The sequence below is a fragment of the Scleropages formosus genome, chromosome 7 (genome assembly GCF_900964775.1).
Source record: "Scleropages formosus chromosome 7, fSclFor1.1, whole genome shotgun sequence".
Taxonomy (NCBI): domain Eukaryota; kingdom Metazoa; phylum Chordata; class Actinopteri; order Osteoglossiformes; family Osteoglossidae; genus Scleropages; species Scleropages formosus.
This window is the reverse complement of record NC_041812.1, coordinates 31379537-31521037: the sequence shown is the minus strand read 5'-3', so window position 1 is coordinate 31521037 and position 141501 is coordinate 31379537. Positions and strand designations below refer to the sequence as shown.

Below are 141501 nucleotides of genomic sequence, written 5' to 3'. Positions count from 1 at the left end.
TCTCCCTCTCTTCTTGCAAGCAGACGGGAGTTTACATGGAGGGAGAGTTCTCAGTAATAACTGGGCCTGGCTTCTTATCCCTGGACTTTGTCCTCCTTTTACGTTCAGTAGGCTCAGGTACGGTGCTGGGTGTTCCCTGAGTCTTTGTCTGCCGTCTCCACTTCCGTGTAAGGGCACAGGTGCAGTGTGTTCACACACCGAGCTGGCAGCTCATGTGACTTTTTCTCGGTCGGGACCTTGTGTCACCGTCCTCCTATCCCCGATAGGAGATCCGGTGGTGAGCGCAAGTCGGAACCTCCCCTTCATGCTGTACTTAGAGCTGGACTCTTTCTTTAGGCACGGTGATGTTCTCATCACAGTATAGTGTGACCATGAGCTGCAGCACATTTTGATTTATCCATCCTCACATATCTTCTCCAAACGATGGGCTCGTGTCTAGATGTGCAGCATTTCTTCAGACTTGCTGAAAGGTTTGACGGTTTTTGCGCAATAAAACAAGCGACCAGTTTAGTGAATGGATGTTTCATGTCTGTTGTGCTGCAGTTCCCCGTGGAAGTCGGTAACTTGTTCGGTGTCCAGCGTAGCTGTCCGCATTCCTCCAGTTTGCCTCGGAGACTGGATGACCCGTCTTCGGATGATGCGCGGAGCTGATCGGCAGCTCCCGCAATGTTTCTTGAGACTTTTAGAGTTAGAACTGGCCTTCACTCGGTGCTCGTGATGAAGCCTGTTGCTGGGTCAACATGGTTTGAAGCAGCTGCCCGTGGAGGCGTGGAAATTTTTATCTTTCAGTTCCTTTCATTAATGTGCTAATAAAGTGAATGCTACATTTCAACTTTTTTTTTTTTTCCTTCCTTCTGAGTTATGTTTTTCCAGTTTATATCCACACTGTTTCAAAAGTGTTTTACTAATATTTCTTTTTCATTTCACCAAGAAACAACGGTGGCGCAGGATTAATGCAGCACCTGATGTTTTTCTCAGATTAATATGCTCATTGATGATTTGACCTGTGCAAAGCTTCTCTGCAGTGTTACAGATGTTTTAATTTGCAAATAAAAGCATTTGTGGAAGCGTGTCAGGCATAGTAATGATGCCGTCAGAAGTTGGATGGATGGATGGATGGATGTGTGTTTACTCGTGGTTCAACACATTTGTAAACTATGGAAATTTACTCTCGCTGAATGTGTGAATAATGGTGCTTGTTGACCTTGAAATAAACATGTTTGACTGCCCACAAGTTTTCATTGTCATTAATCACTCTGGGTATTTTACTTTTTTGGTTATTAAGTTTTGTCTATAAAACTGAATATTTTTAGTGTTACTTTAGGTGTGCAAATGAGCAAAATTTAGTTTTTGGTTTTTATTGGTACAGACAGTCCCTGGATTACAAATGAGTTCCATTCCTGAGTCTGTCTTTTAACTTGAATTTGTATGTAAGTCAGAACAGTTAGGTATAGTGGTATCTGATGTCAGTTAATCAAATGTTTGTCTTGGTGTATTGTGTACCTTTCTATGCATTAAAAAAAAAAAAAAAAATTAAACATTCTAGATACACTAAAACATCTTTGTGAGGGTATGGATGGCAGATGGAGGCAGAAGTGGAGAACAGGCCTGGTAGGACCAAAAATACTTCATCTTCTTTGCTTAAAGATGACATTCACTAATAACAAAATGCTTTAACCCAAGCCAATTACAAAAATAAACTCTGGAAAAATTAAACAATGATTTACAAAAGACAGTGTTGCACGTGAGCCATGGGGCTTAAACCCCTGCACCAACAGCAAAACACAGCTCTATTCCTTTTTGTTTTCTCTTTCTTTCTCAAGTAGAGGCCTAATACAGCATCTTATAGCTGTAACCCCATCCCTCTGGCTCCAACATAACGCTCTCGCCAAAACTAAATCCGAAAGACATCTTTCTCACACACACACACACACAGTATGAAACTGCTTGTCCAAAGTGGGGTCATGGCGATCCGGAGCCTAACCTGGCAACACAGGGCGCAAGGCTGGAGGGGGAGGGGACACACCCAGGACGGGATGCCGCTCCACCACAAGGCACCCCCAGCAGGACTTGAACCCCCAACCCACCACAGAGCAAACCTGCTGTGCTCCAAAATACATGCTCACCAAAATAACACCCAACAAAATAAATATAAGACATGAAACATACAAAATATTGTTTTGTTTGTTATCAATATCCTTATTTTACAATGTACAAAAACATTCACCGTGTTACACAGTAAAACACCCTTGTCGAGTTGGTTGTGCCCAAGACCTCCCACATAGAAATACACCCAGTGGTTCACTCCTCCGGGTTTCGCAATACAAGCTAATCAGCAAAATGGAAATGTTAAGTTACTGAATGGTCAATAAACAGATTACAGAAATGTTTTTTGAAAACTGCAATAAATATGATTACTTCCAAAAGTCAGTTACATGTGTTTGTGAGACTTCTTTGATAAAACAAACAGATGTTAGTAGTTAATGACAGAACATGGATACCGGTAGGCCTTTCCCGGAACCCAACCTGGTTCGAACAGAAAATGTTATTTAGTGAAATAATGTGAAATGCATTTAAACAGGCTCAGCAGCAAGAAGACTCACAATTTTATCGATGGTATTTTTGCCAACATCTTGTTGAACCTTTGCTGCCAGCACATCCATCACAGCTCAGAATGTGACAATCTTTGACATAATAGTACAGTACTAATAGTAATACAATGTAATGATGTAATGATAATGTTACTACAGTATTCATAATAGAGAGACAGTGTGTGTAGATAGTGGTGGCGCAGTGGGTTGGACCACAGTCCTGCTCTTGGGTGGGTCTGGGGTTCGAGTCCCACTTGGGGTGCCTTGCGATGGACTGGCGTCCTGGCCTGGGTGTGTCCCCTCCCCTTACGCCCTGTGTTGCTGGGTTAGGCTCTGGCTCCCTGCAACCCCATATGGGACAAGTGGTTCTGAAAATGTGGGTGTGTAGATACAAAAGAAGAAACTTTAATGTTCATTTTTCCAATGTTTGTTGGCATTTCACCTTTTTCCGATCGCTTTATTATTTCCACTTTGGTTTCACTTGTGATCATTTTCGTGTGTGTTACTGCATTTGGCTAGAATTTTTTTTTGTATATTAAAGCCAAATACAGTAACACACGAGACACTGTTAAGAGGAACGTGGTCTGTGTCATACTGAGCGGGCAGGAGACTGAGGTAGGTGTGTGGACCCAATCATGGGATCTTTATTGTCGGTACACAAGCGAGCAGGTGAGATTCGTGGTCAGGGGCAGGCGCGGGTTGGTCGATGCACAAACGTAGGTCTTTGGGCAAATCCGGAGTCGTGGTCGAGGAAGTGATGCAAGTGTTGGGAGCTGTGGACGTCAGGAGTGGGGACGAGGGATTTAGGAGAACGAGGGACTTGGAAGGACGGGTAGGTTGCCGTGGGTTCACTTAAGAGCGCTGGAGAGCCGGGCTTCTAAAATGTGATTCCGCAACCGGGGCATGCAGGTGTGGCTTCTATATACCCCACTGCTCTGATTTCAGGCAGGTGTAGACATTCTCTAGCGAGGTTGTGGGCGTGACAGTCCGACTGAAAGGAAGGAAGTCTTTGTCCTACCTTGGGCTTACGCGCCCCGTCCACAAGCCAACGAACCGCTGTAGACGCGCAATTTTTTGATGCGAGTCACAAAGTAGCACCCATCTGTTATTACAAACCATTGCATGTAACTCGAGTTTTTAATATAGTAGGCTTTACAGGGGGCTGTTCGTAAGTACAGGTGGTCCGTAAGTTGGACGTTCATAACCCTGGGACTGCCTGTACTCGTAAATGATATTATTTATAAACTATATGTCTATAAAAGATTATCATCAAAAGGGGACAGCTGCTAGTGAAGTGGTTAGAGCTGCTGGCTGTGGAGCCAAATGTTGCAGATTCAAATCACAGCTGTGATAGTCTCAAGGAAGGTACTTATCCTGGTTTTGCTCCAGTAAAAATTACCCAGCTGTATAAATGGGTAAATAATTGTAAGTCGCTTTGGAGAAAAGCATCAAAAAAATATATTCACCTTTCATTTCTTTGCTGAGTGTTATGACATGTATTCACTAGGCAGTTTGGAAGCTCGAAGAAACTCGCAAAGCCTAAGAAGTTAAATGTTTCGAGAAACCCTTTCCCTTCGCTGTGAGTAATGAAATGCCAGGACACCTCTGGCTCCATAAAGACCTGTAACCTGTTCACAAATTGACAATCAGGGTCATATATAAAACGGTAATATGGTGCTATGTGATTAATTATGGGGGTGCAGTGGCGCAGTGGGTTAGACCACGGTCCTGCTCTCCAGTGGGTCTGGGGTTCGAGTCCCGCTTGGGGTGACTTGCGACGGACTGGCGTCCTGTCCTGGGTGTGTCCCCTCCCCCTCCGGCCTTACGCCCTGTGTTACCGGGTAGGCTCTGGTTCCCCGTGACCCCGTATGGGACAAGTGGTTCTGAAACTATGTGTGATTAACTACAGGTGGTCCCTGATTTACAATGGTTCAACTAATGATTCTTTCAACTTTATGATGGTGAGCTGGCAGTAGACATTCAATAAAAATTGTACTTCAAATTTTGATTTCTTCCCAGGCAAGCGATATGCGGTGCGATACTCTCTTGCAATGCTGGGCAGCGGCAGCGATCCGCATCTCCCGGTCTGTCACGCAGAGGTCTGTTTTAGGTGTATCAAATGCATTTTGGACTTACGATATTTTCAACTTATGTTGGCTTTTGCAGAAGGTAACCCCATCGTAAATCGGAGACCACCTGTATAGGCAGGGAGCAGGAGTTGATCAGTGGACATTGAGAGGCCATACTAAAGGGTTTGCCTTCAGGGTCATTTGGCCCAAGCCTCACCTGAGGGGGACTTCACTTCAGCCAATGGTGCCTAAATAAACCTAAATAAAATGACACTGTCATGCATTCTACAAATAAAAAAAAACACAGGACATTCTTTACATTGAAACAATTTTTAACCCTCTGTCCAGGAAATGAGAATTTTTTTCACAATGTGAAATTCCCCATCTGAGTTCTAGGAGGGCTCGGATGTTAATCATTCATGAATTTTTCACCTAAAGGGTCACACCCAAGGGAATAAACTAGTGACATTGACCGGTTTTGTGTTCCACTTGCTGCTCTCGGTTAAATTTGCTCAGATAAAGGGTTTGGGCGCCACAGCAGCAATCTCAGAGGAGTGTAACGTGGAGATAAAAGCCAAGTGTGTGTTTGGCTTCCTGTATGTGGTCAGGCCAATGAAGCTTAATCATATGATACACACACGCACACACACCATGCAGTGAGAGCAGGTATGAACTTTGACCTCACTGCTACACGCATAAATAGACATTTTAAAAGATCTTGCAGCAGAAATGACAGTCATGCTGTCATCATAAATCCACATTTACATAATACAGACATCACAATTAAGGTCTAACCATTTCTATGCCTTTATATTTAAATTTTACTTCTTTTACATTTTAAATTTTATTTATTTAGCAGATGCTTTTCTCCAAAGTGACTTCCCATGAAGTCTATGTAGTGTTACCAGCCCACACACCTTATTCACCGCAGTGACTTACACTGCTAGATACACTACTTAATGGGTCACTCATCTATACATCGGTGAAACACACTCTCTCTGTGTCACTCACACACGAATTACAATACTACAAATGATATTATATTTAATTTCTAATATTGTAATTCTGAGCTGCTGATGGACACCTCAGAGTGCAAACGGATGCAACTTTATTTGTTATCATAAATTATTACGCAACACATAACATGTCTCTGGAATTTTTTTCCTCCTGCCGTTTTGATCCCTCCTACTGCAGTTTTAAGCATCGGTGATTGAAAAGCTGAAATACACATTGTACTCAAGTCATCAACAGGGGTAAAGCAACATCTGTGTGGAAAGGGGTGACGTCAGATTGTTTTTGGCTCATTAGACAGCGCACTGGTCAAACATAAGGCTGCTTTTACCCCGTTGGAGCCCCTAGGATCACATGTCACTGACTATCTAATTCACTGGAGATGGTAATTGGTTTTTAGCTGTTATCAAGTTTTTCCCAGGAACCATTTGCTTGTTTAAATGTATACACTGCTGCACTTTCACATTTGCGATTTTCTTCTGTTATTTTTCAAGCTGGTTTCTGCATCTCAGCTATCTCCATATAAATAAGAGCTCCAATGAAACCATTTTATTAAAGTCAATATTATCCTCTAACGACAATCTGCATCCAGTTAAGTGACTATATAGGGAATTGTTGCGCTCTTCATAAATCTTTCAACGTTTATGCCAGCCGGATAAATTGCATTTAAACTCTGAGAACACATTTCTGATTTGCTTAAAATAGCTCTAAAATGTCTTTATACTTTTTCCAACTTTAACTGAACATAGTGAAAAGTGGTTAGGGTTAATGTCATTTTCTTGGACAGAATGACAGTGTTATTTCAGTGCTGAATGCTCTGAAAATGTTTTGCAGTATCTCATATCTTGGAATGCCTTATCGGTGTAATCGGCCTCGGAATCATAACTGCATCGAGGTGTGTTGAAAAAGACCGGACATGTACAGAACTGTCGCTGAAGACTAGAAGATTCTGCTATGTAAAATTAACCATATTCACCATAGTTCAGTATTGTCCAGGACTACCTGACCGAGAACGACACAACTCTGTCAGAGTTCAATTAACAGAGTGGAGCTGCCAGAGACAATACAGCGCTGCTGCAAAGTACATGAAGCCCTTGTGTCCCTTAGTTTTAACACAAAATGGTTATTTAACCATTTTTACTCGGACACAACAGGTGTGTAATGACCAATTCCAGATGTTGCTTTAGAGGAAATCATGTCTGTAGTAGAAACAGGTAAGCCGTGCAGGTGCAAAAATAAGTATTGGTTAAACTAAGCAGGTAATAGAATCAGGAATATAAATATAATCATGTATTTGTTTTATAAGTTTAAGATTTAGCATTTAGATTTTATATGTTTAATATTTTACACAAGAATAATGATCGTCCCTATAGAGTTCACATACTTTTAAGCAGCACTGTATAAACCCCCAGTGTTCATTCTACTTTGTTGGTTTTACTGTATGCTGGGAGATCACTTACCAGAAATAAAAGAAAATTAAACACAGTCTACTGTTGACGATAAATGCTTTCATTAAAGTTACTTTTTGTTGCTTAGCAAAGTTTTGCACTTTGCCCCTTACAACAGAGACATGCAGACACCCCTCGACTTATGCAAACAGACCATTCATGAACCCCTTACGTAAGTCAACAGTTACGTATGTCGGATTCCCCCTCTTCTCCCACCGTTCAACATAATAACATCAATAATTAACATCAATAATTTTTCCATCTTGGTTATCGACTCTTGACGTTTCTTCGTTATTATTGTTGTTTTCACACTAGCTGTTCCTTTCGCATGCTCCTTTATACGTTCGGCATCCTTCACCATCGAATTCACAGTCGATACGGCTAAACTTCGTTCTTGTACTGTAGACGATAATCTTTGTCCACCTTCTTACGTCCTTATTATTTTCATCATCATCTCCAAATCGATTGCTGTACACTTGCGAGACGGTTCTCGTTTTTCTTCAAGTGCACGTTTACCACCAGGCATTGTGAATAATGATCAAAAATACAGGAAAAAAGCACTACACTAACAACAGGAGATGAGTTCACAACTCAAAGCACGTGGGAACTGGGAAGATGCAGCTTCCTGCCTTGTCTGGCTACGCCGACTTGCACTTAACGTATTTCAGATGTTTTGCGTAAAATGAAAGTGCTACCCGTACATAATGTGTATGCTGGGAATTTTTTTTACGGAAACCCAGATTTACATAAATCAAATTTACCTAGAAAGAGGGATGTCTGTATAAAGAGAAAAAATAAATAACAATAAATAACATAAATAAAATGCCTGAGGGCCTTCCTTTCAGGTGTCACAGTTTTTGGATATAAAAGTGCACATTATGAGTTCCTGTCAAACACAAGGAACCAAGACTGGCGAGTTGTGGACCCAATTGCAGGTTGGTCTTTATTCTCACGACTCAGGTTCAAGGGACAAGGCAAGATCAGGGTCAGGAACAAGAGTGGGTCTTTCCAGGGGCGAACATGACAAGGCAGGTAATCCAAACTCAGAGGTCAAAAGGAACACGCAATGGTCAAAACCAGGACCAGGACCTGTAGAACAGGCAAGGCACCAATACTAAAACCACAAGACCACTAGGGCGATTTCAAGAATCTGGCCGCGGAGCCTCTTTTATCCCTGGTCTTCTTGATTGGATGCAGGTGTTGCCACTTTGCTCGTTCCCGGGGGCGTGACAGTTCCCCCTCCATTAAAGATGTAATTAAAATACATAAAGTGAAATTATGGAAGCACCACCATGGAGGGCAAGCAGACAGGCCGCCTGCAAGTTCAGAAACAGAACCCATATGTTCGCAAAGTAATAATAAAGAGTAATTCAATTCCATCCCAGAACAGTATGAGGAGTACCTTATTGCTTAGGCCTGTTGTCATGCTGATTTATCCAGAAATGCCACAGAAACACTGGCTCTGCAGGAAATTTGGAAAAGCTTGGAAGAAACAGCAGCGTGAGCACTTGAGCGAGAAGGACAAACCAAACCCCGGAGAAGATGTAACCGTTTAGCTAAGAATTTAACCCCTGGCCCTGTGTAGTTGTTTCAAACTGACATCCTAATGAGCTGTGCATGAATGAACCTAGAAATATTCCATGAAATGCTTTTTTCCTCTGGTTTCCTCTCTGTGTGATGAACGTGGGCATGTGTGGCTACCCTGTGATGGACTGGCGTACCGTCAAGGGTCTTCCCCCCACCCTTGCACCTAGTGATTCCAGGATAGGCTTCAGACCACTGCGCTCCTGACCGGGATGAACGGTTGACAAAACCAGAGAGAGTGAGTGATATTTTTTCCTCTATTCCCAATATTCATCTTTTTGACCTTACAAAATTAGACCCAATCATACAGTTAGGTATTTTTCTACAGCAGTTTCGAATATTCACCGTACTATGGCAGGAGCACAGAATGGGGCCAGAACCTGCAACCTTGCAGTCCCGGCTCTCAGTTGCTAAACTAGCTGCTGTCCCATAATGCAGCTGCAGAACTTATGCACGAAAAGATTAACGGAATGCATGGGTTTCTCAGAACAAGGATTTATTTATTTATTCATTTACATTTTTTCCCGCACCAATGTGTTCACCGACTCAATGAACTGCTTCAACTGTGCAGAACAGTTGCCATCATAACTCGAGACCCACTGCTCCCAGGATGCTCTTTAGGACGAGTTTGCAAACAATTCCACCCCATCCCAGAAAGCTCACATGGCGGAAGAGCACGTGCTCAGACCCCACCAGCGCAGCAGAAGCATTTCCGCACACTGAGAGTTTGAGAGCCCAGTCTGTGCAGAAGTGATTCCGTTAGACTAATGGGGGTGTGCAGCAGAACAGGGATGTGGGGTCCCAGAAAACTCAGGGAAAGGGTTCATGGGGAGGGAGGGAGGGAGGGAGGGAGGAAGGCTCATTTGGTCATATTCTTCACCATCTGGAGCTCCTCCACCGGCTTCCAATGCTGGTTAACAGTAAGAAGCTGTGCAGCAGGACAGAAAAAAATTAAAAATTTGTTGTACTTCCTGGAATGTTCCATTCGAAGGCTTTTAACGTTCAGCGAGAAGCAGAATAATCTGATTATGGCCGACATCCTGCCCTTTGAGTCTGAGCGAGAGAGAAAGATTCTCGCTTTGTACAGTTTGGCTCCAGCACGTGCTTGTCCATCTTACCAGCTTGACCCAAAACGGAACATCAGTACTGCTCCGGAACAACAGCGCTAAAGACACACTTCAGCGTTTGAAAGGAAATTATTGCAAAAAAAATACCTTCTGGGGCTTTGATGGATCCAGGTTCTCCCAGGGCTCCGGGTTTGTGGTCTTGTTCAGGCTACAGGGACAGAGAATATTCTTTCATATCCAACGTAGGAGAGATGAGCGTCTTTATCTAATTACACTGGATCATGTAAACCCTCCGTCTCCTTCCTCCTGACAGAAACTGATAAGCTAATGAATATTGGATGGAAAAAAGTCTCCACTGCTAAACTATGTAAACACACCATCATCAGAAGAGCTGCACGAAAGCACCATTTCAGACTCCAGAGGTTCTGCACCATGTATTCTAGAGCCAGATGAAAAAGTACAGTAATGGCAAGGAAAACTGTATGTCGCTTTGGAGAAAAGCATCTGATAAATGAATAAGTGTAAATGTAAATGAAAAACAGATAATAAAAACATAAGGGGGGAGGGGTCATGGTAATGCTTACATCACATCGGGTTTCGTCAGCAAGAAATAAATGGAGGCAGAGACAGCTCCAGCGGCCGCGATGCCCACAAACCCTATCAGAGGGATGAGCTGGGACACAAGGGGTTAATATGATTAATAGCTCACACTGAAAGGGAAATAGCAAAAATATTTACAGTACATTAACATGATGTAAAGAGGCCTTTCGAAGACCCCATCCCAGACAGACAGTTCTGATACTCACTTCTTTCTTCTTTCTCAGCAACTGAAAAAAGCCGCTCATTTTTCTTCTAAATCTGAAAAAAAAATGCCATGAAATAAATCCCACTTTCTCTTAAAAAACATATGTACACAGCAGCCTAATATACATTCACATTTTTTTTTATTTAGCTGATGCTTTTCTCCAAAGCAACTTACAATGTTAAGGTTACAATTATTACAGTTACAAGATTATAATTACTTACCCTTTTATACAGCTGGATAATTTTACTGAAGAAATTTAGGGTGGTGATATTCAAACCTACAACCTTTGGGTCCAAAGGCTATAACTATAACCGCTACACTACTAGCTGTCCCAAGAGGAACCTGAAACAATATGAAATGATAATCTGATAATATAGACCAACATGTATGTAATATCACACATATATATTTAAAAACTGATACCTGAAGAGCTCACACTTTCCTAGGAATAATGACAACTCCACTCTGATTTCACATTTATGTCATGGAGTTTTGAGTGGACTGTCTGATATTCTGACATCTCCAAGTATTGTAGTGTAAATAAAATAATACCACTATAATGATCAGCAATCTGCGGAAACTGGAAAGCACAAAGCCCAACTGACTGTATTACACAAAGTTCTTTAGCGCTTTGTAAAATATGATCAAATGTTGCAACTGGAATATTAATATTAAATATCTTTTATGTTGCACACACTGAGATTACAAGACATATTCGGCCAAAAGATTACGACTTTCAGGAGTGGGTTAGTAAATTCTGTGCTGCTCTTTTCCTCCTTACCTTGGATGGAAGCTGAAATGGTTCTGAAGGTCCTCCGGTCTACTCTTCCTCCCCGTTCGATGTATCATAAGCAGGGGGGGAGGAGCACGATGTCCTGGGCACGTGGACAAGCTTCCGATCATGTGTCACACCCACTTCACCACACAAAGAAGTCAACAGCAGTAGCACTCCGCTTTCAAGACTGCGAGAAACGCCCCCTTGTGTGCGTGTTTATAACTGATGGATTTGGGGGGGGGGGGTTACACTCTGGACTGGACTTCAGTCCATCACAGGGTAGCCATACACCCAATCACAAACCCCGAGCAATTTAACATCGTCACTTCACCAGAACCGCATGTCTTTGGACTGTGGGAGGAAACCGGAGCACCTTAGGGAAACTCACACAGATGTGGCGAGAACATGCAAAGTCCGCACACTCTGACCTAGATTCGAACCTTTGCAGGAACACACACACACACACACACACACACACACACACACACACACACACACACACACACACACACACACACACACACACACACACACACACACACACACACATTTTCAGAACCGCTTGTCCCTTACGGGGTCACGGGGAACCGGAGCCTACCCGGCAACACAGGGCGTAAGGCCGGAGGGGGAAGGGGACACACCCAGGACGGGACGCCAGTCCACCGCAAGGCACCCCAAGCGGGACTCGAACCCCAGACCCACCGGAGAGCAGGACTGCGGTCCAACCCGCTGCGCCACCGCACCCCCACTCTTTGCAGGAACACACGGCCATATTATTATTATTATTATTATTATTAGCGTAACCTCTTTGTCCACTACCTGTTTACTCTACTCTAGGTGTATATCATTGTACATAGTTACAAGACTGGAGGAGGTGACATAAATGCAGCATAACTGTTTGCTGGTGTCTATTGTTCCCTGTCTGTAAAATATAACAATTAAGATGCCCACGGTTACCGTTATAATTCGATAGAATAAAGCTGCGCCGACCCCCCCCCAGTACATTGTGTGAAAGTGTCCGCATTCATAACTTCTACTATTTTGATCGGATCGCAATAGGGAAATAAATGAAGGAACACACATATATTGCTAAAATTCGACTTGGTGAGTCATTAACAATGGACCAAAAAAGTTGCCAGCATTAGGAATATATTAGAAACACATGCTCAGAGTAGTCAACATTGATTAAATACACACACTGTCCGAACCACTTGTCCACCTTTCACGGGGAGCCGGAGCCTAACCCAGGAACACACGGCATAAGGCCAGAGGGGGAGGGGACACACCCAGGACAGGACACCAGTCCATCGCAAGGTACCCCAAGCAGGACTTGAACCCCAAGCCCACTGGAGAGCAGAACCCGGTCCAACCCATGCGCTGCCGCGCCCCCATATTGATTAAATATCCAAGTTAAAATTAGTATAACTGTATCATAGGTGAGCACTACTCTGACTGCAGGATGCAGGTGGAGGGAAACGGGCAGTTGAACAATATTCAATAAGCTGAGCTCCAAAAACATAAATACATCCTTCTGTTAACTGCCCTTGCTGACCGTCACAAGTGATGGGTATGTTAAGGTTCATTAATTACATTTATTAATTTAGCTGCTGCTTTTCTCCAAGGCAATTCAGGTGCTTCACAATTATTTACTCATTTACACAGCAGGGTAATTTGTAGTGAAGTAATTGGGGGTAAGTACTTTGCAGCTGGAGGTGTGGCTCAAACCTACAACCTGTGGGTGTAAGAGCAGCAGCGCCACCCAGTACGCTACCAGCTGGCCTGTTAACTAATGAATCAAGTAGGGCCAATTAAATCCCGCTTATGGATTTTCAAAGACAAGCTTTTCAGTTTTATATTTTTTCCAGAAGACTGCAATTTTGTTCACTTTGCCTTCTAAAAACCCCCTTTCTAGCGAACGTGTCCTGCGCTTAGCGGCTGGACCGACAGGCGTCAGTACAACTGCGCGCAGTTCCTGCCAGAATGCAGCCGATAGTTAGACGGTCGCTAAGAAACGGCGTCTTGTTATTATGGAGACCCAAGTCCGACGATAAAGCAGAGAGCGCAGCAAAACATGAGGAGCTTCACCCGTTCCACATCAATTAATGTGCACATGTGACTGAACAGCAGTTTGTGGACATATTTTACCTTCAGTAATTTTAAGATGCAGTTTGACAAAATATTGGGGGGTGCGGTGGTGCAGCGGGCTTGGCTGGGTCCTGCTCTCAGGGAAGTCTGGGGTTCAAGTTCCACTTGGGGGTGCCTTGTGATGGACTGGCGTCCTGTCCTGGGTGCGTCCCCTCCCCCTCCAGCCCCACGCTCTGTGTTGCTGGGTTAGGCTCCGGCTCACCGCAACCCCACTCGGGACAAGCAGCCTCACCCTGTGTGCATGTGTGTGAGCTTGATAAAATTTGTAGTGAGTAATTTTTTTAAATTTAATGCAGCACTCCATAGTAATGTTTACAGAATCTAACCCGCGAATGTATCGAGGGATGTCTGTTCCATCCCGTTGTCACCAACCGCTTCTCCCACCAAACTTTCATTGACCGCGACTAAGCGATGACTGGAGAGATGAACGGACTTCCAGGTATAAAGTAACGTGTTACTGATCAACAGAAAGCGATCATTTGTCATACTGCACAGAGAACCGGTCAACACCGCGCTGGAAGGTATTAAAACAGTGTTCAGCAATCCGTAGCAGTGTGACAGCCGGCCTGTAGGCGGCGTAGTGGTTAAGGGTCAAGGTTGTTGGTTCCAGTTCATTCTTCTCCACTGCTATAGTTATAATACCCTTGAAAAATGCAATTACCTTGAATTACCCCAGGGTAAATACCCTGCTGTATTAATCAGTAAACAATCACAAGTTGCTGTGAATAAAGGCATCAGCTGAATTAGAGACTCATGATATGACTGCATAACACATACGCTGTATAAAAGTTGCGCTTAATCTGAGGCCATGAATTATTTTCATGCCAAAGTGAGCTGCTAGCCAACTCCTCCATGGTTCTCTCTCCCAAACTGAAAGATTAGCTGTTTATTGAATTTTTCAGATTGGCCTCTCCTAAATTTATGTGAATTACCTTTTCAATATTCATTTAGCAGATGCTTTTCTCCAAAGCAAAGTGTAAGTCAGAATAAAAGTGCATTTTATAACAGGAGCTGAAAGGCCACCAGCGCTGCGGTGGAATCCACAGGAGTCAGCTAACAGAGAGGAGCTGGTGCTACTCTTCACAGTAAAGGTGACTTGACTGCCGGCATCGGTGGGTGCGCTGGTTGAATCCCATCTCATTTTTCAGTACAGGGGGCTGCACAGTGGCACAGCGCTCCTGTCTTATACCACCACCGCCTGGGTGGTGCGAGAGGATGTGGGTACAATTCCCGCTCCGTCTGTGTGGAGTTTCCATGTTCTCCTGTGTCTATGTGAGTTTACTCTGGGTGCTCTGGTTTCCTCCCACAGTCCAAAGACATACAGTTCAGGTTCACCCGTAGTGTGTGAGTGACAGAGAGAGTGTGTTCCTCTGATGTATGGATGAGTGACCCAGTGTAAGTAGTGTATCTAGCAGTGTAAGTCACCTTGGTGACTAAGGTGTGTGGGCTGATAACACTATACATAGTATTCATTGTAATTCGCTTTGGAGAAAAGCATCTGCTAAATGAACTAACGTAAACTTACTTGAACTGTTCCAGTAAAAATTACTCAGCTGTATTAAAAGGGAAATATTGTCAGCTTAAATAGCACTGTAAGGTGGTAGTTGGGACAGCTAGTAGCATTATGCTCAGAGCTTCTGACCCAAAGGCTGCAGGTTCAAATCTCACCTCTGAGCAAGGTACTCACCCTGTATTGTTCCAGTAACATTACCCAGCTGTATCATTAGGTGAGTAACTGTAAGTAGACTATTGTTGCTTTGGAGAAAAGTATCAGGTAAACAAATGTAGTGCAGTTGAGGGGAGGCTGCTTTTTACAGTTTCATTACAAGGTGAGGTGACTCTCACAACGAATTCAATAAAGAAATAAGATTTGGGGGAAAATAACTGCACATCCTGTCTTTTTAAGCACCTCTACTTAGTGGACTCTACTTAAGTTGGTTTTGTGTGAACTGATTCAGTCACCACTGACCAGTAGACACTTCTAACTTATCCCAGTAACCTGCTTCAGTTTTCCAAAAACATACAGTACAGACAAACATTAAGCGGCTGGCCAGCTGCCACTGTTCAAAGAATTCCCTCGGATCACGACGCCCCCTAGTGACAGAGGTAATAGTGTATTATTATTATTATTATTATTATTGAAAATGTGTGTGTGTGTGTATTATTATTATTATTATTATTGTTGTTGTTGTTATTGTTGTTGAGGATGATGAGCCAGAAAACGACGAGCCGGTGTATGTATCACCGTGTCTATTAACTTATTATTATTATTATTATTATTATTGTGTTGCTGTTATGTATCTGCCAACCAACCAACGTCTACAACCGCTTGTCCTGCCAATTTCTATTATTATTATTGTTGTTGTTGTTGTTGTTGATGATGATGATGATGAGTCAGAAAACGACGAGCCGGTGTGTGTATCACCGTGTCTATTATTATTATTATTATTATTATTATTATTATTATTATAGTGTTGCTATAATTATGTATCTGCCAACCAACCAACGTCTACAACCGCTTGTCCTGCCAATTCTTCTTCTTCTTCTTATTATTATTATTATTATTATTATTATTATTATTATTGTGTTGCTATAATTATGTATCTGCCAACCAACCAACGTCTACAACCGCTGTCCTGCCAATTCTTCTTCTTCTTCTTCTTATTATTATTATTATTATTATTATTATAATAGTTGATAGATTTGTACAAGGCGCCCTTTCAATAATTCGTCCATTCATTAGAACAGGGTATTGAATTGATTCCTACTGTATCCATCAGGGTGAGTCTCTTGTAACGCACATTCCTGTTTTTTGTACGCGCGCTCTTCGCTGCGTGAGCGAAGTGTCCCGGCGGTGGGTGCGCGCTCTCCTGCGCGAGGATGCTCAGGATCCCGCGCTTTCATTGCGACGCCGTGTTCGGACGGAGGGGAGGGACGGCGCGCGGACGGCGCGAGCGCGGGGGTCTCTCTCTGCTTCGTCCGCCTCCTCCGGCGACTGCGGTCTTCGTGCTGTACTTAAAATCACAGTTCCTTCGTGAAGGCGTCGTGCTGTTGGTAAGTGAAAGATTTTTCTGACATTTTTGATTTTTGTTTTTTATTTCAATGGATAAACCTGTGATGTACAGCCGTGTGCGCGAGGTGAGGAGCGCGCCGCCTCAGAGCGGGCTTTGCGTTCATCGCCGTCATTTCTCCGCATGTCGGTGGTCGTCACAGACTCAGAGCAGCCTGGACTCACTGCCTTCTTTATCACACACACACACACACACACACACCGGCTCATTGTTTTCCGGTTGCTCGTTCTTCAGCTTCGTTCGTCGCGTACATCTTCACACGCATACTTTGAAAAAATGAGAGTAATAAGATCCGCTCCTCATAAGCAATTCGCTGTTACTCCTCTCTGTGTGTCTCAGTATAACGGCTCTGCACACACAGCCTGAGACCAGATCATCTGGAAGATGCTGTAAATTCATCATGTTCTTTGGAATCGGGTTGCTATGAAATAACCGGGCTGTTTCCCATATGTATTGAGGCATAGTAAACATAGTAAACAAGGCTATGATGTAGCCTGCTCCTTTTCATTTGTCCTCTAAAGTTCTGAGTCCTTTTTTTTTTGACTGAGAATGGATCATTTATTTCTCTCTTTCAGATGTGTTGCGACATGGATTCATTGAGGACCCCTAAGGTGTTTTAACTCACCGAACAAGATGCATCCTCACCCTCTTTCCCCCTTGGCTGTGTGGGCAGATGAGATCCTTCGATAAAATACCTTTCCAGGAGTTGAGTCACTGAGGTAAGCGGAGTTACGCTGAACAAAGTCATGCTTACTAGATGTAAAGTCCGTGGAGTCTGGAACTGCTCCAGATTCCTTTCCGCCCTGGCTTCGCGTAGATGCCTTAACTCTACAGGACTGAGTCGTGTAACACATGTTTCTGTGATAATAGGAACTGGCCATTTTGCAAAGACCAGCAATCGTTCTCCCAGAAACTGGCCAGGAAACTGTGGTACTGGCAGACGTGCATTGTTTAGTTTACGAATGCCCTGATTGCAATGTTTTCTGCAACTCTGTGCTGTTCAGCCTTTCACTGTTGGAAAAGGAAAAATACAACTTTGAGCAGGCAGGCAGTACATTTTTTCTGGAGCTGTTTACCGCTTTCTGACTTGAGTGAGCCAGGCAGAATTCCCTGGTGGAGGAAACGTGCCCCCAGGTCCTCAGGGGTTAATTAGGGAGGTCTAGGTTGCCATGCTTTTGTTTATCCTGATGCGTGGGCGTAGTTTGCATATCAAAAATGGCATGGACCCATATTAGAAACAACTTGTGTGTTCTGTAAAAGATGGAGTGAAATGCTATGTCTGAGTCATATGAATGGTCCTTCACTTTCCTTCTTCGTCAGTTGTCTCACAACTTTCAGGGGTCTTTTGGGTTATTATCTTGCCAAAGAATGAAGGACTGTCTATTTAGCCATAATCCTGATGGAATGGTATGGCTCTGAAGTATGCTCTGATAGCCGATAGCCATGCTAGTTGAGTTTGTCATGGGCTTGTTAAAAATGACCAACTCGGTGACCAGCAAAGCACCCCAGACCATGACACTGCTGCCTCCATGCTGGACAGCTGGAAACCCACAGGCACAACTCATGCGCTTTCCCTCTCAGTGTTTTACCAATACTCTTGTGTTTCGGCCCAGATATGTAATATTTTGACTCATCGGTGTACAAGAACAACTGAACAAACAAGAACAAATTCTGGCCTAGGGAAGTCTGCTTTCATGCAGGTCTATTCAGACTATTGACTGATACTGCACACTTTTATAAAAGTGAGGAATATCCCAGCATGCAATAATCAATGAACCAAATGCTTTATGAGGTGTTGAAATATTTATTTTCTTAAACCTTTGGGTATTTTCATTTTTAAATTATTTCTCTAGGATCACATAAGCATCCTGAGTAGTCAAACTAAAAATTTCTTTGTTGCTGTAAGTACAGTCCAGATGGTCTTGATAAGTAAATAAGAAATGTGTTCTCGGAATGCCTCCATTGTGCTGTTTAACTGGTGCAGACAAAACAAGCAAAACCATCCCAGATGTGTTGTTTCTTTATGTATTTTTTCATTATTGTAGGTGTTGTATTTTGTTTTGTTTCAGCAGGCCTGTCCCTGGACACGCTAGAAGTCCCCCAGTGCTATGACTTTTGGTATAAGGGACAGTGATACTGGTGAGTGGTCTTACTGGTGCAGTTTTACTGACCTGTTTTTTTACATTTATTTATTTAGCAGATGCTTTTCTCCAAAGCGACTTCCGTTGAACTCTATGTAGTGTTATCAGCCCACACACCTTATTCACCAAGGTGACTTACACTGCTAGATACACTACTTACAATGGGTCACTCATCCATTCATCAGTGAAACACACTCTTTCTGTCACTCACACACTACGGGTGAACCGGAACAGCATGTCTTTGGACTGTGGGAGGAAACCAGAGCACCTGGAGGAAACCCATGCTGACATGAGGAGGGCATACAAACTTCACACAGACTGAGCAGGGATTGAACCCACATCCTCTCACACCACCAGGTGCTGTGAGTCTCCCTGTGCCACTGTGCTGCACATCTCTTCCTTTTATACAGAGGAGGTGATTGGGGACCCTGCACAGCCAGGGCTGCAGGGTTTGCAGGTTTTTTGTTGTGTCCTAGAGCTGACTTCATTAAAATTTGGAGAGAAAAAAAACATCAGATCTGTTATTTTTCCTTTCAAGTGACGTCTTAATCAGGTCTGGATCAACATGAAAACCAGCAGACTCCTGCGCCCTTGACTCTGTTTTGAAACCTCTGCTGTTCCTTTGCATAAAAAACAGGCAATTTATAATTGTTCTTTTTGTTAATGATCAGATGAGGCTTTTGTCTGTCCATCAATTCAGATATGGGAACAACATGGCAATGGTCTCTTTTAGTTCTACATCTACATTCACATGATCAATCAAAAGCTGGCATTTTTTGAACAATATGAATCATTGACAGGCCACAGCAACCTCAGATGCAGACCGTTATTGTAATGTCATTCTCTTGTGTCAAAATTTCACAGTGGCTTCCCAAGAGCAGCAATCTAAGGAAGTCTTGTTGCTTAGAAACCTGCATGCAATTGCTGTTCTCCAGAATGGGGCCTTGTTCTTACTGCTTTTCACCCTGCTCTCAAAAATAGACACTTAAAAGACCGGCGCTATCGCATATATCAAGCGTAAACGGAAAGGAGAATTTGAGCACCTTGTTTTACTGAATGAATGGCTTGCCTTCCACCGTGCAGGGTGCTGCCGTGCTGAGATAAAGGGGAGGGCTGACTGGCTGTCAGTTTCATTAGGCTTGTGTGTCTGCGTCTGTGCTTAGATGTTTCTGTGATGCAGAGTTTACTGTGTGCATGTGTTCCCTTTACACGCACAGACAGATTTTAAAGAGCAGGCTGGTGTGTCTACATATTTGTGTTATACGAGTGCGGGCCATAATAAGTGTTCTGATTGACAGTATGCATAGTTTAGGTGTTAGAGACGTCAGACTCTGTTGATGTATGTGCCAAGTCAGTGTGAACCTGTTTCCCTATGTGTGCTCATGTGTGGGTGTGTGTGTGTTTTTCACCATCTACCAACGAATGACACTTTTGTAGCTTTTCATACTATGGCGTGCTCTTCTCCATTTATTCATGCTTCAGCTACAAAGTGTCCCTATCTCTCGCCTTCCTCCCCCTGTGGAGAAGCACAAAGGCCTGGCACCAGCAGACCCGACTTCCCCCGTGTGTTACTGTGTTCGCTGGTGCAGCTCCGTGTGGAGGCGTCATATCAACCAGCAACTATCGACCAGGACTGGCTTGTCCTCCTTGCTTCTTGCAGCTGAGGTGTTTGAAAGTACCTTTGTTATCCATCCCTCTGAATGTGGCGCAGATTGGAAACAGGATCGGTGCATGGAAAGATTATGGGGTTGCTAATGTTAAAAAAAAACAAAAAATGTTCCAAGGCCATTTCTCTTTGGCTTTCAGTGTTAATTGGGTACATGGTATCATCTAGAGGGGGTGCGGTGGTGCAGTGGGTTGGACCACGGTCCTGCTTTCCGGTGGGTCTGGGGTTCGAGTCCCGCTTGGGGTGCCTTGCGACGGACTGGCGTCCCGTCCTGGGTGTGTCCCCTCCCCCTCCGGCCTTACACCCTGTGTTACCGGGTAGGCTCCGGTTCCCCGCGACCCCGTATGGGACAAGCGGTTCTGAAAATGTGTGTGTGTGTGTGTGTGTGTATCATCTAGCATCAACATTTTCAGTAGTAAACACTATACAAGCATTTGTGTATGAAAAGACTGAGATGAGCTAATTTACATGTACAGTATTCAGATAATTCTGTGCAGCACATAGTGTTACCTGATCATAATTGTATAGTGTATTACAAACTAGACGTGGGTTTCTTTCTGAACTGCTTTTGCTGTCTCCTGCTGTTGCCTAGGATACCGTCTATAAGTAAAGTACTAATAACTGATATTTTGCATATACTGTATATTGAAGTCATGAAAACACCAAAGCAAAATTATTTGGATCTCTGAGTTGCGGAGGAAGCAAATCCAAAGAAAACCTTCAGTTTCCCTTCTGACCGCTGCAGGGCTCAGATTAGTGTGTCATTCCACTTTATCTGTAGTTTATTCCATTCCTTCCAGGATCCTGCATCGCATGCGAAAGCGACGGTAGACAGGACCACGCAGTGGTTACCGGATCCACTCTTATCTCCCCAGACGTGCTGTCTGTTGAGTGCGTCTGCTTAAAATATCCAGCAAAATGTGCCTGTCATTGTTGTTTGTTTGATGAATAGGAACTATGTTAGATATCCACTGTTTGTTTATTTCTAATTATGTTTTTAATCATCTTGAAATTTGAACTGAAGGCCTGCCCTTGTTTTGCCTGTGGGATTCATACATTCCATGTTTATCACATTTTTAAATTCTATGCAGTAGATAAGCTTGTTTCCTACTGTCTCTATCTGTCTGTCTCTATCTAGGCAGTAAGCAGCATAATGGCTTATGTTGTGAAAGTGTAAATGTTACCAGTTGTTTGCAAGTTCCAGCCCCAGAAAGAGATTCTCTTGTAGGCCCTTTGGAAGAAGACTAAGTGATCTTATCACATCTTGTATCAGCAAATGTCAGATTAATGATGTAGTTGCCCAAATGGAGAGTTTTCCTCATGGGCACTTGCAGAATAAGAATGCTCTGCTGGAGTTTATTATTTTATGGTTTTTTTTGCATTCTGCATGATTTAATCAAAAATGTCTTACATAACATGCAACTTTACATGTTTAATGCAGTATCATTTTTTGTTACACTGCTCAGATGGGTTGTCCTTGTAAGAGCACCACAGCAAGTCCACATCTGGAACTGGTGCTACTGGAGGTGATCCATGCACCACAATGCCTATGTCAATTTAGTGTAATTTTAGTGTTTGGGTAGGAGCACACAGCTGTCTCATTGCTCATCAAGCCAGTGCAGATCTGACCAAGGCAGTGCTCCAGCTCTGACAGAGGAGCACAGAAGGCAAATGATTTTCTTCAACAGCCGAAGTGAAGACATCGGGGCGGTACTGGTGGTTCTTCAGTGCTCATGATGGAAATTTCCTCATTCCCAGCTTTCCCTCTATCCATGTGGTCAGCGGTGCTGGTTGACAGATGAGCAGGACCACTGGGGGCTGATGGAAGAGAGACAGACACCAGGAGGCAGACGACTTTGATTTGAACAACAGACGGATTGGCAGCAGTCATTTCAAAAGCTAGCAGTCTGGTGGCTGTGATTCAGAGTGTTAATCATTTTCAGTCATAGATAGAAAATTAAACGCCAACAGCAAGCAAACTGCAACAACTTGAGGCTTGAGGCTGAGATTCTGGCACGCAGTGAAGAAATGGTGCTAAAGTCCTGATCCATGAGCAAAGAAAGCCACAGCTGTTCTATTATTCTAGTTAAAATGTTTGAGAAAAATTGATCAGTATCGGTTGACGTGGATGAGGCTGGTAATGGGTCTTCTTGGAAGCAGGCTTCGAATTTGTCAGGCTTAAAGGATCTCGGTGTCGATCTTAAATGTTTCAGCTCAGCTTATCCTCTTAGGGTCACTGAGGACCTGTAGAGAGGTAAGGCTGGTCACATGCCATCTCCACATAGCAGTTTTTAGTGTCTGCGTGTGTGTTTGCACATTTCTGTGTGTATGTATGGTATGTGTGAGGATGCACGCACATATTGTTGTCTGTGTGTGTGAGACAGAGATGGGAAAGGCTCTTATTCAAGTTGCTGCCATGCCTGGTGCACTGACCACTTATAACTCACCTCCTTCAGGGTGCCTGTGCCAGTGGCAGGGATGGCCGAGAAGTGGCTGTGGAGGCTGCTGCCATGGAGAGGGGGTTGGATCCCTCGCAGGAAAGATGCAGGGCATGGTAAGACTGGCGGAGTGAGTCAGGGATGCAGTGTTTGTGTGGGTTGAGGGGTTAGGTGTGGGATTTTCTTTGTGTGTTGATATTTTGAAGGGATGTATAGAGGAAGCTGGGATTTGGGGCAAGTGTATATGTGTATCTGTGCGGTTAGCATGTCCAGTGCTAAGTTTGGAGGCTGGTGAATTAGTGCTGTAGTGTTAGTTGTCAAGGATGGAACGATGGAATCCAGTAGAGTGTTGGCTGCTGTCTTTCAAAATGCTAATCCTCTGTTGTGCGTGTGTCTGCGTCTGTTTATGTGTGTTTGTGTGTGTGATGGATGCGATTATATGAATAAGCGAGTTATCGTTCTGCGTAAAGGTTTGCTTTGCGCCCAGGTTATTAAGAACGGAACTGAGTGTGTGCGACACCCTACATGTGGACGTCAGCAGCTCCACAGCTTTTCAGAGCCCTAGTTCACTGTCCACAGTGCCTGGCTTCTTACCAGAGTCTCCAGGAAACTTCCCAGATGACTCAAAGTCAGCGGTCGCCAGCCTCCTCATTACAGCAGTGCTGCAGCATATCTGATATGATGGGGGGCTTTTATGGGAAATTCTGGGGGAGATTCCCTCAGTATCTGCACATTGCTCCAACTCAGTGTAGGAGGTGCCTCTCTTCCACCTGCTGATGTGTCTCAGCTGTATATAGTGACTTGTGTACCATCTCTTTGTCTTCCAGAGGAGGAACGCCATGTGAAAGCAAACAACCGTGAATACAATGACAGGTTTCTGTACGCGGTGAGTCCCCCTAAGTGCGTCTCCGTCTATCCAGCTGTCCACCTATTCATCTATCCACCTATCTGTCTCTCAGTTTCTCCATCCATTCATCTCCAGGGCTCATGCAGATGAAAATAGCTCCTGGTCTTGATGGCTTTGATGAATGACCTCTCTCCTTTAAGAGTATTCATTACTGCCAAAATACTGTCTCGAGGAGAGCTGTGGACAGTTTATTTCCACCTGGACTCATACATCATTTCAATGCCTGTCTGAGAGACGGTCATGCATTGCATGTTATATAAGTCTTTATAGAAATAGTTTGCTGCTTTAAACACTGTGTACAAAGCTATTCTGGATTTTCAGTGGTGTTTCTATGGTAATATAATTGCATCACTGCTGCACGGGTACCTGAAAGGCCCGTGCAGCTGATTGGATTGCTGTGAAAGTGCTTGTGTCCAAGTTTTGAAATACAGTGGCAATCAAAACAGTGTTGATTTAGGAAATTAAAATTAGACAGTTATTTTTTCTCTTTTGAAGTCCCAGGAGAGCCCATTTATCAGATTCGTAGGTGGGCAATTAGGATGAGATTCTCATTTGATTGTGAGCCGTTAGTTCAATGCCAGCTCATGAAAACTGAGCAAACAGACATCATTAAGTCTAATATGGTTGCAGAGATTTTAGGTTTCGCATAAAGTTTATGAAGGTTCACTTTGCCTTTGACTCAATAATGAGCCACGTGACCTACTGCTGCTGGCTTTAGTCCTACTGTGATCCATTGCAAAAATGCTGTTTGAAATCGTCAGGAATGCTGTAACTGCTTCATCCTGGTGTCAGGTTAGCCAAGGAGGACCCGGAACACCATTTTCAAAGTTTAATTTGTTCCCCAATACAGTTTGTTTCATAGAAGACCTATAATGCTTGCAGTGCCAGATTATCCATTAGGGCAACACACACTGGGCCAAAACTCTACAAAATTTCCCTGCAAAGGGAGAAAATCAAGGAAAAAGGATTTTAAAAAAAGACCGGGAGGCTGAAATGTAAGACAATTGACACTTCAAAATTACTCTCAGAAGATAATTGCAGAATTTCGAGGCATCTCCAAAGAAAGTTTCATTCATCAGCTTCTCCATCAGTCATCTGGTTTAGCATTAGAATAGTTTAAAGTGCATCATGACAATCAATGCTGTTCAGTTGGCGCTTACCCTTTTTTTGCACATTTTCTTTACAAACACCAAAATCTCACCTTTTAGTATAGAAACTCCAGCCCTGCTTCTTATTAACAGAAGATTGTATTTACCTGCAGTTCCACTTGTATCATGATAGTTCCTTATTGTTTTGCTTGTTTCAGGACAATCACATCAAAACCTCAAAGTACAACATCTTCACCTTCCTGCCCATTAACCTCTTTGAACAGTTCCAGCGGGTGGCCAATGCTTACTTCTTATTTCTGCTCATTTTGCAGGTGAGTCACTTTGACATGTTCTCGAACATCTCCTTGCTTTTTCTGGTTGTCTGATTGCTGCAGTGTGGCAGTTAGCCATGGTCTCTCTGGGAGTCCTGAAATTACTGCTGGGATTCAAGTGTTTTCAGGTTGTCAATAAACATATCTGCAAAAAACCTTGGTAACTACCTTTGATTCAAACACAGTGGCTGTATCACCAGAATTTTTTTTCTTCCGAGGGCTGTATTTGTCCTAGTAGATGCCTATGAAGATTGTAGAGGCAGGTGGACAGCTGGAACTTCCTGGGGGTATCTGTCTCAGACCTGTTGTCAGTCTAATCGTAGGTATCTTATCCTGCTTGTGTGGACAGCTCATCCCTCAGGTGTCGTCTCTCTCCTGGTTCACTACCATTGTGCCTCTGGCCCTTGTGCTGACCATCACGGCTGTGAAGGATGCTACTGATGACTACGTGAGTATAGCAAAAGCACTGGGTTTAGGGCCCAAAGTGGCATTGGTCTTGCCTGTCACTTGGCTTTATTGTCAGATAAAATTTCTTGGTTGCTCATAGACAAAAACCATTATCTGTCCTGCAGATGTTTCACAGTTTTACTCCCGTAATTGCTAAATGTGCTTCCAGGTACTGTGGTACTGTGCATCCAGGTATGGTTTTGTTAGGCCTGAGCAAGTTTAGTTCTAACAAAGATGAGCATTTACTAGAAAACTGAGAAAGAATTGTACAGTCCCTGAATAATGGAAATGGGGGTTGAATGTAACCGATGCTGTATTTTGTCAAGCTTTAATTTAATAAAGAATCATTTTTAATTTTGAAATGTTTTCAGTTTCTAATTTCTTTGACTTGGGGTTTGCAGTTCCGCCATAAAAGCGACCAGCAGGTCAACTCCCGCCAGTCTCAGGTGCTCCTCAGCGGCAGGTATGCACGTGGTGATGCACCTACATTTACGTTTACATTTATTCATTTAGCAGACGCTTTTCTCTAAGCGACGCACATCTCATAGAAAATACAACGTGTACATTACATTTGCAGAAAGAGACACTTAGATGCAGATGCATTATTCTTAAGTACAGTTAGTTTGTTACTTTCCACCATATGGAGCAATGTTCATCACATGAGTAGCTGCGTGAAAGTTTATCCATTATTCAACAGATATGATCTCTGAAGTTCTAGAGTATAAACATTTACACATTAAATAAACTTAAGAGATCATAGGAGAAATGAGTCCAGAAGACGTGAGTTTTAAGACCCTTCTGAAATGTAGAGAGATTCAGCAGTTCTGAGGGAGAGGAGGAGGTCGTTCCATGACATCGGAGCCAGAACCGAAAACCTTTGTGATTTTGCTTTTGGACCTTTTGGGTGTGGGACCACCAAGCCGGTAGAGGTGGAGGAGCATAGCGATTGGGTTTGGGTGTAGTAGATGATCACGTCATGTAGATATCTGGAAGCAGTTCCATTTATGCTTTTGTATGCCGTGATCAGAGTATTGAATTTGATCCACACAGATATAGGAAGCTGTAAGAACCCAATGCACCTCCCTGCATGTGCTCACCCTCCAGGACAAAAACTTCCTGTACCTTTAAAGTAAAAATTGTAAAATTGTCATCATGAGAGGGAACAGCAGACATACAAAGTTCGCCAAAGTAATGTATTTTGAAAGAATGATGTAGACCACTTTGCAACTTTTATCGGCAAATGTACTGGAAATGGGTCTGTCCTTTGATCTAAGGCACATACTGTCTCCGTATCTTCAGAGGCTTTCACAAGATGTGCTTTCTTGAGGAGAGATGCTGAATGTGGAGTTGTGCTCTTGTGGGTGGAATGGATGTTGAAAGGCCGTCTAAAAAGTAGGCGTTGCATGTTTTGGTCACTGCTGCTGACGTGGTCACACTCCATCTCAGGCTCCAGAGCGAGCAGTGGATGAACGTTCGCGTGGGAGACATCATCAAGCTGGAGAACAATCAGTTTGTTGCGGTGAGTAATAGTGGATGTTGCACATTCAGTCATGGAGGGACATGCTGCCTGTTTAATAGCTTAGAAAATATTTGTACACAAAGCGGCCTAGGTTGTTTACTGTTCTTTACATTTTATTGATTTAGAGCAAGGTTTCCATGGAAACTCGGGCTTCCTTTCTAATATCTCATTGCCCTCTGAGGGTGCTTGCCAGAGGACATGGAGGGGGTTCAGATAATCAGTCACTGTGAATGCTTCTGGTCGCAGGGAATCATAGCAGTTCTGGTGTTCGGTCTTCCACAGGCTGACCTTCTGCTGCTTTCCAGCAGCGAGCCTTACGGACTGAGCTACGTGGAGACGGCAGAACTTGATGGGTATGAAAACTGATAGGGAGGAGGAACCAAAGTGCTGACTTTCATTGAACTTTTTTGTAAAAAAAAAACTGCCATCACAGTAATACGGTGTAGACCTACTGAATTCTTTCATGACATAAAGACAGAAAGCCAGAAAACATTAAGGCTCTTTATTTTTGATGTTTGGCAGCAGTAAATGTGTTGGAATAAAGTACAGTATGAACATCAGTCAAAAAGAAGCTTTTTCTTACTTCTCAGTATTTATTGTCATTTCACTGCTAGACCTTTGGACTGGAGGATTAATAACTACCTTGATAAAAAGTGTTGATGTTCTCTGTATAACTGATTTCTAAGGATCTGATCTAATCTTGAATCTGATTCTTGCATTCGGACTTTTCTGGAAAGGGAAACCAACCTGAAGGTTCGCCAGGCTTTAACTGTGACATCGGAGCTGGGAGCCGACATTCACAAGTTGGCTGAGTTTGACGGTAGATCGTTTTATCAATCTGCAAGGAATTTCGGTTCAGGAATTTCTTTCTTAACGCTTCTTCGCTATTCATTAATGTGCCTCCATCACTGGGAAGGCCTGACTGTGACCACTGTCTAAGTCTTTGTTTCCGCCCATTCACAGGTGAGGTGGTCTGTGAGCCGCCCAACAACAAACTGGACCGTTTCACTGGCACTCTGCTGTGGAAGGATGGCAAGTTCCCTCTGGACAATGGAAAACTGCTGCTGAGAGGCTGCGTGCTGCGCAACACAGAGTGGTGCTTTGGCATGGTCATCTTCGCAGGTTAGTGGTCTCCTCAGTGTGGTGGGACAAGAGTTCCGATTGCTCATCACTGACTCGACTGTTCCCTCCACTCTTTTTTTTTCTGGAGGTGCTGTGTCAATGCAAACATACAGGTTTCATTCATTGGCACTGTCCTTTTATCATCACTCAGCTGGAAAGCCCTTGGGAATCCAGAACATCACTTACAAATGCAGCGTCAGATCTCTATGTCACTTTGCTATATATCGTTCAGCTGAACGTCTTAAGCAAATGAGATTTAAGGATGTTGCAAAGTTCTCAGAATATTTAAGTTATGTTGGTTGTTCATCTTCACTCGACTCTCATAAAGAAGCTGTTCCAGTGTTTCCCGTACTGCACTGTTTTTCTGGTCACTACCAGGTCTTGAGACAAAGCTAATGCAGAACTGTGGGAGAACAACATTCAAAAGAACAAGCATCGACAGGCTGATGAACACCTTGGTCCTCTGGGTGAGTTGGCTTGGTTGTTGTCCTGCTCCTGTTCTCACAATAAGGCGGATGAAGAAAAGCAGCATCATCAAAAAGTAAGATGCTTACAGTGCTGTAGGTCATAAGGATTTTATTACAGATGACTTTTTTATTTTCTATTGAAATTTTTGATATTGAAATGGAATTCCTAAATACATTAGTAAATGCAGTAAGGCAATATAAAACCGCCTGAAAGTCTGCTTTGTCTGGACAAGTGATTAGTGATGTTTCAGAGACAAAAGCTAAAGCATTTTTCTCAATTTTGCGCTCAGATCTTTGGCTTCCTGATGTGCATGGGCATTATTCTGGCGATCGGCAACTCCGTCTGGGAAAAAAGCGTGGGTGGAAACTTTCGGAAACTATACCTGCCGTGGGATGAGGTTCTGAGTGACGCCTTCTTCTCTGGATTCCTGACCTTCTGGTCATACATAATTATCCTCAACACGGTCGTCCCCATCTCACTTTATGTCAGGTAAAAAGGGCTCTGGGAAAACACGGTCTGTGACATGACACACTGAACTATCCTGAAATGCAGTTCACATCTCCCCCCTTCTTCTGATGTTGTGCCCTACGTTCCCGTAGCTCCCTGTTCTGTTTTCCAGTGTCATGTTGTATCACGCTGTGTTCGGCTGTGTTGTGTTCTTTCCCATGATGTCCTGTTACCCTATGGCGCCCTCATGCTCCTTTTCTTGATGCTGGGTTGGCAGCGTGGAAGTGATCCGGTTGGGCCACAGCTACTTCATCAACTGGGACCGGAGGATGTACCAAGCTCAGAGAGACACGCCAGCAGAGGCCCGCACCACCACGCTTAATGAAGAGCTGGGCCAGGTGGAGTACATCTTCTCCGACAAGACCGGCACCCTCACACAGAACATCATGGTCTTCAGCAAGTGCTCCATCAATGGAAAGATCTACGGTATGAGGCAGTGGCAGCAGACTCGACAGCTGCTGAACAGCAAAGGAACATTAAAGCATGCATACCCTCTCCAGTGGCCAGTTCTCGGGGAAACAATGTTATTGCACGCTGCAGCAAGCTGTGGATTTTCACTAATTAGGGTTCTATCTCTTCTGTTCCTTAAGGTGAGGTTTATGATGAGTTTGGCCATAAACTGGAAATCACTGAGGTAGGAGTTGGGTTTTAAGGGTGCATGCAGAATTACAGCTGATGTCATGCGGTTGTTACTGTTTCCCTCCCAACACCACACTCATTAATACTGCTGGATATTTAGTAGGTTTTTTTGGGTTAAGCATCTTTCAGAGAATGTTCTCCTGCAGCTTAGTCTTTGGAGCACAGCTGATAACCTGTTTTTCTAGGTCTAGTTCCTTTGCCACTGCTCAGCGCTGCTGTGTTTTGGTGTCTTGCGCCAAAGGCATGTTCCCCTGAAATTCATTATTAATTAATCTGGCAGTTTAAGTTTACAAGAGGAATATGTGGGAGTGATTTTAAGAGGAAGAAATGTGGGCTTTCCGGAGAAGCAGTTCATTTTTTTTGTGAGTTATATGCTGTTCATTTCCATTCCCATGATTTTAAAGATAAATTATATAGCTTTTATCAGTATGGGCAAAGTTATACCAGGTGACTGAGTTACACCGGTTGTGAAATCCAGAGATTCTGCAGACGCACCCAGAAGACTAATACCTAAGGTTCCAACTCTGATTCTGAAACATTTCAGTAGGCTTTTTTAGTTTTTCCAATCGTTTTGTCAAGTGGGACTTGCAGTTTTCCCATTTACATGTCACAATGTGTACTAAAACTCCTTCTTGGGGGTACAGTTGCAGTAACTTATGATCAGAAGTCCATTTCCTGAACCACTGTGCTACCTGCTGCTGAGGATATTTTATGTGTTTGTGTGTCTGGGCTGTAGAAAACCCCATGTGTGGATTTCTCATTCAACCCACTGAGAGACAGAAGGTTCCGTTTCCATGACCACAGTCTGTTGGAGGCCATGAAGCTGGACGAGACGGCGGTACGGGAGTTCTTTCGGCTGCTGGCGCTCTGCCACACTGTCATGCCTGAGGAGAAGATGGAAGGTGAGAGAGAGCGGGCCGCACCACTCAGCCCATGTCCACACCACAGGGGTCATGGTAGCCAGAAAGAACATGAAGCACCAAGCGCAGAGATTTTAAAAAAGCCAGAGTCCTCCAGGTGCCAGTAAATGTGTGTCTCTCTGTCCTGCATACCTGTGACCGTGGTGTTTGAATGTCAAAGCTGGGATGCGATTTCATCCTGTCAAGGACACAGTCTGGCTCTTAACATGATTTACTTTGTCGCAATGCAGAGTTGAACTTCAGTCAGAACTTCCCACTCATTCATTCACGAGCAAAATCAGCCAGAATGGAGAGGCTGTCAAGCAGTTATCGTCCTTCAGCCTCTTGCATTTCTCACCCTGTCAGGTGGTCGGAAGGATATAAATAAATAAAGTCTGTATCACAGCTATGTTGGCAGTGGTCTTATGTATGTTTTTTTCTGTTGAACAAGTTGGCTGTGATTATAGTGAGCAACGTGATGTCAGGAATCAGAGTGTATTTCACTCCAGCTTGACCCCCGTGTGGTCCTGTCACCCCAGGGGAGCTTGTGTACCAAGCGCAGTCCCCGGATGAGGGAGCACTGGTGACAGCTGCGCGGAACTTCGGCTTTGTGTTCCGAGCCCGAACCCCAGAGACCATCACGGTGTATGAGCTGGGAAAGGCTGTCACCTACCAGCTCCTCGCCATCTTGGACTTCAATAATGTGCGCAAGAGAATGAGCGTCATCGGTCAGTTGGATCGCTCTGCTTTCTGTACACGAACATGGAAATGAAACACCTTGCATTGAGAGAGAGTCTCCTTGTCAAACAGCTTTAGGATTTTAATCCACATTTTCTTGGGTTGGGTTTAAACACAATGTCCAGTTTCACTTCTAGACACACTTTTGCTTGCAGTGTGATATTCTGTATTGGTGAATGATGAAAGACTTTCATGCCTTTATCTTACGAGTGATGGAAATAACAGAATCCTGAATTTTGTGGTGACAAATGCCAGGGTGTCTGGTGTATTGTGGATTTCCATATGAAGCTACTCTTTGATATTTTAAAAGACAGTTTAAATTAATTCAGTTTCATCCAGGTTACTAAAATGGCAGGTTCGCCGTCATTACAGTTACATTTACGTTTATTCATTGAGCAGATGCTTTTCTTCAAAGTGATGTACATCTCGCAGAAAAATACAGAGTGCATTACATCAACAGGAAGAGGCTTGGATGCAGACGCATGATTCTCACATACAGTTAGTTTGTTACTTTCCACCATATGAACCAAACCAATGTACCAAGGAAAAAGAACAGTATTTAGCTCCCCATATGGCTCGGACAGTAAGCAGTTCAAGTCTTCTTCAGTCTTTCTGTGGTTTAGACCAGAGATTCAGCCTAGGGCTGCAAAGGTTGCAGGTTCAAATCCCATGTCTGGCTGTAGTTTCCTAGGGACTTACCCTAAATTGCTCAAGTAAAAAAAATTACCGTGCCGCATAAATGAGTAAATAATTGTAGGCAGATTAACACTGTAAGTCACTTTGGAAAAAAGCATCAGTTAAATGAATAAATGTAAATGTAGAATCAGACAGATCACCTGCTCAATGTAAGAAGCTCTATACCTGTGGAAGAGTACTGGCATCATTCCCTGTTGAGGAGTTTTGTTCATTTGTGCCAGAGCCCCTTGGCAGGGAAATGCAGTGATGTTTCCCACAGATTGCCAGCTGCCCACACCCTTGTCCTGTGCCATGTGACTTGTAGGGTATATGGAAGGCTGCTGACTTGGCAGAAACTGTAGCAGGGGAGTGTACACCCTGCTTTGTCGGGTTCGTATGGCTATGACCAGGTCTGCAGCCTCCTCAGGGTGAAATGCAACTGTAGACCAATTTGCTGAAAACAAGAAAAAAGGCAAAGTCATGCAAAATGCTTATGATAAAATTTGCTGAAGAAAGAAGTGATGCAGTATAAATAAATGATGACTGCACCTTTATGTGTTTATGGGTTTATGAGTGCACATGGATGTCCAAGGGCTCTGGGAATATTAGACAAACAACACTGAAAAATGTTCTGTCTCCTCTGTGAATCAGTGAGAAACCCTCAGGGCCGGGCCAGACTCTACTGCAAGGGTGCGGACACCATCCTCTTTGACAGACTGGAGCCTGCCAGCGAGGAACTGCTCTGCACCACCTCAGAACACCTCAACGTACGTGCCCTTTGCACCTTGCCGTTCTCTGCTATCTGCTGCGGATATGAGAGCCCAAGCACCAGTGACAGTCACCCAAAAGCCATGGTTAAAGGTGACAGTCATGCAAGAGAAAGGAAATTATTATAAATGCTTGTTACCTCATATTTAAAAAAATATAAATACTTAAAAAAAACACGATATACATTATTTTATACGTCTAAACATTGAATGCGTTGATTTCTGAAAAAGTGCACGTGCAAGGAGTGCAAGTCCTTAAAATGACGCACTCTTGTTTCTGTCCTTCATGCATCACCGCTGACAATGCCAGACTGTCCAGGTTCTTGACCCTCAGAGCGCATGCAAGTGTATGAAGGGTTCGAAAACTGTTAGCACTCGTAAATCCCAATTGGAATACACTGTGGCCCCTGATGTGTGCATTTATGTATAAGTGGGTAATCCATCATGTCTTTCACAAGTCAGAGTTTAATAACACTGCAAATGATGCTTTCAGTGCTGTCTAGGGAACTTTTGGGTGTTTTACACAAATCACACCCTACTTATTAAAGAAGTGGGTATATCACGTAATGTCTGGTAATTGTAATGTGGACGGATGTTATGGATCAATTTGTGATTTTTAAATTAGGAATACATTAGCATTTTTACTGCGCAAATAATGGTTATGTCTTCTTGGCGGTGTCAGGAGTTTGCCGGGGAAGGGCTGCGGACGCTGGCATTGGCCTACAGGGACCTGGATGAGGACTTCTTTCAGGGATGGATGCAGAGGCTCCGGGAAGCCTGTAGTTTAGTGGAAAAAAGGGAGGACCTCTTGGCTTCACTGTATGAGGAGATGGAGCGGGAGATGACGGTGAGAAATCAGGCTGTGATGCATGCATTTAGCAGCTAGAGAATTCCTGACAGATGTCAGACTGTCCTTTTCTCTCCATGCTGCCCGTGCCCCATACAGCTGTTAGGGGCCACAGCTATAGAGGACAAACTGGAGCAGGGAGTGGCCGAAACCATCGCCTGTCTGACTCTGGCCAGTATTAAGATCTGGGTCCTGACGGGAGACAAGATGGGTAGGTAACCCTCCGTACACAGACACACACAGAGTTGACACTGACTGGCCCCCAGGCCCCCACAGTGGGACCTTAACTCTCACGTAAGAAGACATGTGAGTGGAACTTGTGTCTGTCATGTTTGTGCCATACAGAGACGGCCATCAACATCGCCTACTCCTGCAACATGCTGCGGGACGACATGAACGAGGTGTTTGTCATCTCGGGTCACAGCGTTCTGGAGGTGCAGCAGCAGCTGAAGTAAGCCTGGTTTGGACTGAGGCCACCGATTACCCCACCATCTCTGAACCTTTAGTCACAATTCATCATCCCTCATTTTTCTACAGCATAGCAGTTACAGGGGTCAAGTTGTCTTCACCACAGTAATATACTGTATCAGCCTCAAACCCCCCCCATCATGGACTCTGTTATTTTTCAGTGGGTAATGCCGTTGAAAGAAACCTCTGGATTTCACCTGCATGCCTGCCGTACCGCAGAGGCTTGTTGTCCCGGTTTTCTCTCTCCCGTAATGAAGTAATGCTTGAGGTCCTAAGATGGGACAGAGCAGATCTCAATGAGGTGTTCAACTGCAAACATGAAAATGCTTAAAAAAAAAAGTTAAACTTTGCTTACACTTAGCTACAGCTACTCTCTTAAGGTCAAATTCCAATAAAAATGACTGTCTAATGTTTTTTCACCTACATCAGCTAAAGGTTGTAATTTTAACATGTTCTGCGTACTTATGTCACCAAGTTACTTGGGCCTGTTCTCAGTGTGTGAAAGGGTTTCAGTGTTTGGCAGCATGGCGCTGGGGCTCCATTGTTGTTAATGGCTCTTTGAGGTGCCTCTGTTAAAAACAGGTATCTACCGCATCAGCGGAATCCACTGGTTTTAAATAATTGAACGCAGACAAATCTAGTGAACAGACAACATTATTGCTTATAATGATTGGGTCTTAAACGTAAAAGGCTGAGCAGATGACAAAGTGCGCGGATGTGCTGAGCTCCGTGTTTTCATTCTGTTTCAGAAGTGCCAAGGAGCAAATTCTTGGGTCAAACCGGGAGCCCTCAGTCAGCGACTGTGCAGATACGGAAAAGTCAGACGCAAAGCTCGACTCTGTATTTGAAGAAGCCATCAGCGTGGAATATGCTTTGGTCATAAATGGGCACAGTTTGGTAATGTGCAATAGACCAACTTCATATGTCCTTGGGCACTGCTACACTTGGATGTGTAAATCTGTGTGTGTGTGTGTGTGTGTGGTCTCATTATCACAGCTCATGGTCTTGCTGTCTTCCCCAGGGACAGTGTTTCAGTGCTCTCAGAACTGGCATGGGAGGACCTTCATCATGTACTTAGTTTACACTTACATTACATTTATTTATTTAGCAGACGCTTTTCTCCAAAGTGACTCCAGTGCACCTCTATGTAGTGCATTTTACACTGTTAGAATGGGGTACATTTGGGCTGCTATTTAATATGATTCTGACTGCACTGTAGGAGACACTGTTAAGGAGGGTTTGTTACAGAGTTAGGTGTCAGTGCATTGTCAGCTTCTCAGAGAGGCTATGATGTCCCCAAGATTCATTTTTGCAGGGGGACAGTAATACTCATAGTTGTTGGAACAGGGGAAGGAGGAGGATCCGAACTGCCTGCCGTCTGGTCCTGACTGCTGTGTGGTCCTGTCCTTACAGGCACATGCCCTGGAAGCAGACTTGGAGGGGCTGCTCCTGGACACAGCCTGTCTGTGCAGAACAGTCATCTGCTGTCGGGTCACGCCTCTCCAGAAGGCCCAGGTGGTGGAACTGGTGAAGAGGCGCAGGAGAGCCGTCACATTGGCCATCGGAGATGGTGCCAATGACGTCAGCATGATTAAGAGTAAGCCTGCAGCACAGCAGACATCCTCTGTGCAGTGTCTCTTCGTTCCCTGACTGCTAGTTGCTGAGCGGATGTTGGAACATGGCAGCGAGGAGCAGATGTGTTGTTTGTGTAGGATTCTATCACCAGCCTGTGGTCCTCTGCCCAGGCTTATCCATCTGGACACTCCATTGTAAGGAAATGAAGAAGTTGCTCAGTCTAACTATCACAGCCACAGCCTGAGATGTGTCATAACATGCAGTGATTTTTATGCTTTATTTCCTGTTAGTGTCTATAGCTTATTGAAACTGTTTATATCCCACTGAAATATTATTGGCATTTGTTATTTTCTTGTGTAGCTGCTTATTGTCTCTTCTACTACGTCCACTCCTCCTACAGCGGCGCACATTGGTGTGGGCATTAGCGGGCAGGAGGGCATGCAGGCAGTGCTGGCCTCAGACTACTCCTTCGCTCAGTTCCGCCACCTGCAGCGCCTCCTACTGGTGCACGGCCGCTGGTCCTACTTCCGCATGTGCAACTTCCTGTGCTACTTCTTTTACAAGAACTTTGCCTTCACACTGGTCCACTTCTGGTTTGGCTTCTTTTGTGGCTTCTCTGCCCAGGTGAGACAGGATGAGTGGTGTGATTCAGCTGACTAGAAAATTCTGTACAATTTTTCAGTAAATGTCATTTTACGAATAAATTAACTTGTTCACTGCCAGTGAACTTGTTAAACTAATTATTTTTTGCAACTTCCATAGTACTACAGTCGCAGTGTAATTTCATTAAAAGTTTAGTTGACTGTAAAATGTGTTTTTTTTCAAGTACAAAACAAGAATTACATCCTTAACGCAACAATAATAATAATAATAATAATAATAATAGTAATAATAATAATAAAGGTTTAACTGATTTTATACATTGAGATTTACTAGATTTGACCCACGTACTTGAGTGTTCTTACTGGAACAATTCAGGCTAAACATCTGGATCAAGGGTACCGCATTTACATTACATTTACATTATTTGTTTAGCAGACGCTTTTCTCCAAAGTGACGCACATCTCGGAGAACAGAAGTAGCAGAGACTGGTATAGAGGATATAGCATTTACATTTGCTGGGAAAAAGTACATGAAAAAGAAGCGACAAATGGCCCTCACCGGTGTAATAAAACACATTATAATAAGACAGAACTTTAATGGCCAAGTACTTTGTGTGTGTGTGTTGTGTGTGTGTGTGTGTGTGTGTGTGTGTGTGTGTGTGTGTGTACTTTTGCATGTACAAGTAATTTGAGGTTGTGTGTTCACATCGACTCATGAAAGAGAAGAGCAGAAACTACAGACATTACACAAGGTTAAAGAAATAAACTAACAGAGTAGTAATGGATAATTTATGGCAATTCTCTCTGCAGACAGTATATGACCAGTGGTTTATTACCCTCTTCAATATAGTCTACACCTCTCTGCCTGTCCTCGCTATGGGGCTCTTTGACCAGGTAAGGCATTATTATTGTTATTATTCTGGACTCAGCTCGCTATGTGTGTGGTGCGCCGGTGGTTCTGTCATGTATCTTTTGTCCTTGTTTACATCATTAATTCAGTGATCATTTGAAGGGAAGTACAGTCAACTCCAGAACTGATTGCAAATAACAAATTGGAAATGGAGAACAATTAAGAACATTATTTCAAGGACACCAGTTTGTTTGCTTTTATTTGCAAATATTCTTTAGGGGTGCCAATTTTGAAACCCATGTCTTGTAGAAAAATTTGCACTGCTCCAAATTATGCACTTATGCACATCATTGTGCAAATTATGCACAGTTATGCAAAATTGCACAAAGAGAATTACGTCTGGAAAAAAATGTGAATGCGTGGTATTGTTGACTCTTTCCTTTCCATTAAGGACGTGAATGAGAAGAACAGCATTCGATTCCCCAAGCTGTATGAACCCGGGCAGTTGAACCTGTTGTTCAACAAGCGCCAGTTCTTCCTCTGCTCTCTCCAGGGGGCCTACACCTCCTTTACACTATTTTTCATTCCCTATGGGGCACTCTACCATGGCGTTAGGGATGATGGCGCCAATGTCACCGACCAGCAGTCTTTTGCGGTCACCATAGCTACATCACTGGTGATTGTAGCAAGTGTTCAGGTGCGACTCTCCAGCCTCCACCTCCACCTGTGTTAGTGAGCAAGGGCAATGTTTGCCGTAACTTTTCTTCATTAATCTGTTGTAATAACATAGTTTTTTCAGTTTGCCAATATAATGTGCCTTAAGTGTGTAAATCAAAATGTCAACTTACCTTGGTTTGGCCAGCTTCCCCCTCTCAGCCATGCAATGCACACGCAACCAGGCTCTACAAATGTCACGACTTGGCTTGGCTTCTGCTTCAGCCGTCAGGACAAATGCGTCACTGGAGTCGCAAGAGGAGTTAAAGCTTTTGAATTTGCGTTAAGTTTGTTATTTTGATTTGCTTTCAGATTGGACTCGACACAAACTACTGGACAGCCATCAATCACTTCTATATCTGGGGCAGCCTGGCTGTCTACTTCTCGATACTGTTCGCTATGCACAGCAATGGCATCTTTGGTATATTCCCCAGTCAGTTCCCTTTTATTGGTGAGTCTGCATTAATATTGCAAGATGTCTTTGACCTCATTGATGGCATTATAAATGGTTAAGTGTTAATGTAATGATGGGCTTTGTGTGAAACAGCTGTCAGACTGGATTTGTGTATCAGCCACGTGAAACAGCGATTGCGCAATAGCACTGATGACTAGACAAGCTTAGCAAGGCATATAGAGTTCACACTTACTCATTTAGCAGGTGCTTGTCTCCAGAACAACTCGCTATTATTTACCCATTTATATGGCTGGGTCATTTTAACTGTAGCAATGTGGCGTAAGTACCTTGTTAAAAGTCACTGCAGCACTAGGTGAGATTCAAACCTGAGACCTTCAAATCTGAAGTAAGTAGTTGTAACTACTGTGCTACCACCTGGCCAATCTGTTTGTGTGTATGTGGATGAAGTTTGTAACCCTGGATTGTGGTATTAATTTAGTCGGGGAAAATGCAAACTCCTTTTCAACGGAATGACTTTCGTGGCCTTGCAGGTACAGCCCGAAGCTCGCTGTCCCAGCCAGTCGTATGGCTGGTGATCCTGCTCACCACAGTGGTGTGTGTCGCGCCAGTGCTGGTCGTCCGCTTCTTGAGGGCAGACCTCTACCCCACGCAGACTGACAAGGTGAAGTGTGTCACCTCAGGGGTCTGTGAGGCGTGTCCAAATGGATGATGAAGCCTTTCATGTTAATTAAAACTTGACATTGTCAGGGAGACAGTTACACTGAGACTGTCTTGTACATTAATAGAGGATAATGACTAATGTTCCATGCATTTTATATTTTACATAACGTATATTGCAGCCAGTGGGTTGGACCACGGTCCTGCTTTCCGGTGGGTCTGGGGTTCGAGTCCCGCTTGGGGTGCCTTGCGACGGACTGGCGTCCCGTCCTGGGTGTGTTCCCTCCCCCTCTGGCCTTACGCCCTGTGTTACCGGGTAGGCTCCGGTTCCCCGTGACCCCGTATGGGACAAGCGGTTCTGAAAGTGTGTGTGTGTATATTGCAGCCAGTTGTCAGTACATCGTCACATCTGAGTGTTTTTAACCACTTCCTACTGGTTTCACAGTTGCCTTGCATCTGATTCCCTAGGTGCGCCGCTGGCAGCTGGCCAGCAGGAGGCAGCATCCACACGAGCAGGGCTTGAGGCGCGTGCGCAGGACTAGCTCCCGCCGTTCCGCCTATGCTTTTGCCCATCAGGAGGGCTACGGAGAGCTGATCACCTCAGGCAGGAACATGAGATTCACTGGCCCCGCCCCTGAATCTGGACTTGGCTCCACCTCTGACCCAGGCCCACACACCTGGAAGATGCACAGCAGCAGCAGCTGGATAGAGAACCTCCTGAAGAAGAGAGGTTTGACAACAGGCAGCAGCCCCAAGTGTCGCCCTGACAACAGCACGGAGAGATGGCACACCGAGGGCATCCCGGGTGACCAGCACACAGACTGACAGATGGCAAACACAGTAAAGTAAAAAAGGGCAGAAAGGCGCAGTGACAGTAAAGTAACAAAGTAGAAAGGCACAGATGACACGGTAAAATAAGGTAAAAAGGCACAGATTACACAGTAAAGTAATGAAAAGGGCAAAAACAACGCAGTGAATGAATACAGAGAAAAGGCACAGAAAACACAGTTATAAGGGAGAATGGCACAGACGAAGCAGTGCACAGATAACGCGGTAAAGTAATAAAGGGAAAAGGCACAAACAACACAGGTATTACTGTAACAAAACTGGTATTGTAAGCACAGTGAACCGACTAACTGAATGCTCATTGCACTGCACTGATCCTTGACTGCCTCATCCAAAGGCCACTAGTTGGTGTTGTTTTAGTTACTTTTCTTTTTATTTTTTTTTTTAATGACAGAATTTTTTAGCTGTTTCATTTAGTCTGTAGGGTACTTTGAGACCTGGTTTTTTTTTTCTGTTTTCACGCTGATGGGTCAGTGAACTGTAAATTAGGTGTGCAGACACAGCGCTCAGCAGAGCAGCTGAGACACTTGGAGAAGAACAGACACCTGGTGCCCACAGGGTGAGACAGTACAGAGTTGCAACATTGCAGTCAGCACAACAGACCACAGCATCACCCCCCACATTGCAGGAGATTGCAGCACCGACACAGCACATACGGAACAAGCGCGTAGCAAGAGCAGTATCGTCCCCTGCTGACCGTCCCTGGCAGTGACTGAATGGTACAAACACAGAGAAACTACCGTCTGTCTCCGCCCGCACCATTTGCCTCTCCTGCTTTACTACAGTGGTCGGTTTAATGTTACAGAAGATATTACACACATTCATGTGCACATGCAAATAATGATTTATGCTAAGGAACACGTCACATACTGTCAGGCTATGTTTAACTTTTTAATCCCTACCAGTGAACCTTATTGACATGGATTTTGGTTATTTCCTCACACCTCACACAATCAGTTCAAATTTGTTGCCATTTTCATTGCATACTGTATGTGATTGCACATTCTCTGTATATTGTGACATTGCAAATTCAGTTATTTTGAAATATGAATAACATCTCAGACGATGTTACAGATGCGAAATGTGAACCGTTGTATAAATTAACAGCTCGCAATAACAGCTGGCATGTGGACCCATTCTTTCCTCAATGGAGGGAAATGTGCCTTTTTTGTTTGTCTCCGAATGGGAAAAGTGTAGAAATATTAGAGCAACGGCTTTCTGAAACAGGCCCCTGTCAGAGCCAGCATGCCCGGCCTGCGTTGTACTACCGACCTCACCACACAGACGAATGTCAAACAACTCCTTCTTGTGTCTTTAATAAGGATAGTGTCATCCAAGGTTTTTGTCACACAGTATGCTTGGTATCTCCACATAATTCATACCGTCCATATTTTTTAGGTACAGCCAGTATAATATTTTCGCATTCATAGTCAAGCCTTAAGAATGAAATAAAATCTTCTGGAGATGATCACATGGTGGACTTTTACATGTAACATGTTGAAGCACAACAGCAAGTGTACAGTATTTGCAAAGTGTGCGCTATAAATATTGTTTCTTTGCGAACAGATCATTTATTGTATCTATACAGTATGCATGCATTTTTAAATGGCAAAATATCAACAATATTTCTTTACTGGAGCAAATATCCTGTCTTTTCCCTTTTCTCACAATCTTGCATCCTCTCTTGGCGATTGGATCTTTGTGTGCGTTTGTGTATGACTGTGTGTGTCTGTCTGTTTATTTACAAGCCAAATGTCTGTATAAATGTACTTTCAAAGGTGGAATAATCTTTATCTGTGAGACAACTTTCAGTGTAAAATAGCTGTTCATCGGAACCACACCGCTGTATTCTTACAGGCATATTTGACTACTAGAGGGCGACATGTTTCTGCTCAAACACTTTTTGTGGAAGTTATCATATATTGTTGATGAGGAACTGTGTTTGCATATGGGTAAATAATTTGCCGGGTCTGCTTTTCATGCAAACATTTTAATATGTAGACATTTTGATGTCTTAAGTTCCACAGCAGCACGAATCCCAGGTCGGCTCTGGTGAGAAAGTGTTCACGTGGCAGAATTTCAGCTCCCTGCGTGCAAATGCATTAAAAAGTAATAAAATTGGAGAACACTGAGAGCAGAACATCAGGACATTTGCGCCGAACCCCAGGTCTGTGAGGACCGCAAGGCTCTTGTTCTGTTTCTTTGCTCTTGTTGTTAGCAACGCTGAGCAGCAGCACTGAGTGTGTAGAGAATCCAAAAGTGTGCGGTCACTTAGTGTACGACAGACAGTAAACCATTGCAGAGTGCATCCAGACTTCATCCTGTGCACTCCTGCAACAGCAAAAAGGGCTAATAAATATTGTAGCATGCTGTGCTCTGGGTTCGGACGGCACAAAAAAAGACGCACAGGCAGCATTCATTAAAAAGGTTTATTAGAACACCGGCACACAAAGGAAATAATTCTTTCGAACCAAGGACCCTTTTTCCACAAGGACCTTTACCTCAAGCCAGCCTTCCCAGCCTGCTTAGCACCCCCACCCTCCAGGCTATCTCTCTTTCTTGCTGGCAAACACAATTGCCCCCTGATATTCCATGGAAGCCCCCCAGTGGTTGAACACTTCATTCGCATCTTACCCACAATCCATCTATTTACAAGAGACCCGTTTTCCCGTCCAAACTCTTGGTAATGCGGGTCGTTACAATGTGTTACCACACCGTCCCGTCGAGAAGCACTGACTTAACACCGAGAGCATGTTGCAGCGTCCTTTTCATACTACTGATGCTCCTGAGCGCTACGGTCATAGAAGAGCTGGAAGGAACAGGCCTTGTCTCAGAGCCTCGTCTTTATTCACTATATTCAAAATTCACTCAGTTTACTGATTTACACTTCTTGCTGAATGTATAATTTTCATTAGCCAGTCGCCACTGATCAAAGCAGTTCTTCCTGGAAAAAAATGTCTGGCCGTAATGAAGACACTTCAAACGGCTGAGATGGACAACCAAACCACTCACTTCATGCAAGCTCTGAAGTTAAAGAGAAGCGCCGGAGAAGCCGGTGGCATGGATAACAAACAAACAAAAGGCATGCGCACACAGCTAACAGCAGCCGGAGGAAGAACTGAGGGAAACACTCTGTTCTCTTTACTTCGGTGCTACCTCACTATGTCTTTACCACTTTTGTCTTTTAACTGTGCAGGTACACAATGGCCCATGCATGCTCACTGTGCTCCCTATACACTCCTCAGCTGAAATTCACCCTCCTGAGAACACAGTGGCACGAAAGCTCGCATGAAAGGAACTTAAGATAATTCTGTTCTCGTGAAAAGAGCTCAAGCAAAATATTACCTAAAGGTTGTAACATAGAAGGTCATTCCTGACCACTCCTGGCCTCTCCAGACTTTACAAAAATGGACTGAATAGGCATACGGCTTATTGATGGCAACACGTATTAATGTTCTCGAAATCCAGATGTTGGGTTAATGTTGAACAGGTGCATTGTTTCATGTCAGGTTTAAAAAACATGTTCACCTAACCATCATACTTTAAGCCTCTCATTTTTGTGTGCTGTACAACATTCCAAATGTACAGGCTATATTTGGTACTGTGCATAGTACGGCACACACAGTTTGCAGTAAATACAGTAAAGTACAATGTGGCATATGGGATGGTGCTACTGTAAAAAAATGATCATACATGCACTGTATAATTTTTTAAAGAATGCTATAGGCCCTAAAACTTTATCCGTTGTGTAACAGTTGTGTTGCTTTCTTTAAGCGTAATTAACAGTGTCAGACATGCGTGCACTCCCTCTCTGACCTCCCAGAGGTTTAGAGGCTTTTCTCTGAAAAGTTTTGTTTTCTTCCATCTGTAACGTTTCTTGTGGATAGCGTGAAAAATCTTTGTTCATATTTTTAAGGTTCGGAACAGTCCCCTTGATTCACTGTACTGTTTTACGCTTTTATCATCGGCCGCCCCGAGGAATTGTCTTATCCCCTTGTCTTATCCCCTGTCTTCTACAATCTTTCCGCTCGAATCTTTAATCACATCTTGTCCTTGTGTTACGTTCACATCACAAAGAGCTGTCACGCTTCATCTGCACGGCAGGAAGGAAGGGTCCCGTGACAGGCAGTGGACAAAGGCAGGTGTGGACATATCTACGCATGATTCAGGCACAAAAGCAGATCTGTCTGAAAGAACTGTCATTTAGTAACACATCCGTCGCATTGTGAAGGAAGGCAAAGCATTGGAAATGACAAACCTTTCCCAGTGAGAAACGTTCGGTGCTCATGTTTGCACTTGGAACGTTTCCCATGCCTCCGGCCTCTTTGGGCATTGATGTTATAACTCACCTCTCCATGTACGTGAAAGAATGATGATCCTGCTTCATAACAATTGCTGAAGCTTTTCTTAATGGCAAAGACACAGAACAGACCAGGTTTAGAAAAAAACACCAATGTTCAACCATAAGTGAAAACAACATGGTAGAGTTGTGTTGACTCAGCATGAGGCCATGGTTGGGTTGCCAAACTGAAGAGTCACTTCCCTTGTGACCAATGCTTTGGAGAGCTATTATGTCTAATTACCTCAAAATCTTTGTTGATAGTAGCTTTTAAGCTGACTCAGATGTATCAAAAATGTAGATTTAAAAAATATTTTTGCGCAGTGTTAAAAACATCATGTGAGATTCTTAAATTGCGATACTTTCCTTCAGAAACACTTGTCATATCGCACAGATTAAGTATTTTTAATTAATAGTAATTTCCATTTTAGAGTGAAACTTATTTATATTTGGTTGACACTTTTCTCCAAAGCAACTTACCGTTATTTACCCCTTTACACAGCTGGGTAATCTTACTAGAGCAATTTTAGTCCTATTTTAATAAACTTAAATACCTTGCTCAAGAGTACTTAAGCTAGAGGTAGGAATTGAACCTGCAACCTTTGGGTCTAAAAGTATAAAAACCTTACACTGCATAATAATTCATGTATTATTACTATTACAACAATATTTAAAAGGTGTTTTGGGGAATAGTTACAAACGATTTATAACAGGTATAACTGTACCCGTCCCTCACATAATGAGGTTAGTCCTTTTTGTGAAATCACCCTGTTAGGTGAGTTCCTGTTGTTAAGGGGTCAAACTACCTTTATTTTAGTGGAGAAAATAATGGATTCCTATACAAAAAATATGTCACCTGTTATCACGGCCACAAGAAAGGGAGGCGTTGGACCCAATAGCAGGTGCTGTTTTATCGTAGTGGTGAATCGAGCAAGGGGCAGGCAAAAATGTAGTGAGAAACAGGCAGGAGGTCACCGATGCACAGATGTCGTACCGAGGGAGAAAGCCAGAGACGTGATCAAGAGGACGAAGCCAAAGGTCAGGAGCCAGGAAAGCAGAGTGGGGAATACATGGAAGGGACAGGGAGACAAGGGTTGTTGTGACTGATCGCTGATGCTGCAGTTGCTCAAACGAGGTTCCGCGAACTGGGGTGTTGGAGCAGCCTCTTTATGCCCCGTCTCCCCGATTCGCGGCAGGTGCATTTGGCCAGCAAGAGGTCATGGGTATGACATCATCTAAAATGAGACCAAAATAATAGGTGTTTTTTATGCCTGACAATGATACAACATTTTACTATTTTGTAAAACACATGATTAATTCCAGCTTCTAATTAATGTTTTATTCTTTTAATGCTATATTTTCATTCATTTTTCCATTATCAAAAAGTGACTGTCCAATGCAGAGTCACAGTGGTCCGAAGTCTATCCTGGAGGCATAGGACGTAAGGGAGTGCACAGTGTGGACAAAGGCATTTAAATGATTTGCTTTAGGATGTCTATGATGTGAAGAAATACAGCACATAAAATAAACTTCTTTCATTAACATGAGGACACTATGCTGTTAAGGGTGCTGTGTAACAAATGCTTTACATTAGATGATGTACATTTGACCGCAAGATTAAGGCTAATTTTAAAATAATGTAGAAGTATTCATATTATTAAAGCTTTTGTATTATTTAAATAACAGACTCAATAGCTACATCTTTGTTGTGTGTCATCATGTGCGAGTGACAGAGAGAGTGTGTGTGTTCCACTGATGTATGGATGAGTGACCCAGTGTAAGTAATGTATCTAGCAGTGTAAGTCACCTTGGTGAATAAGGTGTGTGGGCTGATAACACTACATAGAGTTCATTGGAAGTCGCTTTGGAGAAAAGCATCTGCTAAATAAAAAAATGTAATGTAAATCTTTATTTAAAGATTTAATTAAAGTTTATTTTTAAAAGTTAGTATTCAGAGGCAGCAGGTACTGTAGTGGTTAGAGCTCCTGTCTGATACTGAAAGCACCCAGAGTCCCTGCTCCTGCTGTACTGCCCTTAATCAAGGAATGTACTTGCCCTGACTTGATACTGTAAAATTACCCTGTTGTATGAATTGGTAAATGACAGTAAGCAGATTAGCATTATAAATTGCTTTGGATAAAAGTGTCATCTTAACAAATAAATACTGCTGAATCTGCTATGTCATCTGAAATATTAGATTTATTTTAATTGGTTATGATTGTCACCTTTATAGGAAGTAGAAAGTAGATGCATATACAGTAATTTGTTTTATTATGGAAAAAGTATTGCTGTATTAATAAATGGCTTGAAAGAATATTTGTCTTCTTTCAGTGCTAATTTTAAAACAAAGGAGTCCAACCACCACCTTCCAAACCCTACTTGTAGACAAGTGGTCATTGTTTCCAGGGTGATTTAGAGGTTAATGTATTATATTTAGTCAGAAAATAGTTGCAGTGACACCAGGGAAGGGCAAAAGCATTTTGGGTTCGAAACAACAGGTGTGTATCTCTGTCCCAAAAAGCCTCATGGAAGCTGTTGTACAAAATTAAATACCTGCGATGGAAGTGAAATGATCACGTAATTGGCAAAAATGCCATTGTACTGAATAATAAGCCCATTGTATGAAGAAGGGTACATATTATTTTTTGTATGGAACCCTATTAACCAAGGGCTGAGTATATTTGAACGGCTATTCAGTCTAAATTGACAGGAACAGTAAATAGCTAGTGTGGTAACATGACTATTTATTGTCACATGTGCTCAAGGAATACAGTGAAATTCTTGGTCTACCGTTCTCTCTTTCTACAGTACTTTACATTGAGGTAGGGGGTACGGGGGCAGTGAAAGGTTATAACCAAGAAATAAAAGAAAATAGCAGTGCAGAACAAGATAATATAGGGCAGTATAGCACAGAGGTACAAAGACAATCCAGTACAGTAGGGTAATTTGCTCTAATGGGGAATGTAATATAAGCGATGGATATGTGCAATGGATACTACTGTACATGTAAGTGGTTCAAGAGTGCAAGGTGACAGTGAGCAAACTGACAGCAGCAAATGACCGTTAAAGTGCAAATGGCCGTACAGTTTGGCCGTCGCGGTTCAACAGATCAGTAGTGTGATCAGATCAGTAGAATATGGGGGGAGCGAGATCTCCGGTGGTTCGGCGATCTGACGGCCTGTGGGAAGAAGCTGTCTCTGGGAGGTGTGGGTGGAGATGCTTTGATAGCGTTGCCCAGAGGGTAGAAGTGTGAAGAGGACATGAGCTGGATGGCTGGCGTCCATGATGGCGTCACTCAGCCCTTCTTTAACAGCGGGTGGCATAGATGTCTTGGAGCTGTTGGAAACCCGAGCCAGTGATTTTGGCTACAGTCCTGGCGGTAGTTTGCCCCAGTCTGGGATCCAAGGCAGTCAGCCATGGTACAAAAACCACATCGTGATACATATCCTGTCAGGATGCTCTCAGTGGTGGAGTGGTAGCTATAAGTAGTGTTGTGCACTACAATTACATTCTTGTATTTAGCTAACACTTTTCTCTGTGCGTCCAACAATATTAAGAAACTATTATTTGGTATAATTAATTAAAGAAAGTGTAATTAAATTATTTAATGCTAATATTTAAGCATAGACTACAGTATCTGATACGCATGCCGTGCCATAGGAAAGCTGAGGCGCTAACGACGCACGGGTCTCGGTTCATGTTCCCGCCTTTCTGCACGACGTTGGCACGAGACAGTCACGTCACCCACAGCAGTCCTCCCTCGTTACCTCATCACCTCATCGTGCCTCGATATATTCTGACAGAACACGAAAACTCCACTGTGGCAACATTTGAGAACTACCCGTGAAATATTCCTTACTAACCTGAGTGCGACACGATCAGTGTGGACCGTCAAAGTTAACATCTGTTTTGAGTTTTCTTCGTGTGGACAGAGACGTTTCCCACACCGTGTGTCACAAAGGTCAAAGCAGGCTCGCGTGCCACACACACGCCGTTTTTCTTTTACGTTAATTTGTTATTTTGTTATTATTTACTGACTGCATGACAAAACTAATACCTAATGTCATGTTTACGAGGAAAGGTTCGTCTTGGGTATTTGCATTGTGAAGCTATGGCGTGTTCAGGCGGAATTGTGTTTACAGAAGAAATGAAACCAGAAACAGTGTCCGCGCGCGAAGGTGGGAGGGGGGCTCGCCTGGGCCATCCTGGCGGCTCGCGGTCGGGAGTCGCGTGCGATCCACCGGGGGTGGCGCGGGCCCTCGGGACGGAGCCAGCACGAGGCGCTCCTCTAATTGCCCTCGCGGCTCGCATTGGGCAATCGCGCGTTGGGAAAGTGTGTGTTTTTTTAAAACTCTTATTTCTTTCTAAAGCAGACAGTCTCATTTTTGTTTTCTTGTAAAACGGACTAAAAAAGAAAGCTGTCTATTACGGGCTCTGCTTGTTTATGTAGAAATTTGCCAAACACCAGCAGCAGCCCTAGTTTCAAGCATGACCGTGACGTTTTTTTTTTTTAAACGTGGAGGTTTTGGATAAATAAACCTTATAAACAGTAGGACATGCAGAATAGCCACTTTTGTTAAAAATTGGACTCGCACATATAATTTGTTAAAAATTACGATTCTTTGATTTTTCTCTATGTTTCAACTGAAGTTGTACATTTTTCTTTACTTCAGCAGGATTCCTTTTGATACACTAACATTTGTGGGTCTGAGTACTATAGTCGTCATTGAAAAAAAGTTCCCTGAGAAGGTGGGATTTAAGAAAAACTCAGTGATATATGCAACACAATGCAACAAAATTGTTCAAATTTCTTAGTTATGTTGATTTTTGTGTTGATTAAAATTAGTTCAAGTTTACCAATTGCAAAAATACCGCTGGTTCTCCTAGGACCTAGAGTGTCAGTTTTAGTCTGGTAATTTACAGCTAGTGGAAGATTGTATAAAGTTCCAAAACATTCTAGAATGCATCAGATTCTAAAAGGTACTGGAATATTCGATGCTTGGAACCCTGTGCCAAGATTTGCCAAAATTTGCTCATTTCAAAAATGTGGAATATTTTTCTAAAAACTGATATATAGCACAAACACCAAAACAAGTATGCTTAATCTAACAAAACTGAATGGAAAATGCGAAAAAATCGACATAAAATTTTTCTTACATCGTGTTATGAAAGACCCCACATTTTATGGGTAACATATAATATAACAATTTACAGCAAAAAACTAAGTGTCCTTTAGGTCATATGACGTTTCCTTTGTAACTTTGCAACTTATAAGTGAAGCGAAATAAAACAGTCTTGAAATAATGGAAACAAATGTTGTGATAGGGTGGTGTGGTGGCACAGTGGGTAGTGCTGGTGCCTCACAAGTCCTTGGCTGTGGGTTTAAATGTGGCTTTAAACCCAGTTCAATCTGTGGAGAGTTTGCATGCTACCCGGTGCACTCCAGCTACTCTGGTTTCCTCACACAGCCCAAAGATGTGTTTCAGGTGAATAGATAACTCTGAGTTTCACATAGTGTGTGTAAATAGTGTGTTCCACTGATGTATGGATGAGTGACCCATTGTAAGTAGTGTATCTAGCATTGTAAGTTACCTGGTGAATAAGGTATGTGGGCTGGTAACACTACATAGTATTCATTGTAATTCGCTTTGGAGAAAAGCATCTGCTAAATGAAGTAATGTAAACTTACTTGAATTGTTCCAGTAAAAATTACTCAGCTGTATTTAGAGGGAAATATTGTAGGCCTACATAGCACTGTAAGCTGGTAGTTGGGATAGCTAGTAGCATTAAAAAGCGACTGCTAAATAAATAAATGTAAATGTAAATATGAGTGTGTGTGATTGACTCACATCTTGTGCTTTCAGGATACACTCTGGAACACCAAAACACTGAAGCAAATAAAAGATTAATGATGATGGATGGGTGAGTAGATGTTTACCATAGTAGCGCTTTTTAAGCGTCAAATATTTTCTTGCAACTATCAATTCGACAAAACCGGCTACATAAGGTTTGAGGCCACTCTGGAGCAGCAACCTAAGTGAAAATGCTGAGAGTTTTCTCCAATGAGCTTCTATGAAGTGGTGCTCATTTCAGGCTGTTTCCTCAGTGCAATGTTGTAGTAATGTGGCCAACAGATGCTCTCCCTGTTCTGGATGTTTCTAGCTTTATGGAGTCAGAAGGACACATTGAAATATTTTGTATATATTTGAATATTAGAGATAATGAAGGGCAGCATTTACAAACATAAAATTACTTGAAATTTATTTTGAAACAGGTTTTGGCACATGGCCTTCATTAAATGAATGGGATAATGAATCATAGATGTGATGCTGTCCAGCTAATGGTTCACTAAAAATTACATCTACATTTATTTAGGTGATGCTTTTCTCCAAAGCAACATACAATGTTATTTGTAATGACGTACCCATTTACAGTATATACCAGGGTAATTTTACTGTTTCATTTCACGGTAAAGACCTTACTGAAAGGGTACTACAGCAGGAAGTGAGATTCAAAGCTGTGTCCTTCGAGTCCATGGAGGCAGTTCTAACCACTACCCTATATCTTATTTCGCCATAGCAGGATAGCTCACCAGTATCCTTACGGAGGACTCTTTTCTCTTTTAACCACAGTACACAACAACTTCACTGTGAAAAATCCCACAGATCCATAACAAAAAAACATTCTAACACAGTAAAGTAATACCAACTGCTAAACTGGTTTTATATAAATAACATAATCTAGAACAATGAGGGATCACAAATGTTTATGGCCACAGTGTGAGGAAAATGAATTTGTGTACAAATAGGAAGATACAATGACATAGAAAATCTCAAATTATGGCACATGAGAGCTGCTTAGGTGAAGACCTGTGTTAACTGATACAGACATGTCATCCACTGAGAAAAAAAGAGAAAGTTTTATGGAAGGAATGTCAATTATTTCAAGTGGTATCAGGAAAATTGTTAAAGAATTGAGAGAAAACTAAATTATGTGACAACACCTCATAAATATTCAATGAGAATATGGCTGATAAGGTATAGGTTGAGAGATTTTTCTTTAATGTGATAGATCCGTGGTACAAAGAGTTAAAGGGTACCAAACATAGGGTTACTATGTGCAGTTCTATAGGCCCAAGTTCACCAGCTTCAGTTTTACACAGTTAAGTAATTTTACACTAGCTGAATAACGATTAAAATGGACTTGCAAACGGAATTCATTTGTTAATAATTAGTAATAGGTTAATTTTACTGCAGTTTGATTGTCAGTATCGTTATTCTTTTGCATTTTTCATGTTTTTTAATGTTTTTTTGAAAGTCCATGAACCAAATTATTTTTAAATACTTTTGAAACTTCAAGTGCAGCTTGTCGCAACCTTTTGTTATTTGATCTGTAGAAATTTGGAATTTTTTCATTTTCTCTAGCTTTTTTTTAATGTAATATTCAACAACTGACTAGTTTTCTTCAAGATTTTGGGTGAGCTTTGTGTTCGCTTTTACTCTTTTTGGGAATTACTTGAAAAATTATTTCAAGATCACCTTTTGAAACATTAATTTCTTTTAAATCACTTTGCTTTTCACAAGTACAATATGGGTTGTAATGATAAAGAATGACTGTCAGTACCTCGTATCCTTTCACACTCAGAAATACTACTTCACTCAGTATGCATGTTACACGTATGAACATTTTTCTGTTTTCTGTTTCACTCCCCTACATTACTACTACACAGAGCAGTGGTGACAAGCCTTTGTCCTGGTGGCTGACAGAATATTTGGGTCCTTGTTGTAGCCTTCATAAAGAAATCAGTTTCAGTGAAGTGTTATGTTACAAATGTGAGAATTCAAATTGCAGGTGCATCACATCCCTTTTGCAGGACTGTCAACCACTGATAGATCACCTGTACTCATTCTTTTATTAAACCATTAGCTGGATGTAAAGCCACTTTAACCTTAAGTTTAGACATGCCCTTTGTACAGAATGCCTAGAGAATTACAGACCATGATTTATTCAAAGCTGTTAATTACTTTTTAAATTAATCACTAAAAAGGAAACCAGTAGTAATGGATAGTTACATTTCTTCTCTGGTTATTAACACTATGTAAATTGAAAAATCAGCAGCAAACAGTTCTGACAAGACAACACTTTAAAAACAAATGTAGTTATCACCAAACCACTGACTGGATCAGTTGTCAATGACATCTCCACTAGCTATGGACAAGTTTTGTCAAATATTAATCATCATGTTATTGATTTGACAGTGGTTTGTAGGAATCTCTTGAACTTTGAGTTTATCCTCATTAACAGTCAGAAGTATATTTCCGTTTTGGCAGTCGGTGCCCCATTGAGGCATCATGCACACATTAATCCATAGCCTTCTGTTCTCCTTTGCATTTCAAAGGTATGAAATGAGACGAGATGCTCTCCTTTCGTGTCTTCCTCCCCCTTAGCGGCTTGCCCTTTGATGACAGCGCAAGGAACATCTGTTTGCCGTTTTGCGTGGTCCACTTTGCAGAGGAGTAGGCATTGAAGTAGTTCTCCAGGAAAACCTCTTTAAAGTTGCAGTTTTCACTGTAGGTTTTCTGCAGTATCAAGCAAGAGAGAGTTGTTTTACACGTGGAAGTTGGGACTGGAGCTCAGTTTCAAGCTGATATCATGTTCGTGTAACTGTAACTTCTAACTCCTTGGTTTTGCAGTGAGTGTGGAATTACTTCTCCACTGTTCTCAGTGTATTTACAACAGACTGACAGCTTACCTTTCCTTGCAGACCTCCTGACCGGTTCATAGATATATAGTATTGACTTTTCACCCCTTTAATAGCCAGCACTCCTCCTTCAGAGACCGTCCGGATCTCAAGAATACCTGCAAGCAGATAGTTATCCTCTCAGCATTCATTACAAAAATCCTGTTGGAGGGATTACAGTTTTTAATGTAATCAGAAGCTTTTATTTTCCATGTACATTTCTTCATTTAGCCTGCACTCTTCCTCCAAAGCAGCTTACAATTATACAATTGGATCATTTGAAGATAAGTACCTTGCTCAAGGGTACTGCAGCTGGAGGGGGGATTCAGATCTGCAACCTTTGCATCCAAAGGCAGCAGCAATAATGAAAAAGCCTCCAGTGACACAAGCTATGAACATATAATTGCCTGAGTTCTGCCCATATGTCCAGTGTTGTTGCATAAATCTCCACAGAAGGAATGTGGAAAGAACAGGGACTTGTACATTTTAGGCAAGTATTGTGGGGTTCTGAAAAGCATCATATACCTTGTGTGTATGTGATTACCCAGTGATGGACTGTCGTCCCATCCAGGGTGTACCCTGCTTTATGCACTATGCTTCCAGCTGAGATTCTGGACTATTGCAACCCTACACTAGATAAGCAGTTACTGATAATGAATGAATGAATTAATGAATGAATCATATGCTGAGGCTGGAAGTGACTAAGTTCCACGTGGTATTTAGTGGTGAAAACTGTAATTACAGGGAAGTCACCACTGAAAAGAATGTTTCTTAAAAGTGATATTGAAAAATAAAGCAATAAAACTGTGATTAGAGAAACAGTTTGTTTTCATTAGTCTTGCCATGTACTGTAGGGGAACGAGGATTATGCCTTGCCTTTGGTAAATAAGTATATTAAGATCAACAGTTCTGCAATGTTTTCATTTAACAACATTATCTTAATTGTGTGTAGTGATAAATTGCTCCACATTCTAAGCTCATCTCCTTTTTTGAGCATACAGAAAGGCTGCTATCATGGTCAAGACAAGGCTTCCCTTGGCTGAGCAGCAAATGTTCTTCATTTCCCCATCAGTGTCCCAAATATGGATCTATTTCACTTTTTTGTGGTCAATTTTGAATCATAAGCCTGCCATTCAGTGATGTTTTGCCTTGTGGTACAGATAGAATTTCAAATTGTAGGTTAAAAGTTTCTCTCAAAACCCAATATTCTGTTCCTTTGGCCTTTATAAAACCTTCTAAAGGGGATATATGTTTTTGTGGGTTTGTGTGTGTTTGTTTGAGTCCTTTTAACCCACTGTCCATCCTTATATTGCTGCAAAGCACAGTTCATATGAGGTCTTGCTTAACACAAAATATTTCACCTTTAATAATTTCTAGTTCATTGTTAGTGTTTGCAGAGCTGCAGATAAACCTCATCTCTCATAAAGTCTGGAAACACATATACTGAGAACATTTGTGTTGCAGGTTGTGATGCTGAAATTCTATAGCTGAATGTTTAATTACTTAAAGTAATAAAGAATCATATTTATGTATCAGAACAGGTAGAGGAAAACATTAGGATTATTTGAGAGAAAAAATCTTGTGTACATGTCTTTATATTTGGTCTCTGATCATTGAGATATGGAGCAACTGAGTGATAACTTGTGCGTCTGTTATAATTAAGTAACTTTTCAAGACGTTTTAAGATCTCTGTGCAACCTTTATTCTTTTTGTTCTTTGGTTCTTATTTGAAAATAAAAAGTTGTTCCTCTTCCATTGTTATTCCACAAAATTTTGTACTCTTTAGTGAGAGACCACAGGCTTTGTAAACAAAATTACTCTCAGATACACAGAAATTTGGAATGTTCAGTTTACATTTAAAATCCTGCAGTTTCACTGTTTTCCCCAAGTGTCTCTTGCTTGATATGCAAAGTGCAGCTCTGCAGTTTTACTGTTAAGAAAAGTTTTTGAAAAAAATATTATGTTTTCACAACAAGTTACATTTGCATATTCAGAAATTGCATTTCAACATACTGAACATTAACCTGGGTAATAGAAAACCCTTCTGAATAAAAGCCCTCAGACTTATTTTTAACATTATACATTTTTTTTACTGGCTATTTAAATGTGGAAATATCAGAAATATTTCAGATACTCTTACAGCTAGTGTTAGCCAAAATTTTCTCACTGATATTCATGGTCATGTGAAAGCCTTGCATCAAATATGTTGCGCTTTTGGTAAAATACTTTTGTATTGTGTTGTGTACACCTTCAGTGGAAGGAAAATACTGGGAAAATCAAGGGAAAGAGGGAATGGGTATGTTTCTTATGTTTTACTAAATTACAATGGAATGCAAACTGGAATGGAAGTCCCTTTGACCCTCGCTACAACAAAATCAAAAAAAAAAACAACTGGCCTATCATAACAAAATATGAAACTAACCAGAGTAGGAACAACATGTCAGGTATTAGGAGAGACTAGAAAATATTATGGTCAAATACTGGGCAACACCACCCTTTTTACACCTATGACAACAACCAACTGTTTACAAAGTAAGTCTGTTTCTTACCATTCAATAACACGAGAATGTGATCATATTCATACAGAAAGGCAAACAACTGAGCACTCGCTGCAATCGTACACATGCCTAGCGTACATCAGAGACTGCACTGGGCTAGCTATATGACTTTGGGATGTTTTCACTGTTGAACTGCTATTGAACCTTCGCCCACTGCTCACAGTTTAACAGGCTTCATGAGGCTTCAACTCACATTATTTAAGCTCCTCTCATTGTTTTTGCTGCATCTAATGTCCTTGAAATGTTCATAATCAAGCATATTGAATTGATAATCCTGACTTGAATGAAACTCGACAGGCTGACACGGTCAAAAGCACTAAATATGAAATAAAAGAAAAAGTTAATGTGGTAATAAAATGCAGTTGCACAGTTACGCACCCTTGAAAAGTAGCTCTAAGTTTTCCTCCCGGACATTTCCAGTCATTCTGTCCCAAAGTCTTTACTGCAGACCCACACGACTCCAGTTTTTCTGCAGTATGGCGAAATGGGGACCGTTTTTTTCATCAGACATAGCAAAACTGATTCATAAAGAAATGCGTGCTGAAAGGGTTTATGTAAGAGTGTAATATTGTTGTGTTATTATCTGGAATTTTATACTGTTTTATACTAAATACTGCTTTATGCTATTTTGAAGTTGTTCCTGCTCTGCGTCATGAAAAGATGACTATGAGCCCAGTCACCAGTGTTAGAGTGCTTGCATTTAACATGTGCAGAGTGTAAAATAGGGGTACTGGTGCGAGCCCTGGACCCTGGACACTTGCACAACTGACTGGGAGAGGGATGTCAGCAGTTCGAGTCTCTTTATGCTACACATATGTCGACCACCACAAAGCCATCTCACTCTCTTTGCTGCCTTTAAGTAGTGTTCAGCCTGGGCGGGGGCGATTGCCCCTACACCGGTCCTTCAACACTCCTGGCGTCACTGCTTTTGTGAACCAACATAATTGTTTGTTGACCTAACTCGATTGTTTGCGCAGCCCAAGTCTCAGGTTTAGCATTATTTCCTGTCCGTTTATTCCAGAACGTTCTTGAAGGCCACATTTTCTGAATACCCAGTGTGTGTTGTCCCAGTTCTGCAGTTACGGTTATTTTATTCAATAGGTCTTCAGCAGCAGCCACGATACAATGAAAAGAATTTAAACTGACATTGTATGGTTGCCCTGTTTAGAAAAAAGGAACAATGCAGAAAAAAGTTCTAAAAACAGCTGTTATTGAGTTATTCCTTTGACTATAAGTATTATAAATAGGTGGATTCTCCACAACTCATTGCTCCCAATTCCAACATATATGTCTGTATTTTTTCTTGGAGATTACAGAACTGGGGAAATGTGATGTCTGACTTTGTCTCATGCTTTTGATTTACCTGAAATGGGGTCACTTTGAATGATTCCTGCAGCTTGCACTGTTATTGTTTCCTTGTAGCGTAGCGTGCTTTCGGCTGCCGTGCTGATGGATGTGTCCGAGGCTCCGGGGCGAGTCTTGGCAGGACGTGTTTCGGCAAAGGCAGCGAACAAGGGGAGACCCGGCTTCCCACATTTGTGGCCCAAATGTTAGCTGTTTTGTGTGGTGGGGAGGTGGGGCTTCCCCTCAGAAGGCTTTCCCCCAGCTTGAACAAATTTACCACCGAGTTTATGCCCCTTGGCTAGGTAAAGTATTTGTGAGTGATCCTCAATTCTAATGTCCTGGATTAAATGTCCACCTCCGCTTCTTGCCAAGGAAGTCTTTGCAGACGTCTGTTACAGATACCGTAGTAAAATCCTGAGTGGACACTAGTAGGACACCAAGAGCAGAATGAATTGATTTTTGAAATTTAGTGAACTGAAGATTTGAACATATCCATGTTATATTGGGTCAGAATTTCACACTGTTCCTTGCGCTGTTACTCAGGAAACAGTCATAGATGGCCAAGACATTGTCCATGTTTGTGCGTGGACAAACTTACCAGATTTTTAAACTTACCAGATAAAGTACTCATTAAAACATTTTATGTTTTCTTTAAATTTATTATTTAGTTGAGTTATTCAAAAAAAATACATAGATTTTTTTTTTAGAGATCCATTTTTTACACATGCTAAACTCTTAAAATTTTAGGATTGCTGTTCTATTGCAGAGAGCATGTGATGTTTTAAAAGATAATTATATAATAACTTTAAACGGAAAAACACGGCTAGAAGTCATTATCTGCTGACTTAATAATACCACCTAATTGGCTGCATATGTTTTAAAACATAAAATAAAGCTGGTGTTTTAATTGGACATAGAAATTAAATTAATTGGCTGGAACATTGAATTCCTAAGCTTTGTTCAGTTGATGCAAACATATTTTATAAACTTTCGCTAATATACTACCCTGAACACACAGTTGTGCTCTTCCAGTATTTAATAATAGTGTGCATTGCATTGAGAAATAAACTGTTGCACCTCTCATGTGATCCACGTTATCATAGAGCACTTTACCAGCAGCTTAGTCACGTGTTTGACATGAGCTTGGACACGTACAGTGTTCATTCAACCGTTTTCTTTGTTCAGAATTTTTACCCAAGATCCTTTTTTTTTAAATGCATTGGTAACTTCTCTCTTCACCCGTGGCACTGCTTTGTTGGTAATGATAACAGTAGCTCACTGTGGGTCAACGGGTAGCATAATGTTTAAGAATTATCCTGTAACTCCAAGTTCAAGCCTCGGTTTTTGGTAAGCGCTGTGGTACCCTTGAGCAGCATTTGTACCCTGAATTACTCCAGTTAATACTGATACAATACTTGAAGTTGCTCTGGATAAAAGTGTCAGCTAAGCAATGAATAATAATAATAACAATAAAAATAATAATTCATTTTTATTATTACTCATTGCTCAGCTAATAAAAAATTTTTACAGTGATATGATAATAACAATTGTTATTATGATTATAGTTTATAGTTTTCAGTATAATATATTTTACAGTGTAGTTATTATATGTAATGAACAGTTATTATGCTCCTGAGTTCTTGTATTTGGTGCTTGAATAAAAGATACAGGTGTATAAATGGACAGTTGCAGAAAGACAGTGTATTTGTTTCTGAGAAAAAACATGAGGCTGCTCAGCAACTAAACCTTTAATAATAATGATAAAAGGTTTATGAAACAGATCTGTGCTGCACATAGCTTTGAAAGGCCCCTCCTAATGATTCCTGTCTTGGGTGTGCGTGAGACCGTTCTCCACATCTGGATGTATCAGTTTCTCCGCTTTTCACCGCCAGTTCTTACGCAACCCAGCATCTTGACCAAAGGCTGTCTTTCGCACGCTACCAGACTGTATGATCATCCTCATTATTCAGGACTAATCAGACTTTCTTACTGTGAAAAATTAACTCTACAATATAGCTGTTATATTTCAGCTCTTCATAGAGCCGGACAGCTTGCGGGGGGAATTCAGGTGAAGTTTGGTGCTTAAGGGTTCAGCAGCAGCTCTTCAGACCTGAAACGACTCAGATAACAGGGCTCTAGGCAATAATGCACATTAGTGCCCTTTGTGTGCCGATGTAGAGGACTGGTGATATTGTAACTCACAGGAAAACTTTTTTTCCCAGTGTTTCTCCCTTATAGATGAACGTGATCAAGCTGCTGTTAAAATTTTTTTGTTGAATCAGTGAACCTCTTTTTACATTATAAATGCTTTATATGACAACTCAAAAGTAAAGTGTTTGACACTGATACAGCTATAAGGTCTAACTGAAATTTTTCCTTGCTCTGGATCTGTTCTTGGGGAACCCCTTTAGAAATAGCAGGTGTACCACTTAGAAGGTGTTAAACACAACATCCAGACAGCTGTGACATCGGTCCAAATAAAGGCTTGGAACATTGAGTCTCTGCTCAGTAAATTCTGTTTCTCTCGAATTGAGTTCTGTGTCCTCAAAATTCATGGTTACCAGAAGTTCATATGTGTTCACATGTTTTTTTCATCATTTTGTTTCTGTATTTTGTTTTTTTTTTTGCAAAAACAAAGTATGATCTCATTACCTAATATTCCTTCTTGCAACAGAGAGCACTTTGTATACTTTTTTACAGTCTTTGTTTAGGGTGCAAATAACTGAGCTTTGCCAAACCCAACACCTGTTTTTCTTTACTGCTGTCATGTTGCATGTCTGTGCTTTTTAACACAAATGTCTGGACTGTTCACTGCGCTGCTGTGAACATTGAACCAAAACAACATGCTGCCAGGGATCATTGTAGCCACCTGGAATTTTATGCGTCACTTTAACTGGGATGTTCCAAAGGCTCTGTGTTTATTTCATTGTTGGTGACATAACCACTGAATTGAGATTGCGCAAGAAACAAACAATTAAACATGGTAATAAATTTGCAGTTGTATGTCGATGGACAACAGATGTGATTGTTTTATCATCCAAAACAAAAATCAGTAAAATCAAAAACCAGCAGTTAACATTAAGGTCTATCAGCCTGAATCCCTAAGTGTGTTAAGAATCGACTCGTATTATAAAAGTTTTCGGCATTATTTGTTTTGTCTTATTCAAAGTCAGATGCGTGGTCATTTTTCTGTTTATACACCTGAAGTTCAGCGGCATCAAGGCGTACTCATCTTCCTGAAGAGAGCACATCAGGCACCCTGGAATCTCAGTCGTCAAATTTCTGGTGACGCATCCCGATTTTTAAGCTCATCACCGCATGAACACCTTAGAGGGAATCACTGAGGAGCCACCTGACACAAGTAGCACGTGGCGGAGAAATCTGTACTCACTGTGGCAGTTGGTGGGGTCCTGCGTGCCGCCAATCTTGCCTTGCTCGTCGATGGTGAGAAACCACTGGGTCCTGCTGAAGAGCTGACGCACCCGCACGTCTCCCCCCTCCATGTAGTCGTAGTTCCTGGCGTGGCGCTCGTGCCTGGAGCAGTTGGCGATGGCTGCCAGCTGCTCGGGGGTACGCTGCCCACCTGCTAGGCCCAGGCTGCCCACGAGGAGGACCAAGTGCATGCAGAGCCCGGAGAGCACATCTGGCAGGTTCCCTTGCCATCCCCTAACCCATCTGCGCATTATAATGCCCGGTTGCGCGTGTCCACGGGCAGCATGCTGAGATGCGCGCTGGGGCGAGGCCCGTCGCGGTGATGGTCCCCGGTCTCCTCCGTGCCCTCGTGTGGAATGTTCCTCCGATGAGCTCTTTGGAGTCTTTGCTTGAGTTACGCAGCAGGATGTGAAGGAGACATTTAACCGCAGTCCTAGTGTGTAGTCGCAGCCTCCTTCTGCGATGACAGGCTTTTACAGCACAAGACAACAAGAAACAGGCTGTATTTATGGTGTTGCGCTCGTTTCAGGAATTCGTCTCCAACATCACCACGCTTAGTCACGACACGTAAGTATCAGTTCATCTTTCTCTTGTGCGTTGAAAAAAAAATCCTGTCCGACAAGATATTAACGGCAAGGCAGCGCTAGGCTCTGCTGTGCAGCTGAAGAACACCCATAACATCTGCAGCGCTTTCGCCTGACTTCGCTCACCTCATGCCCGCGCTCATGCCTCTGCGGTCTCTGATAATTTAGTGGTGCCCTGCACTTTTCCCACAGAGCTGTGCACGTTCCCGGCGGCCGGTGATGGCAGGCGACTTCTTGCTGTCGGATCCGCGCACGCAGACCTGGCCCTGGTCCACTCCCGAACCCCAGCACTACACTTTAGTCCCCCTGGCAGCATGTGTCTGTATAAGCAGCGCGCAGTCCCGGCAATTCTCCACGGAAAATAAGAGTGCATGCACGTGTGACTTACGTGCGACGCGGTTCCGGTCTCCCGGTGCGACCGCTGGAAGTATCTGCGTGCCCCAGGGATCCTTAGTAGCCAAAGGACGGGCTGCTCAAGCACCGACTGCGGGAGGGAGAGGAAGCCCCGGCTTCGGCCCCTGCCGCAGCGTCGCTGGGTGTGCTCAGATGGGGGCCTCCTGCTGACCTCACTTGAGAGCAGTTGCAGCCCAGCCACTCAGCTGTCATTGGGACCCCCCGCACCCCTCCTCTCCCCGGCGCTTGCCCGAGTCCTCAAGAGGAGCCGCAGACGGGAGGAGCAGCTCGCAGCACGGTCCCAGATGGCGTCTGTCCCCTGCGTCGCACATAAACGCAGTGCAAAACTCCCACCCCACCCCCCGTCCAGTCTGCACTAAAGTATTTGTAAACAGACAGAGGAAGAAGCCATGGCACTCGAGTATTCCAGAAACGCAGTTTTCTAAGAGTTATTACTCCGTTGGTCCTGAACGTGGTATCTGAAGGGTGACTTACCCTGTAGAACTTGTCACACAGGGGAAACATCCAGGAGTCCTGCAGCGGATGGAGGTACAAGCCGGAGGTGGAGAAGCGCAAGGTGCCATTTATTTGGTCTAAAGCACAAGTGAAGAGCACCTCATCTCTTTAGTTTACCAGATCAAGGAGCTGCAGCAGGGTGAAACGAGCTAAATTTATTTTAACATGTCGAGGCTGAAAGTGCACATTGTCCTCTTGCCCAACACAGGTCGCTCTGTGTCTGTGTGTTGTGTATGGGTGTGTGAGAGACACCTGACGGCATTTTCAACAGCGGTCCACTGAAGCTGACTTCGGAGTGGAGTACTTGCGAAAGTGTCGTCCACGGGCTCCGAACGTCTAAGCAAGCGACTGAAGCCAAGGGTTCGACTGATGTTGTGCTGCACTTGCACATAAAAGCTCCCCTGAAACCTGTGCCCACAGGCATAATTTAAACTGTGAGATTTCCAGCAAAGTAAATATTTGGACGGAGTTTAACAATAATGTCAGTGGAGTCGTTCACTTTAAATCTGTTATAGATTCGGTCTTAAGAATTACTGGCACAGCAGGAGGGAAAAAACATTTCACTACACGCAAGTTTTCTCGGCGCAGAGACAATGGAGGCCGAACACAAATCGAAGACGGCCATCTAATAGCTCTTAATCTATGATCATTACGATGATTTAATGCAGTTTCTTGCAAAACTATTTTCTGTTTGCTTGGAAATATTTTCATTTGTACTTTGCCCTTGAAATTCGGTGATGATTTTTATTTTTGCATTTTTTTCTTGTTTTTTTTCTACTTGGATAGTCTTTCGTGGTTTCGTGTTTGGGAACGGGAAGAGAGCTCAAAATCCACACGATTCAGTGTCTGAAGAAGAAGTTGCACACTTCTTCATATTTTCAGTGTCAGCGCCAATATAGATTTCAGGTATAGTGTGTTAATTAAAATTTGGCAATTAAACTAAATTTTGTGCTTATACCAAATGTTTATTTACACGTCAAACCTAGACGTCCACGTTTTGCTTCCGTATCCCTCATCATTACTCCATTTCTGTACGCGCACTACTAAAAGTGGACCTGACTGCAAAATAACAGTTTATCATAAATTCTGCTGAAACACATCAGGTCTTCTGCTGTATGTTGCAGAAGTAGTTCTTTGACTTGAATGATATGTCTAAAGATCCCAGTATTGGTGTAAAGGAAATAAATACTTGAAATGATGCATTGACCGAGTAGACCAGGAATTCTTTCGTAGATCCTGTATTGTTTATCAACTACTAAAGACTTGTATGAACATTTCAGGATATCATTCTACATAATTCCATGAAAACTGTTCTCATGATTACAAGTATATGTGATTAACACACTTTCTGTGTGGTTTAACTTCTGAACATTTTTTTAAATAACTTCTGAGCTATTTTTTCAGCAAATTCTCTCATACCATTTATCACTGATACAACACTTGAATAAAAAAGGATTAAGTTGAAAGTCAGACTATAATTTTTGGGTGTGCTTCATACGTTTCAAATTTAACAGCGATTGTTTGGCAACAGCAAACACCAGTGTCAATATAGCAAGGCCACAGTTTGCGCTGAGGTCAAGTGTGTTGTGCGATATTAATGTTATTTTAAACTTAAAATTAGAACTAGCTGTTATGGTCATGAAAAGAAAAAATTGCTGCACGGGAAAATGGTGTTTGCCAGGAATCTTTGCCAGATATTTCTAAAGACCACCTCTTGGCCAGAGGCTTAAAAACAATCGTTTTCCCCCCCCTTTTGCTTTCCTAATGAGTGCTGTGGTTACGACAAGGTGGATTTCATCTGAGGATTGGGTTCAAGACAGATCAATGTGTTCATGATAATATGATCCGGCTGTTGAGTTATGGGATCTTATTTATGACCCTGCTAAGAAAAGAGGGGTCAGCTTGTTTTGACAAGAGGTGATGCCGTATGTTGACCTTTCTATTTCAATAGAACGTATCCAGTGACCGAGATCAAAGTCCTGCGTGGAGCAGCTGAACTCCAAACTTTCCGTCAAGTCAAGAGCATTTTTTGTTCTCCAGAGCTTACGTCAGTGGGGAGCAGAGCGGTGAAGGAAATGGCCTCCTAACCAGACAGTTGGTCTAACAGCCGAATAGAGCAAGACAAGCGTGACGTCAGTAAAAGCTCAAAAAAAATTCAAGTGCATAAACTGCATGGGGTGTCAGTTAAAAAAAGGTCACTTTGGATGAAATGCTGAAAAATAGAGCTGCAAATGTAATGCAAGGAAGGGGCCTCTAAGGAAATGACATGAAAGAGCATCTTTTTCTCTACCTTTATTTTCATTGCTTGCTACATCTAGACACTCCTTGGTTTGCCCTTCCCGTGTTAAGGGCAATTGATGGTGCACTTACTCTAAGAAGAGGGACGCTCCATTCAGGTGGTCCTTCCGCTTCGAAAGGTACCTTTGAAAGTGTTGACGTGCTCCTCTGGAGCTTGTGTGCACAGCTCTGCCCCTTAGCCTGATGGAGCCTTTTGAAGACTCCCTTCCTGGTTCCTGACAAAAGGACGTGTGAATGTAACAAAAGGTGGTCGGTGGGATCAGTTTACCCATAGGAATGGGGTGAGAAGTGACAAGCAGGGCCAAATTACTTGTCATCAGCATTTCCACTTCCCTGGTCTTGCCAAATGGCCACATTAAGGACAAGTGCCTGTCTCTCTTTGAATGGAAGCCTCTTTTACTGCCATCATTTCACACAGGATACAGGGCTCTCTTAGCAGAGGAATACCTTTTACTTTGTGTTTCCTTTCGTTTACTCTCGCTACCGTGTTCACTATATTGCACTGAAAAAGAGTTTAAGCAGTTTTATTTGGATCTTCGGTTTTCTCATTAAAATGGAAAAAGAAAATACTTCTGAATTTCTTTGAACTGTCGATTGATCTCAGATGAAATGATGTGTGCCACCAGCTTCTCAGATTAGGTCTGACTCCAGAGATATGATTCTAATAATTAATGTACAGTATCATCATCTGTATCTGTGTGGACTGCATTAAAAGAAAACTATAATTCATTTGCTCTTCTCGTTTCGTGACTGGAAACGTGTGCTGGATCGCTTACTGAAACCTCAGACTAATTTTGTCCTCTGTTTTGCGTTTCCTTCAAGTTTTGATGTTTAAGCTTGGCAAATTGTGGGTAATTTGTGACATTTACTTGAATTAACCCCTGTAATTTCACCAGGACTCTCCGAGGTTTACCATATGGACGTCTTACTGTTCGCCTGTGTTGTCTCCAGACGTTGTGCTTTAACATTAGGAAATTGTTCTAGAAGGCGGTTGATGAAACCTTAAATCATGGTACATATGCACGGCTTTGCATACACCTGTGGCACGTGCGGGCGCTAGAGGCTCAGGTGGGCCTTCATTATGCACTGGGAATGAAAATCATTGTCGCTGTGTTGAGTGACTTTAATTTCAGAAGTTTGTATCGATCCAGTGCTTTATACAGCTTAGAGTGGCGGTGAAGACCATGAGTAAAGAATTGGCTCATTCTTGTCATTCCCGCGTACACAAAGTATATTTTTAAACAGGCAACATATTAAAAAGCCACTTTTAGGAATGGCTTTATAAAAAGATAAAATTGTGAAAATTACAAGCTCTCAATTCGAAACTGCTGAGCAGCTAAATCTTGTAAAATGTAGTGGCGATCTGCTTTCGCTGTGGCACCAGAGCTTCAGCACCCAGACCCAGGCAACAGGAACAGGGTTGTGGTCAGTGGCAGTGGTTGCAGTGCTTGATGACAAGATTATCTGTCTGGTCAAAATGCCTGGAAAGGAAACGCAAACCCTTTGTTTTACTTGTCAGTGGTGTTTTCTGTTGTTTTCCTCTTCCTTTCCTCTGTCTGGGAGCCTCTAAACGTAAAACAGATTGCAAACGATCCGGATGGAGCGGAGCCCTGTGAAACAAATGCACGCACGCCAGGGCCCGCTGCGCCGCAGACAACGTGCGTACAGCTGTTGGGGATCACCGCCCCAGCTGCTGCTCCTAAAACCAGCTCCCCGATCGCAGCTTTCAAAAGCGAGGCCTTTCTTAGGTAAACAGGAGGGCTCTTAAGTGCTATTTGAAATCATGTGTTTCTAAAATAGCCAGTAATGTTTTAATCCAGAGTGGGTTTGGTGCTGGTTGCAAAGTACCATTTGATTTGGCCCTGCTGATCTGAGGTCTGTATTGTAAAAAGCCAGTATATTTCCTCTAGCTCTTATGAGTGGAGTTAGTCTCTTTCCATTCTTGGTCTGTGTGCTTTCGGTTCTGCCTGACTACACACTGACAGGACATCTTCATCATGTGCATTACCCCGCTGACAGTGTCGATAGGAAGCGATGACAAGACGTTTACAAGAGGCATTGCCACACCTCACCAAAAACACATTTATGGCCAGGCAGCTAGGGATGTGGTGCTTAGAGCTGCTGCTGCTTTGCTCCTGAGGACTCAGGTTTGTATCCCACCTTCTGCTATAGTACCCTTAATCAAGGTATGTATCTTAAAATTGCTCCAGTAAAAAATGACCCAGCTATATCAGTGGGGTAAATCATCACGGAGAAAGATGTCAGCTAAATAAATAAATACAAATATAGAGCCTAAAAAGTGCCCATATTGCAAGTGAAACAATCCTGTGATACTCATCTACTGCATCGAAGATGTTTAATGGACTTGTATTTTAACCTTCAGTGGGCCTTGGTTCTGCTTTACATGTTTACAATGTTTGTTGCCAGCTGTTAAATGTGGAAGGGAATCCCAACAGGCAGCCGTTTCGTAGGAATCGCTAGGTCCAACAATTCTCCTTTCATACGACGGCCAAGGAATATAGAGCCATTTTACAGAACCAGGCACAAATACTGTTCCTTCATGATGTTGCGATATTCACGGATGATAATACCCCCATACATACTGCTGTATAAAATCAACACCTTCAGTGTCACCACCACTAACGATATCTAAACATCATTGAACCTTTATGGGAAGTTCTGGGGCACAGAGTGCAAAGTAAATTTCCACCTGAGGCTTTCCTTCTTGAAAAATGGTGCAGTATCCTGCTAATGGCGCTATTCTTCAGAACTTCACAGCATTCCAAGAACAACTGAATATACTCTGAAAACAAAGGGTGGCACTACTCCTTGTTAGATCCTTGATATTAGTATATTGTTCCACGTCACGTCACTTTCAGAACTTTCCAAACAAATACGAAGGGTTTCAAGACAAGAGAAGGTGGGGTGAGGGGCTCCTCCAGGAAGTGAAGAGCTCCTAGAGATACTCAACGGCTACATTTTATTGCTTTCACAGACGTCACTTGCAACAGCCCTCACAAATGCTACGCAAGATCTTCTGGCCCAAACCTTTGCGGCTGTGCAGAACCACTGTGTGTTCATGGCACTGAACACAAGTACAAAAGTCTACATGAACCATCCCCTACAATTCTGACAGCTTACAATTAGTGTGGACCTTGTTTTTTTGTGTGTGCACATTCCCATGGGTGACGTTTCTAAATGGACCAAAGCAGGCTGATACTCTTAGCTTGCATCAGATATTTCATTTTGGTACTGCACTATATGGTCATGCAACTTAAAGTGTCTCTGTGAACGAGCAAAATGGGAGCGACGGATCTGTTCAAAGGAAAATCAGAACTCTTTTGACATAGACCACGCAGTATATTAAGAAAAAATTGCAATCAAGAAAAAAGTATACAAACCCTCTTTTTTCCCCTCTACGTGTGGTCTACATAATTTGATACATAAATTAATATTTCGTACACATTTTGATGCATCATATTTTGCTGATCCTGCCATGTTCGTGAGGGGGTGTGAGGCATAAGGACTACTCTGAAAAGTTGCAACCTTTGGCCAATGCTGCTAGGGGGGTAACATGGACAGATGAATATTTGAATTAAAAAAAAAAACACCACTCAGTTTTAGGACAGTGGTATAGCCCCATACACTGACTATGACATTATCAGCATTTTCCTTCTGATTAAAAATGGATATAAAAACATAAGTGAAAACAAAATGCCATATATTTCCCCTTCTAATATGAATAATGGCAGCAGACAGCCCTCATTTTTGACTGTCTTGTCTTGGTTAAAAACAAATGCCAGGAGATTCACAGAGAGGAAGCCATTTTCGCGATTTCATCGGGATTATATTGGCCCATAAATGGTAATTTACACGGAACACTAATGACTCTGGAAATTGCAGTTTTTTTATCCTTGCTTGTTTAAGTCTCCATTTAATGTGTAATTGCTTCCAGCAGACATTGTTTAAAGGATTGTCTGATACTGCACCAAGATAAGGGCATTTTCTTATCCACAGCCTTCCTCTCTGCGGAGATGGCTGTTGTTGTTGTCGTCGTCGTCGCTGAACCATCGTCTTCCTTCTCAAGGACTAACTGCTTCCAGATGACAGTGCTGGGGTGGCCCGCGCTGGAGCTGTTTTACACGGTGTTATGATATTAACTTTAGAGCAGCTGAAAAGTGTTTTAACGAGCAACGCTGTACATCACAATATTCCCCCTGCCAGGCTGGGGGTGAAATACGAACAGCGGGGTCTGAAATGGGTTATGGTGTGAAAAGCACATAAAAGTAAGCAAAGCTTTCGTCTCACTTAAAGCAAAATTAATTTCAGTCTGTGCTTTTCAGATGTGAAGCTATTACAGATTTTTTTGATTATGTGAGCAGAAAAGATGCCTGCAGTTATGTATACACAAAGAGCTTTACTTAAAACTTTAATGGTAATGACAAACTGTAAACATGTACGGTGCACTTACATTTTATTACAGTGCACTATTGCCTGGTGGCTTTTACAAGAACAAAATAAAAGAATGTAGTAATTTCTATTAATATGAAAATCAACGTTCAATCAAAATATCCTGAAGTGTACACACAGCACCTTTCTTTATCAGAAAAAATTGCCACTTTATAGTGTGTTTACAGCTCTGGGATTAAAGGGCGCTATTGAAGTTAGGGTTACGATGCTGATGATTGATATCTAGCAGTAACTCCATGATGAATTAATACTAATCCAGATACCCAGATTTAGCGCCTCCTGTCAGCAGTCTTACAATGTTCACCGAAAGGTCTAAGCCTCCAGGAACAAAGCTGCTCCACCGCCAGGCTTGGTGACAAAGAGGCTGTGCTTCTCCAGGGCGGCACGGCGAGGATCTGACGTGTAGTATGATTTGCGCACCTCCTGCAGGAAAGCCTCCAGCTTATCGACGGGCACCATGGATACGGTGCAGCCACCCCAGCCGGCCCCGGTGAGGCGCGAGCCCACGGCTCCTGCCTTCCTGGAGAAGGGAAGGGAAAGGAACAACCGCGTTATTTCAGCATGTGCACAAGTACTCACGAGTGTGACACTCCTCAATCACTCATGTTCCAGGTGGGGAACAGTGGCTGTGCTTTACACTCCGTTTCCACATGCTGATCCCACAGGGTTCCCATGTGCATGCTGGCTTTCGTTCCTTAACCGTCGTTTCACAAACTTTCATTTTTCTAGGCCTGACAGGCTCTGAATTCCATCAAAATTGTTTGAGCCTTTGAATAACTACTATTTCCAATAAGGGTCAGAGTCATGCACCAGCATGTGGTTTGTTTGGTGGAACAACATGCAGCTAATACATGCTGAAAGAAGAAAATTACAGTGGGTTCTAGGTACCACAAAAACTGAAAATAAAATAGAGCTGGACAGTACTCACACTTGAAAGTCTATTTATTATTATGATACACACGTGATTTGTGTGACAACAAGCCATTTATTTGTGCAAATGTTCCCTTATTTGTAGAACTTGGTCAGAAATCCGCAATCAAATGAATATTTTTAGACAAGTCTAATCAACTGAGAGGTTGGGGACTGGAAGGTGCTTTGTTTGTTTATAACATTGAGCTGTATTAATAGGTAAATATCAAGTGTTGCTGACGCCCGTGCTAAGCAAGTAATTATCTAAAGGATACAATGGTTATTTCTTTCAACTTTTCTTTAAAACAAGGAAAATGCACCTCCTTGAAGGAACCAGCTCTCAAGTCTTTCTGACCTGAGAAATGAGGTGAGATCCCTGTAGGTTTTCACACGTGAATGGAATGGAAGTACTGCTGTGTACCACGCGTGTGCATTTTTGTTCAATGGACCACGGTGGGAAGGGACGTCCTTAATGAGCAAGGAGGAGTTTGGAGCCCTCAGCGGACACCAAGCACCGGCACGACTGTGGGTCTCGGTATTCGACAGGCCACGGATTACAATAATGCACTGTTACAGGCGGGCCAGTAAACAATGGAGCTGGAAGAGCAGTGCCGCTGTTGTTAATAAACATTCACATTCATCCTTTGAAATCCGGGAAATAGTGATTTGTTTTGAAGGAAAGGATCTTTAGCATTTGAATACTACAAAGGCTCTGGCTAAAGCGCTTGCACGATAAAGATCATCATTCATTTTTCTTCCTAGCAAGGTGTTTACATGCATCTTCTGACGAGCAAACGGCCCACGTTTTTGGACGCTGCCTTACAACTAGTCTGTTCCTTAACTTCCGCACTGTGAGTTTGACTCCTGAAGACAGCTAACCACCCTTGAAATGCATTTCCCACCAGACTTGTTCTATAAGCAATAGGAGACACTGTCAGCTGTCTAGGGGAAGCAGCCCTGTCAAAATAAATTGAGCACGGGGTTCCTTACAGCGCTTGGTTCTGAGATTGCTGGCGTTTTCCTTCGTGGCCTTGCAATGGATGGCTTGTTAATGCACACGCCATATGAGACTGAGGCTGGGTGGCGGCATTGACTCACAGGCACGTGCGGACCAGCTGGTCCAGCTCCGGACAGCTGCACTCATACAGGTCGCGGCAGCTGGTGTGGCTCTGCTGCATGAGGAGGCCCAGCTGCCGGATGGAATCATCCGGAGCAGCCTCGCACACTTCCCGGAAGCGTAGTACCCGCGCCGCCTCGCTGTACACGTGCTGCGCCCGCTGGTGCAGCTTGAAGTGGGTCACTGCAGGGGAGAGCGAGGGGATTATGAACACGTCCTTGAGAGCAGGTGAGCAGAGTTGTTAAAAATCACGGTACAGACCAGGCAGGTCACTTTGAGCTTCGTATGGCTACAGGTGTGGAAGTGCTGGGGGGGGGGAACTGCAGGGTGTCACTGAAAGGTTCGGCGTTTCCTCACTCTGGACATTTATTTTTTTCCATTCAGTGATCCAGAGCTTATCCCACAAACACAGCGTGTGAGGCAGGAAACACCCTGGATGGGACATCACACAATCTTGTTCATTCACACATTCATGCACAATGGGCAGTTTAGCATGACCAATTCATCCGAAACACTTGTCTTTGGACTGTGGGAGGAAACCAGAGCACCTGGAGAAAACTCATGCGAAAGAGAAGACGCAAATTCCACCGACCGAGCCAGACTCGAACCAGCATCCAAACTCACACCCCAGGAGCTGTGAGAGACCCGTTTGGGCCGCTGTGCTACCATGTCACTCACTGGGCATTTAATTTTAATTTCTAACAGCCTGACAATGGTCAGAGAAACTGTTTCTAGAGTGATGGAACCAGGAGCAACAGTTGGCGACGTGGGTAGGCTGGTTACGGTAGATGGGGTTAATCCTAGGGTCAACAAAGCCTGAAGAGGGGTGCCGACACGAGAGACACGGCCCCGGTGAAAGTCAACAGCTTCTGTGACTAAATTACATACAGGCTCTTCAATCATACGGCACAACAGAGGCCTGAAAAGAAAACCTGATGTTTTTCTTTTTTTTTTATGTCAGTGGACTTGAGGCTCGAGACACAGACTGTAGTTAATGTCAGAACATTTTTTTCAACTGCCACTAAAGAAAGAAAGATAAGTTTGTGGCAGAACAGTATACGTTTCCAGAGTGACCACAGGGTGGGGCGGGGCTGGGCTCCCAACCCTTCCCAATGTGCTTTCACTCCGGGCATATCTGGAGTTGCGTGAGAGATCTCACACACTCTTTTAAATCATGATTGAGCAGTAGTTAACTCAAAGAACAGACTCCAAAGCAGGTCTGTTTCCAATTTGATTAGAGAGGCCTTGCCAGCCCTGCGACTGTATTTCAACACCACCTTATGGTGGGATTAGAGCTTGCTGACCTGGTGACCTCAGAGGGACTCAGGCCTTAAATGTACATGTGTTCATTTATCTGTCACTTTCCTCCAGAGCAGCTTACAAGGATTTACCCATTTATACAGCACGATCATTTTTACTGGAGCAAATCAGGGTAGGCACCTTGGTCAGCGGTACTACAGCAGGAGGTGGGATTGGAACCTATATCCCTGAAGTCCAAGGTCAGCGCTTTAACCACTAGGTTCCTTGCCGCCTCACCTTCCTTAGAGAACGGTGTCATGAGGAAAAAAAATTAACATAAAAGAAAAGAAGTCGGGGAGAATGCATGTTTACTTTTTTATTCCTAAGACCACAGTTACAAAGGTGCTCCTGGGAATAAGATGGTTTACAGTTCCCACATCAAGTTGTGCTGGTGTAGCCTTAACGGAAGCTAAAGTGTTTCAGCCTATATCAAGTTTTGGGCGACATGCTCGTTCAGCAGGTACTGGCACCTCCACGCTGCTCCGGGATCATGAGTTAGGGGTTTGAAACTGCTCCCAGCTGTCAGTCCTCCCCCAGTCCACAGAAAAGCTCCTTCTTTTCACCTTGTGACTCCTTCCTTCCAAATGCGTATGTAGGAGTGCACAGTGATTGAGTGGCATCCCGTCTGAGTTGTTTCCGTTTCTGGGATTGGTTCTGAACTGCGAAATTCTCTTTTAAGAAGCTTTCAGGAAAATGGATCAGCCTTGGAAAAATTAATGAATAATGGGGTCAATGCACAAATCCCGCCATCAGTAAACGGGGCAGTGGTAGCAATGCACTCACCATGCTGCGTGTTGGCGCTCAGCACACCGTCACGCAGCTGCTCAAGGCTGACGCCAAGGGTCTGGCACACCTCTTCTCTGCTGTAGGGCTCTGGATGGAGCACCTCCTGCACCATGGTCAGCATCTCCTCCAGCGAGGCGCCCAGCGCTGCCTGCACCTCGCTCAGCCTCTGCACACAGCTCCAGTCCAGGCCCCGCCTCTTGGCAAGCAGCTGCGCGGAGAGCTTGTTTCTTCACCTTTCCATTTCTGCTTTTGCTGAACTGCACCTGCCCCTGTTCTCTACTCAGTACCGATAGTGGAGTTTACATTTTATTCCTTCAGCTGCAACTTTCTTTATCACAACCAAGTAAACAAGTTTCCCATTTCATCTACTGCATGCAGCTGGGTTTTACTGCCGAAGCAAGGCCTGGGCCTCATACTCAATATATCTTGTAATAATACAGACTTAATATCTCGTATTAAATTGTTTGCTACAAAACGCCACACTTTGCCGTAGCTGTTGCCTCTGACGTCAGCATCGGGTACTACTGCTTGCCGATCACACTCTCTCAGCCAGCCACACTGAGCCATTAATCAATCAAACCCTCCCTAGACCAGGGGGTGTGTACGGGTGAACCCACGCCAAGTATAACTGGGCACAATACAAATAAGTGACATTTTAATTATGAGACTGGCAACTCATCTCCCTGTCTGTATGTTCTACCAAAATGACATTATGACTCCCATTATGTGGCTGTGTGCACACAACGATGGGAACGCATTCCTCTGGAGCAAAACATCACCTCTCACTGCAGCCTTAGCATGGCAATCCTTTTTGCTTCAGCAAAAAAATAGAAACTGCCCTTGGTTTCTTCATTAAAATACCCGAATACCTAAATTCCTTTGGCCAGTAATTAGCAATATAAATAACCATTAGGCCAGATCGTTATTATTCTCTGTCCCAGCCCCGCCACCAACACTAATAAAAGTATTCATGAGCGGTTTGTTTGCTGGAGACCCATTAGTCACCGCTTAGTTTTGAAGGAGAGCTACCCGTTCGCTGCTCGTAGTGTCACGTGAGCTGAACGCACAAAGTGACTCGGACTGCGCGTAATCCGCGTGTGTCGAACTGAAACGGGATCAAGAGACTGATGGACTTTTGTTTCCCCATCCATTTGCGAGTCTGGCACGGACTAGGGTCATCTTCAAGAGTCTGAAAACCATTAACGTGTGCAGACACTCAAAAGTGCCACAAGTGCTGGGGGGGTCTAATGTCAGCATGTGGCGTTGGAAGAGTCTATCAGGGAGGTGGAGGGGGATGAGGACATAAGACATCTGCCCCACAGACCTGTAGCATGACCGTTTCCGAAAAAGATGTTGAACTTCCAACCATTTCTGCTATCATTCGCTGAAGCATTTTGATCCTTTATGGAGAGGGAGTCTTTTAGCCGTGACGTAGATTTCACTGGCGTTGCGGGAAGAGCGTACCTTGGCGGCCAGCCGACACTCCACCACGCGGATGTTGAAATGGGACGTGGCGGCCTTGTTCATCTCCACACAGCAGTTGGCAATCACAAAGACAGCCCCATCCGGAAGCTTCACATCGACAGCCCGCAGCGGGTTGAACTCTATGAGCTTCGCCTGGAAAAATGCAGTGGAAAAATCAGCGGTCGCCATTCTCAGTCGCGGTATGTCAGGTCCCTGTGTGCGTGCGACCCAGGAACGCCTCTGCTCTAACACATGTTTAGTTCTCTGTGTGCGCTGTGACCACTTGAAAGCCTCCGATTTATCACTGCCTGCCAGAACTGTGAGATTTCTACGCGGTAAACGAGGTTCTGGAGAAAGGGGGGTACCGGCCTACCGTTCCTTCCTCTGCCAGGAACGAGATGGACTGGTCCATTCCGCCGCCCTCAGTGCCGATGTAGCGTTCACAGCGGGCACAGATCTCAGCGAGCTCCACCTGGAGGACAAGGGCAAAATGTTCCCAACTTGGTCACAGTCAGACTCAGATTCTTTCTTTAAAAAACCATGTAATTCAAAGAACAGGCAGCAGGTGGGTGGCAATTATAGAAACGTGCCCAGGACGTTGCAGTTTCAAATCCATGGGAGACAAAAATGTTTTTGTACCCTTGAACCAGATTCTGAACCAGGCTGGTCCAGTAAATACACACACACACACACACACACACACACACTGTCTGAACTAGACCTTGTCCCATATGGGGTCGCGGGGAGCCAGAGCCTAACCCGGCAACTCAGGGCATAAGGCTGGAGGGAGAGGGGACACACCCCGGATGGGATGCCAGTCCGTCACAAGGCACCCCAAGCGGGACTTGAACCCCAGACCCACCGGAGAGCAGGACCCGGTGCAACCCACTGCGCTACCGTGCCCACCGCTGTGAAAACAGATAACCTATAAAAACTCATAAGGCTCAAAATGTAAACTATGTAAGTAAACAACGTATTTTCTAGAAATTGCCTGATGTTAGTGACACAAATCAATAAATAAATTATAAGACAAGTATGTCACTGACATTACAGGAAATGTTTTACTGCTGTTTATATCCTTGCTAGAACAACATACTTAAAACTCGTCTATTTCCCACACCACAATGAACTAATAAACAAGAGCCTACGTCCACATCACAGTGTCAGTGGGCCCTGGAATCCACAGAGAGGAGGAGAACAATGAGAGGCATTTAAAAATGAGAGGAATGTAAAATTTCACTTTAGAGCAAGTCGGCCGACGGGGGTTTTTCTGCCGCCATGGAACAGAAGGAAAAATCGTGCTCTCTTCTTGAAAGAAACGCCCAAACCCGAGACGGTCATTGCGGGGAGACTGGCAGCATGCTCCCATTACGCTGCACACAACGCTAATTAACAGCTCCGGCCTGCTCAAAGTTTGCGTGTTAAGTTGCAATTTGCGGGTCTTTTGACATGCGTTTCATATGGGCAGAGGGCAGACGTCATGTCTGTCAATCTTTTATCTGGACGTCATCCGGACCACAGAAATCAGGGTCTAGTTCTGCCTCCTTCCTGGCGCTTTCTCTGCTGCACAGTCACGGCAGATGAGGATGTCCCACAACCGCACAAACAAGCTCTCTGTGCCTCTCATCGCGCGGCTTCCAGCGGCGAACAAATGCTTTTAATCGGTCAATTGCGACAGGCGTTCCAAGGAGCCATTAAATGGTTCCCGAAACCACTTCTTACAGCAGCTGAAGACCATTTAACACTTCCTGACCGTTAGTGCTCCTTTATCCAATCTAGCGCGTCGCCGTTCCATTTTCCCATGAACCTCTAACATGGCCATGACTCTAATCGGGGTTCCATTTGGAGGAATTTGTACCGAAATGCCCCGTGATGATTAGCAGGGCAATGACAAGCATTATCTCCCCAGATGAAGGTAATCTGGGGGCAGTGTTATCTCTCAGTGGACCCGTGTGGTGGGTGGTCCTCCGGTGAGGACAGACCTCCACACCATGTCTTACTGCCCTCATTCAAAACTTGCAATGACCACTATATTCTTACAGAGATTGCAGCAGCTTGGCAACGAGTTCACCTGAACCATCGACACATTCCCCGCACGTTCGTCTCGAAAGGAAAGGAAACGCTCTCGAAAAGAAACCTTTGCGTCACTTTAATTCCTTTTGACAAAACAAACTTGGCTGCTGAGTTCCCTGCTGATGTCACACCCTAGATGATGGTAAATTGTTTTGTAACTAGAGATGACTGCCAATACATCCATCCATCCATCCATCCATCCATCCATCAACTGCCAGTGCGATGCAGGGAGGCAGTGGTCTAGTCCCTACAGAAGAAGAACAGGGTATATCCTGGATGGAACAGCAGTGCTACCATTACTTCACTACTTATTTCATGGGTATTGGTATTCATGGGAAATGTGGGTATTTTACTCCTATACCATAGCCTGTCCCTGTCAGTGTTACACAATAGGCAGTTCAGATGTGTTGAGTTCCACCGATCTTTGCATTTATCAATTACTCGTTTACGTTTCTACAGTGTTTCCGCACACACATTGGGGACTTGCCTTTGAAATAAGTGCCAAAACTCTGTTGTTTGTGAATAAAACCAGTTACACCACACAGCTGGGGCAGGAAGGCTGTTTACCCTGCCTAATGCCACTTTAAATACATTGTAGTGGACTTTGTAATACCCAAGGGGGTAACTTTCTTCCAAATAATGAGGAAAACAATCAGAGTCGTTCTACAGGAATTACCACAACTTTTGGCTCACAATCTTTTTTTTAATACTAGGACTGACGTACTCCCACCCCAATCACACCAGCAGGTTATTCCTATCGGAATGAACGTTACGACACTTCTGACAACATCTTTTCAGTTGAAAAGAATCCTAAGAGACGCAGATATGCAGGTCTTTGCTTGGCTGCTTCAGCAAAAAGGCAGCATCGTCCTGCTTTCGAAAGCAGAATTGACAGGGACAGAAATGAGAGTGAAACATCGGCTCTAACAGGCCACAGTGCTCCATGCTGTTGATGACACACGCGTACTGGGCCACGGTTCCCCTGCTCATTTCACCGCGTCCCTCGCACAGCTTCGCAGACTTTCCCACAACAGTTTCGGCGTGATCTTGTGCCCTCTGTCTCACGTGCAGCTGGGAACATACAGAAAAGCTGTAGATTTAACTTACTTGATTTTTGTTTTACTACTATTTTCTGCTTTGCACGACAAACTGTGACCTTAAAAAGTTACTTCTCAACGGTTAGATCTTCCACAATGCTGGCGCCGCCAGCAGCGGATGGCTCGTAATGCACTCAGCATGACACGTGACACTGTTCTTTTCAACAAAACACCACTTTCAAAGCATTCACCTCTAAGGCAGGATCACGCACAAAAGGAATATTAGCGCCTCCTGCCCATCAAGCCTCGTGTTTTACTTTGCCTTTTCCAAGAATGGGGGGAAAAAACTGGCTTCTCTAGCATGGAAAGGAGCAGCAGACCTCACTGAAGCAGGACCACCAGGCTACAGTATTTGCTTAATTCGGACCCCTGGAATAAACATGAGGATTGTAATGGAACGGAGCTCTCTGGGTCAGCAGTGAGCAACAACAGACAAGTGTGGTTCAGGCCGTGCCTTTCATCACTGCTGATCCAACCCACTGTTTAGTCAATTCCCAGATTATTGACGACTCACTCAGAAATCATAACACAAACAATGTAGGCCTCCCTCTCCCACAGGTTTCCTACATGTAGCACTGCTGAGAGCTGCATATTCATCTAGCTGATGCTGTTCTCTTCTCCAAGGTCACTTACGATGTTGAGTTTGTCTACCAAGCTTATTGACTTATCCAGACTGGATATGTTTTTTAACGGTATTACATTTATGAAAGGAACTACAGGAGGAACCTGAATTTGAATCCGGGTCTTTGGACTGCAAGACGGTGACCGAAAACAAAAAACAACCTCCTGCCCCTATCATTTATGACATTCAATTATTAAAGCAAAGAGTAAATACGTTGTAGACAGTTCAGAGTGACCAAAATACACTCACAAGACTTTACCTTGTAACCAGGTACCAGATCCAAACAGTAGTAAGTACAAGTGATCTTTGATTTACGACGGGGTTCCGTTCCAACAACCTCCGCATGTCACAAATCCCCTTATACTGTATTATGTAAAAAATTAACATGTGTTGCACGATAGGGCTTTATTATATTTTTTCACACAGTTCACTCATTCATGTTAAAAAACTCTTGTAGAACAATAATCTAAGTACAGTGCAGTATCATAATTATATTTTCATGCTGCACTATTATTCTACTCTTTCATTTCTAAACCTGTTTTCTGTTGCTTTTTCTTTTCTGCATCACCTGAATACTCAAGTTTTTTCTTGCTAGCCATAAAAAGTAACTTGGATAGAGTCACAAATTAAATGCAATCTAAATGATTTTTGTAAATAAAACGCAATCACTGACAGACGCACTGACCAAGTCGATAACAATCATGGGTGCCTTATGGCAGCACAGCTAGCCCATGTTATCGTACAGCAGACAGACCGTTCGTTGTTAGGCATTACGGCCAAACATCAGGATTCAAAAATAATAATAATAACTATATAGGGCTAATAATAAAGGCTGATGGGATGGCCATCGTAACTCTGGGTTGTCGCAAGATGCAGATGTCGTAAGTAAAGGACTACCTGTATCGACTTATCCTTTTTAAAGCTGGACAGCGTCTAAAAGGTACAACAGGTGGACTCTCCCCTGCAACTTTTGGACTGTGAAACTTCCTGCGCAATGTCACCGAAATAGTTTGTAGGTCTCTTCAGATAAGTATTCCAAACACTAATTAATGAAATACTGAATTGGCAGATGTGGATTCATTTCCCAGATTTCACGTTGAAAAAGGGAGTCACGGTACAGCGAGAGTCTATGTGTCAACACAATAACTACAGGTCACGGAAGCACAGCAAACACCTGAAAGTTCTACTGAACATCTGCTTTCCCTGTGGCAATTCTTCAGCTGAAAGGAAACAAAACAAAATGAAAACAAAGCAGCATGATGCAGCTTAATAGCCTGGCAATGATGGCGTGAGATAAACACGGCGGAAACGGCTCAGCCCGTTATCGGACTGCTTTACTTTGGCTTCCAGGGCTCCAAACTATCATGCATTTAGTGCTGGGACTCATGCAACGACAGCTCCCAAACAAAGAAGAACTTCATGCTTTAACGTTAACTTTACTTCTCTTCACAGTAAACTAATTTAAGACACACTGAGCTGTGTTTGCCGGTATTACCAAAATATTCACCCATTATCAATAACCAGGCATCTAATGCAGGGTTGCGGTGCATCATGGGAGCATAGGGTGTGTGTGGCAAGGCACAACCTCCACAAGAAAATAACCAAAATATTAAAATTCAATTCAGAAATGAATGTGGATATACTGTATTTCTTACTTTTTCCATGCACTTATTTGTCATATGTTCTAACGCAGAGTGACTGAGAAAGTGTTCATAACCTTATGATTTGCTCTACTGTGTTTTCTAGAAATGCAATACAATACACTGTACTGCAATGCAGTGTCGCGATCTCTGAAGAAACAGTAGGAACTGTTGTGATGACTTTGAAGTTTGCTGCCAGAGAAGTAATTCTGTGCTCTTCTCCAGCACAGGATCTGGACCTCCCCTCGTGCAGAGGGATGTCCCACACCTGCTTAGCTTTAGGTCAGCGTTTCCACATGTAGCATGGGGCGGAGGACACCACCACATGTCCGGTCGGGGGACAAAGTGACAGCGGTGTCATCGGCAGCCCCTTCCTCACTCGGGTTCATCCTCGCTCAATGCAACCACGGCATGCAAAACAACACATGCTACACAAGGGGTGGGAAAATTCTGAAATCAATGGCCACAGGGTGTGCTGGTTTTCATTTAACCTCAGAGCTCAGCTTCATGATGAAGTTATCTGAAAAATAAGTAATCCCACCTGGTGTTTCAAGTGTAAAACAGTTGCTTATTTAAAGGTTCACCCAAAATGTGCTGTATTACCATGCCCTAAGGCTCAAACTGCAAACTACATGGACCTCAACATTTGGCTGCCTTGAGATTTATGTTCAACTTGAGGCACAATGTTATGTACCGTATCCACCAATAACTGCAAATGTGCATTTTTTTTTAAACTTCTAATGGAAAAAGGCAGCAAACTGCAGAGGCAGAAGGTATTGTAGTGTTTAGAGCTGCTGCCTTGTGCTTGAAGTACCAGATTTGAACCCCACCTCCTTATGTAGCGCCCTTCAACACTTGGATACTTATTCAGGTACTTACCCTCAATTGCTCCAGTAAAAATTAGAATTATTTACACAGATGGGCAAGTGGTTTAGAATAAAAACCTCAAATTACCAGTCATTGTACTTAAAAAAAGTCACATTTCTCATAGGATGATCCGCAAGCACAATATTCACAATAAGCAAAGACTCCAGTACCTCCAGTATGAACCTGTAGGCAGCAAGTTGGAAGCTCTGCTTGAGCATTTTGGAAAACGGATTTATAGGATTATAAAATCCCATAACATGCTGTGAGAAGCACACAAGTTTTCGTGCCAGACACTACGCTAGAGACGCAGAGAAGGCCCTGGTAATGTTTAACTAACTGTCAAAAAGAAGATTATATTGATACTGTTGCAGTCATCATGCCCTGCATAAAACCATTTTTGGCAACCAACGATTAAACGGCACGTGAACCTTGCATATACATTTCAGACATTTCAATATGCAAAGTTTGGCAAAATCAGTCCAAAGTACCTCATGGCCACGGATTTCAAAAGGTTAGCTCTCTGGTGTTTATGGCTTGTAACACAGAGCTGGAACTTGAAGGCCAGGCTCTGGATCCTTGTAACAGGAGATGGACACTGGGACATTACGCTGTTAACTCATTGTCAAGTAAGAAAACTTCCCAAGGTCAAAATCTTTCATATATGACACCAAGGCATGTTGTGGCTCCATGTAATTACAGCAGAGTAACTGAACCAAAGCTTCTGTGAGAACCTGGGAGCCCTTGCAGTTTTTCTCTTTTCCAACCAACTTCCTTTATAATCCCTATTAAACAAAACTCTGGCATCAAACAGCTCTAATTACATTATTGTACCATTAATTGACAACTGTAAGCTAATAAGCATGCTTTAAAGATAATACATGGTATGCTGGCGATGCAACAATTTGAATTGTGAATTTTGAAGATGCATTGCACAGTTAATTTATTTTTAATTGCATTTTCTTCGCCGTTCTATTTTCTAAAATTTCTCTATTGTAGAGCAAAAAGTGCCGCAATTAGTTGGCAGCAAAACATAGTAGGAGTGTGGAATTTACTTCATTCCGCCCGTTGCCACAAAGGTTATGGTGCTTACAGCTCCTGTCTGGTGTTCCTGAGCGCCGGTGATCAGCAACAAGTCGAACACTGTACATGCTTATGAGATGAATCCGTCAATAATCTTCACTGAACAGGGGTTTGTGGAGAGAATGTATTTTTTAAGTCATTTTAAATTAGTTTACTTAATGAAGCTCAAGGTTAACTAAAAAAAATTTCAACATGAAAGCCACTGGTATTTTTAATTTCTATGGAAGATTTTTAAAGTGGGCTGAAGCTGACGATTACCGGACATATTAATGGGAACAAAGCAGCATTGAATGGGAGTTTATGGAACTGATGCATTTTATACCTTTAATTATTTTAAAAGAAATTTCATCTTGATGTAGTTTGAAGTTGTACAAAAAATAATTCAAGTGTTGCGCTGTGATGTAGCTCCATCAAGTCCACAAAACATCATGTGTAGCCTGACTTGCAGCACATACTTCCAGAACAAAGTACACCATCATGACCCAGCACTGGACAGGCAATTACCGATATAAGAATGACAGATCTGTTAAATTTAAAAAAAGGCAAAAAAAAAAAAAAAATTTAATTCCTGGGATTTGTATATAACGTAAAACCTTAATATGTGAAAGGACATTTGAATCATTCAGCTTTTACTGATTTTCACCAAGTTGAAGTCACTCAACTTATGATCAACTTTAGCTGCGAACAGACCAAGTCACAACTGTGTTCATAAACTGAGAAAACAGTGCATTTCAATTTGTCCCTAAAAATAGAATCCTGACTTTACTAATATTTTACTCAGGATGCACACCCCTGCTATACGAACCATTTGCACAATTTAGGGTGGATCATTGTGGTCTGGAGCCCCTCGGGTGTGAGCGAGGATACCCCCTGGACAGGATTCCAATCAATCATCATCACGTACACTCATTCACTCAAACGTACATACAGAAAGGGCAATTTAGAATCACCAGTCCACCTAAAACACATCCAGCAAAGAGAACTGCAAAGATGGGGAGACCATACAGACTCCACAAAGCCTGAGCCAGGAGAGGTGAGGCATCAACGCCCTCTGTTGTACCACCATGATCCCAATGCTTAAGAGTATGTTATGTTTAACTAAAAGCATGCATTCACTCGTGTCTATTAACTTTGTTTACTAAAGTATATATTTCAAATAATTTCTCACACCATTTTCTCCTCAACCCCCAACCCTCCCCCTACTTCCCCAGTATGTATGTGTGTCCTTAATAGTTACCTTTGACAGCATCTTGTTATTGGCTTCCAGAGTGACCAGTCCTGCACAGCACACCAAGGCACTTGAGCTGGAAAGGCCAGAGCTGGGAGGAACCGTGCCATCCACCACACACTTCATGCCTGCCAGAGGTGCCAGGCCCAAATGCTCCTGAAGGTGAGATTGACTTGTTATTGAAGGCGGTGACCGATGGTTTGTTCTGCTGGTGTAACACTACTAAAGTATTCCAGCTGCCAAGTTTCTTTGTACAACAACTGTTGTGCTCAAAGTTTTGTGAACAGCCGCACAAACAAAGTACTGGAACAGGTCTAGCGCTGCACGCATGATTAAACAAACCCAATGTTAACAAGACACACCTTTAAAATAAAGTCAAAGAAGGCTACAGGGCAACACTCTTTAAAAGTGCTTTGCCAGTACATTATACAAGCTTTACAATGTCTTGTTAGGGTTGCAGCATAAATCTGAATTAATGCCAATGAATTTAGCAGATATATATGGAGTATGGATTTTTTTAATATATATATCTTTTTTAAAACTGGATATGATCCAGTTTTTTCATTGGAATTTCAACTGGGCTTTTATTACACATCAAAAATAAATAGTAAAACAATATTTTATAAGCACTGCGTGATACCTACTAGAACTATTTTTTATTATTATTAAAACAAGTCTAGACCTTCATATTTCATTAATTATATGAACCCAGAGCATGTGAGCTATATTATGACCTGTCTCTGCCCAGTTCCACACCATCTGAACTCAACTTGAAAATAAGGCTGAATACTTCAAACAAGTTCTGGCCCCTACGTACAAGCTCTTGGCGCTACGCAAATAATAAGACAATCAAAGAACTTACATCCAGTATATTGCTAAAAATAGTACTACAGTTTATGATATCATCATCATCATCATTATCATTATCATTATTATTATTATTATGGGGGGTTGCGGTGGCACAGTGGGTTGGACCAGGTCCTGCTCTCCGGTGGGTCTGGGGTTCGAGGCCCACTTGGGGTGCCTTGTGACGGACTGGCATCCCGTCCTGCGTGTGTCCCCTCCCCCTCCAGCCTTATGCCCTGTGTTGCCGGGTTAGGCTCTGGTTCCCCGCAACCCCGTATGGGACAAGCAGGTCAGAAAATGTGTGTGTGTGTATTAATAATAATAATAATAATAATAATAATAATAAGAAGAAGAAGAAGAAGAAAAGTTGAAGATAGTTGAGTCTTAGCTTCCCTTTTCATATGTGACATTATGAAGACTGTCCACACGTCAGATGCTGTGGGCGTCCCTCACCTTCACCCCCCTCACGCCACACAGGTAGTAGTAGTACCACTGCGGATTCGTCCTGTCGATCTGCAGCTCCTCGCTCGACACGGCGAAGTCTCTGCAAAACAGCGCATGCGCGCCCGAGCTCGTCAAATCGTCAGTGCCGGGGCGCCCTCTGCTGGCGCATGCGCACACTGCAGCGCTAAGCGTCGCCACGTACAGACTCGTTGCGCGGCGCAGAACCGTCTATACTATAATATCTGTACTACAGTTTGTCTTGTTCAGATTTTTGGGAACGCTGTCAAACTGCTGCTCTTACTTGTATTGCGGGTTCACGTTGGCCAGCTGTATGCTTTGAGTGTCATTCACGGACACGGCCGCGAGGATGCTCTGCTCGATCGCCATCGGGAGGACGGCATAGCCGCAGTAGTCGATGTGCTCACCTTCCCGAAAACACCACGTGTAAATAAAAAAAAAAACATCAACATATCACTCAAACGCGAGCGCCTTAGACGACGCCTTCCTGATCATGTGTTCCATTAACTCTTCAGAATTACCTATTAAGTTAACTCTTCCTGGCGCACAAGCATAAAAAAGAGGAGGTTCTCCAAACTTTTCAACGAAACGTTCTTTCAACTTCCGAAACCTGAAAATAAACAGAGAAGGTATCTTACGTGTAAGTGAAACACTGAAGTAGAAGCAAAAGCATTTCACTCACTGTCTACATACATGATGGATAATTTGACGAAAAGACGCGGTTTTATGCACACTTCACTTCTGCAAAAGTATCACGCGTAACGTACCTTTCATTTTCATTCAGCTTTACCTGCAGCTTCGGAGACTCCATTGTGACAATGATTGTTTCCTTCACACACGGTGTCGGTGAGTTGTGGTCATACAAGTTAGACCGATAACTGACGACAGTGAATAAATGCACTTTATTGAATGAAAGCGGAAAGGCGAGATGCTTGTAACCGCAGTCAGCTGACTGTCACAAACACACATCGCGGAACTGCCGGTGCGGTGAACAAACACGGAAGCTCTGGGCGCGAGCCCTAAATTAACCTAAGCGCTGGAAGAAACACTAATTATTTAGATATTAAATATACTGGGGGGGGCAAGGAGTCTGCACGAGACATGACGAATGTATCGAACAAATTTCAGTCACTACTTGTTCGCTTTGTGGTCTCTACAGTATGTTTTTTTTTTCCGTCCGTGTGGAAACGGAACGCGTGAACAACAGTTCCTAGAGAACAAAGCTCGTGAATGAGGCGAGCCGGCCGCGCGGAGGATTGTGGGATACCTCAGCGCGAGCTGCCCGGCCAACATGTCTGACATGGAGGATGACTTCATGTGCGATGACGAGGAAGATTATGATTTGGTAGCTATGTGCCTACTGTTTTTTTTGTTGTTGTTATACTGCAGCTGGGTTTGGCTTCTCGTGTTGTAAATTGTGTTTTCCTTGTTGTTGTAATAGAAGTATGTGGTAGGTGAAGATGTGTGTCCCCGAGGCTGGAAGCACCGGGACATCGATCGTCGAGTTTGCCTCAGAATCATGACCATCTGCCTCTGTAACCGCTGTTTGAAGCAGATTTCTGTAATTGAGAGTGTTACATTTGAGTAATGTTTGTTATAGTTGCATTTAAACGTGTCTTCGCCGTATTTGTTTTTTTATTAATGTCTGTCGTTTGTTTTGTTTGTGTGTATTATTGGCTGAGGCTTTTTGGGGGCCGGGGAGGTGGAGTTATTAGATGTCTGCTCCAGCACCTCTGGACGTGAATGGATTCACATAGTGAATTATTATTTTTTTTTTTTGGAAAAAAAAAAAAGAATTACTGTTCAAGAGTTAAGGAGCTGGTGTGGTAATAGAAACACTGTAAAAATAGAACAGAAAAGCAATTATATCTGCTTTATAATGAGCATATATTCATGTTTGTTTAAAAGTAAACAAGTGTTTGTTTTTCTTTTTGGAGGCTGCAGCAGACTGCTGAATGATTAGAGTTTTTTGTCTTTTTGCACGCTCATTGGAGGAATACTCAGAAGACAGTAACTCTGAACCCAATGTTGATTTGGAGAACCAGTACTATAACTCAAAAGCACTGAAGGAAGATGACCCAAAGGCGGCACTCAGCAGCTTCCAGAAGGTTCTGTGTCAGTACATTTACTCCAGAAACTCTTTAACCATCACTTTGTAATGTGGTCTTTAAAGAGCAAGTTATTTTGGAGCTTCGTTTTGATATAATCTGACTCTTGTCAACAGGTGTTGGAACTTGAGGGTGAGAAGGGGGAATGGGGATTCAAAGCACTGAAACAGATGATAAAAATAAACTTCAAGCTGGTAAGAAGGATGACCAAACAAAACATTTTTTTTTTTTCTATTTTTTCCATATTAAGTGTTGAGCCCATACTGTACCCATGTCAAAAATTAAAAGATGTTTTTGTGTTGCATTGAACATGTCACTGATTATTATGCATTACTGTGCTGCAGACAAACTTCTCCGAAATGATGAATCGGTACAAGCAGCTGCTCACCTACATTCGGAGTGCTGTTACCCGTAATTATTCTGAAAAATCCATCAATTCCATCCTTGATTATATATCCACCTCAAAACAGGTATGGATTTAGTTCCCATAATGTTTGTAAGTCCCTTTTACTTAAGATATGTAGCTTAACTTTGTACATGAAACTGTGAGGAAAATCATATAAAAGACGTGTTGGGGATAAAGGTGTTTAAATGGCTGAAGTCAAATTTTACATTTTCCACCTGGCCGTAGATTATGTAAACTGAATTAATCCATGTTTCCTTTCATGTTCTGGTGTGTGGTTCAAGTAAAGAAACATGCATTCGTAGGTCTGTATGTAGAATATGGTATAAGTTGAATAGACTCAGTAGAAATAAGGAATAAAAGACAGCACCTACTGTTTTTTGTAGATTTGAGTGACCATATTCTGATCATTTCACAGATGGACCTGCTGCAAGAATTTTACGAAACTACCTTGGAGGCATTAAAAGATGCCAAAAATGACCGGCTGTGGTTTAAAACAAACACAAAGGTGCATTTCATAACCTGTGGTTGACAACATATTGATGCAGATGCGAGTTGTGTAGACTTGTGCAGTGAACAAGATAAAGTTTTTGACAGAATGAAATACAGTGAAACATTTTGTTTCTGTCTGATTTAGCTTGGAAAACTGTACCTTGAGCGGGAGGAGTATGGAAAGCTCCAGAAGATCCTCAGGCAACTGCACCAGTCTTGTCAAGTAAGAAAGGATCAGTTGCCATTTTGGGCGATCAGTGAACAACCGCTTTAAATTGAACTAGGGTGAATTTCTGGCTCCAAGAGACTTTGGATAGAATGACAGTACACTTCATCCTCTAATGCGATGGAGAAATATTGGAAAAATTTAAGACATTCTAAAATTAATGATCTTAATGATACCAAAAGTATTTTAATTCTTAAGAGAATTTTAAGTCGCTACATATGTTCATTGATTTAATATAGAATTTCATAGTGTGTTTTCATCACTCCGGTTCTGTGATCTACTGAACTATGCACATAGCTTTGATTTGCACTCTGCTTTCTGTTGTGGGTTCACCACCTATGAAATTCCCACTTTTGCATTTAGACTGATGATGGTGAAGATGACTTGAAGAAAGGAACACAGCTGCTGGAGATCTATGCACTGGAGATTCAGATGTACACTGCACAAAAGAACAACAAGAAGCTGAAGGCTCTGTATGAACAGTCCCTACACATCAAATCTGCCATCCCTCACCCTCTAATCATGGGTGTAATTAGAGGTACAAACTGTTTTCCCTGCTACACAAAACATCCACAGTGCGCAAATGCACTGCGTAATTAATTTCATAAAATGCACGATGCTGTGTTTTCTTAACATGTTCGATATCAGTGCTTTTCAGTTCTCACTGGTCCTTGTAAAAGACCAGCTTTGCACAAGGGCACACATCATTTATGCTGTATCGAACTATGGATTGAATGCATTGCTTTTTTTCTAATGATGTCAGAGTGAATGTAGTGTCTGAAGACTTTGTTAGACTGAATTTCTCATCTGAGGAATACCTTTAAGTTGTCCATTATCTCTGAAAAGGAATAATATGACAATCATTCCAGCTTGTGATTACACATTTATACTGCATATGGTAATTGCTCTTGTTGTTTCAGCTGTAAAGTGCTTATTCATATTTACATTCAGTGCCAGTTTTATCCAAATTTGCTTGAATTTCATGAAATATCAAGTAAATGTTTTCTGGCTCACCTCCTTTCCTAGAAGTAGTGTGAGTAACACAGAGAGTATGTTTCACTGATTTATGGATGAGTGACCCATTGTAAGTAGTGTATCTAGCAGTGTAAGTCACCTTGGTGAATAAAGAGTGTGGGCTGATAACACTACATAGTATCCATTGTAAGTCGCTTTGGAGAAAAGCATTTGCTACCTGAATAAATGTAAATGTAAGTCCAAGATAAAAACTGTCACATTTATACCAGTTGGTGGAAGTGTTGAACTATGTCTTAACAAGTACTTTGGGTATTCTCATATGTTGTTTTGGTGTTCTCATTTAAGGAAGTAATGAAAATATGTGTGGTATGTATAGTTCAAGTTTTTTCAGTCATTTAATCCCAGCATCTAGATCCATGAGGTAAATTACTCCCTGAACTTTTGTACCTTTGCAATTCTTTTAGAGTGTGGAGGTAAAATGCACTTGAGAGAAGGAGAATTTGAGAAGGCCCACACAGATTTCTTTGAGGCATTCAAAAATTATGACGAGTCAGGAAGTCCACGGAGAACCACCTGTTTGAAGTACCTGGTACTAGCCAATATGCTTATGAAATCAGGAATCAACCCATTTGACTCACAGGAGGTATGTGTTTTACATACGTTTTTTTACACTAAGACAAATTATTTTGGGTTGTAACTCATGGAACTGTTTATAACTTTTGGGTGTTGTGGTATTATGTTTGTCAGGCTTACAGTTAATGAGTGGAATGGAAGTTCTGCTGAGTGGAATAAATTCCAGAGCTCTGCTTATTACCAAAAATTCCTGTAATGTATTAATCTCTCCTTTCTTTTCAGAGGACTTCACATTCTTAAATTGTGACTTGTATTCTTTTTGTCATTGTCTCACTGTTAGGCAAAACCCTATAAGAATGATCCAGAGATTCTTGCAATGACAAATTTAGTGAGGTAGGCTTGTCGACTTGTTTTTGTTCTGCTCCATTATAAGTTTAGGCCCACTTGTTATTGGACTCTGACGTTTGCCCTCCAAAGGCTCTAGGAAGAATGAAGGCGTACTTCCTTTTTGTCCTTTCTTCGGACACTTCCTGCTTTATGGAAAAAATGCTTTGTCAAAATTTAGCTCATGGCTTTCTGTATGCATTTAAAAGCAGTCCTACTTGTAGACTTGTTTTGAGAATGTGAGGATAATCTGAGCAATGAGAAATGTCAAGTTCCTGAAAATGTATTCCTTGCTAGTGCCTACCAGAACAATGACATCACAGAGTTTGAAAAAATCCTGAAGACAAATCACAGTAACATAATGGATGATCCATTTATAAGAGAGCATATTGAGGGTGAGTTTGCACAGTGATCTACTATTATGTAAGCAATAACCAAGTACTTGGTGTATTCAGTCTATTTTAAATTAACATTTCAAATTTTGTGATTAATAGTCCTATTATAAAAATAATCTTTTCTTTTTTAATTAGAATTGCTACGGAATATCAGAACACAAGTCCTCATCAAATTAATTAAACCTTACACAAGAATACACATCCCATTTATTTCTAAGGTAAACTTATTCTTTAAAACAGTTTTTTTTTTTTTGAATTGTTTTTATATAGCCAATTGTACACTTTTCATGTTGTAAAAGTAAACTTGTGCTGTTAAATTTTTCAGGAATTGAATATAGATGTGGGAGATGTAGAGAGTTTGCTTGTGCAGTGCATATTGGACAAGTAAGTTTCAGTTTTTTTTTTTTTTTGTTTGTTTGTTTTTTTTCTTTTTGATCACTGTTTTCTCTGAGTTTGCATCACTTTTGTTCTGCTAGTTTACAGACCCACCTTTAAGTTCTCCCGGGTTGGTGGAAATAGATCATTGACACTGAGCTGCTTTGCTGCTTTTGTTGTTACATGTATTATTTTTTTAAATAATGGCACATTCTTATCCCTGTTTCCTCAGCAATTTTATAACAATTTCTCATCTTGGTTATGTTTTCCAGCACGATCCATGGCCGAATTGATCAAGTCAACCAGCTGCTGGAGCTGGATCACCAGAAAAGGGGCGGGGCCCGATACACCGCTTTGGACAAATGGACGAATCAGCTCAATTCCCTCAACCAGGCTATTGTTAGCAAACTGGCATGATTTCATTCACATCATAGCCTAAAGTATTCACTTTAGTAATGATACATTTTCACAGACCTTCAACTCGCTGAACAACCACTGGTTGATGGTATGGATAAAACGAGTTCTCTACAAGTGATTTTCTCAGTTTGCCTGTATGTGTTGCTGACTCCTTTTTCAATACAAACTGCTTTAATTTCCAGGTGTCAACCAACACATAATACAATTTATTCTCTGCTTACATCTAGCCTTGTCAGTATAAAATTTTACACAGGACATGGGTGTGACAAGAAGACCTTTTGTTGTTGCTGAAGATTTTCTTCAACTATTAAAAGATCTGTATTTGATAACAAACAAAATTTTCATTCACAATAACTTGGAATGTGACCTGTTTTAAACCAATTTCACCTTTAAATAAGCATGCCCCCCCCCCCGCTGTTATGATTCCAAGGTGTGGTTTACTAAATTCTCTGTAGCTGCTGATGTTATCCATCCGACCACTTCAGTGGTAACTAATTCTAAGAACCTCAATGTTGTGACATTTTAATACCCCTCTTAAAGCTTCTTTATTTTTTGTTAAAGCATGTACATGAAAATGATGTACCTGAGTTTCAAACATTAATTTTGCCTGAAGCAGTCACTGCTAAATCTGAAGGATATTGACAATTTTCACGACACCTTTGGTGATTCCCAGAATGTCTGTGACTTTTGATTTTAAAAGTAATTTTAAACTGTCAGTATGCTCAAAATATCAGTTTACTACAGTAATTGTGCTTTTTCTCATGTTCTCAAGTTCCCTCCAAAAAAAACCTCACACTTCACCTCTGATTTGGCTTTCCAAAACCGAGCTCTTGTACATAAGGGTGTGTGTATATATATTTTACATGTTTTACTCAGTGTTTTAGTAATTTTCACCTTAAGTGTCTTTGGGTGCAAATTCACTAATAAAATCTGTTTGGAATGCAGGTTTCACGTCAAGTATTTGTTGTAAGGGAAATGTTTGACAAAAGTTGCTTGTTTTTCCTCTTGGTTTCTTAGGTTATATCATCCTAGGTGTAGCAAAAATATGACTTACTCCACTTTAGAGTTCTAATAAGCGCCATGATTTAATTTTACCAGTATCCGCTTCGTGCTGTGTGTTCGTGGCAGAAAGATACATACAGTCGATGTGCTTCTTTTCAATACATTTAGTAGCCTACAGTAATTTTTTAAAAGAAACTTTTTGTTCCGGATTTTACATTTCTTAATTCAGCAGGCGCTTCTCCAAAGCAATGTCGACTCTCAGAAGAAAAAAATACAGAAGTTGAGGATCCTCCAGTTTTCCGACACGCCAGGACCCGGACGCCGCCCCCGCGACTCCTGCTTTCCTGAACACTGGAAATGCAAATCGCGTGTTTCCGTCTTTGCGTGCTTTTCGCCTCCACGGGGCTTCCGTTTCAGGTGATTGTCCGCCCACTTCCGGGTTGCTCTGCTCGCTTCTGTCGAACCGCTACGTAGAAGCAGTACGTAGTGCGACCGCGGCGGCTGCGAGTCGCGGGCTGCACGGAGACCTCCGTCGTGACCATGGTAAAATACAGCACCCTCGGACTGACAGCGCGTTGGAAACAAGAAGTGTGATAGGAGGCCAGACTGCGATGGACAGTCAGGTACACAGTCTAGTTCAGTACTGAGTCGACTGTCACTGTCAGCCACCGCGCTGTGTTTTGGTTCAGCTAGGCCCTCGGGGACATTTTGAGAGACAAGCACTTACTAATAATGTTTAAACAGAAACATTAAATGAAGAGAGAAGCTCAGAGTGCCGTTTATTTTCCCAGAGAGCGGACTGTGTGTGGTGAGGAATGTCAGACAAATTGTCCTCGAAGTGCCTTGTTGTTGTTGTGGGACGAAGACGGATTCGGAGACGGGGGAGCTTTTCCCGCTCGCCCACGCACTGGATCGTGTTCCGATTGGCCACTGATTGATCAATGATTGAGCTTCGTCTAGTTCCCGGAACTCGTCTCGCGTTAACTTCCGTCTCAAATAGAATAAATGTACTGTCCCCTTTATTTTAACGACGTCTTACTGTCCCTGTGTCCTCACTGTCCCTCTAAGGTGTCGTGTCTCCACTGTGTCGCCTTGTTTTTTACACCCGTTTGCTTTAAACGCGAGGACAGCTCGTAGTAGTGGTGTTACAACTGGCGTGCCTTGCCTGGGCCCCCAATTACAGGTTCGAATCCCATCACCAGCTGTAGTGCCCTGGTACTTACTCTACAATTGCTCAGCTGTAAAAAATTGTAACCTTAACACTGTAAGTCACTTGGAGAAAAGTGTCAGCTAAAAGAATGTTTTTTTTTTAAAAAAAACAGCTTTCCATGAATTATATAATTAATTCAAAAAGTATGTTGGCAGTAGATTGTGCAATGGTTCAAATTCCTTGATCAAGGTACATGATCTGCAGTGATAGAGTAAAAAAATTCAATCAAGCATGGTGTAAATTGAACAGTTGTAGGTAGATGAACGTAAGTCGCTTGCGAGGAAGGCGTCAGCAAAGTGAATAAATGTTTTGTAAACGTAAACTCGTGTGTGGATGTAATTGTACTTCGATCTTCATTCAGGTGAGCTTGTCGTTACGTTTAAAGCGCCACCAGGGCCACTTTTCTCCCCTTGACTGTGTGTAGTGACGTGCAGGTGAGAAATGTGTCCTTCAGGGTTCTGCTGGTCTCCGTGAAACCTGTGGAACCCGTGGTAGGAGCAGGAGAATTCCTTGCCTGTCTGGTTTTACTGCATTGATCACATTCCCCCAAGCTGCTGATTTTGCCCGGGGTGAGGCTACGGTACGTACACTTGGGCAGACAGAAACCTTAATAAATCTGACACAGTTACAGCCGTTATTCTGCTAACCAAACATGGTTATTTCTTGCACGGTCATGTGGTCGTCTCAAGCATGTCAGAACAACTGCCAGGTTCATGTTTCAGAATTTGGTATTTTGTTTATTAATCCAGGGCGGCACAGTGGCACAGCAAGTAGCGCTGCTGTCTCACAGCATCTGGGTGGTCTGAGAGGACGTGGGTTTGGTCCCTGCTCAGTCTGTGGAGTTTGCATGTCCTCCCAGTGTCTGTGTGGGTTTCCTCCGGGTGCTCTGGTTTCCTCCCACCGTCCAAAGACATTCTCTTCAGGTTCACCCATAGTCTGTGAGTGGCAGAGAGCGTGTGTTCCACTGATGTATGGATGAGTGACCCATTGTAAGTAGTGTATCTAGCAGTGTAAGTCACCTTGGTGAATAAGGTGTGTGGGGATGATAGCACTCCATAGAGTTTGTTGGAAGTCCCTTTGGAGAAAAATGTGAAACATGAAAAAAATAAGTGTAAATGTAATCCAGCTCAGTATCCACTCGTTAGCCCATAGGACTTCCTTGGTATTTCTTTGTACTCAAAATTCACTATTTAAACTGTAGGGGTAACATTTATTTTCTGTTTGTACATGTGGATATTAAAATCAGGAATATAGTGATGGCCTGTCAAGGGGATGGTGCATACTCATTAAGGGGAAAAATGCAGTTAACCACTTGAGCGAGGATTCTCTAGCGAAAAACCTTTTATTTAGCCAGCAGTTAAAGAATTAAATGTTAAAGTTATTTGGTTAGATCTATGGTCAACACTGACCCTTTTTTGGGGGGGTAGAATCAGTCATGAATAGAATTGTAAATGCCACAGGGCTGTAGTGTGTGGTGGTTGTGTGAGCTCTGCCATGTGCCCACGCAACATATCTGCATGAACACCATTTCATATATAAGGAAGTGCAAATTATTTTTCACACCAGTATTGTCTGATACCAAGGTCTAATGCGAGTGCTTTGTTTATTTTTAGAGGTGAGATAGACTACACATCATAGTACTTATTTGCATGTCTGTATATGATTTACAGTTAAACTACTGTCTGAAAAATAATGTGAGTAACTCTGTAAAAGCCCAGACTTGGATACAAGCAACACACCCTCAAGGCACTGGACTTTGTAACTGCAGTTCGACAGTAATGTTTTGGGAATTTGTGACGTTACCAGACTTCTCTTATTATGTAGTATGATAGGTGTCAAGCAGCATAACTAGGGGAATCAGCGGATCAGCTCCCCAAAACCTGCAGGACCCGATCACTCGATACACCCCAGCCAGACTCCTCCACCTCTGGCTTCTTGGCTGTCCCACACACAAGAGGTCCAAAATCGGCAGTGTTTTGAGTCCATTTACTGTTCCGCTGGTCCCAGTCCATCACTGATGTAGCTCACAGCTTTCTGTATGCGTTTCCAGCTTCTGCATTTGTTGCCTGAAACGCCGCTGGATGTTTGCGGCAATGCACTGAATTAAGTATGTTGCTTCCTTACTGAAAGTCTGGTGCAATTACGATCTTGCTTATTGTTTTAAATTTCCGTCTGCATTGCATTCCATGATCATGCGATTGCTGGCATCTTATCAAGTGGAAACATGCAATAAAGTGCCGTGCTCACGTGCCTTGTTCATTATACAAACAATAAACGAAAGGTATATTCACAGGAAGGCAAAGGTAGATAAATACTCTGGTGGTTCCTTAAATTCAACGTTGGTGTGATAGTGAAATGTTTTGACGAACGCAGGGAAACTTAAGCATACAGTAAATGAAATAAGGCAGAGTGCTTCTGTTCCGGCGTAAAACTTATTTTGGGTTGTATAGTCTGGTTGTAATTGCCTTTAATTGAGATGTAGGCTTTTGTCTCATGTCCAACTGCAGCTGCCAGTGACTCTTTCCATTTGCACAGGATGTGAAACTCTCAGCCGAAGTGGAGCCATTCATCCCACAGAAGAAGGGCTTGGACCCCACCCTGGTGGTCATGAACCTGTCTGGCGAAGCAGGAGGGGGCGGAATTGGAGGCAGCATGGAACCGACACCCATTCCCAGCTATCTCATCACCTGCTACCCCTTTGTCCAGGAGAACCAGCCCAACAGGTAAACCCTCTGGTGCTGCTTTCGATCACATGGTGTCTACGGTGCCTACAGCACCTCAGATTGGATGTGTGACCTATGAGGAACGTTCACAATACTTTAAACCTCCACGCCTTAGTTTTGGTGCTTGTGCAATGGGTAGAGGATGCAGACCTTGTTTTGAGGTTTATAGCGTGCTTGTTCTTGTGGCCCAGTGGAGGCTCCGTATCATGCAGATCCACCGTTGACTCCAGCTTTCCTCTCCATTGAGAGGAATGGCCGCTGGAGTATAGCCTTGCTGCAGAAATGTCCAGCAACGTGTTCTTACCCACTATGGCCAGCTAAAGGTTTATGTGATATCTGCGTTACTCGTTTTTCCATTCACACGTTTCCCTGTTCCTTGTAAAAAATGCGAAGTACGTTCCACCACTCTTCCCTTTCACCAGTGGCAGAAGACATGACACAGAGGTGCGCTCCTGGCTGAGTCGCTGGAGAGAATACTTTTTAAGAATTATTGCTGGTGTGCGTGTGCGTGTGCGTGTGCGTGTGCGTGTGCGTGTGCGTGTGTGTGTGTGAGAACGGTACCCGCAGCCACTCGTGTGGCTGTGATTACATGTGTATATATGTGATGTGTTTACATATTCATACACATGTCTGTCGCTGGCAGGCAGCTCTCCTTGTACAACAGTGACACCAGATGGCCGCAGCCCAGCCCCACCGCCAACGCAAGCCCCTACATGGCTTACCCCCTCCTGTCGGCACCCCAGCCCCCCATGTCGGGCAACTATGCCTACTACCAGATTGTTCCTGCCTCTTGCCCACCCATGGTGGGTTTCTACCCACCCTTCCACTCTGCCTACGCCACCTCTGTCCAGACGGAGTCGCTCGGCGCAGTGGTCACCGACTGTGGGGATGTCCCCTTGGCTCCAGGACACATGTTTGCTGCAGCCAGCCAGAGAGCTAAAGGTGTCTTCCGGGCTGCAGTTATACCTAAGGTGAGCGCTGTTTCCTCCTCTGCTTTGAGCCTAAGTTCAGTTCCTGTCCTTCGCGGTGTGTGAGTTTTACTTGAGCATTTTAAATGTCAGTTCTTGCGCCGCAACTGTGACATACCTCTCTGACATTATGACTCCAGAACAGCTTTGCAAATCCACATGTGCTCTGTTTGTGTTCTAGTTGTCAGTTAATTATTTTTCTCCGGGGATATGTAGTGTCAGCGCAAAGTACCTCTCATTCTAAGACTTTAAATTTCAGCGTTGTATTAACTTTTAACGGGTGAGTAAGAGTCATCGGCAGTTGTGATTAAAGGAGTCAAATAATAGGTATCTGATAGGGTTGCATGGTGGCCCAGCAGGTGGCGCTACCACCTCAAAGTTCCTGGGCTGTTTGGGCATAAGTTTGAAAGGTTTGAATTCAGTTCTGTGTGTTTGCATGTTCTCACTATGTCTGTGTGGGTTTCCTTTGGGTTCTCCAGTTTGCTTCCATAGTCCAAAGGTGTGTTTTGGGTGAATTGGTAACTCTGAATTCCCCTTTTTGTGTGTGCGTGAGTGTGTGTGAGCGAGAGAGAGATATTATGCAATGAACAGCTGCCCTGTCCAGGGACCACCCAGAATGAGAGTATTTTTCGAGGATAGGCTCTGGACCACTACGACGCTAAATGGGACAAACAGTATTTTATGCTGGATGGAATGATGAAAGAATCTGGTAGATATAGAGCTAAATTCCGAAGCTCTCTTTGTGGGCTGCTGTGTTAGGGGTTTGAGTGGTAAAGTTTTGCAATAATTTTAGTCTTTATGCTCTTGTTTCCACTACTCGCAGCAGCAACAAACCTTCCAACCACCTAGGTTACGGAGACCATCAGCCAGGGGTTTGGCGGTCCAGAAGGAGGTGGGCACTCCCAGGCCAGATGGCCGGTCCAGAACGGTGCTCCTGGTGGACGCAGCTCAGCAAACTGGTACGCCGCATTCCTAGCCTCTAAACTCAAGACCTCCACCCCCAGTCCTGTCTTAGCGTTTTGCTCATCTGCTTGGGACATATCTTTCACAAGAGGACTTACATTACATTTACATGTAATTTAGCAGTCATTTAAGACATGTGATTCTAAAGCACAGTTACTTTGGTACTTTCCACCACATGAACCAATGTGCATCACCCAAGTAGCTGCATAAAGGTTTGTCCAAATAATCGACTATTCCTAATATTTTTTTTTTTTTTTTTACAAACATTTAGATCACATGAGTAGTTGCGTGAAAGTTTATCTGTTGTTCAGCAGTTATGATCTCAAAGTTACAGAGCGTGAATATTTGCACATCAACATGTACTTAAGAGATCATGGGGGAAGTGTGTTTGGAAGCTTTTTTGGGAAAGAAGTGAGTTTTAAGACTCATGTTAAATGCAGGGAGAGATTCAACAAACTTCCTCCTGGGACTAAAGCTCAGAGCACTGAGAAAAGGACCTGTTGCCCACGTTTAAGCTTCAACAAGAAGGTTTCAAGTGCAGATCCAAGATGTCACTTGAGGTGACTGAGGATTAATTTGGATTTTCACAGATTCTCCAGGAGGTACAGACAGAGTCAGCCCACTACAGTGGAAGAACCGCATACGAAAGAAGCGGGGGTCCCACCAGGCAGCGGAGGCATCCGGTGAGCATGTCACCAGCGAGGCAGACATTGACAGCGACAGCGGTTACTGCAGCCCCAAGCACCACCAGGCTGTTGCTGCCGCTGCCGCCGCCGCCGCCCAAAATGCTGCTCTGGTACGTCTCTGTTCAGTGTTTGGTGACATATACTGTTGATTTTACTACAGTTATGGTTATGGTTATTAGTTATGGATAAGTACTTTCGATGTATAATAAGGATTGCTAGTAGTCAGATTGTACAGCAATATCACTGTCTAGGAAATGTTATGTATGTTGGCACTTGTGAACAGGTGTGTAATGATTCGTATTGTCTTGTAGGGAGTCGACACTGGTGTCATGACGGGTAGGGTTTTTGTTTATTTGGTCAAATGTACATTGAATATCACTTTTTTTATTGGACTTGATTTTCATGCTGTGTCTTTGGTTTTCTGAAGTGGGAAGTTGGGCCACCATGGCCTCACAAACATCCTCCAAGTTCTGGGTGGACAGGAGCAGTATACTCCACAGGGGTGGCAGAGGTCCGTATGAACAGAGGGGCTATGCTCAGGTAAGGCCCTGCCCCAAGGGGGTAGGATTGCTTTCGCCCTACACAGCCAAAGGCATCAGTGCACTCAGAAGGCGGTACGTTTTGGAGCACTGACACACCCTTGGTGTCTTCCAGGTGGGTCAGGGGCCTCGTAGCGGCAGCATGGTAGACAGGGGATGTAGTCCGCAGAAGAGGTTGCAGGATGGGGTGATGCAGACCAACCCTGTCCAGGCAGGGGCAGAGCTTCCCCCAGAGCCCCTCTACTTTGAGGTGAGAAGAGTGAGCCGTTCATTTTATACCGCTGGACTCTAAAGTCTGTTAAGGTCAATTACTGTGTTCGCATCGGTACATCAGAAGCAATTTGGGGTCCCTGTCGATGTACAGCGCTGTGGTCTCTCTCCTCTTAGGACGATGACGAATTTCCTGAGCTTACATCTGCTGGAGGAGCCACTTCTCGCAGTAATGCTGAGTCAGCCCAACCCAGACTCCCCAGCAGCCTGGTGAGAGGAGTAGCACATTCATGTGGAGCAGGAGTAACCAAACAGAGTTCATGCTGTCGTGAATAATCTGTCAGAACTGAAGATGACAGACATGGCTCCACTCTCCTGTCCCCCACACAGCTGGACAGTCTGCCGGAGAGCTCTCCCATCAGTATTGTGCATACGCCCATCCCGATCACCACCTCTGTGCCCAAGCGCGCCAAGAGCCAGAGGAAGAAGGCGCTTGCAGCTGCACTGGCCACGGCGCAGGAGTACTCTGAGATCAGCTTGGAGCAAAAGAAGCTGCAGGTGGGTGGGATGGAGCTGTGTGGCCGTGGGTCTGTGTGGCTCCCTGGTTCATGCAGCAAAAGCACCGATTCGCAGGCTAGTGTGCGAATGTATGGTTTAATTTGGGCTGCCTCTTGCTGTGGGACTGAGCACAGGACATCTGTTATGTGCAGGAGGCGATGTCCAAAGCGGCAGGAAAGAAGAGCAAGACACCAGTGCAGCTGGACCTGGGTGACATGCTGGCGGCTCTGGAAAAGCAGCAGCAGGCCATGAAGGCCCGCCAGATGACTAACACCAAGCCCCTGTCCTACACAGGTACCCTGCCTTAGCACACCCAGTGTGTCTCCAACACTGACCCACCTGTCAACACGGCTTCAGTCTAAGCGCACGTTTCTTCCCCTGCTTCCTTTTGGCTTTTCCTCTCTGCCTCAGCTGTAAACACCACCCGTGAGCTCAGTCCTGCACCGAGTCAATGTGTCTCTCAGCTCTTCACACAGCTCCCTTTACTTCCACATGTCCGTGTGCCTCAGCTGCTGCACCCCCTGTTTGCTGTGTGTCCCACACACTAAAAAGCCTCCTCCCAGCTCATTTCTAGTTTTTTTTTTTTGGTCCTTGTTTCACACTCCTGGATTCTTGCTTTCTAAAGTTTCCTGTTTCCCCTCATTCCAGAAAGCTAAAAATAGATCTTGAATCTCCATGGACTTCTTCCCCCCCCCCCCCCTGAACTTTGAACAGGGGGCAGGGATGCTTTCAAGTGCACAGAATGGTATAAATGCTGTGGTATTAGGCTTTAGCTTAGCGTCGCAGACAGATCCGGTCTACCTTAACGGGTATGGAAATCATTAGAAGAATAAAAGTTAATGTCATCCTGATGTCACTGCTTTAAAGGTTGTTTGTGTGCTGCAGCCTTCTGTACAGTCGTGTCTGGCTGCTGAGGTCAGTTTGTGTTATGTAACATACTTGGTGTAAGCAATCTGCGAGTTAATGAACAGTGTTAGAGTGACTGTGGACAGTTTATATTGTTTCTTCCTTGTTTCTGTGCCAGTGGGCACAACAGCCTTGTTTCATAGTAAGGACATGGGCAGCAAGCTGTCAGCATTCAAGAGCCAGCCGTTCACCATGCCCCACAACATGCTGGACTCCACTGCCCCCAGGGTGAAGCGAGGCAAGGAGCGGGAGGTGCCCAAGGCTAAGAGGCCCACTGCCCTCAAGAAGGTGAGCAAAATGGGGCAACGTAAGCCTAGTAGCGCACACACGCACACTTGCTGGTATGTTTACAAGGTACCATTTTAAGACGTGGTTAGTGGTCATTCATATGTTGTTTCCAATCGGTGCCCTCGGAGGATAAACTCGAGCACTCTGTATGCTCATTCTACTTGCTGTTGTGCTTTTAAAAGTAAATTTGCATTTATTCATTTAACTGATGCTTTTCTCCAAAGCGACTCACAGGGTTAAGGTTACAATTATTTACCCATTTATACAGCTGGGTAATTTTACTGGAGAAATTTAGCATAAGTACCTTGCTCAAGGGTACTATAGCTGGAGATGGGATTCAAACCTGGGACTTTTGGGTCCAAAGGCAGCAACTCAGCCCGTACACTACCAATTGTCCCTATAAAAGTAACTAAGCCAAATTAATTCAGAGACCATTTAACCATATTGCTTTGTATAATTCTAATGTACTTTAGTTAAGCATTTATGTTAATGGGTCAAATGATAAAGGATAACAGAATAAAAAACTGTGATGAAAGTAAAACTCAGTGAAAGAGTTTGGTGGGATGTGAAGAGGGCAGCCTTCTCAAGTTGTGAGGATGTCATGTCCCCTACTTGTGTGGCCAGGTTATCCTGAAAGAGCGAGAGGTGAGGAAAGGGAAGCTCTCGTTGGACCCAGCCGTGGCAGGGACAGAGGAACAGGAAGACGGCGAGCTATCCTTCACTGACGACCTGGCCCCGGACGCCATGTCCCAGGATGGTGGGTGGGGTGCCTGGTTGACTCCTTCCCCGCAATACACCCGATGTTTGCTTCCATTGAATCGGCTACTGGTAGAATCTGTTTTCTCCAGCTGCAGTGCAGCAAGTTTTGCGGCTAAGTTGCCCACTAGGCAAAGAATGAAAGCCTGCATCGCCTGGGGTCATAGTTTTAGAGGTGCCCACTAATGGTCTAAAACTTCCACAACACTGTCTCCAACTCTCTTCACACCACTTGTGTTTTTATAGAAGTTTTTTGTTTGTTTGTTTTTCTAGAGAATGGTCTGAGCATTCCCAGTGACACCTCGCTATCTCCAGCCAGCCAGAACTCGCCATATAGCATCACACCCGTTTCCCAGGGGTCCCCGGCCAGCTCAGGGATCGGGAGCCCGCTGGCCACCTCTGCTGTAACCAAAATCCACAGTCGGAGGTTCAGAGAGTAAGTAGCCCTCTGGTCCAACCCCCCCACCCAGAATGCTCCTCTTCACCTGCTTCCTGCGTACATTGCAAAGGCCTGTGGAATTCTACAGTTTTGTCGTCAAACTTTTGTTTTATATGGATATTTTATCTGTAATAGTTCAGACAGCTTAGTTTTTTCAGAACTAAGAATATTAACCACAAACTAGTTGTTAGTCAAGAGTGAAGACTTGGGGTACCTGAAACAAATCCTGCTTGAATTCAGATTCAACAATGTATTATATAAGGTGTATTCCTCCATGCTGACACTGTGTTACTAAAACAAAGAGCTACAAAACAGGGCAGGGGGGCGCGGTGGCGCAGTGGGTTGGACAGGGTTCTGCTCTCCGGTGGATCTGGGGTTCGAGTCCCACTTGGGGTGCCTTGCGACAGACTGGTGTCCTGTACTGGGTGTGTCCCCTCCCCCTCTAGCCTTACGCCCTGAGTTGCCGGGTTAGGCTCCGGTTCCCCGCGACCCCGTATGGGACAAGCGGTTCAGAAAGTATATGTGTGTGTGTGTATACAAAACAGGGCAGTGTGTGGCCCACTGGGTAGGCAGACTTTTCTGTTTTCTGAAGAGTGAACAGCACCCTGGACAAACAATCTGTTGTCATGGTATGATACATATGCTGTTCAGGTTCACCCATAGTGTGTGAGTGACAAAGAGAGAGTGTGTTACACTGATGTATGGATGAGTGATGCAGTGTAAGTAGTGTATCTAGCAGTGTAAGTCACTGTGGTGAATAAGGTGTGTGGGCTGATAACACTACATAGAGTTCATTGGAAGTTGCTTTGGAGAAAAGCGTCTGCTAAATAAATAAATGTAAAATGGTAGCAGTCACCCCTCCGTGAACCGCCACCTTAACGTGGTGGAGGGGTTTGTGTGCCTGAATGACCTCAGGAGCTATGTTGCCTGGGGCTATATGCCCCTGGTAGGGTCTCCCATGGCAAACAGGTCCTGGGTGACAGACGAGACAAAGCGCGGTTCAAAACCCCCTTATGACTATAAAATCAAGGCTCTCGTTTACCCCGCCCGGTATGGGGTCACCGGGGCCCCACCCTGGAGCCAGGCCTGGGTGAGGGGCTCGCATGCGAGCGCCTGGTGGCCAGGTCTATGCCCACGGGGCCTGGCCGGGCTCAGCCCGAAGCCAAGACGTGGAGCCACTCTTCGGTGGGCTCACCACCTGCCGGAGAGGCCGTAAGGGGCCGGTGCATTGTGATTTGGGCGGTGGTCGGGGCTGGGTGCCCGGCCGACCAAAACCTCGGGCTCCAACTCTGGCTTTTGGGACTTGGAATGTCACTTCACTGGCGGGGAAGGAGCCTGAGCAAGTGCAGGAGGTTGAGAGATACCGTCTAGATATAGTCTGGCTCACTTCCACTCACAGCTTGGGTTCTGGAACCACTCTTCTCGACCAGGGGTGGACTCTCCACTATTCTGGCGTTGCCCAGGGTGAGAGGCGGCGGGCGGGTGTGGGCTTATTAATAGCCCCCCAGTTCAGCCGCCATGTGTTGGAGTCTACCCCGGTAAACGAGAGGGTCGTCTCCCTGCGGCTTCGGGTCAGGGAACGGTCTCTCACTGTCGTTTGTGCTTATGCACCTAGCGGCAGTGCAGAGTACCCGGCCTTTTTAGAGTCCCTAGGGGACGTGCTGGAAAGCGCTCCCGCTGGGGACTCTGTCATTCTACTGGGGGACTTTAACGCCCACGTGGGCAGTGACAGTGACACCTGGAGGGGCGTGATTGGGAGGGACGGCCTCCCTGATCTGAACCCGAGTGGTGAGTTCTTATTGGATTTCTGTGCTAGTCACGGTTTGTCCATAGCGAACACCATGTTCATGCACTTGGCACCAGGACACCCTAGGTCGGAGGTCAATGATCGACTTTTTAGTCGTTTCTTCTGATCTTTGGCCATATGTCTTGGGACACTTGGGTGAAGAGAGGGGCTGAGCTGTCAACTGATCACCACCTGGTGGTGAGTTGGATTCGATGGCGGGGGAAAAAGCTGGACAGACCTGGCACGCCCAAACGCATAGTGAGGGTCTGTTGGGAACGTTTGGCAGAAGCCCCTGTCAGAGAGGTCTTCAACTCCCACCTCCGACAGAGCTTCAACCAGGTCCCGAGGGAGACTGGGGACATTGAGTCCGAATGGACTATGTTCCACACCTCCATTGTCGGGGCGGCGGTTCGGAGCTGTGACCGTAAAGTCTCCGGCGCCTGTCGCGGCGGCAATAGCGAAACACGGTGTTGGACACCGGAGGTAAGGGATGCCGTCAAGCTGAAGGAGTTCTATCGGGCCTGGCTGGCTCATGGGACTCCTGAAGCAGCTGATGGGTACCGGCAGGCCAGACGGAGCGCGGCTCTGGCAGTCGCCGCGGCAAAAACTCGGGCCTGGGAGGAGTTCGGTGAGGCCATGGAGGAAGACTTTCGGTCGGCCTCAAAGAGATTCTGGCAAACCGTCCGGCGACTCAGAGGGGGGAAGCGGTGTTCCGCCAACACAATTTACAGTGGAAGTGGTGCGCTGCTGACCTCAACTGAGGATGTCCTCGGGCGGTGGAAGGAGTACTTTGAGGATCTCCTCAATCCCTCCGACACGCCTTCCGTAGAGGAAGCTGAGGCTGGGGACTTGGAGGGGGACTCGTCCATTACCCTGGCTGAAGTTGCTGAGGTAGTCAAAAAACTCCTCAGTGGCAAGACTCTGGGGGTGGATGAGATCCGCCCCGAGTTTCTCAAGTCTCTGGATGTTGTGGGGCTGTCTTGGCTGACACGCCTCTGCAGCATCGCGTGGAGTTCGGGAACGGTGCCTCTGGACTGGCAGACCGGGGTGGTGGTCCCTCTTTTTAAGAAGGGGGACCAGAGATTGTGTTCCAACTACAGGGGGATCACACTCCTTAGCCTCCCTGGGAAAGTCTATGCCGGGGTACTGGAGAGGAGAATCCGACCAATAGTCGAACCTCGGATTCAGGAGGAGCAATGCGGTTTTCGCCCTGGCCGTGGAACACTGGACCAGCTCTATATCCTCACTAGGGTGTTGGAGGGTTCATGGGAGTTGCCCAACCAGTCCATATGCGTTTTGTGGACCTGGAGAAGGCATTCGACCGTGTCCCTCGTGGCATCCTGTTGGGGGTACTTCGGGATTATGGGGTTCAGGGCTCGCTGCTACGAGCTGTTCGTTCCCTGTATGACCGGAGCAGGAGCTTGGTTCGCATTGCCGGCAGTAAGTCAGACCTGTTTCCGGTGCATGTTGGACTCTGCCAGGGCTGCCCTTTGTCACCAGTTCTGTTCATTATCTTTATGGACAGAATTTCTAGGCGCGGCCAGGGAACGGAGGGTGTCTGTTTTGGTGGCCGCAGGATCTCGTCTCTGCTTTTTGCGGACAATGTGGTCCTGTTGGCTTCATTGAATCAAGACTTGTAGCGTGCACTGGGGAGGTTTGCAGCTGAGTGCGAAGCGGCAGGGATGAGAATCAGCACCTCCAAATCCGAGGTCATGGTTCTCAGTCGGAAAAAGGTGGATTGCCCCCTCCAGGTTAGGGGGGAGTTGCTCCCTCAAGTGGAGGAGTTTAAGTATCTCGGGGTCTTGTTCACGAGTGAGGGGAAAAATGGAGCGGCAGGTTGACAGACGGATCGGTGCGGCGTCTGCAGTAATGCGGTCATTGTACCGGTCTGTTGTGGTGAAGAGGGAGCTGAGTCGTAAGGCGAAGCTCTCAATTTACCGGTCGATCTACGTTCCTACCCTCACCTATGGTCATGAACTCTGGATCATGACCGAAAGAATGAGATCGCGGATACCAGCGGCAGAAATGAGTTTCCTCCGCAGAGTGGCTGGGTGCACCCTTAGGGATAGGGTGAGGAGCTCAGTCACCTGGGAGGAGCTCAGAGTAGAGCCGCTGCTCCTCTGCATCGAGAGGAGCCAGTTGAGGTGGCTCAGGTGTTCCAGGCATGTCCCACTGGGAGGAGGCCTCGGGGCAGACCCAGGACACATTGGAGAGACTATGTCTCCCAGCTGGCCTGGGAACGCCTTGGGGTTCCCCCAGAGGAGCTGGAGGAGGTTTGCGGGGAGAAGGAAGTCTGGGGGGACTCTGCTCGGACTACTGCCCCTGCGACCCGGTCCCGGATAAGCGGAGGAAGATGGATGGATGGATGGTAGCAGTCAGTGAAATCGGTCGTATCATGTGATTGATTACCTGACCCCCCCGTACTCCCCTATCTCTGGCACGATTTCTTTGTTCTGTGTGGTGGGAATGAGGGTCCCTGAAAATCGTGTGAACTGAACTCTCACACTTACAGTGTATGTTCTGCATCTCTTATTTGCTCTCTTCTGCGTGCCTGCAGGTACTGCAACCAGGTGCTCAATAAGGAAATCGACGAAAGCGTGACTCTACTGCTGCAGGAGCTGGTGCGCTTCCAGGAGCGCGTTTATCAGAGGGACCCCACTAAGGCCAAGGCCAAGCGACGTCTGGTCATGGGACTGCGTGAGGTGACCAAGCATATGAAGCTCCACAAGATCAAATGCGTCATCATCTCGCCCAACTGTGAAAAGATCCAGTCCAAAGGTGAGGCCTCACCTGGGTTGCTTTTCTCTGGAATTTAGCAGTGGCCTTGTGCTGTATAATGCGTGAGTTGTGGCCAACTTCCTTATTATTATATTTTAAGTCATAATGGTATTAGCTCTCCCAGAGTCCATGGGACAAGCGGTTCAGAACATGTATGTATGTATGTATATATGTATGTAGGTATTAGCTCTTCTCTGGGCTTTACAATATTTGTTAATTTCACTGCAGAGATTTTTAAAGCACCTATCCTATCTTTATTATTATTGTATTTTGTTATAATGGTGTTAGCTGTTCTCTGGGCTTTATATTATTATATTAGTGAATTTCCCTGCATGTTTAAAGCACCTATCTTGTCTTACAGTAGTAAAATTACAGTAAAACAGATTAGAAGATACCTTCTGGGAAATGAATTGTGGCATTTACTTTGAGCCGGTGTAACATAGCATGTTTGACTTTTAAGTCTGACCTCAGTTGTTGACCTGCTGACCAGGGACTCTCCTTGTTAACAGGTGGTCTGGATGAGGCATTGTACAATGTCATCGCCATGGCCAGGGAGCAAGAGATTCCCTTTGTGTTCGCACTGGGTCGCAAGGCTTTGGGCCGCTGCGTCAACAAGCTGGTCCCTGTCAGCGTTGTGGGCATCTTTAACTTCTCAGGAGCCGAGGTAGCGGGAGTCTGCTGTCCGCCAAGCCTCCGATTGCACAGCCGTACCCGAGACTCATCGAAGCAAGACACAGCTTTCACTTCACCGACAAAATGCACACTGAGTGGTGCTGAGACCTGAATGTCACTGGTGTTTTCAGGGAACCCCTGAACACTGTGATGCTTACATAACATGGTGCAAATTTATATATTTATTCACTTAGCAAATGCTTTTCTCCAAAGTGACTTTCAGTTAACTAACAATGAGTTAGCAGCCCACACACCTTATTCACCAAGGTGACTTACACTGCTAGATACACTACTTACAAGGGGTCACTCATCCATACATCAGTGAAACACACTCTCAGACTATGGGGGAAACCTGAAACCTCAGTCTTTGGACTGTGGAAGGAAACTGGAGTACCCTGAGGAAACCCACGCAGACATGGGGAGAACTTGCAAACTCCAGACAGACTGAGCAGGGATCGAACTCACGTTCTCTCACATCACCGAGGCGCTGTGAGACAGCAGCGCTACTCGCTGTGCCACCCGGTTTTTATTACACTGAAAACGTTTGTTTGTAGTCAGCTCGGGGGGGAGCTGATAGCGTAGTTGTTGGGAGCTGCTGCTGCCTTTGGACCCAAAGGTTGCAGGTTCAATTCCTACCTTCATCTGTAGTTGCCTTGAACAAGGTACTTACCCTAAATAACTCCAGTAAAAATTATCTAGCTGTATAAATGGGTAAATAACTATACGTACCTTAACATTTTAAGCTGCTTTGGAGAAAAGCGTCAGCTAGATAAATGAATGTACATTTAAATGTAGTGCACAGATGTAACAGGAATTGCCATACAACTCTTTTTAGGATTTTGGATTTGGTGCCCAGTTTCTTCACAACTACCTTCCGCCCTCTTCCCCAGAGTCTGTTCTACAGGCTCGTGTCGCTGACGGAGGAGGCCCGTGAGGCATACAGGGAAATGGTGTCTGCACTGGAGCAGGAGCAAGCTGAGGAGGCCCTGAAGAGTGTGAGAAAGTTGCCCCACCACATGGGCCACTCCCGCAATCCATCGGCTGCTAGCGCCATCTCCTTCTGCAGCGTCATCTCTGAGCCCATCTCTGAAGTGAACGAGCAGGAGTACGGTAAGGCCTCTGAAAGACGCCGTTACTGTCTTGTACGGTGATTTACATTACAGGATTTAATTGATTTGATTTATAATTCTCATTTTGAATCTTCACAATTGATCTGTTTTATTCCAATTTTAAAAAGCATAATTAATAATTACTCCAATTTTCCATTGTTATATTTAAGTGGCGAACCATCAGGGCCTAAACACTATCGGAATCACTGACTTACGTTTTAATATATTTTTTCCATGACTGTATATTAAATTATTCCCAGTAGTCTATTCTCTTAATTTCATAGCTTTTCTCTTGGTTGCGCTGCTTCCAGTAGTGTATGTTTATGTTAGAGCTTTTATCCAATCATATTTCAGCCATCATCTGTTGCCAGGGTCAAAGAAATCTGCCTCGAAGCCTTCAGAATCAACAGTGTGGGCGCCTGTAGCTTAAAATAAATGGCAATGAAACCGTTGCTTTAACCAATCAGATTTCGAGTTGGCGACACCGGGGCCATCTAGCAGGCGTACAATAACGTCAGCATTTTCACGTCCTTTGATTGGATGGTCAGAGAGCGTACTAGTCAGAGCTAGCGAACCGCATCTGTAGCGAACTGCACAAGCTAAAATATAAACAGCTAGTAAGCTTTTTCAAGAACCATTTATGCTTTTGCATTTTCTTTCCTGTAGCATTTGCACAAAAACACACAATTTGCCTTAATTTCAAATCCCCAGAAAAACCGTAATCCCCGGGGTTTCTGTTGTCGGAGAACTCAAAAGGTACTACAAAAGTGCACAGAAAACCCGGGATGGACTGTATTTTTGTCATTTTATTAGGTTAATATTGATGCTTCTGCTAGAGATGATGTATGTGGCGCAGCTGTGGCTGCAGTGAAATGAGATTTGTTGAATTGTGTTAATTGGGTTTCTTGCTTTAGTCATGGCATTCATTCTCGCTACATGAGATACCTGTCTCTGTGATGCAACGCCCTGTTATACTCTGCATTTCTGTATAATATTGATGGTTTCTATAGCTGTGCTATCATAATGATGGTATTAAGAGGTGGATTCATTCAGGTAGGACACCACTGAAGGCCTAGGTGTGAAATGCACTGCCCGCCACTGTTAGATTTAGGTTTTATTGTCCGGTTTTCCTTAGTAATAAGGAACCTGTACTCTTACAGCTTTTTTTTTTTTTTTTTTTTTTTTTTTAAATTCTGCTGGATGAATTGAACCTGTTGGCCAATAATTTTGTATCTTTATTTTGTTACAGAGACTAACTGGAGGAACATGGTGGAAACATCTGATGGCACGGAGGCTGCCGAGATCGACTATGAGAAAGAACCAGGTAGCAAGGCTTCCCGAGCAAGTGGGGTGAACAAGGACAACATGGGGCCTACTTCCGTAGCCCCTGCATCTGCCACCTCTGGGCAGCCTGGGAAGGAGGAGGGCCGGCCGGATGACACTTTGGAATGGGCGTCCCAGCGGTCCCAGCATAGCACCGAGACGGGCTCCCTGGACGGCAGTAGCCGGGACCCACACAGCTCCTCCATCACCAGTACTGCCAGCACGCTGGTGCCCGGAATGTTAGAGGAGGGCGACGAAGATTACGAGGATGAGGAGCAGGAGGAGGACGATTACGCCCCTGAGCCTGTCTCTGTGGAGGTACCGCCCCTCAGCAGCAGGATTGAGTCCTGGGTCTCCGAGACCTTGGAGAACCTGCAGCTGCACGACAGTCAGGACAGTAGTGAGGAAGAACACGTGGAGGAGGAAGAAGAGGGCAGGCACAGTGAGGAGGAAGAGCTGGACTCCACTGAGCTGACTGACTCCTCTGCGGACAAGAACCAACACCCAGAGTCAGAGCGCCCCTCTCTCTGATGAACCATCCCCTTGTCTTTCCCCCAGTCTTTCTCATCCCCTTTAGAGCTGAACAGAACAACAGCCCCTCTGGCTCTCAAACACTGAGAAGCTATAGGTCCGTCTCACTCCCCACACATCATTCTGCCTTTTCTCAGGAATACTCCCCTAGCCAGCCCTCTAGAACACCTCCAGTGATACAGAGGAGTGCGTGCAGTGTGTCCACAAGACAGTAATCCTGTTTCTGTCGCCTCCTTACCGTGGAGTAAGCGATTTTTATTTTTGTGCAGTCAGAAGCAAAAATGAAGCTGCTGCAATGCTTCGAATCTGTTCCAGAGTTTCTGTTTTTAAATGTCCCTTTTTAACAGTTCTGTACCATACTGTGTATTTGCTCCATTGTCTTTCTCCTTCAGGCATTCACAGTATACCTGCCCTACCTCCTTGGATTCTAGCATTTGAAACTAGAGACCCTGGAAGAACGTTCGCCAGATCATACGTGACACACGTAGTCTGTCTGTATGAACGTAAAAGTCAGGTTTGTAGCCGGAGACTGCTCTGCGTCTCTGATCAGCAGCAAATCCTGTACCTGTGTGTGCCCTTGTGTATGTACATAAAGATCAGTTGACTAAAGCTGGCCAGATAACAAAATGATCAGTTGCAGGTAAAGAAACCTTTAATAATTTTGTTTTATAACAATGATTTTTCCAATGAAGTTATTCACGGTAGTTCAGTAACAATGTTTACTATTCTAAGTAAATTAACTTGAAATTATCCTATTTTTATTTATATTTCTAGCTTTAATATGACTCCGCTATAAGAATTGTTACAGATACTTTGAAAATCATAAGAGGTATTAATTCGGGTAGCTGTTTAATGCAAATGGCAGGAGTGGATGGTCTCGAGAATCATGTTACATTATACTGCCATTCATTATTTTCCTTAATGGTTTTGTGGGTATTTCCCCCTGACGGTGATAACTTTTTCAGTTCACAACAGGAGTCAAAGCACGTCTTAAAGTTAACATCCTTTAGATTACTGCGCTGAAACTTAATTTGCAGCCATTGGAATTAATTTGGTTCAAAACTGCAGGTCTTTATCAAGTTGGTTGTTGTGTACCTTAAAAGAAAAACTTGTTCATTAATATACATATGTTTTTATGTAGAAAAAAAGTTGATTTTTAGCTTCTGATTTGAGAGTCTCAGAAACATACTTGAAATGCAGGTAAATTCAGTGTTTTAGCATTGGTCTTATGGGGCCTAACTTAAAAATGAAAATCCAATTAGTACAGTTATTCTGTGTTATCTGTTCAGTTAAATTGTTAATATTTATTAAGTTGTAGTGTGTTACTCTGTGTAAAAAAAAAAAAAATGAAGATTTAGTGAAAACAGTCAAGATGAAGAAAGTTTGCAGATGAAATAGATCAACGCTGTGTGACGTTTTGTTTTTTAATTTACATTGTTAATTTTGAGGCTCCTGGAAGGCAAAAAAATAGCTGGAGCATTTCCTGACAAATGAGAAATGTACAAAAATGGGTTTCAGTGTAATCATAGTTATAAAAGTAAAGAACAAATAATATTACTCTTTTAAATGATGTAAAACATGTTTTCCTTCAGCTGCACTTTAAATTGCACCACATTTGTGTACTTTTTTTCTTATAAATTTATGGAGTTGAACATAATTGCGAAAAGTAAATTAGCACAATCACAAGGGAACAATGTTTCACGTATAATTGCGTTCTATGTAGAGCCAAGATTTATAGTCTCAGCAGCTATTGAAAATGTTCAAACTAAATGAAGGTCTCCTTTTTAATGTGTCCAGTACTGTATAGGGCTTGTCTATATAAGTGTATTATTAAATTTTGAACTCTTTATCCAGTAACTAAAGCAAAGGCACCATTTGCACTATGTAAATACTAATACACTCCTATTACCTAATGTGAAATCTGTAGGTTTATTACGTACTCTTTTAAGCATATTGCTTATCTTTATATTACAATTAAAGGTTGTCATTTTAAAACTGAAGTAATTCCTTACAAAAATAATTTCTTTTGAAGTATAAAATCATGCGGGGTGCGGTGGCACAGCAGGTTGGGCTGAGGTCTGCTCTCCAGTGGGTCTGGGGTTCGAGTCCTGCTTGGGGTGCCTTGTGACGGGCTGATGTCCCTTCAGCCTCGCGCCCTGTGTTGCTGGCTCCGGCTCGCCACGACCGTTTGGGACAAGTGGCTTCAGACAATGTGTTTGTGTATAAAATCATGATAATAAAAAGGGAGTATTTTGTAATTGGAATAAATTTTATTTTAAAACCTCTTGAACTAATTGAATTTAAATTTGAGTTACATATATTCATATGAATGTGGTATAATGGAGATTTTTTTAAATTGAGATATTTCTGATTATATTTTGGATATTATATTTCAAAATTTTTTGTAAGGATACCAAGTTTCTGAATGCTTTTCATATTAACTGTTTGTTACTAGATTGACAATCTTGACAGAGTATTGATACTGAAACAGGCTCTATGAAGTAAAACCTCTTTGGCTGAAGATTCTGTGTCAAATCATTCTGTCATTTTTAAATACCATGGGGGAGTTACTGTTGGTTTGAGGCACTTTGAGTTGAATAGATATGGAAACATTTTAAGTAGAAAACGTAACTGCATTTAAAGCTGGAAATTAACAAAATTAAAATCTAGTTTACTTTCTAATGGTATTTACATTCACTCTTTTTAACAAATGTGTTCTTCCAGAGCCATGCACAGCTAAGAATGAACAAAGTGCATTACACAAGTCAACGGGTTTTTGATGCAGATACATGTGATTGTTGAAGCAGTAGTTTGTCTAATATGTCTGTATTTACCAGGGCACAGTAAATATGTAGCTGCCTAAAGAATTAAGCCTGACAGGAAATTAAAAAATGATTGTGACTGGTGATGTGATACAAATTAATGGGTCTGGGTTTTGAGACCCTTGTTGAATGTTGAAAGGGATTTAGCAGTTGTGAGGGAGAGCAGGAGCTCATTCCACCACGTAGGAACCAAAACGGAGAACATACATACTTTTGATATTTGGATCTTTCTTTCATGAGCGGAACTTAACAAGTGGCCAGAGGTGGAGGAGCATAGTACTGTTTTTGGGGTGTAGCATTATGTAGGTGTTGGGGCACCGATTCTTTGACTGTTTTATAAGCCACAGAGTCTTGAACTTCATATGGGCAGAGAGGAGTGGAGATGAACACTTGGGTAGATCTAACAGAACTTGTGCTGTAGAAATCTGGATCAGCTGGAGTCTAGATGCCAGAGGCCAAAAAGACAGGAGGGTATTTCAATAGTCATAGTGGGATATCACCATTGCCTGGACCAGAAACTGTGCAGAGCATGTTGTGAGATATGGGCGGATCCAACAAATGTTATAGTGGAGGAATCTGTAGGATCAGGTTATGACTTTAATAATTTGAGTGAATTGTTACTCTTGACCTGTGAAGGAGGTGAAATGAGTGAATTATTGAGTTTGGTAGAAAGTTGTTCTCAGGTGGCTGGACCTGCTAGACGATCGAGGAGTTCAGTCTTGAAAAGATTGAGTTGTAGGTGGTAGTCAGTCATCCGAGCAGAAATACCTAAGAGGGTGATTGTGATGTGAGAGGATACAGCTGTAGTGGTTAATGAAAAAGAGAAGGGGGACTGGATATCACCAGCATAGCAGTGAGAAGAGTCCATGAGAGGCAATGACAGAGTCAAGGAAAGCAGTGTAGATGTGGAAGAGCAGGGGGCTCAGCACTGAGCTCTGAGGAACCCCAGCTGAGTGAGGCTCAGAAGAAGAGGGAACTGCTCCGAGCTTCCCGGTAAGAATTTACCTTTTCCTTCATTTCTGTGGTGATCTTCCAATTTCAGGCTGTTCTACAGAGGAAAGAAGGGTCTGATGGACAGTGTCAGATTCTCTAGAGGAGTCAAGGAGAATGAGAACCCAGAGGAAGGGTGGTAGCTCTACCCAACCGGAGAGCTTCCGATACTGCGAGGAAGGCAGTCTCGGTGGAATGGCCCTCTTGAATCCAGACTAGTATCCATCAAGGAGATCATCCTTCGATGATCACCTGGGTAACAAAGGCAGAAAACTGGTTGTAAACAGCAGGTTCAACAATTACTGATTGAAAAGTGTGAAGTGAGCCTGGACTGTAACTCTAGACTAAGTTCAGAGAAAGTTTCTTTAGTGGTTACTAACTAGTTGAGTCTGTCCTTTAGTTCACAAAATTAGGTGTAGGAAAAGGTCGGCCTATCGTATATTTCCCCGGAGCCATTCACGAAACTTATCACCGGTTAGCCACGCCCTTTAAAGAGACCCACCAATCACAGCGGGAAGTGTCTTAAGTAGCCGTTCAGGAAGTGTAATTCCTGTCACTGCTGCAGACCTTCGAGATGGCCACGCCTATAACGTAACCTACCAATCATCTAGCGCCGTCCCCTTGTATCCAATGAGAAATCAGGCCTACTTACTGCCACGCCTTTCAACATTACCCACCAATCTGCAGACGGCGTCCTTCCCGCTGTGTAGGGCGCCATCTTTCAAAACAATCGTACATTATTAAGCGAATGGGGACATTCTTTCTCCTTTTCCCCCCTCCTTCCTACTTAATATAATTACTTGTTACGTTTTTTTATTAAAAAAAAAAAAAACCCGGATAATGAAATTAATTTACCTCCATAATCTTTAATCTGAGTGTCTGTGCTATCGCTGCCAGAGAAGCGAGTGGGACAACTCGCTGCGGGGTCGGGAGTCGTTTCTCTGTTTCACTCGGCCGAACCGCTGGTGAGTGTCTCTCTTTTGAATAATAATAATAATAATAATAATAATAATAATATATTTTCTTAATCCATGGATGTTTCCGGGGGCCTGAGGCTCTGAGCTCTCTCTCTTCGGACTCTCTCTGCTCTCCGCCCGGGCTCCACACAGGTTACCTCAGCGCGGCAGAGTCCTGAGGAAGTAAAACATCCTGGACACATGATGTCGGTGTTTTTATACATATAATAATATGTATATATATGCATTAATTGTCTCTGTTATCCTGGTATGTGAGACCCTTTATTTGCTGACACAGCCAGAATGATGCCGCACAACGAAATGTGTCAAACGCCTCACCACCGCCGGCTACACGAAGCACAGTTAGTTAAGCCGTATTTAGTAGTAGTGCGACAAATTAAACGGGGGTGTGACGTCACGTTAGTCATCATTGTGGAGACTCCTTCATTCTAGGTTGTACACAAATTCGGTGTGAGATGCGCTGGAAGTATGGAAGCATCGCAGGAATGGTGCAGTAAATCCAGGGTAAATGGTGCTGTATCTAGGATGAGTGACCCAGTGTAAGTAGTGTATCTAGCAGTGTAAGTCACCTTGGTGAATAAGGTGTGTGGGCTGGTAACAATACATAGAGTTCATTGGAAGTTGCTTTGGAGAGAAATGTTTGCTAAATAAATAAATGTAAATGTAAAATGGGGACAAGACAGTGTGTATAAAAAGCAGTTCTGTAAGAATATGTCCTGTGCCACTACCCTTCAGATCATGCCAGAACATCCTGATATGAAGGAAATATTATGAAAACAGGGTGTCCAGAAAAAATGCCCTTCAGTAAAAAAAGCACATCACAAATTACTTTTTCTGATAAACTAATTATTCTTTCATTTATTTATGTTTATTGATCACTTTTTCCCTGTCCCTCTCTTTACCCTTTGTTTCATTTTGCTGCTGCACTGTTCACCTTTTCTGTTTTGTTCTCTTTCATGAAATTGTCAGTATGTGTTGTTTGTAAGGTCTGGATTTAATATTAATAAAAGAGGCTGCAGAGGTTTGCAGGGTCGTCCTCACAGTGTTGCTCAAGTTAACACCAGTTGTACACAGGACACCGCTGTTGCCCTGGCAATAGGTGTGTTGTGCTGCTGTTTTGGATTTCCTCCATCGTTTCGCACTTAGTGCACTTCTGCACTCGCCCTGGAGTGAATACTAGTCTCTCTCGGTCTGCCCATGTATCCATCCGAATTTTATACCGTGGTGTATTTTTACTAAAATGATTCAGTTTAAGTGCCACGATCAGTGATCATGGGATAGCTGGTAGTGTAGAGGTTACCCAAAGATCCCAGGTTCAAATCCCACCTCCACTTGCAGTCCCCTTGAGCAAGGTACTTACCTTAAATTGCTCCAGTAAGCAAGGGTGGCACAGCAAGTAGTGCTGCTGTCTCTCAGCATCTGGGTGGTGCAAGAGCACGTGGGTTCGATCCCGACTCAGTCTGCATGGAGCTTGCATGTTCTCCCGGTGCTCTGGTTTCCTCCCACGTCCAAAGACATGCTGTTCAGGTTCACCCATAGTGTGTGAGTAACAGTGTGTTCCACTGATGTACTGTATGGATGAGTGAGTGAGTGGGTCTGTTGTAAGTAGTGTACCTACCAGTGTAAGTCACCTTGGTGAATAAGGTATGTGGGTTGATAACACTACATGGAGTTCTTTGGAAGTCACTTTGGAGAAAAGCATCTGCTAAATGAATTAATATATGTGTAAATGTAGGATACCACACCGGCATGGAAATTGGCTTGAACCAACAGCCATCAAGTGTACATCCTTAAGTACTGTTGTTATTCATTCATTCAGCTGATGCTTTTCTCCAAAGTGACTTAGTTTTAATGTACTTGCAAGTATTTAATCATTTGTAGACCTGGGTGATTTTGCTGCACCAATTCAGGGTCAGTATCTTGCTCAGGGATAGGAGGTAATATCTGAACTCTAATCCAATCAGTGCAAGCCTATCCAGAATGATAGCAGCTGCCTTTTGACATTAGCATCTTTTATATGACTTTTTGCCTCATGAGAAAATCTGATAATGATGCATTTAACAGGAAATTGATGGGTGGTTAACATTGTTGAAACTTTGGACTGTGCAGAGCAAGAACGACGACCCCCCAGTTCCATCATCATGTCCCTGGATTTTGACGCTGCTGGGCTGCAGACGCAGCACGACGAGGACGATGACTATGACCAGGAGGACTACGAGAGGCAGCAGGAGGTGCGTTGATGGGATTGTCATTCACAGCCTTTCTTTGTTTTCCAGGAACCTGACACCACCACCACCTGCGCCAGCACACACCTTTGGCTTTTAGCTCCTTGAACAGGCTTTTGTGGGCTCCTTTTTCCTTGTACTCCCAAGCTTGAATGTTAAATCAAGCCTCTGGCTGGGTGTCTTAGAGATCAGCCTTTCTCACACTTATGGAAGTCTAAGTTATTATAGGATTAGGGAATAGAGAGTCTTCTTTTACACCCTTCGCCTTCATTTGTCTGCCCGAAAGTTTCTAAGGTCAAGCCTTACTGTTCAGTCCTCTCAGTTAGCAGTTTTAAATATGTCACATCTCTGGGTCACAAAAAAAACTCAGTTCCCCTTCTCTGGGACTGTTGTTCCTCACACTTCTTACACCATCACACTGCTTACTGCAAACCAGTAGTTTTCAAGGTCAAAAAGTAACTATAGCTGTTGATGGGATGTGTTTCTAAGAAACACCAGGCGATGTGCTTAGTCAAGAGTAACCAGTGCTTCCCTGCAAAGTACTTTACCAGTTCAAATTGGAATAATGAAGCTTATTTTCAGATTCAGATCAAGTGATTGCACGGTGTCCTCCACAAGAGAGTGCCATTGTGTCACAATGTCGAAGCTGTGTTACTGTAAATTGACTGTGGGAGAAACCTTTGTGTACCGCGGGATCCATTTAAAGCATTTAAAGCATGATACATATTTGTTGAACTTACTTTTTCAGTATTCCGTTTCAGGATTCTTAGAATTCCTCAGATTTTTGGTTTTATAATCAAACTTTACACATTTTTTTTGTTGACTGTAATTGCAGTAGTGACATTTTAATAGTGCTGTAATTTATCGAGGTTAATTTTGTTGGTTTTTGGAAAACAGGCTATTATTGCACGAACTTATTTGAAGTGGATTTTGGCCCAAATGTCTGAAAGTCAGGTTATTTTGACAGATGTTTTCAGGAATACGATCCTCATTGCATTCCAGATCCTCTTCTGTATGTACAGTTCAATTCATGCTTTCCTTGAGTTTTAACTGTTTAAGGTGATGCTTCCAGTTTTCTGGCTTGGCGTACAAGCATATTTGCATGTGTCTTTTTCCTCTCTTGTCATCAAGGTCAGTGTGTTGGCTTAAGAGCTGGACTGAAGCCAGGCTTAGGGATGGGGCTGGGAGGTTGTGAGGTGCCTTGTGCTGGCACGGATCCGCCAGTTTACATTGCATTGGCGAGAGCGAGAGGGTGGATCTGTCTTGGTGACGTGTGGAATGTGAATGAGGGCATATTACACTCTGCACCTGGATCTTCGATCACCATCTCTTGGTCAGCCTGAAATCCATCTTGCCCTCAATGAGTGAATATTTCAGGCCCTGCTTTGCCGCTTGTGCACCTCGACCTACTGGGAATGAATCCCACTAGTGCGTTTGCATGAAGACTGTGCTTGTTCTCCACGGCGTCTTTCGCGCCCTCTCTTCTTTTCAGCATCAAGCATTCCTGCTGGATATGAAACGGCTGTTTCTGATGCTCTGATGCAGCTGGCAAGCTAGTACCAAGCGAGCTGGGGAGTGAGAGGCAATGAGGCATCATTGTTTTCCCACATTCCTTCCGTTTGCTTAGCGCTTGTTGGCAGAGAGGAGCGGTCGGGTTTTCCACAATGTGGGTAACAGTTAACCGCACAGGCGGGCAGAAAGCAATGTCTGGGGTAGTGCAAGTGGATTGATTTTAAGTCTGATGGAGAGGAAGGGCCTGCTTGCAGCACTGTCTACAAGACCAGCTTCTTTTTCTTTTTCATATCATCAGATTTTGCTAATGTTAGTTTCTTGACCCATACCCCATGGCTACACAACTCCTGCTGTGGAGTGTCCATGTATTTCGGATGTCGCAACTCACCTTTTGACTGGGTGGAGATTTTCATGAATTGTTTTTGTATGCCTTAACAGCAGCCCACTATAAGACTGTCATACAAACATGGATATATACTGGTAGGAGTTGAATAGCGGTCGCTTCCATAACCATTTTTTCATTTCCGTTGTTGTAGCGAAACTTTGCTCGCTTATTTCGTTTATTTTTAACTCATAAGTGTATGAATTCCTTTTATTGGTTACCAGCTAGTTGTGACTCACCGTCAGCAATTTTCCCTTGAGAATTCTATGCTCTGCAATTGGTGAAGGTGAAATGCCATGGGGTGTGTCGTACTTCAACCTATAAGTCTCAGCACTCCTTTTTCCACTCGTCTTCAACCAGCTTCTGCAGCCGTCCTCCGTGGAGTTTCTGTCAGTCTAATGGAGGAATGCAAAAAAAGATTCTTGCTTATGGAAGTGGTTTTGTCTGAAGTTTGGACTTCTCTGTGTGAAACTGCTTATCCTGACTGGAGAATTTCATACTGTACTGAAGGTCATATGTTAGTAAGTGCTGGGGATCATTTTAGGACAAGTGTTTTTTTTTTTTTTTTTTTTTTTTTTTTTTTTTTTTTTTTTTTTTAAATCTAACTTGCAGTTAATTCCCCATCTGTGAAGGTTTCTGCGATTGGTCACTGACAGTGTTCCCGCTCTAGTTAAAAGACATAGAGTCTGTTCTTTGCACTGTTTACTTGGAGGATCTGGCACATTGCATGGCTCTCTAGCTTGCATCTGGATGCGTGTGAGGTGTTACTGTTTAACCGGATGGTCAAGCAACAATGAGCACCCTTGTGTTTTGATCTTGAATGAGCAAACATCATCCCCGCTGCATCAGAAGGAAACGCTAACCGTCACAGTCAAGGAAAATGTGCGAAATGCAGCTGGAAGTAAAGACTAATGCCACGACCGCAGAGGTGGAAGAGGTGGTTGTACACATCCGCAGATCCTTGTGGAGAGTAAGTGAAAGTGTTGTTCTTGTTTTGGTGCCTTACACACACCTGCCAGCAGAGCATGTTGATACACCGTCATAGGATAGCGATCAGTGTCCTTGTGCCTCCCGTATAGCTCAGTTGAGCTCATTGGAGAAGCTAATGAGAATGTGAAGCCCTGTGATTGGAGGTACTTGAATCCCTCTGTTCATCACAGTTCAGTGCTTCCTTGTCTGTTGTAGCTCCATAAGCTGCTGACGGACCTTCCAGATGACATGCTGGAGGACAGTGGGGACGATGTCTCGCAGGCACATGATGGCTCTGTGTGTGGAGACCACACCATTGATGACAGGTGAGACCTAGTAGGGGAACAGTTGATAGTGTAGTGGTTTTCAACCCCAACCTTAAACTGCACACAAGCCAGTACACTGGAGCTATGCTCTAACACACATTTCACATGCAGTACAATACAGTATTATACATGGCAAATATTTTAAAAGGTCCATAATGCTACAGACCAAATTCATCCTTGAACTTTCTGACCACATTCATTAATTTGCATGTTTTTGTGCATCCTTCTCCAAAGCGATTAACCACCAAATGTGAGCTTTATGTATTGAGCTACTTTTATTTACCCATTCATACTGCTGGGCAATCCTTACCGGAGTAATTTGGGATAAGTAGTAGCAGCTTGTAACATAGTGGTTAGAGCTCCTGCCTTTGGCTCTAAAGGTTGCAGGTTCAAATCCCAGCTACCCTTGAGTAAGGTGCTTATTCTGAATTGCTCTAGTAAAATTACCCAGACACATAATACACACACTGGCTGAAACTGCTTGTCCTGAGCGGAGTTGTGGCGAACTGGAGACTAACCAGGCAACACAAGGCGCAAGGGGGGAGGGGACACACCCAGGACGGGATGCCACTCCATCGCAAGGCACCCCAAGCGGGACTCGAATCCCAGACCCACCAGAGAGCAGGGCCCAGCCAAACCTGCTGCACCACCGCACCCCCCTCCAGCCATATAAACTATCATGTAGGGACTGGTTATTATCTGAAAATTCTCTCATGCCTTGATAGAGGGTTTTCAAAATGAAACCAAGGTCAAGCTTCTTTTTGTCCTCCTAGGACCCAGCACACTTGGGATCCGCACACTCAGTGGAATGAACTGCAGGGTGACACCCCCACTGATGAGGTGAGTGTAAACTTGGGAGAAAAACTCAGTATAAAATTGGCCAAGTTCATTCAATTTGGTTAATACCTGAGATTTGTGACCAGGAAGTTCCAACATTGAAAATTCGATTGCTTCCAAGTAAAGGATCTTCACCTGGACTACTTTTGTAAAACATATTCATGTGCAAAGCTGTGACACCGAGTCGTGCAACTCTCTGTAGTCAGCTTTGCATAAAATCATGCAATATTGTGTATGCATATGCTGGTAATTTCAGTCTCAATGGCAGAAGCTCAGCTGTCTCATCTTCCCCAGAATGGCGAAAGTAACTATGTGCAGACCCCTTACCATGAAGACTACACCCATGAACACGGGACTGAGCAGTTCAATGGACACATGAATCAGCATCACGCTTGGTTGCAGCCACAAGGGCAGCGCCAGGGCTACATGTATGACCACGGAGAATACGTTTTCTCCAAGAGGGGCACAAACCCGTCTGCTGTAGAGAGGGAGTTTGCACAGTACCCTCATGCGGAGCCAGAGAGGGATGGCCAGGACCATGTGGATAAAGCCAGTTCTAGAAAACAGGTCCAGGTGGGGTTTAATTTATTATTTAATGTGTTGTGTATATACAAAAAATTTTATGTAAAAAGTATTACTGTGTGATATTCGGATGACATTTAATAACATGACAATAGCATGGCTTTAATTTTTAATATTTTCATCTCATCCTCTTTTGCTGTAGGTCCTTGAGGGCCAGGCGTCAAGGGATGATCATTTGGCTCAGTACAAGGTCACCTTCAATCCATACCAACCTGATGCTCAGCCTAAGATGTTCAGACTGGAGGGGGTTGGTCCAGATGGTGGGTTTGACCAGCTGCAGAGGGAGTTCCTTGACTCTGCCCACAGTGAGTGTCGTCTGGTCCCAGCAGACGGGGGACAAAATGAGAGGGATGTGTGCTGTTTAAAAATGGCAATATGAAATCTGGCACCACCATGTTACACTGATTTAATCCATATAATATCTGTTTAAAATCTTCCTGTTGCCTCAGACTCTGCGGATAAGCAGCAGATTGCACAGCTGCAGATACTGAACAAGGCTCAGCTAAGGCAAATTGAGGATCTGGAAAAGAAGCTGGAGGACTGCAGACGTAACATGCGGTACATGGAGCACCAGCTGGCCATTGTGAAAGGTGGGCAACAGTTGATCGGTGAAAGCCAAAGATGGGCAGAAGTACCTTTCAGCCGTCACCCCAGACCTTGCTCCCACAGTCCTGATTTCCCACAGTTTGTTTAGCCTGTTTGTCATTGTTTTTTGTTTTCTTTCCAGATGAGAAGGAGGGCCTGGCAGTTAGCTTGAAGGAATCTGCCCACTTGCTCCAGGAGGCTAAGGAGCGAGAGCACCAGCTACAAGGCAAGGTTTCTGCACTGCAGCTGCAGGTGCAGACGCTGACTGACAAGGACTGCGAGGTTGGTTCCCCACATTTTTTGTTTTTGCTAAGAGCTGTAATAGACTGCAAGACTGTCTGTGTTGAAACTTTGTTCATCTTTATCCTTAAAACGTCAGCTGAAGAGATGGCCACCAATGACATTTTCACCCAAACAGTTTGTTTTTCTAGCCTGCTGCAGCCCTTCCTTTAGTTTGGACTGATTATTTTCGCATTACAATATCACTCGAGGCGCATCAACGCTGCAGGCTATCTTGAGTGTACATGAATGCTGAGAGCTCTAAAGTGCGTGCCTGTTGAAGGAAGAATGAGCGGCCACTGTGCTTCTGTGCATTGTGCAATTTCTGACTCCAGTGTAATGGAATGAGCTCTCTCTCTTATTCAGAACTGCTGAATCCCTCTCAACATTCAAGAAGGGACTCAAAACACATATTCTAAACCTGCTAATCTCACTCCTTCGTAAACTTCCAATACAATATTTGTTTAAAATTGTACTCTCTACCAGTTCTTTATGCAATTACTTGTGTGCATTTTGCTTAAATTTGGATTTGAACTTAACTGCACTTCAAGAATCATGTGTCTTCATCTGTACTGGTCTGTATGTTGGTGAAATGCACTTCTGTGTTCTGAGTTGTGTGTCGCTTGAAAGAAAAGCATCAGCTAAATGAATATAAACGTAAAGGTAATTGGACCTATGCGTGTCTAGAGTGGGAAGAAGCTGCAGGCTGCCGAGGCAGCGGTGGACAGCTTGAAGCAGCAGATTGCGGAGCTGTGTCGCTCAGAGACGTTGTCCCGTGCGAGGCAGCAGCACGAACGTGATCTAGTGGCCATCCGCGAACAGCACGAGGCCAAAATTCTGGTCCTGCAGCAGAAGCTGGACACACAGGTGCAGGCGCTGGAGGAACAGGTGAGGATCAACATGCGTATCTGATCAAACACCTCTGCGGGTGAGGGTGCCATGGAATTTGCTCCTCATTTACCACAAAGTGGCTCTCGAGCCCTGGTTAGGGAACAGAATGGACATTCCATTAGATGGCAATCTCCATTTAAAGACACAGCTGAATGTGTCTAGTAAAGGAGGGCTACTCTTGTCCGTTCTGCAACGTTTCGGGTGCCATGATGATTTATTTACGTTTTAGCTGAAGCATTGTAGGAAACAGTTCTTCCAAAGCTTAATACTGGCCAAGTCTGTCTGAGAAGAAAGTGGAGTAAATTAATGGATATGTGAACATAATTTGAGTGTTTTCTGCACCCCCCACCCCGTCTCATCGCTTGTAAGACGGAGCTGAGCCGCAAACTTCAGGAGCAGCTGAAGCAGCTGGAACGGCAGAGGGAAGAAGAGAGACTGGAGCGAGCAGCAGTCATCAACACCCTGACCAAGCGCTTGGATGAGAGCCAGCAGCAGTGTGCCAGCCTGCTGCATACAGGTGTGTGTGTGTGTGTGTGTGTGTGTGTGTGTGTGTGGGGTCAGGGATGAGATGCATGCACACTCGTCATTCTTGCATTATGTTTGCTCTAAACACAGCCTTTCTGGAAAAACTCAAATTCTCCAACTCCTAACTGTTCCAGCTCCATTTTATTCACTACAGTTGCTTTTTTTGTGTTCCAGGAAACTAATGTTTCCAGCTTTAGTCAGTGCCCACTATTGTGTTTTTGCAGCTGGGCATTTGAAATACATTTGTACAGGCAGCTGGCTGATCATTTCTGAGCCACAATGTGAGCAGAGAATCTGCTCCATGCTGGCATATCAGCAATGATATCATAACGGTAACATCTTCGCTTTTGATATCAAGCATTTGAACGTGGCGATGACCGTGCGCTAACTCACCTTACTCACCTATTTGAGTGTATGAAAATCTCCTGTCTTTTTGTCCCAGGGAGTGTCCAGGAGATGAACCAGCTTCACATGCAATTGCAGCAAGTGCAGTCAGCAATGAAAATTAGTGAGAACATGAACAAATCCCTACAGGTCTGTCATGAAATCTTTATGGTGTCCGCTCACTTTCCTCAGTTTAATACTAAGAGTAATGCAGAAAATGCCTCTGTCAGGGTACAGTTATTTTATTTCTTTTTAATATAGGAAGAACTCTCTGAGCTGAAGGAGCATGTCACTCTGTATGAGTCTGCAATCAAATTAGGGGTCATTTCGCTGGACTCCAATGGAGAATGGGACAACCAGCTGTCCGATTCATACGTAGAACTGGGCATCAAGAAAGTCAACTGGAAAAATAGTCGCTTCCACAGGTACACAGATACAGATCAAATTCTACAGTGTTACAAAGCTTATATTAATTGGTATACTTGCAGCTTTTTTGCCTTTGTGTAGTCTAAGATTTAAGACTTTTTTTAAAAAAAAAAAAAAAAACTTTTCAAGCATCTATAGACTCAGTGCATTCAAAATTTGGCATCTGATGGTTGCCAAACAAGTCCATACTGTGAATGAAGGTAGGAACCCCATCCAGTTTCAGTAAAGATGTCTGACATGGACCATATCCCTCTCCCTCCCCTGTTAGCAGTCCCGTGACGACCAGCACCTCACCTGACGCCTTACCGAGGACTGACATGGTCTTCGAGCTCAAGGCTGAGTTGCAGCGCCTTCTGGGCAGCCTGAAGGCCAAGAGGCAGAAGATCTCCCAGTTGCAGGAGGAGCTGCAGCGGACCCAAGCCAGGTCACAGGAGCTGCAGGACCAACTGGACAAGGCTGAGAGAAGTGTGCGAGACTCCAGGGTGAGCTGTGCGAATGGATATAATAAATTGATGTGACAGAGGCTTCTTCTGTAAAAGGTGCCTTCTGTAAAAGTGAATCTTAAATCTAATCAGGAAGGTATGACTGCTATGTGTTGTTAATACGGCCAAAGGAAGGTTGGGAGGGGAAGAAAATGATATTGAGTTTCTTACCACAGCTGAGGGAGATTAGCCTGGAGAAGCAGCTGGAGGTGTCCAGTATGACAGCACACCAGGAAGAGCTTCAGCAGCTGCGGAAGGACAAGGAGCTCCTCCAAGACCGAGTGGAGGTCAGACTGCAGGGCAGAAACACTGCTTCTGTACTTGTTTTGCACTGTGATTTATTTAGCCTTCTAGTCTAGCTTGTTGGGCTGGATGTCATTGTGTTTGGTGTGACGCACCCAAGAAACAGTGCAGTTTTGTCTTAATGACACATGCCAGTCCAGTGTTGCAATGTCAGGAGGTCTGCTCGGTGTTCCTTGGCCTCTCTCCAGGGCACATTTCATTAGTCTCCTGCGCCATGCAATTTGTAGCAGACATATCACCATGGTGGTGCTGTTTACTAGTTTATTCATATAACCTTTCGCCCTGTCGCCACCCAGAAACTAGAGTCGCAGAATCGCGAGTTGAAGCAGAGCGAAGAGAAGGTGAGGGCTGCCAATGGGGAACTCTGCACCAAGATGAGGGAGATGATCCAGGAACTGGACCAAGAGAAGCAGGAGGCAGCAGAGAGGTAGCTAGGGAAGGGCTAACAATCTCATAAGGGTTTCAGTGGCTGACAAGTTTGCTAAGAGGTGTGCTGGTGTATGCAAGCGATAATTTCAGATTATTCTTAACCTCAGTTGTTCCAGCAGTTTACCTTTAGTAAAATTATAAGCCATCTACTATAACTCATCGTGGCACAAAAATAAATGGGAATAACAAAATTCTGTGCCACTCTGTTTTATGTGTTTTGGGGGGCTGTTGGAGGTATGAGAGGACCCAGCAGCAATTCCGGGATGATGTGGTGAACCACGTCCGCACCGAGCTGGCCGAGGAACACTCCGCACAGATGGAGGCTCTGCAGACAGAGTGCCAGAAAAAGGTTCATCTTCTTGAGTAAGTTACGGTTCCTCTATGCTTTCCCCCTTGGACATCATGGTGCATTTTTCTCAGCATGACAGAGTTGTCAGAGACTGCTTTCATACGTACTTTGCATTCTTCTGCAGGCTCAAGCTGGCTGACCTGAACAAGGAGATGGTTGCTGTGCAAGAATGTTACATTGCTATCTGCAGAGAGAAGGACTCTCTGGAGGAGAGCCTGCAAGCCAAGATGATGGAAGAAAGAACAAAGTTTGAGAAAGAGGTTTGTGGACATTTTATGTTGGGCTATCAGTGGTTCTGTTTTGCTGTCTACAGTACACGCTCTGATTTTCACGACACTAACACTTGCTTGCCATCCCCATCACTCAGCTACGAGACCAAATGGACAAGGAGCGAGAGCAAGCCCTTGCACAGCTGAAGGCCAACTTGGAAGCTCAGCACCATGTAGCTGCTGCTGCCACCAAGGCAGTGTGGCTGAAAGAGAGGGGAGCAGAGATCCAGCGCCAGGTGGAAGCACAAGTGGCACTGATCCAGACTACGTGGGAGGAGGATCACAGCAAGGTACCATCACTGTAGCAGTGTTGTAGTCCATAAATATCTACTGCAGTGAACCTGTACTAAGGAGCCTGTCAATGTAAAATATAAACAAATGTGCGCAAATTATGACTTATAAAACCGTGTTTTATGGTGTACAATGTGCTGTGCTTTACCCGTCCCAGGTATTGCAGACTGCTCTGGAGGAAGTGGAGAGGCAGTGGGCCCAGCGATGCAAACAAGCCAGTACCAGGCGTGATGGTATGGTTGAGGAGAGGGATACTCAAACAGAAGGGTTGGATTCCAGGGCAGAGCTGGAAGCCCTGCTGACTGCTCAGAGGCTTGCCCTGCAACAAGAGGCAGCACAAGTACAGGCCAGAATAGTAGAGGAGGCAGTTCAGCATGTGGAGCAGGACCTTCACAAGAAACACATGGAAGCCCTCACCCAAAAGGTACATGAGCACTCCACCCTTTTTTGGCTATTTGATCTTTATTAATGGTGGACAGTTTCTACTCTTACTCGTCACTGTACTGCTCCTACGTTCAAGGAACTAGACTTGGAAGAAGGAGGATGCTGAATCTAAATTACTTCTGCTCAGTATTTAGTGGGATATTACTTTATAAACGGGTTAATTTACGATACTAACTCAAGTTGTGTCACACTGAAAAATTTACAATGGTAGTAACATAAATATATTAACTGTAGCTGCTGCATTCAGTGTAGTGAAATGAGGTATTTGTCCCTGCAGGTGGCGAGCGCCGTTTCTAGTGCCCGTGAATGCTGGCTGCAAGAACTCACCTCCCTACCGGAGTACAAAGCAAGCCTTCAGGCTGAGAGAGAGGACTGGGAGAGGAGGCAGGAGAAGGAAACTGCTCAGAAGGTACAGTTGAGCGTGTGTGCGGGATCTCCGAGTTAGGGACTCCCTTGCTGTGAGACCCTTGCAGTTCAGTGCTCAGGTGGCCTCTTTCAATCTTCCAGATGGCTTCAGTGCTGATAGCTGCAGAGGAGAAGTGGAGGAGGGAGCAGGAGGTGGTAGAAGCAGAGCTGCGGGATGCGGTGCGGCTCCTGCAGCAACAGTTGGAGCAGAGCAAGGAGGAGGCGGCAGCCCGCTTGAAGGCTGAACTGGCACAAGCCCGGGCGGCCTGGAACCAGGACAAGCAGGAGGAGATTTCCCGCATCCAGGCCCAGAATGAGAAGGACTACCGCTCCTTCCTGGATGAGCAACGCTGCAAGCTGGAGCTGGCCCTGAAGCAGGCCAAGGAGGAGGCAAGCCGGCAAAAGGAGGCAGAATTCCAGCAGCTATTCAGAGACCAGCAGGAGGAGTGGAATGCCCAGCAGGAGTCCCGAAGCCATGCTGAGAGGAAGCGGCACCGGGAAGAGGCTCTGCTTGAAGCACAGAGCACACTTGCAGAGATTCAGGACTTCATTACAAATGATCCAAGGTGGCTGACCCAAAGCGAGGAGAAGCCATCCAGCAGCCCTTGTGCAACCCCCAGCCCAGGGGGGCTAAGAGCCTATCTGCAGACAGCCTGCAGGGCCCTGCTTGTCCAGGCAGTAGACCAGGTCAAGCAGCACTGGAAAAAGGTGGGATTGCCCTTCTCTTTCAGCTCAATCTGTGTAGCTGGTGTCCAGAGTAATGTCATGACAGCAGGAGTGTTTCCTCTTCCTGTCACTGCAGTGCAGTGAGGACCAGCTGGCTCGCATGCTGAAAGAACAGGAGGACCAGCACAAGAAGGAATTGAATCGTATTCGAGGTAAAAGAGCTGTTGCACATGAGCACGCACACATACTCTCGGAATCTTTCTCATCTATGGGGTGGAGTTGCAGGAGGTCGCAAAGAAGGGTGGTTTGAGGTTTAAGGAATGGGTGCCACCAAAGCTGGAAACATTCAGACTTCCTCCCCACTGCTCCACCAATAGCTTCCAAGACCCCTTATACTGGCAGCACTTCTGATCCAATTTAACAGTTGCAGCCAGTGGGTTAATTAAATAAATCTGAGCGGCTGATGACTCCTCTCTTTCAAAAATGTCCATCCTCTGATTAATTACCCACTCAGTCCAAGTTTGCGCATGCATAACTCTTCCTGGAATTAGTAAATTGCTCTTTCGTAGGTGACTAGGAAAAGACATGTCGGGGGGTGTTAACTTCTGCATTTCTGGCTGGTACCTGAACTGCTTGCTGATCTAATGATACTAATAGAGTAGATACATCTTCATACCAAGTGTTATCAGTAATCCCAGTGCTTCTGCTGCGTGTTTGCATGTAGGTTCGAATTCAGCTCGGGGGAGGGGGTGATGTTCTCATGTTCTCCCCTTGTTTGGGTTCCAAAGACAAGCACCAAAGAAAGCAGCAATAAAGCACTTCTGTAGCCTCCTTTACCATGAAAACTACACAAGCGCTCACTATTAGTTGAATTCAACTCAATTGCATTCATCCTCCCTCCTACCCCAGGTGACATGGTTTTCTATTGCAGGGTTTGACAAATATCATGTGTATTCCGCCCATTCTCTCCTTTCAGTCTCCATGTTGCAATCCAACGAACTGCCATGTGGACAGAGTTGTGCAGACAGTCTGCAGAAGTTGCAGAAGCAGTGCAAGGACCTGAAGAGGCACCTGGAGAAGGCATGCAGGCAACTACAACAGACTGTGCACGACCACAAGGCTGCTCTGCAGCAACTCAAAGGTACTCCTGCCTAGAGGTCTGGATTGCTTTTTTTTTTTTTTTTTTTTTTTTTTAAAAGTTCATCGTGGTTGGAATGTTGTTGAACGTCTGCTGCTCGCCTCATCTTTCAGAGGAGCATGAGGATGCAATGCAAAAGGAGCGGGAAGAGAGCCGGAAGAAGCTGGAGGAGGTGAAACGGTCTTCCAGCAATCACCCTTCCCTGTACGTGACCAGTCGCATGTATGCTTTAAATGACAGTAGACATGGGTCAAAGAGGTTTTGTTGCCAACCGGGCTAATGTTTGTGTGCTTGGCAGGTATCGGACAGACAGCAGCCCAGATAGCCAGCAGTCTCTTCAGGCTGGACTGGAGGAAATGAAGAAACAATACATGAAAGCTGTTGGAAAAATTAGAAGTCAGTATGATATTCGTGCATAATTTTTTTTTTTTTTTTTTTTTTTTTTTTTTTCTTCTTCTCTTTCTGTTCTCCCCCCCCGTACTTTGTCACTTTATCAAGGGTATTGTCCATAGCTGCGTTTCCTCCTTAGGCAAAAGAAAATGTTGATTTACATTTAATTTTTTTGGTTCTTTGCATTGGTGACCAGGGAATGTGGGGTATCTAGTATTAAATATGTATGCTTAAATGTTTAGATTTTGCTGCAGTGGTTACGAATCTCTTGCCATAAATCCATAGTATAGCTTTGGCCTTGGTTGCAAATCATGTTTTGGGTGCGGTTTGGGTATGCTGGGTAGGCGACATGCTGCGCTACATTCAGGAGAGCAAGACGAGGGCTGCGGAGATGATCCGGACAGAGGTTCTAAGGGAAAGGCAGGAAACGGCCAGGAAGATGCGCAGGTACTATCTCACCTGCCTGCAAGAGCTCCTGGAGGATGGAGGCAAGGCCCAAGGGTGAGGTTGGACTCCCCCCCCAGTAACATCTGCCTTATCTCACACTATAATGTTTACCCATACTGCTTCAGTCCTGACATCAGTGCTGCTCTCTCCCAAAATTTTGCTGACTTTGTCCCTTGTTACGTTGTCCAAACTCATTCCATTACCTGCTCACATTTTGGAAACATGTCAAATTTTTCCTTTTCCAGTGCAGAAAAGAAAATCATAAATGCTGCAAGCAAGCTGGCCACCATGGCTAAAGTGTTGGAGACCCCCGTGTCAAAGAAACAAGGTGGAAGGAATCGTCCTGTTCAGAGTGAGTACACTTCTTTTGGTTGCATTTTAACACCACCCACCCCCATTTTAGTTATGATACTGTATGTTCAGAATCAGAATCAGAACGAGCTTTATTGCCAAGTATGTTCGCACATACAAGGAATTTGTCTTGGTGACAGGAACTACCACAGCACAGACAGAATGACAGTGACAAGACAGGTGAGAAGATAGAGTATGTGAGCAAGGGATAAAAAATATTTAAAAAATATAAAGTACCCAATATACAAAAATATAGTCACTAGATACAAATGCAAGGGAGTGTGAGTAAGAGATATGTGATAAATAGTTATAAATATAAATAGCATTATGTATTGCACGGTTTACTCTCTAGGGGAGAGATTTAGGTGTTCATGAGGTAGATGGCCTGAGGAAAGAAACTTTTCTTATGCCTGGCTGTCCTGGTGCTCGGTCCTCTGTAGCGCCAGCCAGATGGCAAAGGTTCGAAGAGGAAGTGGCCTGGATGTGAGGGGTCTAGAATGATTTTGCTAGCCCTTTTACTGACTCTGGACGAGTGCAGTTCTTGGAGAGCTGGGGGGGATGTGCCGATGATTCTTCCAGCAGTCCGAACTATCCGCTGCAGTCTTCTGATGTCTGACTTCGTAGCTGAGCCGAACCAGACAGTTATAGAGGTGCAGAGGAGAGGAGTTTCATCAGTTTCAAATTATTTCTTCTGTATCAGCAGGCTCAATGAGGTTGGAGACTCTTGCTGGAGAGAAAGCAGCCAAACTTTCACTTTCGTCATCAGACCAGAGCACATCTCCTCAACAGGCAGCCACTCAGACAAGTACATCTGCTGAGAAGCAACAATTGAGTATGGTTTCAATTGATCGTGACAGCAGGCCTGGAGCAGAGCATCCTGGGACTAAAAGCCCCAGTGAAACTCTAACATCTCGAGATTCCAGTATGTCTGACAAGAGGAAAGTACAGCAGGATGCTCCTTCTCAAGCTCCACCAAAGCCGGCCCAGTCCCTTTCACTCACGCCAGTGGGAAATGGGAAATCCCTCTTGCCAGTGGGTGGGGTTACTGATGAGGGGCAGGTCCATGTGACCTTGAGGACCCAAAGCAGGGAGTTATATGTGAGGGAAGCCAGTGACCACTTAAGTACAAAATCTGCAGTCAAACCTTTTCTGATTAAAGAGACTCCAGTTAAGGATGGTGGGTGGAGCAACTGGAATTTTGTTGGTTCTGAACCATATTTAGACCACCAGAACCGCACATCTGCTTTTCCAAATGGCCAATCGGAGCTTCGTAATGCCTCCGCATTTCCTGTCCCTTCATTTATTTCCGTTTCTGAAACTGATGATGACACAGATGACGACTTGTCTCGTTACGGAAGCTGGAGCACCTACAGGAAGCTGCCAGAAGTGCCGAACAAAGCTAAAGTAAAGCCGCCGCCTTCTGCCTCTCGAGAGGGGGCACAGGACACAAACGTGACTAAGGCCCGAGATCCGATTCCTGGGTCCGAGGGAGCCGGACTGCGAAGACTCTGTTCCAAGAGTTTGTTCCCTGAAATGAAAGCCTGTCAGCAGGACAGTGGATTTGATAGCCCTCTTTCCCTGCTACCCAAGTAAACAGAGACGGGGAATGAGCCCTGGGCACGGAGAGATGCAGACAGTTTGTCTCATCATAAGCATCTGTTTATTTCTTCTGCATTGTGCTAAGCCTTCATTAGGACTTGGTATTTATTCCCTGTTTTTGAATGCACTGGTGCTAGTTTGTCCCTTTGGTTGTACTGTGAATGTGTTAATGTATTTCTGATCTAACTTTCTGTACCCTGCTAAATGTGCAATCCATATATACAATATATAATTTTTTTTAATGTATCAAATAAATTTTTCACTTTGTTAAAGAATTTTCCTTCTAGTTGCTCTAAAACCTGTGCCTAACACTGCATTAACTGTAACTCTCAAGAAATTACTTTCAAGGCCACGTTAACAAAAGGGGTTCCTTTTTTTTTTTTTTTGTCTGCTTCACATTTTGAACACCACAGCATCCCATAGGCATTTGAAACCAGCTTGATGACGACAAGCAGAGCTCTCTGGCAGCATTATATTTTAAGGGCCTGTTTGGGATTTGTTGCAATAGCATTGGAAGTCCTGGGCTCTGGCAGAACCGGTTCAACTGTTCATTCATATGACTGTTTAGACATTCCAGTCCATTTGAAAGAAATGCTCTTTTTAAGGCTGTCCCCTCCAACCAGTTTCAATAATTTAGTTAGGACAATGAGCAGTCTTGTTTTCACAGCTCAAGACTTGAGAGCTCAAATGCAGCCTCAGCTGTATTTTGGCTCAGCTTCTTGTCCAACCTTTGTAGTCTGTGCCTACCTAGGCATAGACTACAAAGGTTCGACAAGAAGCCAAGTTCATAGCTGGACTCAAGTGTACACATTCACTCAGCATCACACCTGGCAATTCAGACTCGCCAGTCCAGCTGAACAGAAGATGTGAGCAAATTCAAGCAACTATGAGGAGGCCGTTTAACATCTAATTATATCTGCAAAATACAGCTAGGGCTGCACTTGAACTCTCAAGCCTTGAGCTGTGAAAATAAGACTGCTCATTGACCTAAAAGTCACAAAGATGGGAAGTTGCCAAAGAGCAGGCAGTTTGGAAGGTTGTATGACCCATCAGAACGTTGCTTTGGCAGGCGTTGGGTGCTTTCTCAGCCAGTCAGTGCTCTCACCACAGCTAAGGTGAACCTTGAGTCCTGTGACATTCCTTGGAGGGGCCCATCTGTACTGCTCCAACCCTGATGTTAGTTGGGTGTCAGAAGGCAGACCATACTGTGAGGTCTGCCACAGGTTGCAGCTCATTCTGGAGGTTTGAGGCCTTGGAATCCTGTCTTTCCTTCTCCCAATTGCCTTGAAGTCATCACGTGAAAGTGCTCAGCATTGGCTTGCTCTCCCTCAAGCTTTTACAGCCACAAGTGTCGTCATAGCCATTCAGGATCTGCCTGTGCAGACCCACCTATATGACTGGTCCCGGATGGTCTTTCCTTACGCTTCCCATCACAGAGGCTTCACTTTATCCTTTTTTCTTTGCCGTTGTGTATAAGAGGCAATGATGGGGTTTGGTTGTTGTCATCATGCACGACAAAGACTTTATATTCCAAAATAAAAGATTAGCAAGGCATATGAAATTCATAATGGCTAATTACATGCCAGATGTTTTTGGGATCCTGAATGGTTGATTGAAGGGGAATGGATGACTAATCAAAATAGTGTCCGGTGACAGTTTTGTTTACATAAACACAAGTTACGCCCATGTGCATCAACAGACCGTTGTAATATGCATTTAAACATTTATTCATACAATGTTTTCTTGTTTATTGTTTGACAGGAAACATGCTGTTTTTTTTTAAATTTCAGCCGATGAAGAAAATGTATATATTGCTCCTTGTTGCTCAGACATCCGGCTGTTTTACAGGACTCTCTAGTAGTCTAGATGAGAGGAGGCAGGGAAGCTGTTTTTATCAGGCTCCTTTTGGCAGCTGTCAATGAGCTGGTTGTTGGTCGGTGTTCAAGGAGTGACTCATTAGCGAAAGGCTTTTATTGATGGCTTGGGCCACGAAACTCAAGTTCCACTGGGACCCATTTGGTGGAGTCTGCCCTGCGTGACTCAGTACTCCTGTATCACAAACTGTTGTCAGTCCAAGGTTGAACAAGAAGAGAATGTATTGCTCTTTCGAGAGACCGAATGCCCCCTCAGGGCAGGAGCAGTGCAGCGGATCGCCACGTGAGAGGCTCAGGAAGACAGGAGGGAAGTTTTTATCACTGAGCACATCAACGATGACAATTTTGTCATAAATAATTAGCTTTTTTGCTGTGTTTCTATTCAGAATCAGACAGAATAACATGGTGCAACACAGTGGTACAGCTGGTATTGGTGGCGCCAAGTAGCTCCGGGGCTGTGGGTTTGAAACCAGCTGACACTGTTTAACGTTTGTGTGTTTTCATGGGGTTCCTACTGGTACTCCAGTTTCTGCCATCTGCTGTGTTTCAGGTGAGCTGATCACTCTAAACTGCCCTTAATTTGTCTAGAAGTGAATGAATGAGTGTGTGAGATTCCCCTGCAATGAACTGGCATCCTGCCCTAGTTGTACCCTGCCTTACACCCTTTGCTTTTGGATATCTCCAGTCTGCAATGAACTTGCACTGGGTGAGTGGTTATTGATATAATCAATGGATGCAAGAACTATTTGTTTAATTAGAGGTGAAAAACTGACAATTATTCATTTAGGCAGCAAGTTGGCGGCACGGTGGCACAGCGAGTAGCGCTGCCGTCTCACAGTGCCTGGGTGGTGCGAGAGGATGTGGGTGCAATCCCTGTTCAGTCTGTGTGGAGTTTGCATGTTCTCCCCATGTCTGCGTGGGTTTCCTCCCAAAGATATGACGTTCAGGTTCGCCCACAGTGTGTGAGTGACACTGAGAGAGTGCATTTCACTGATGTACGGATGAGTGAGCCATTGTAAGTAGTGTATCTAGCAGTGTAAGTCACCGCGGTGAATAAGGTGTGTGAGCTGCTTAAAATCTTTAGATGGAGTCATTTTGAGAAAAATACTTAACTTCAACTGACTAAATTTTTCTTCATCCAGAACTTTCATGAAGAAAAATAATGACCTAGAGAGTAATTTCACTGCATATGCATACAGATACAAGCAGTTCTAGTCTCTAATCCTCAGCTCCCTACTTTTAGATAGCTGAATACTATCAGTAATGCCAAGACTGATTCATTAGGTCATGCTTCCCAGGGATAGGGTGGAAGCAACACCCTCTCTGAGCCACAAACTTAACCCCAAGGCACATCTAAGGCTAGGCGTAGACCAATGTTTAGATCTGTCTAGATCACATTCGAAGCCAGTGATAAACGCACAGATACAATGGAGTTTAGTCACACTGACACTGCAGCGCAGGAAGAGCACTTAAGCAAATTCACCCATCGACTTGAGCTGGCAACCCAACCCACATGCAATGAGCAGTAATCCTAGTTGTCTCTCTGACTTTTCAACATTGAGACACTTTCCTCCAAAGCAACTTCCAATGAACTCTATGTAGCATTATCAGCTCACACACCTTATTCACCAAGGTGACTTACACTGCTAGATACACTGCTTACACTGGGTCACTCATCCATACATCAGTGGAACACACACACACTCTCTCTGTCACTCACACACTATGGGTGAACCTCAACAGCATGTCTTGGGACTGTGGGAGGAAACCCACACAGACACAGGAAGAATGTGCAAACTCCACACAGACTGAGCACGAATCAAACCCACATCCTCTCACCACTCATTGTGCCACTCCACTGAAATTATTTTAAAAAATTTTCTTCAAAGCAATTTATCAATTATACAGCTGTTTTTTTTTTTTTTTAAAAAACCCAGTGCCATTTTTGTTAGGATGACTATATCACTCCAGTAGTAGCTGAGATTTGAACTTGCAACCTCAAGATCCAAAGACAGTAGTTTTAACCACTATACTAGTGCTATTGATGTTTCCTTAGCTTCCAAAGAAGTACTGAGAGTGAAATAACCATGCTGGAGGGCAGGATCATGAGCAGGAAGTATAGTCAGATGGCAGGGGGGGGGGGGGTGAACACCACCAGCTGATTGTGTAGTGGGCTGAGGGGCTTTGGTCAAGATTGCTTTCATGGTGTCTGCAGTTCATGGCTCACACTGACTGGCTTAAAGGTAGGGTGACCATCAATTACAGTTTACAACTCCAGTTTTTTTCTTGTAGAAGGGTGTATATCTTGCATCATATAAGGATGTCTTTGTCTTGTGTGGGAGAGACACTCCTGGGTACTGGCGCCATGATTATGAGCGGAGACCCAGCTTCCCTGACTGGCTTCTCCAAACAGACTGTTGTTCCTCAAAGAACAGAACAAACGGCCTGTATTTATAAATCTCACAATCCCATACCTCGGCCATCATGGTTGGGAAGAAGAAAGTTATAAACAGCCTCCATCCCTTGAGCATAAAACTATTTTTTCTGACTCTGTTTGTTGTCTCTTTTTCTACATTAGTCAGACAGAGCTGTGGCCAGCAGACCCAAACACATTTTGTAGACAATGTTCCAATGACCATGTGAGTCCTGCTTGACCTGTGAAGCAGGTGCTCAACAGGTGCTGTCCTTTGCCAAGATCTTCCTTGGGACTCTCTGTGGTACCGCTGAAACATCCACATGTGCAGCTGGTGACTAAATGTCCAGTTGTCTTGTCAGTTGTGTCAGGTTTATTTTCTTTTCATCCGTTTAACCATGTTTTACCCTGCGCCTGCCGGAGCCAGGGTGGCCAGGCTATGTATGTGGAGCCCTAAGAAACAAGTACTCCTCGTGAGAAGAGACACACATGGAAGAAGCTCTAGTGTAGCATGGATGCAGTCAGAGAACACAAGCAGAAGATCTGGACACACCCCACAAGTTCTGGTCTGGCCAACTGCAGAAGAGCTCAGCCGCAGGCTCCTGAGCCCTGGGAAAACCTCGGTCTCCAAGCGCGGACTTTCTTTGGCTTCTCACTAGAAATATGCCTTTTTGGCGTGGGATAGAATAGCACAGAAAACCAGACTGCATGCTACATTTGTTTAGTTCATGCAGTGACTTGAAGGGGACTTTTTCGTTTATTTACTTGCATGGCTTTTGGAAAAATTTGCTGTCCATGAGGCCTCTGATGCCACAGCCGCAATCCTGAGTGTTTGCTATTTGTCTTGACTGCTGTCATTACAGCATTCTTGAGTTTTTCTGCAAACGATGAATAGCGGTGAGACATGTGAAAGAAAGAAAGGGGCTGACAAAACTGCTTGTGTCCCCAGAAATCAACCAGAATACCCAGCAGTACGGTGAACCCAGGAATCCGCAGGAATACTGAACGGTACAATACTGTACAGTTGGGACGGGGTGTGGGAATTCTCCTGGATGATGCATCAACGATGAGCGCTTCTGTAGGCGTGAATTGGAAAAGAAATGGAAATATTTCCTTAGATCGCGTCTCCAGAAATGCATCCATCTCCTTCTGACCCCTCCAATGCTCACTGGTATGTTCCCCCAGGGGGTGACGAGGGCCAATGTCTGATTTTTCGACCACCTTGACAAATAACGAAGGGGCCACGGCTGCCAAGCCCACAAAGGCTACCCTCTCCCTGCCCATGGATCTCTGCTTCTCATGTTTGCAACTGTTTAACGGGAGTTCTGTGAATGCAGCTCAGGCTCACATGTACAGAGTGGAAGCCACATGAACTGATTAAAAAAAAAAAAAAAAAACCACTTCTGTCAGTTTGATGGCCACCTCCAGAACTTGGGGCCTTGGACCATGTCCCTTGGTCAGATGGGATGAGGGAGGGACCCCTAGGTCAAGGAGAGGTGAACGTTTTCCTTCCCAAAGATGGTCAAATATCTCGGAAGGAGATGCAAACTCTTACGACATAAATCAAACACTGAGTTGACTTTAGGTTATGGGGCTGAACAAAATTGAGGACAAAATAATAATTTTTTAATTAAGAGAAATAACTTTAAACATGCGAATGAACTTGGCCATGACTGAGACACTGAAATTATGGACGGATATTCCAGCTCGTGATCCGCAGCTTTTTGCCTTTTATCAGCTGTCACTAGTGGGCTTATGGGTCAATGGAAAATGGACTCCCACCTTTTTCAAATACACACGCAGTCTGAAACCACTTGTTCGAAGTAGGGTCGCGGCAAACAGGGGGCTAACCTGGCAACACAGGGCACAAGGCTGGAGGGGGAGGGGACACAGCCAGGACAGGACTTAAACCCCAGACCCCCCCAGAGAGCAGGATCCAGCCAAATCTGCTGCACTACCGCATCCCCATTTTTCAAACACAGCAGCATTTTGCAGTTGTACCACATAGCAACATGTCTCAGCTCCATCAGTCCCTCTCTTCTCATGACTAAACTGAAGGTGGCTTCAAGGGTATTGCTCAGGAAGACAACACAGAGCTCAGGTTTGACACTGTAGGAACAGAGACTAATCCTTGCATTAGGTGTCAGCTTTGGGTGAGCAAGTTCTAAACCCAGAAAATGAATGTAAGCATATCTTGTTGAATGGTTTTAAGTGCTAAAACACCTCGAACACCATTACATCGTGTACGACTTTAATCCTGTGATAGCTATGTCTTTGAGTCTCAGTGCGTTTTGTCAGTGTTCAGGAATCATCGCTCTTTGGAACTCATACAGAAGCATTTCTGTGCCGGTCACGCTTTTGCATTCCTGTGCTTTCTGGCCATTTGAAGACAAAATTTGCATCTCCGTACGTTTCATGACCCCTCATTGTTTTCTTTACAGCAACAAATTTGTAGCCGCGGCACGTTTGCGTTTGAACGTTTGGCAGACTCTCCGTGTCTCTCAGGGGGCCTTTGGCGCTTTGCTTCAAGGACTGGCAGCATCTTCTCTGTGAGCAAAGACAAAAGAAAATCAAAAATGTCTCATTGATCCAAAAACAGCAAACAATGTTGGGATATTAGGGGGAGACTACAGATTTAAACATGGGAGCAAAGGGATACATATTAGCCCGCTTATTGGTGTACTCAGATAAGCAGATTCATGTATTTTTTTTACTTTTGGGATTCTAGACATTTAGGCAACTTATAAATATCAGATGGTCAGCAGATCACTTTTTGTTTTTCAATTCTTCCATCTCTGTTTCAGTTTTGCTATAAAAAAAATTGCGGTTTGAAAAGCATTTTCAAAACTAGGATAAACACCTCAAGAAGGGCAGAGACATGTTTGCTGTGGTGTGCTGCATTTGTTCAGCCACCCTAGAGAGATGATGTCAAGAAGGCATATGGACTTACACCATGTCCCCACTCCCTCCTTGTGGACTGCAAGGGTGCAGCATAAAAGTTAATACTTCTAGTGTTCCATACCAAAGGAGCTACAGACATGCGTCACTTAACAACGGGGATACGTTCTGAGAAATGCGTCTTTAGGCGATCTCATTGTGGTGCGAACATCACAGAGTGTACTTATACAAACCTACATGGTATAGCCTCGATCATAGAGTGTACTTATACAAACCTAGATGGTATAGCCTCGATCATAGAGTGTACTTATACATACCTACATGGTATAGCCTCGATCATAGAGTGTACTTATACAAACCTACATGGTATAGCCTCAATGCAGTCAAGAGATGTGGTAAACACGAGATTTATGACGCTGCTGCCGGTGTAACAGAGCATACTGTTTTACAGTAAACTTTTATCTATAAGTAGAAAGAGTACACTCTAAGGAGAAAAAGTACAGTATAGTAAATGCATAAACCAATAACAGGTGTTTATGATCATTATCAGGTATTATGTACTGTACATAATTGTATGTACTATACTTTTATACGACTGGCAGGGATTTAGGTTTGTTAGTCATTAAGTGAAACGTCATTAAGCAGCACAGGACCGTATTTGAGTTTTCATATTGTGACTTTTGGCTTCTCAGAAGTCTTCGGCAATGATTTCTCCTCCAAATCATTACCTGCAGGTTGGCCTTCTCCGGACGGTGTGGTCTTTCAGGAAGTGTCAGTTGTTGTGATATATAAAAAAGTCGAGACAAACCAACTGCAACACCTAGCAGGAAAAAATCTTGAAGACACACACTCATTAGAACCACTAATTTTCCAAAATCTTCTGGCTGTTTATAACTTATTGTTGACTTCTGTAGCATTTAAAACAGTAATTATTGCTGAGCTCATGCTTGTCTCTGAAGTGCTGTACAAACATTAGGTTTGTATGTGAAACTCCTTACAATTATGTACCCTTTTTTACAGATAACATTCTTATTTCAGCAGCTAAACGCGCTGCATAAAGGTACTGCAGCTGAGATTCAGAGCTCAGTCTCTCAAATTCAAGGCAACAGCTCTAAAGACTATGCCACCTGGAGTCCCCATCGTAACATGAATAGTTTAATAATTTCATTAAGATATTTTTCTTCTGTGATAAAGATCCCTTTAGTGCCAGGTTAACTAAATTGAAGAAGGCTCCCTTCAGTGACTTTCTTCTTGTACTTTCCTGTGCTACACTAAGAGCTACCCAAGACAAGTAGCTGTTTTTGTCCATATTAAGGTTAAATTCCTTATATTCTTCTTTTATTAAGAAAACCCCACCTTAGGAGTTTGTTTTTTTAGAAACTGAAATAAAACATTAATTCTACTTAAAAAATTATGCCAATTCAAGTGTTTGGCTGGCCTATGTCCTTATTGGACCCCCCCCGATGTTCCGATCATTTGCCTATTTTTGTCTTAGAAGAATGTGAAATGAGGGTTTATAACACATTTTCTCAGTAAGAGACTAAGGGTTTTGGCTTCACAGCAAGGCAACATGGAAGAACTTGACTCACTTGTTGAGAAACAGTACAACCAGTGCCTGGGTGTGGCTCACAAAGCAGTCTGTTCCCATGTTTCAGAAAGCCGTGCTATTTTTTGTACCCCAAATATCTCTGCAGGAGGTTGTGCTGTGACTAAGATTAGTGGCTGTTATGCACGACAGACTGAGTGTTAAATAACAAGGAGACCCTCAAATAAGATTTCACAAGAGTGGAAGGGGAACTCTGACTCAGTGTGTTTCCTATGTCTTAAGCACAGCATGTGAGCATTTGGCTTTGACGTTTAATCAGACCAGTTCTGGATTTCTTTTGCCTCTCAGCAATACAACATGATAAAGTTCTGGGTCTTAATTTTCCTTAAATTTTCGCCTCGTAAATTATATTGCGTATGCATTCTTTGAACATAATTTTTAAAGATATTGTGAGCTCTGGGGGGCTCGCACAGTGGGTAGCACAGCTGCCTCACAGCGTCTGGCTGTGTGATCATGTACCCTGCCTAGCCTTGCTTTTGGAGTAGAGTCCAGGCCTCTGCAATCCTATGGGGCAGCACAGTTATACAATGGGAAGGACTGGTTCCTCACAGCTCCAGGGCTGCTGGGTCAGATGTGGGTTTGA

The 141501-nt window shown here is 43.8% G+C and overlaps 7 protein-coding genes across 12 annotated transcripts; 4 read left to right on the top strand and 3 right to left on the bottom strand.

The window, feature by feature from the left end:
* Positions 1-9182: 9182 nt before the first annotated feature.
* LOC108942023 (normal mucosa of esophagus-specific gene 1 protein-like) lies at positions 9183-11524 on the bottom strand. Its single transcript, XM_029253770.1, has 5 exons — positions 11357-11524; positions 10577-10628; positions 10355-10443; positions 9918-9978; positions 9183-9631 (listed from the first exon to the last, which is right to left on the bottom strand). Exons 1-5 carry the CDS (start codon positions 11476-11478, stop codon positions 9563-9565), a joined length of 393 nt encoding a protein of 130 aa, XP_029109603.1. The 5' UTR covers positions 11479-11524; the 3' UTR covers positions 9183-9562.
* Positions 11525-16411: 4887 nt separating this feature from the next.
* Positions 16412-41553, top strand: atp8b4 (ATPase phospholipid transporting 8B4). 4 transcript variants are annotated; one of them, XM_018765139.2, is made up of 30 exons: positions 16412-16549; positions 17142-17285; positions 18639-18705; positions 22830-22927; positions 23639-23697; positions 25025-25138; positions 25488-25586; positions 25987-26048; positions 27032-27104; positions 27387-27457; positions 27842-27924; positions 28068-28226; positions 28605-28693; positions 28984-29183; positions 29419-29627; positions 29792-29835; positions 30577-30742; positions 31279-31467; positions 32804-32919; positions 33602-33766; positions 33866-33977; positions 34112-34217; positions 34984-35131; positions 35648-35831; positions 36210-36433; positions 37222-37305; positions 37713-37958; positions 38288-38426; positions 38921-39051; positions 39516-41553. In XM_018765139.2, exons 4-30 carry the CDS (start codon positions 22852-22854, stop codon positions 39870-39872), a joined length of 3705 nt encoding a protein of 1234 aa, XP_018620655.1. In that variant the 5' UTR covers positions 16412-16549; positions 17142-17285; positions 18639-18705; positions 22830-22851; the 3' UTR covers positions 39873-41553. The 4 variants fall into 4 exon arrangements, with proteins under 4 accessions (XP_018620655.1, XP_018620654.1, XP_018620656.1 ...); XM_018765138.2 differs by having other exon boundaries at positions 18636-18705; XM_018765140.2 differs by having other exon boundaries at positions 18612-18705.
* A 10078-nt stretch (positions 41554-51631) lies between these two features.
* On the bottom strand, positions 51632-61365 carry LOC108942017 (fibroblast growth factor 7-like). Its single transcript, XM_018765025.2, has 4 exons — positions 61279-61365; positions 60266-60776; positions 52985-53091; positions 51632-52811 (listed from the first exon to the last, which is right to left on the bottom strand). Exons 2-4 carry the CDS (start codon positions 60555-60557, stop codon positions 52593-52595), a joined length of 618 nt encoding a protein of 205 aa, XP_018620541.1. The 5' UTR covers positions 60558-60776; positions 61279-61365; the 3' UTR covers positions 51632-52592.
* Positions 61366-68517: 7152 nt separating this feature from the next.
* galk2 (galactokinase 2) lies at positions 68518-85262 on the bottom strand. Its single transcript, XM_018765120.2, has 10 exons — positions 84825-85262; positions 84579-84667; positions 84341-84464; positions 84049-84139; positions 82759-82905; positions 74516-74614; positions 74143-74295; positions 72676-72886; positions 70575-70776; positions 68518-69087 (listed from the first exon to the last, which is right to left on the bottom strand). Exons 1-10 carry the CDS (start codon positions 84866-84868, stop codon positions 68880-68882), a joined length of 1368 nt encoding a protein of 455 aa, XP_018620636.2. The 5' UTR covers positions 84869-85262; the 3' UTR covers positions 68518-68879.
* A 17-nt stretch (positions 85263-85279) lies between these two features.
* Positions 85280-90738, top strand: cops2 (COP9 signalosome subunit 2). 2 transcript variants are annotated; one of them, XM_018765122.2, is made up of 13 exons: positions 85280-85402; positions 86052-86165; positions 86282-86359; positions 86510-86635; positions 86987-87076; positions 87206-87283; positions 87650-87824; positions 88726-88904; positions 89175-89227; positions 89516-89613; positions 89749-89831; positions 89939-89997; positions 90261-90738. In XM_018765122.2, exons 1-13 carry the CDS (start codon positions 85349-85351, stop codon positions 90403-90405), a joined length of 1332 nt encoding a protein of 443 aa, XP_018620638.1. In that variant the 5' UTR covers positions 85280-85348; the 3' UTR covers positions 90406-90738. The 2 variants fall into 2 exon arrangements, with proteins under 2 accessions (XP_018620638.1, XP_018620639.1); XM_018765123.2 differs by having other exon boundaries at positions 85329-85402; positions 86021-86172.
* Positions 90739-91876: 1138 nt separating this feature from the next.
* Positions 91877-111183, top strand: LOC108942072 (selenocysteine insertion sequence-binding protein 2-like). Of its 2 annotated transcripts, none has more exons than XM_018765137.2 (18): positions 91877-92030; positions 95153-95340; positions 95984-96311; positions 97135-97267; positions 97862-98067; positions 98269-98293; positions 98385-98497; positions 98612-98746; positions 98884-98976; positions 99097-99264; positions 99417-99558; positions 100289-100458; positions 101083-101215; positions 101488-101650; positions 105997-106217; positions 106727-106881; positions 107780-107999; positions 109248-111183. In XM_018765137.2, exons 1-18 carry the CDS (start codon positions 92019-92021, stop codon positions 109850-109852), a joined length of 3210 nt encoding a protein of 1069 aa, XP_018620653.2. In that variant the 5' UTR covers positions 91877-92018; the 3' UTR covers positions 109853-111183. The 2 variants fall into 2 exon arrangements, with proteins under 2 accessions (XP_018620653.2, XP_018620652.2); XM_018765136.2 differs by having other exon boundaries at positions 97132-97267.
* Positions 111184-114516: 3333 nt separating this feature from the next.
* cep152 (centrosomal protein 152) lies at positions 114517-132322 on the top strand. The gene is made up of 28 exons (XM_018765005.2): positions 114517-114629; positions 116751-116872; positions 119946-120055; positions 120829-120895; positions 121187-121465; positions 121617-121779; positions 121924-122064; positions 122202-122341; positions 123026-123226; positions 123599-123746; positions 124197-124288; positions 124400-124563; positions 124833-125046; positions 125223-125333; positions 125646-125776; positions 126013-126141; positions 126252-126387; positions 126495-126686; positions 126845-127111; positions 127409-127540; positions 127639-128244; positions 128339-128414; positions 129179-129343; positions 129454-129544; positions 129639-129736; positions 130075-130231; positions 130423-130529; positions 131229-132322. The coding sequence occupies exons 2-28, from the start codon at positions 116783-116785 to the stop codon at positions 132119-132121; spliced, it is 5100 nt and encodes a 1699-aa protein (XP_018620521.2). The 5' UTR covers positions 114517-114629; positions 116751-116782; the 3' UTR covers positions 132122-132322.
* Positions 132323-141501: the final 9179 nt, after the last annotated feature.

Coding starts and splice junctions, on each gene's coding strand:
- LOC108942023 (XM_029253770.1), bottom strand. CDS start 11,478: ATGATCGGAAGCTTGTCCACGTGCCCAGGACATCGTGCTCCTCCCCCC. Junction 10,629..11,356: donor CATTTCAGCTTCCATCCAAG/GTAAGGAGGAAA, acceptor TTTTTTTTTCAG/ATTTAGAAGAAAAATGAGCG. Junction 9,979..10,354: donor CTGACGAAACCCGATGTGAT/GTAAGCATTACC, acceptor CTGTCCCTGTAG/CCTGAACAAGACCACAAACC.
- atp8b4 (XM_018765139.2), top strand. CDS start 22,852: ATGGCCGAGAAGTGGCTGTGGAGGCTGCTGCCATGGAGAGGGGGTTGG. Junction 31,468..32,803: donor CAAGAGAATGAGCGTCATCG/GTCAGTTGGATC, acceptor TCTGTGAATCAG/TGAGAAACCCTCAGGGCCGG. Junction 38,427..38,920: donor CAGTCAGTTCCCTTTTATTG/GTGAGTCTGCAT, acceptor GTGGCCTTGCAG/GTACAGCCCGAAGCTCGCTG.
- LOC108942017 (XM_018765025.2), bottom strand. CDS start 60,557: ATGCGCAGATGGGTTAGGGGATGGCAAGGGAACCTGCCAGATGTGCTC. Junction 53,092..60,265: donor GGACCCCACCAACTGCCACA/GTGAGTACAGAT, acceptor ATCTGCTTGCAG/GTATTCTTGAGATCCGGACG. Junction 52,812..52,984: donor CAGGAGGTCTGCAAGGAAAG/GTAAGCTGTCAG, acceptor TTGATACTGCAG/AAAACCTACAGTGAAAACTG.
- galk2 (XM_018765120.2), bottom strand. CDS start 84,868: ATGGAGTCTCCGAAGCTGCAGGTAAAGCTGAATGAAAATGAAAG. Junction 84,140..84,340: donor AACGTGAACCCGCAATACAA/GTAAGAGCAGCA, acceptor GCTGTTTTGCAG/AGACTTCGCCGTGTCGAGCG. Junction 74,615..82,758: donor ATAACAAGATGCTGTCAAAG/GTAACTATTAAG, acceptor CTTGTCCTCCAG/GTGGAGCTCGCTGAGATCTG.
- cops2 (XM_018765122.2), top strand. CDS start 85,349: ATGTCTGACATGGAGGATGACTTCATGTGCGATGACGAGGAAGATTAT. Junction 86,636..86,986: donor ATATATCCACCTCAAAACAG/GTATGGATTTAG, acceptor ATCATTTCACAG/ATGGACCTGCTGCAAGAATT. Junction 88,905..89,174: donor ACCCATTTGACTCACAGGAG/GTATGTGTTTTA, acceptor TCTCACTGTTAG/GCAAAACCCTATAAGAATGA.
- LOC108942072 (XM_018765136.2), top strand. Junction 100,459..101,082: donor GGCCCACTGCCCTCAAGAAG/GTGAGCAAAATG, acceptor TTGTGTGGCCAG/GTTATCCTGAAAGAGCGAGA. Junction 106,882..107,779: donor TTAACTTCTCAGGAGCCGAG/GTAGCGGGAGTC, acceptor CCTCTTCCCCAG/AGTCTGTTCTACAGGCTCGT.
- cep152 (XM_018765005.2), top strand. CDS start 116,783: ATGTCCCTGGATTTTGACGCTGCTGGGCTGCAGACGCAGCACGACGAG. Junction 120,896..121,186: donor GTGACACCCCCACTGATGAG/GTGAGTGTAAAC, acceptor CATCTTCCCCAG/AATGGCGAAAGTAACTATGT. Junction 126,388..126,494: donor GAACAAAGTTTGAGAAAGAG/GTTTGTGGACAT, acceptor CCCATCACTCAG/CTACGAGACCAAATGGACAA.